The sequence below is a fragment of the Pseudopodoces humilis genome, chromosome 6, assembly GCF_049639895.1.
Source record: "Pseudopodoces humilis isolate 2021_Gansu_Grassland_sample_001 chromosome 6, ASM4963989v1, whole genome shotgun sequence".
Classification (NCBI taxonomy): Eukaryota; Metazoa; Chordata; class Aves; order Passeriformes; family Paridae; genus Pseudopodoces; species Pseudopodoces humilis.
The window spans coordinates 46,011,957-46,131,391 of NC_142205.1; the positions used below are offsets into that span (position 1 = coordinate 46,011,957).

General features: G+C 39.9%; 7 protein-coding genes across 8 annotated transcripts; 3 read left to right on the forward strand and 4 right to left on the reverse strand.

Moving 5' to 3' along the window:
• Positions 1 to 8,562: 8,562 nt before the first annotated feature.
• LRIT3 (leucine rich repeat, Ig-like and transmembrane domains 3) lies at positions 8,563 to 20,222 on the reverse strand. Its single transcript, XM_005517980.2, has 4 exons — positions 20,098 to 20,222; positions 18,362 to 18,840; positions 10,820 to 11,125; positions 8,563 to 9,813 (listed from the first exon to the last, which is right to left on the reverse strand). Exons 1-4 carry the CDS (start codon positions 20,211 to 20,213, stop codon positions 8,750 to 8,752), a joined length of 1,965 nt encoding a protein of 654 aa, XP_005518037.2. The 5' UTR covers positions 20,214 to 20,222; the 3' UTR covers positions 8,563 to 8,749.
• A 641-nt stretch (positions 20,223 to 20,863) lies between these two features.
• On the reverse strand, positions 20,864 to 31,590 carry RRH (retinal pigment epithelium-derived rhodopsin homolog). The gene is made up of 7 exons (XM_005517979.3): positions 31,444 to 31,590; positions 27,885 to 28,075; positions 26,223 to 26,322; positions 25,398 to 25,551; positions 24,869 to 25,037; positions 22,634 to 22,812; positions 20,864 to 21,727 (listed from the first exon to the last, which is right to left on the reverse strand). Exons 1-7 carry the CDS (start codon positions 31,547 to 31,549, stop codon positions 21,598 to 21,600), a joined length of 1,029 nt encoding a protein of 342 aa, XP_005518036.1. The 5' UTR covers positions 31,550 to 31,590; the 3' UTR covers positions 20,864 to 21,597.
• A 5,687-nt stretch (positions 31,591 to 37,277) lies between these two features.
• Positions 37,278 to 42,103, reverse strand: GAR1 (GAR1 ribonucleoprotein). Its single transcript, XM_005517518.3, has 7 exons — positions 42,041 to 42,103; positions 40,613 to 40,803; positions 40,378 to 40,532; positions 39,464 to 39,523; positions 38,930 to 39,065; positions 38,107 to 38,211; positions 37,278 to 37,800 (listed from the first exon to the last, which is right to left on the reverse strand). Exons 2-7 carry the CDS (start codon positions 40,788 to 40,790, stop codon positions 37,787 to 37,789), a joined length of 648 nt encoding a protein of 215 aa, XP_005517575.1. The 5' UTR covers positions 40,791 to 40,803; positions 42,041 to 42,103; the 3' UTR covers positions 37,278 to 37,786.
• A 478-nt stretch (positions 42,104 to 42,581) lies between these two features.
• On the forward strand, positions 42,582 to 56,063 carry CFI (complement factor I). 2 transcript variants are annotated; one of them, XM_014259735.2, is made up of 12 exons: positions 42,582 to 42,704; positions 44,342 to 44,621; positions 45,244 to 45,388; positions 46,721 to 46,899; positions 47,894 to 48,004; positions 49,532 to 49,648; positions 50,765 to 50,803; positions 51,284 to 51,387; positions 52,018 to 52,133; positions 52,831 to 53,108; positions 53,729 to 53,830; positions 55,618 to 56,063. In XM_014259735.2, the coding sequence occupies exons 1-12, from the start codon at positions 42,645 to 42,647 to the stop codon at positions 55,833 to 55,835; spliced, it is 1,749 nt and encodes a 582-aa protein (XP_014115210.2). In that variant the 5' UTR covers positions 42,582 to 42,644; the 3' UTR covers positions 55,836 to 56,063. The 2 variants fall into 2 exon arrangements, with proteins under 2 accessions (XP_014115210.2, XP_014115205.2); XM_014259730.2 differs by having other exon boundaries at positions 42,590 to 42,704; positions 44,306 to 44,621.
• Positions 56,064 to 59,141: 3,078 nt separating this feature from the next.
• PLA2G12A (phospholipase A2 group XIIA) lies at positions 59,142 to 64,076 on the forward strand. The gene is made up of 4 exons (XM_005517516.3): positions 59,142 to 59,388; positions 61,027 to 61,103; positions 61,954 to 62,119; positions 63,165 to 64,076. Exons 1-4 carry the CDS (start codon positions 59,160 to 59,162, stop codon positions 63,281 to 63,283), a joined length of 591 nt encoding a protein of 196 aa, XP_005517573.2. The 5' UTR covers positions 59,142 to 59,159; the 3' UTR covers positions 63,284 to 64,076.
• A 3,870-nt stretch (positions 64,077 to 67,946) lies between these two features.
• Positions 67,947 to 76,981, forward strand: CASP6 (caspase 6). The gene is made up of 8 exons (XM_005517515.3): positions 67,947 to 68,066; positions 69,129 to 69,170; positions 69,916 to 69,958; positions 71,410 to 71,559; positions 71,996 to 72,072; positions 72,518 to 72,693; positions 74,777 to 74,933; positions 75,537 to 76,981. Exons 1-8 carry the CDS (start codon positions 68,036 to 68,038, stop codon positions 75,773 to 75,775), a joined length of 915 nt encoding a protein of 304 aa, XP_005517572.2. The 5' UTR covers positions 67,947 to 68,035; the 3' UTR covers positions 75,776 to 76,981.
• A 380-nt stretch (positions 76,982 to 77,361) lies between these two features.
• MCUB (mitochondrial calcium uniporter dominant negative subunit beta) lies at positions 77,362 to 115,325 on the reverse strand. Its single transcript, XM_005517514.3, has 8 exons — positions 115,121 to 115,325; positions 84,502 to 84,577; positions 84,071 to 84,241; positions 81,260 to 81,364; positions 80,890 to 81,050; positions 79,986 to 80,189; positions 78,517 to 78,633; positions 77,362 to 77,564 (listed from the first exon to the last, which is right to left on the reverse strand). Exons 1-8 carry the CDS (start codon positions 115,217 to 115,219, stop codon positions 77,487 to 77,489), a joined length of 1,011 nt encoding a protein of 336 aa, XP_005517571.1. The 5' UTR covers positions 115,220 to 115,325; the 3' UTR covers positions 77,362 to 77,486.
• Positions 115,326 to 119,435: the final 4,110 nt, after the last annotated feature.

Consider the following 119,435-nt stretch of genomic DNA (forward strand, 5'->3'; position numbering starts at 1 on the left):
GCATTTCCACAGCTAGAAAGAGAATTCAGCCTACACTAAGGAAGGACTTGGTGTGCTACGCTGTGAACAGCAGTCACTTTTCCTTTCTGCAGCATCATTTCTTACACGGTGGGTGTGTTAAATTCTGTGAGTGGCAACTTAATGGCAGCTGGAAGCACTGCTTCTCATCAGCTGCTGAACTTTGAGGATGGTGGAACTGCTATGAAACACCTGCACGTAAACAAAAAAAAGCTCTCTTGCACAGACGTGCTGGGCAGAACAGAGGTTGCTGATGGCTTGTAAGGCAAATTCAAAAAATCATGGAAAATTTTCATTTGTCTGCAGTCATCAGTGATTCTTTATCAACACCAGGTTTGTGCAGTGACAAAAGGAGACTATTCAACTGCACCTCCACAGGCTCCTCTACCCTGCTCAAAATCTCAGTTATCTATGGTCTCCTCAATAAACAGTCAGTCAGCCTCAGAGACGTTTTTGGTATATGGGATTTTTTAGGATAGGTTCAAAATACATTAATAAGGGACATTTTATCTATTACTTTTTTATCAATACTGCAAGAGGCTTTCCCTCTTCCTGACACATTGCTGAAGTAATCAAGATGTGGGAGCATATTCTGAGCCTCTCTCATGTCCCAGCCTCTCACCAGACACTCCTGCTATTTATGCCTACTTATTCTTGGTGTCTGAACACTGCCTGAAACAACGTGTGACAGTATTCATCTCACTGTAACTGGAGCACCGCCCCCCTAAATCTTGCACTACTGGCATTTGCTGAAATGGCTGTGGGCTCAAAAACATTGTCAAATGTCAGTTCCCAGGATGTTGTCAATAAATCACTTAGAACATCTTTTCAAAACCTATTCCTATGTTTTCTCCCCAGCCCACACAAGGCTGGCATCATACAGTTCACAAAGAACACGGCCTTTTGTGGAATTTACGCCAAACATTCATCAGAGGAAGAAATCTCATCATTTCAGCTATATTTTTAGGTGGTGACATTTGATTTCAACTTCCTCCAGGCCTGTCCCCCTGCCCTTTTGATGAATCACAAGTTATTTGTACTGTAATGGGCTTCCTATATTTAAAGTTTTGTCAATTCATTCTGCCGAAAACTATTACTGGGAAGGATCAGAAAGACATGCAAGGTATGTTTTGAGTGTAACAGATCCAATAAAAGTACATCACCTACATGCATAGCTTATTTCTCTCTTCAGTTTCAGTACTCTACTCAGTAAGACTGAAAATCATTCAGGCAGCACTGTCCAACTATCAACTATGTTCACTTCAACTATCCTTCTAGCTGCCAGCTGTTATCAAATACTGGTCTAGATTTTCCCACCTAACATGTGGCACATCTAATTTTTACAGTTCACTTAGATTCCACTGATAACAAAGGTATCAGTCTTGCAGCTCCTTTCCTATGCAGACTCTTTTTCTGCCCTTCAGCCTAGGTTCTCCCCATCTACAAGTCTTGATGCAAAGCAGTAACTTCAGCTTCTGAATTGATATCTAATATAGTGAAAAAATCATGGACAATAATAGAGCCTTTTATCCCCCATGTCAGGTTTCTCTAAACTCTACTGAAGATCTTTCCTGGATGCATGATTGGAATAGTGAATTGTTACTACTCTTTCTCCTCTCAGTTCTTGCCCATATCTTTATAAGCCAAACCATTGGAGGATGAAGTCCTTCCACTCAGGGAACTGCATATTGTTCAGCAGAGTGCTTTTATTCTTTACTTAATCTTACTTGTGTGCTTTCTGTAGGAATCTCCCTTGCTTCTCATGCATACCACTCCACCACAGCCTTTTTGTTCATTTAGAATCTGTGTTTGATCAGGTGACAATTTAGTACTCAACTTTAAGGCAGACTTGCACATAGATAGTTAAAATAAAAATTCTTGTTTCCATCATTTATGCATTCTGCTTATACTAAGGACCTTTCTAAATGTCCATCCATCGATACTGGGCTTTTCCAGCCTTATATTTTAAAGAGAGCAATTGTTTAACATTATTCATTATTTTGGCACAATTTCTGCCTGATCACCCCTTAAAAGAATTTTCACAATCCTTCTTCTAGTTTCTTTATTAAGCTTTAAGAATCACCCTTTTTTCTCTCATATAATTTGATTCAGATTTCATTTCTAAATCTCTGAATCTTCAGTAATGAGAAACCAAAAACTTCATCACCTTGTGACCAGACAAACTCTTGTCTCTGCCAGTCCACACTCAGGAATTCTCTAGTGTTAAGTCATTATCAAAGGCACAAGAAAAAGTCACTTTTCTATCAATAAACAAGGAACTTTATTACTTACCTCTCTTCATGAATTCCTTTTACAGTTTGAAAGAAATAGTTCATATAGCTACTGGATATAATGTCTATTCAATCATTTTGCCTGACCAGAACAAAGACCATTATTTTTCTGGCTTGTGAAATATGTTTCTTTCCTTGTTTTTGTGCTGATTACTCTATCCAAAGGGAATGTCTGCTCCTCTGTCAAACAGTAAAAAATGCTCAAGCAAGAAACAAATAAACAGCACTTTTATGTATGAAAATATGCCTCTGCCATTCTAGAGAGTGCCTTTCCTAACGTTGAGAAGTAATTTAGCACAATCTTCTACTGAAAAATGCTATGCTCACATTTTAGGCTGAACCCAGAATGATTGACACAGAACTCTAGGACCTGAGTGCTTTGGAGATATTGATCCAGACACAAGAGCAAACAGCATGATTGCAAGGTGCTGTGCCTAAGTTCATGTGGAAGTTAAATCACAGAGGGAGAAAGAGGACAAGATGAGAGTACAGTAAGCAGGCAGCTGTAGAGAATGGCAAATTAAATTCAGAATAATATTACATTCTCTAATCCTCAGCTATTAAACATGATGCTCAGAACAAACAGGAGTGTTACAATTCCTGTTTTCACATTCATGCTTCAGCAGGGAGAAAATCACTCCACCATGTCACTTCTATGCCAGAGAACAAGAAACACCAAGTAGTGTTCTTTTTTGGAGAATCAGTGAGAAGCCAGAACAGGTTGCTCAAGATCTGAGATAATGCTCTGGAAAAAAAACCCAGATAATGTCATTCATGTGCAATCTGAAGCAAGCAATACACTGCAGGATTAGTTTGGCATTGATGAAGGCTCTATGCAAAGAGAAAAATAACATTAAAAGAGAGTAGTGTTATTCTGAATTTAATTTGCCATGCTAGGTAGCTGCCTGTTTACTGTATGCTTATATTGCCTTCTTTGTCTTTTTATGATTTAACTTCCACATGATCTTCAACACAAGAAACTGGGCTATAAACAAAAATACAGTTGGTACAAGTAATTTTTGGAGTCTCAAACATTTGGCCAAATATTAGCAGGAAAAAATTCAAGACACATGACTCAGTAGTCCATCCGATCAGTCCATGGCATTAGGTTCCATCATCATTAATTAAATCAGGTTACAAAAAACTTACTTACAAAAAACAGTACTTATGAATATTGGATTTGATTTCTTTTTTCATGAACAAAGGCACGACTGTTTTAGAGACTAGAAAATAATACAAAGTAGACTATACATATTGTTTTCCTCCCCTTTTCCAAAACTAGAAAGAATAAATGAGAGTCAAGAAAGAACCTGACCTAGAGATTTGTTCTTGAAATTACTTTTTGAAGTATTAGAGAAATTTGTTTGAGGATGCTAGAGGTTTCCTTCAACTGTGTGTCTAAAGGAATGAAAAGACAAAAAAAAATAAATTTAAAAATCAACAAAGTACTCATTTACTTGACCAAACAAGCATCCCATTGAATTTAAACTAGAGTTGCACAAAATCTACCAGTAATTGTCATTTTGGATTGTCCTTACTTTCGATCTAGTCCAGTAGCATTCTCAAGTGCCAGCAGCCCATACCAGAGGCCTCAGAAGAAACTGCTTGCACTTTTTGTCTGAGGCAACAAGTTTGAAATACTCTATTCCTGCCCTCAGTGCACACACACACACATATAAAGCTCCTTTCTCCTGCATTAAAAGTGAGTAAGAAAACACATTCCATTTTAGCCTTCTTTGGGCATAAGAATTTCACCAAGTCCCCTCTCAGTCGTCTTAGTTCCATAAAAGATCATAACCAAAAAGAAAAAACCCAGAAACAAGAAACCACACCGCTACCAAATTCCTTTGACTCCTCCTTAAAAAAAAGAAGATATTTCAGTCAAATAATAGCTCATCGTATTTTAGAATAAAGTATTTTCTTGTCAGAGCCTCTTCTGAAAAATGTAGACATGCACACACCATCAGTAAACTGGTATTCCATTATTATGAGAGGTTAGTTGTAGTTGTTTGCAGTCAGCTCCTTTTGCAATACTCTTAAGTCAATCAAGGGTCTGTCAGAAATACCAGACCTGAAGTTAGAACAAATATGCTTAAAATATATACCTGACAGGTGCTATTGATCTTGCTGCAGCAATTCTACATTCCTTTTTAAACACTAGGTTAGGATATTATTTCATAAAAAATGGAAAATGGAGAAAAGTGCACTAACTTCTATATAGGGAAATATTATATCCTTTTGTTCATGACTGCTTTCTGCCTTTTGATTGAAATTATTCCCATTTTGAACACTTATGAATAATACAGCTTTGTAAAAAAAAAAAACAACAAATCTTCTTCATACAGGCTGTTTCAGATCACTATTTCAGCTTGATTTTCCTCTGTTTAGCAAGGGAGTCTTTCACATATATCAAAATGACACATTATTTGTGCCTCCACTCTGAAGGGAGCTCTGATATCTTGAAATTCAGAGTAAAAAAAATTCAGTGATTTGTAAATAAAAAAAAAGCACCTGTTCTATGGAGGACTTCTCATTTTTAACAAAGGAACATGACAATGCTGACCTGGAGCTTCCGTGGCTTTCTATAACACCTAGAACAATGCAATGAATTCTGTGAGAGAAGGCATCCATGTCAGCAAATTTCCAATCTACACACAGTCAGATAGTTTATAAAAGGTTCATTTTGAAACCTAGTCTGTGGTCTTGAAGATTCAAGTTTGTGTTTACCTCCCAGCCATAAATCTAACAAACTGGTTGCTTTTAAAAGAAAAACGTAGGTCAAGATGGATGATTGTAGTATATTATATCTTGGTTTCAGAGCCTCTCCAGAGCAGTTGCTGATGCAAGGCCCTCTTTCTTGCAATAAACTCATAAGCTACTTGCTCATCCCTTTTCAGTTTAAAGGCAGTGGTCTCCTAAAACCTCTCACAACTTTCACTGGGGCACAGGCAGACTTCAAGACCAGCTTCAAGTGCATTCTTCAAATTCCCCCGGTGACATTGTTCCACACTCCAGTTTTATTGCTGCCCTCACCTTGTCAAAACTGAGCATGTGTAGAGATCCAATCATTGCAATAATCCAGCAGTTTTTTGCAATTTAATTGCAATCTTCATCCATGATTTTACAGCTACCTGTCTGCAGATGCCCCAGCACCCTTGCCACATACATGGCAGAATTGCAAGCAAAAGGACATTGTGGCACACAGTCAGAAAATTCTCTAGGATACCACCTTTCTGTTGTTTCTCAGCCTTCTTTCTGTATTTTCTCTCATTTCTTTTCAGACTTCCTTTTGTCCCCACTGCTACATTCATCAGGTATTGTCCAAAGCTATAAACAAAGATGAAAGGAATAGGCAAACACACTGTCTTGTATAAAAACAATTTTTTATTTTCACATGAAAACAACTTCTATTTTACTTAGTTGTTTGAAAAGGTATTCAGTTTGAAATGCCCTTTGTTTAGTCTCCTAGACATAGTCCAAGCATGAATGGTTTTGCTATTACAGACATTTTCATGTTACACATGAAAGAGTTTTCTCTCTTAATTCCCTCCCTGAGAAAAGTATGAGAATCTGATGATGGTGAAAGGAATATAAAGCCCACTGTGAGCAATGGCAAGGACTAAAATAGATGCACAGATGCCTTAAGTTTGGCTTAGTAAGTGCACACTGAAGCCAAGATTATGGCTTAATATGATAAGTACTAGCACCCACTAAAACTCTTAAGTAAAAATGAGGTTTACCTAGAATTCAGCTCACATTACTCAGTTATTTCATTAGTCATCCAGTTTTGACACAGCCATTGTAGGTAATGTATAAAAAGAGATCTAACCTTTTTGGTGAAAAGCAGGATGAATTCAGAAAACAAAGTGCAAAATATATGAAAGGCGATACATAAACACAGTTAAATCCTCCCCAGATTGTCCTACACAGATTATAATCAACACTGTTCATACTGATACTTGATCCAGTATTGCATTTCAGAAGACATTACACACATTATGGGTGACAAAATCTATCTCACAATGATTCCATTGTTAACAACTGACAATATAAAAAATTACATCTCCTAGCAAAGTATTTCTTCAGCCCTTTAGTTAAACCAATCCTGGGTGATACAGTGCAAATGTCTTTATTGTGTGATTTGCCCTTTGTGTCAAATTCCTGCCAGAATTCCCCAGCACATTCAGTGTTTTGACATGAGTTACAGAAGCATGTCTGGATTATGTAACTCTTTGGTCTCAAGAACTGTGGAAAAAATAATGTATAACATGTTTTCTTGAAAGAACATGCCCTTGATAGTAAATTTCACCTTTGATATACAGATAGCCCATGTGGCCAGAGATGAATTTCTGACTTTAGGACATGCTAATTCCACAAGCATTAGTCAAACCAAAAGGTTTAACATTCAGAAGTGAGCTCTCTCCAATGAACCGTGCACCACTTCCGTTCGATATACTGATGTATCACCTACAAGTCAGGTGATATCACTTTTGAACTCCAGAACTAGATTTAGAGCTTTGAAACCTGAAATCAAATACTCTACAGGAAAAAAGTTAAAAACAATTGTTGTCATTAACAAGAAACATGGTGTTTTTAATTGGAAACACCTTCAACAACTACCAACTATACTGTCTATCAGGAAAATAAAAGGCAAGTATTGTAACACTTCAGGTCCTGTTCAAACTTGGTTTGTCAGTAATGTGTCAGATGAACCTTAGTTTTGACACACAGAGAATCTCTTTTCCCTAAAAAATCCTAAATTTCAAAAAAAAAAAGCCCCTGCAAAGTAAAATAGCTTAGAAAGCTAAAACTATTTTCATTGCAATCAAAATTATTCATGGAAAAAGAAGAAAGATTGATATTTAACCACACATACTTGTAACACAGAAAGGAACACCAAGCCTAATTCTAAGCAGACAAGCTAATTTTGCACTTTTGAACATCTCACTTGATTCTTTACTACGGTTCCCATACTCTCAAATATCCATTCTACTGATCCTGGTCACTGCACACCAGAGACTTTTCACTGTGTTCATTTCCTGCCATGATTTTGTGTCAGAGGCTTTTTGACACCTCTCACCAAGCTATGCCAGTCAAGATAAGCTTGTCAGCATTCCAGCAGGCAAAATTTCATCCTACATTAGTGACAATGAGAAATGATACTGTTTTGAAGCTGACAAACTAAACTTTGGTTTGTAGCTTTGAGTAATATTTCTCCCTCTGGAAAATGTCAATTCTCAATTTCCTAGCAAAACAAACAGTTCCTCCAGGCATAAATGTCCAAGAAAACAACACAGCTGTAATTTTCAGGAAAAACCGTGGCTCACAATTCACACATACTTCTAAACATAATATCTGAACCTAGAACAACAAAAGTTCTCTTATTTACTTCAGGCATTTAAAAAAAAGCAGGCTCAGAATAGACTATTCATTATTATCATTAAGAGGCATTTCTGAATTCATTGTTACTATTAATTCCTGATTTTTAAACATTGGGAAGCATACTCGCAATTAACTTTCACTATGTTCATTAAACTTCACATCCCACATGCCCTGAGGACAAAACCTCCTCTTACTGAATATCAAAAGGTATTACATTACTGCAGTGCAGTACTCTGCAATACAATGTAATATTTGCTGTGTAATATATTGACATATAAGAATGTCTGTTGTATTACACAGAACCACAGAATTTTCTGTACAGAGATTTCTGAAATTGAGGTATATAGACAGACACATCCAAGTAAATTCTAAGGCTGAGATTTTGCAATAAGATCATCTGATGTAGGTTAACATAATTATCTAGTGTCTCTCAGAGTTACTCATCTTACCTGAGCTTCAGGACATTAAAGCTTCCTTTGCAATAACACCTGCAAAATGACAATACAATGTGTATTGTACCTCTCAAGAGTCCATAAACTGGGACTTCCATCTTGACATCTTGAGAATACTTCAACCCAAGATGTTGTACAAACAGCTGTATGACACCTCAAAGCACAAGCTGATGTCAGAAGAAAACTTGGATATTCAAATGAAGTTTAGATCCAATAGAAGTAGTTAAAACTGTTTTCCTATTATGCTGAAGTACATTGCTTTCAAGAAGATTGTGATTCATGTTTGATACATGCCACTAGCACATCATGTGGTAAAATGAGAGAGAACGTTTTAGTAAAACCATAAAATACCTTTAACCATGGAACCATTTCATGCTGTATTTTTCATTGGAAGAATACCATTCCTTCACATCCAAAATCACAAACATTAAAAAAAAAGGAAACAGGCAACATTTTTCTTCTATTCTCTCTCCTACCCACCACCATCCAGTAAGACTATTACATCAGATAACGTATTCTGACCACCATCTAGCATCAACCTGCTTCCAGATCACCATTTTAAATTAATTTTACCTATTATTTATTGCATCTCCACCCTCACCCATTTCAGCACAGATACTCAGACCTGGAGCCCTCACTTTTGAAGGTCATTTGAGAATCCATGCTTGACCTGGAGCAAAGGAGAAGTCTTTCTGACTCATCTGTGTACCTTCGTGCCCAGAGCTGGTCTCCTGCACCCAGTGTTCGAGGCTTCAGCGACAGTGTTTCAAATTGTACATAAGTCTCTTTTGCAAGTTCAGCTTCCTTTGCAGATTTTGGTTTCAGATGAAGTTTTAAAACTTTGTAGAGTAAGAAAAATATCAAAGGTAAAACAACCACACAGCCTGCACTGCTGGCCACTATCAGAATAGAGAACTCAGAGTTGCTTTCATCATTTAACCCATCAGTGGAGAAAACAACACACTGCTCTTTTGTAGGTGGCACGCCTTTGGGTGAGACGCAGGCCATATATTGAGTACTAGGCTGCAAACCATCGATTGTGACTTTGTTTTTGTTAGAATCAGTGCTGAGAGGCAACATATCTTTCTCACCGTACTTGGAGTATAACACAGTCACGGCGGAATTGCCGGTGGCATTGACAGTTTTCCAAGTTAAGGTCACTCTTTCATCAGTTTCGCTGATCACTCTTAGGTTCTTCACAGTAACATTTTGCTCAGCAGTACCAGCTGTGTTCAGTGAAGTATCCTCACCCTTCTTGCTTGAATCTCCGGCCTGCTTTTTGTTTCCATTTGTCACTGCCTTTGAAACTTTCTTTCCATCTAACATGAGCCTGGATTGCTTTTTGTCAGGCAATGCCGCACTGGTTGATCTTTCAGTGCTAACCAGAGCTGTAGCAGTCAGTGTGGTGGGAAGAGGTGTGGTTGTCCTCTCGGGTTCCTGCTTGGATTCCTCCTGAGTTGTATTCTGCCTCTCAGCCTCTGGCTTCCTCCCATATTTCTGTGGTGACACAGTTGTAGTAACTACACCAACCACTGTGACAGTCACAGCAGCTTCTGACATTCCTGCCAAGTTCTTGGCTTTACATCTGTATTCTCCTGCATCCTTGTACGAAATTCCTGTCAAGCTCATTATGGACCACCTGACACCCTCTCCAGGACTTTCTTGAATTACTGTGGGAAAATGCAAAGAGTAAAACATTATGAATAGGAAGTAAAGAGGAAATAAACATTATTAGACTACTTCTTCCCTTTTTGCCAGAAGGAATGACACATATAAAAATTTTTAAAATGAAACACAAGCAGTCAAAAAACCACAACAACAAACCACAAACAAACCAAATTTCCCAAACAAACTATGGAATTCCCAGCCATACTCTACTATTAAATACAAGTACTCAGCTTGGGTCAAAATGGAAATAAACGTCTGTAGTAACTAGTTTGCAGTTTCACTAAGAAACACAAAACCACATAAAGTGACATCAAATGTCTTAAAGCTGCTATTGACTCTTAAATACAAGACCCACTGACTTCCTGTGACATTTACCATGCTACCCACTGAAAATGCTATTGGAAATTACCTTTGTCCTAAGATATTTCAGTTCTCTTACCTTCATCAGACCTATGATAACTGCTAACTATTTGGCATTAGCAAGTACCATTTTTTACCTTTAAGTAACTACGTAAATATCTATCCAGCAGCTAGAATGATGTCAGACAATTATAGCCTTGCATCATTTGCACACAGAAAACATGAATTTGGAAAATTTTTTGTTTACAATGCTGAATTTTAAGTCATTCAGTTATGGCCTCACTGGCTTTTTTAGCACAAACATTTTCGAACACAGGTTCCAGCAAAAAATTCTCCTTTCTGTTTTCTAGCTTCTGAGTTAGGGGTCCAACTAACCCAAACTCCATTTCCCTTTATCCTTCCCCCACTTCATCCATTTCTCCCTTCCACACACATTGTTCTTGTAACACACCACATCCTGAATCAAAACAGTCTGCTGGACCTGTTAAGACCAAGAACTAGACATAGAATTTCATAACAGCTGCTGCACAGATATGATTGCCAGCTCGACACAATACATGGCCCATTGTTACTCATTGCAATGATCTCAAAGCACAAGCAACCCAACCATTTTTGGTTCTCCCATTTCCTATAAAAGAGCAGTTATACCTGTATAGTTCACTGGAATATTGTCTGACCTATTCCAAGTGAGCTGTGGTGTTGGGTACCCCGTGGCGTCACAGCGTAGCAGGACATTGCTGCCCAGCGGGGAGGTGATCTTCGTTGCTGAGGTCATCACAGACGGTTTAAGACACTGCTCTAACTCAGCTCTCTGGAACAAGATTCCTGCCAGGCTCTCAGGTCCACTGCATGAAATCAGTGGATCAAGAAGTACAACGGAGGTGTCCACAATTTTGGAGAATTCAATTAGCTTTGAAATGCGACAGTCACAAAACCATGGGTTGTCCTGAAAACCTGAGGCAAGGAGGGAAGCAGGAAAAAAGAAATGTTTTCAGTCAATTGTGATGACAGTATGACACATGACTACTCCCAAATACAATCAAGTATTGGACCTGTTCTGGGTTAATCTTTTCTCTTTCAACTTGTGTTTTTTCTTCAGCTGCTTGGTGGGGGAATATTTTCAGAGGTTAGGGAGAACAGTATGAATGTTTATTAAGCTAAACTTATTTTTCACAGAAGTTTACAGCAGCATAGTGATGTGCTGGCATTACTTGTGCTTAACTTTGCTATTTATCTACCACATTTAGAACCTCTTTGAAAATATGTCTTAAGACTGATGATACATTTTCACCTGCCTGTGTCTCCTGGAAAGACAGCTTCTTAGGGCTATTGCTTAGTGTCACTCTCCTCTGCTCTTAGTCCTTTGGGCTCTTACAGCTTGACCTTCCCTGACCCTTTTTTCAATGCTTGAGGAGAATACGGTGATTTAAGGGTTTAGAGCTTACACCAACATCTCTGCCCCTTGAGAAAAAGGGATAAAGGCTAAGGAGAAAGCGCTTTAGGCCAACAGAATTTAACACCAATACTGTTAGAAGTTGGCTTCAATACAGCCTCTGAAATATATTCAAGAAGAATAGCAAAAGAGTAGAAAATAGGAAGGACCACAAAACACTGTAATGACTACAATATTTTTAAGATGCCACACAAGAACCCTGTCTCTCCTCTGTCAGAGCCAGGAACATTTGCTTCTTGGTTCCAGTTTATGAATAAGAAGCTTTTCCCTCTTTGTGAGCTTATGATGTTGGAAGAGAATAGCCATTTCTGAGAAATATCAGTCTAAATCCTCAGCTGGTATTGCCTGCTCCGCTATGTTGACCTTCATAGAGCAACACAGCATATCACTCAGGAGTTCAAGTATTTTCTTGCTGGACTTATATTTTTTAATATGTCTTTCTAATTTTCTCTGAGTACTTCTAATAAACAAAACTTATGGTCTGAAATAAGGGATGGCATGCAAGGACCCTATGCTACTGAATTTACTGATCAGTACAACAAGCAAGTCATATAAGTCAAACCAGTACTGAAAGAAAAAAAGAGTCCTGAACACCTGCAAATATTTTTCAGAGTGTATCGTTAAGAATTATCAAAACAGCTATTGGAAAAATGATGGGTTGTTCTGGAATAAAAACCTGCAGATGAAAGAATATATGAGTAATTAACTACTTTTTCCTTTTATAACCAGACCAAGATTAGGTTATTTTAAGCACAATGGTAGCGATTGGTTAAAACTGTGGTAAACCCCAATTAATCCCTGCTCTTTAAAACAAGACTTGACCTGAAGAGATTCCATGACTTTGACATCACAATCCAATTTCACCCCTTCCAGACAGAAGAGATTTTACATCTATTGACTACTTATTGTTTGCAGGAACAGAGAAAGGGAAGTCAAAGGAAAGTGTATCAGCAACTGATTTTCCTCGAAAAAAAGCTCCAAAACTTAAAAAATTTCCTGTGAACTTCACACATATATTCATAAGGAGAAAAGATATTATCCAAGAGTTTTCTATATCTAGACACATCAACTGCTTGTGCTTATAAAAATTCTACTCAATCAAGCACATATATGTAACGATTTGTCCTCATCTTTTCAGTTAGTGAAGCTCTGTAGTCAGAGACAATACTCCTGTAATTTTCTTTTTCTTCTCACTTTCTTGCAATTTTCCTCACTATGCTAAGAAATCTACTGCAGGAAAGGAAGGGGTTTATTATTGCTTTTAAGCTACTTGAAGCACTCAGAAGCCTTTGGAATAGAACCAAAAAACAGTTACATTAGAAAATACCTTTAAGACCAAGTCCAACTGCTAACCCAGCACCACCAAGTGCAGCACTAAACCATGACCCTGAGTGCCACATTCACATGTCCTTTAAGTACCTCCAGGAATGGTGACTCCACCACTTCCCTGAGCCCCCTTTCACTGAAGGAACTTTTCCTAATATATACAGCTACACAGCTTTCATATTCTCCCAGTGCCCTGAAGAAAAGCCAAAGTTATTATAATAGGTATCAGAAACTGACAAAATAAAAGGAAAGATGAAGTAACAACGAACAATCCTTAGATTGGATGTTTTGTCCAGCCTGGGACACAGTTTTGACAGCCTGAATGCAGAGCAAAGGAAGAGTAATGTCAGTCAGACACCTCATATTTCCCATCCATCATGCTTCCTGATGAAACCCCTAAAGATGCAGAACTTATACAAATATATATAATAGACACAGCTCCTTGCCCCCACAGCACAGCCCCTCTGTTTATCTGTGTATTGCCAATATCTGACAGTATTCACGTTTATCTAGCCATTGTAAATCACCAAGTTATGTGAATTCCCGAAATGAAAAGATGAAAGCACTATTGAGTTGGAAACAAGATAAAACACTGCATTTCATTATAATTCAGTTAGTGTTGAAGAGAACAGAAATATGAATGTAAACCTAGTTTCCAAACTACAAGGGGCATTTTGAACTTTAGCAGCTTGTGCTGACAAGATGTTAGAAGTGAGAACAAACATGGGAAAGAATAAAGAAAAGGTTAAAAAGGGGGGGAAATAAAAAAATTGAAAAGATTAGGGATCTTTTATATAAGAAATAATTTCTTAAGAAGCAAAAATGAAAATAGTGATAAATCCCTGATGACACATGAATCTGAGGAAAGAGAATGTCTCTATAAACCCTGGGTTCTTTTGTAGAAATATCAAGGCAGCTTGTTGATCTGAGAAAGAAATACTAGCCAAGGCAAAACAAACATTGATAAATATTTATGCATTGCAATATACCAATGCAGTGTTATTTTAATATTAAATTTCTCCAAAACCCTTTATTCTAGATTTTCCATATTTTATAATTACTCTCACACATTTATATGTATGCTTACACATACAATGGCAAACTTATGTATCTGTGTGTCTGTGCATGCACATTTTTGCAGTCTTCCCAGTAAGCAGGGTTCCCCTGGGCTGTGTCAATATGGACTTTAGCTATGAGCAAAACTTCATTTGTAAATCAGTAACCAGACTCAGACCATAATTTGTGTAATACACTGATTTTCAGTCACTGCAAAATAGCAAGATGTAAAATATTCCAGTTTTGGGCCAATAGAAATATTCACCACACCTTGGGCCAGCCTACCCCAAGTTCTTTCCAACTGAACCTACACATTTTGATCCATGGTTCTAAACAGTAAATTCCATATCCAACACTGTGTCGCAGCATTTTCACCACATGGCAGATGCTAATGGAGTAATTTCAGGAAAAGCAATATCTACCCCGTGGCTTAGCATAACAGGTAGGAGCCTCATGGACCTGCAGTATTCCAAATTTTTGGCACCTCTGCATGTAACAGAGGCAAAATCTCACATAACTGCTACTCTGTCAAATATTGGACTCCTCTCTTCCTCTCAGTGACTCACTAGAGTCCACCATATGGAAAATGCTACTGCCATCATTCCTGCCAGAAATGTAAATCTCTGCACAGCAACCAGTGCTTTATCTGTGATTTAGCTGTGATTTGGATCAAAGTATCAGGCTATGGCTCCAGAGATAACCAAGGGGGCCAGATGAATTCACACGCTGATCCCCCAATGATTTGCACTGTTTAATTTTCAGCTCACTCCACAGCTTTGTTTTGAGCTGTTCCAAAGGGCACTTCCCAAGACAAAGCCAGACATGGGTCCAGGGACAGTCAGCACTCCAGGGGTTGCTTCCTGAAAGGTTTATAGATTAGACCACAACAAGGAAGGTTCTCTCTATCCTGTCGTTTCCCCTGAAGCAAGTGCAGCAGGTTTTGTACCTTCCAACTATTCTGCGTGTCTGTCAGCCCTTCAGGCATACAACATACCCCTGCTATTTCAGATTCCAAAAGCACAGATGAATGACTTCCAATGTCATTCTCACATAACTTCAGGCAGGTTAGACTGAAGAAAAACCACCCCCATTCCCAGAATTACATTTGAGAGTCACTGTAGCATCCTGTAGAGCCCACAGAGAACCAAGGGCTAAATCTTACGAAGTGTGGAACAGACACTCTCTTTAAAGAGAGCTGGCCCTAAACTGTGTGGATGAGAGCCAGAGTGAGCCACTTGGCCAGAGGGCCAGGATTCCTTCCCTAACCCTCTTTCATTTAGCATAGTGCACACACAGAGGAACTTCATACAGTGAGAGGTAGTTAAAAAACTCAAACCTCTTAGTACAGAGATGACAAACTGGAATTGCTCAGTCAAGACACCAATGATAAAACTGCCTCCTGGTTTTAAAAAATGCATTTGCACAAACATATGAGTTTAGGGCCTTGCTGGTTTTGATCTTGTTAATTACATACACGTGACAATCTTGTTTTGCCAGAACCAGGAGTGAAGACAGCTCAAGCCATAACTGATTACACTAATTAGAATCTGACTGCTGTTTTCCTGACTAGACAAAACCTGGGTTTTGTCTAGGTTCCAGCTTCCAGCAGAGTCCTGGCTGCAGTGAGGGTTCCATGTAGGTACACAGGTCAGGCTGGATGCTCTCACAGAGAGTGGCTGGAGCACATAGGACACTCCTGAGCATCAAAGTGTGCAATTGTGAGCATCACATTTTAAGAGAAATATTTTTTTAAACCTAAAGGTGTCCAAAGGGAACAGTAACTATGGCAGAAAATGAAAACAAAAATACCACACACAGTAAAAAAAAAAAAAAACCAGCCAAACCAAACCAAAACCAAGCAAATGAAAAAACCAAACCAAACAACCCCCAATTCAAATAAAAGCCAGCCAACCAAAAAAAAAAAAAAAAAAACACAACAAAACTACAAAAACCTTCACATTATATTAGAAGCTGGTGAACTGGTGAAAGAAATGGTGTGGTTAGTTAGGACAGCAAACAGGGAAGGAAAACCTAGACAAGAGGTAATCAGCTTAGCTTGCAGTAAGGGAGATTGAGGTTAGGTATTAGGAGAAACTTTCTCACTACCCTGATAGATAAGCACTGGAGGAAGTTATCATGGAAGGCTCTGGGGTGGTCTGGCCACAGGCTTTAAGAACAGCACTGACTTTACTGGAATGGCTCAGCTCCTCTGGACCTGTATCCCAGTAGGCTAGGTCCTTCCTGACCACATATCTCTGTGACACCTATCTGTAGCTCAGAAGAGGAGGAGGAGAATATCTATGGGATGCACTTCTTTCTCAGGCTCCAGCAAGCCCAGTACAGAAAGGAGGTCTGTCAGAAAGGAAGCACTAAACTCAGTGGAGTCTAAATAAACTTGTCAAGATACCTCATGACATAAAGAGCATTGCACTTTCTAATCTCCAGAGGAAGAGGATGTTTCCTTATCCACTATAGAGTTTCTTATGTAGCAAGCAATGTCTGTCCGCATTGGGATATACTTACAGAAAACTATGATGTCAATGGAAAATAAAATTCAGCTAATTCATTCACAGCTTACCCAAGGTAAATTTACTCAATGTAACACAAGGAAAGGTACTACCTGGCATTTTGTATTCTCAGTTGCAAATCTATAATGGCTGCACAGAGCCTCCCTTAGCACTTAACAATAATTAAAAAAAAGAGAAGCAAAATTCTGTTTAAACCCAGTGTGTTCCTCTCTGGAGTCCTGTGTTAAAACCCAGCTGTTGTTCACAACAGAGAATGGTCCAAAGGTCACAACACAAGCCTTCAAACAACTCAATGACTACACCAGAGGGTTTGGGGGCTACAGGAGGCTGGAAAAGTGCCTGCACCAAGGAAGCCTGCAGATAATTCCCAGAGTTAAAGGGAGAGAAGAGTGTGTGAGGGTTTAAGATTTTTTTGGTGTTTTTCGTGTTGGGGGTTATTTTGTTTTCCTTAGTTCTTTTTGTTTTGTCTGAAGTGGTGAGGGCTATATAAGACAAGGAAACCACTTAACTTCTGGGACTCCCACATGAGATCATGAGGATTAGAACTAGCACAATCAGCTCCCACTTTACAGCCTCCTGTAGTCTTCAGTGTGGGGACAGGGAAAGGAGTACTGAGATGGACTCACTTTTACAGCTTTTACTTCTTTTCTTCTTTTTTTTTTTTTTAAATCCTGAATAAATGAAAACCCTTTAATGATGCAAGCCTACAGTTACCATACTTACGAAGTCATGCAGCCTACTTGCATCTATTTAGTTACTTATTTAAAATATTATCCGAATGAGTGTTTCAAGCTGCAGCTTCTGCTGTGAAACAAAGCAGCTGAACAAATGGACACTGAATACTGGGGCTTTAGATGAAGAAATTGGAAATATTGGGCAGTACAATGCAGGACAGATCTTTACCAGTGCTTACAGAATTACTGCTGTAGAGACAGCCAGCTGGTTTTCCTTCCTTCCACCTGCTGCACTACAAACACGTCAAAATATGTACTTATATGTAAACATTGATAGAAAAGAACAGTATTGCTAGAACTGTTCCAGCTCAAGACTGAAGAGAAAGGGGTTACCCTGGCAAGACTAGGAAGTGGAGATAAAGTGTCAGATAAAGCACAATGCCACAAACAGAACTGATGCAATTGCACACTAGAGAAGGGGATCAAATCATGAAAAAAGACAGAGTCTGACCAAATTATTCTTAAATACTTACCTTAAACACCATAAAAACTACCCCGAATATATAGGGATCAGACTCCTATTCTCTTTCATATTCAATATGTAAATTGTGAAAAACTTCAGGATAACCAGTCAGCTTTAGAGTAATGCAAGGTCTACAGTGGTCCCAGGAGTTGCCCTATTTTGAGCCACCAACACTGTCTGCAGGATTGTGTCACAGGACAGGCTTTATATGAGCAGCAGCTCTAGCTGCTTGCTTGGCTTGGGAGCCTCTGGAAAAAGCAGCTGCAAATGGACATGCTTACAGTTGCAAACACATACAAAGATGAGGGAAATGTCACCAGAAATGCAATGTAAGTCCTGTATTTATATAGCTACTGAATGGTCTATATTCCTGAAAGCTGGATTCCCATAGCTTTTGCTTCAGTTTTATAGCTTTGAGGTAACAACACACATGGAAATCACTGTATTCATTTTATGGTTTTCTGCTACCAGTAGAAAATAAATAAATGACCACAGAGCAAACCACAAGAGTGACCTGGGTAAAACCCCCTCTCCTGAATCCTAGGCTGCTCCTGAATCCTAACTGCTCTCACTTGCAATTTAATGTTTAGGTATATTTTAGTAAGGAATGAGACGGGCTATTCAACATACCCAAGATTACTCTCTGTGTCACCAGAATGTCTGTATTCTTGGACACGATAGTTCCTGAGAAGGGAGGCCAAATGTCCATAAGATCTGATGGCAAGGTGGTCAGCTTGTTGCTGGACAGGTCCAGGTAGGTCAGGTTTCTCAGGTAGCGGCCAGCATCAGCAGGAATGCTGGTCACTTTGTTGTTGTGAAGATCAAGAGTCCGTAAGTTTGGCATCTCTGCCAGGGATTCCCAAGGGAAAGTTGAAAGCAGATTACCATCCAGCCTCAGCTCATGCAGTTGTTTCAAGTTATAGAAGCTGCTGATATCAATGTTGGCTACACAGTTGTAAGTGACCCACAGGTATTTGAGATCTACCAGGTAGTAAAAGGCTTCAGTTGGAATCCTTCGTATGACTGTTTTCTCTATACGAAGTTTTACAGTATCCACAGGAACATTCACAGGGATCTCATACATGTCAGGGTCATTACAGAGTACAGACCTAGCAACAGGGGAAAAAAAAAAAAAAAAAAAAAAAAAAAGGGAAAGATACATACTTGCATTTATTTTTCAGAAATTTGAATTTCAAATTTAAATGCAAATGTTGTAACTTTCTGCAACACTACTACCAGAACAAAGAACACAGAACTCAAAAACAGTCCTCTGCATTTGAAAGCTGAAGAAACTCCACGAACATGGTCTCTAAAGACAAAAAGAATACAAACCAGAACTGATCTTTTCACATGAAACCTAGATTTGCTTTATTCTAAAGTATGTAAGCACCACCCTCTGTCCACCCCTCACTCTACTGACAACTGAAAGACAGATGCCATTGCACAAGGAACAATACATGCATGTATCTCAAGGGGGAACTGCATGCCCCCCATTAAAATTATTAAAATTCAGAATTAAGATTAATAATCTCTAATTTGTCTGTATGATGAAGATTCAAAGTATTTTCTGTACTTACCTTTCAGAACAGACTGAAAATTGAAAACATACCAAAGAAAATTCAGTAAAGAAGAGCTTTCTAGCCCTCTTTTTGATGTCTATGCACAAATTACTTGCTTTATAGAGATGAAAAGAACCTTCTGCTCACAATGATTTCAGTGAAATGGGATTTCTCAGCATTTTCAGTTATTTGATTTCAGGAAACAATTTCTTTGGAGTATATTGTTTGTACATACTAGCTTGAAGATTTCCCTGCATTTTAAGTCTATCATTCTTTTTTCCCCCTTTTCTCTAGATTATTCCTCTATTTTACTTTTTCCTCATTCAGCTTTATGCCAGATAGGCTGTGACAATAAATAGCAATGACAAAGAGTATCTCCTAAAATTGACACGACAATACCAGGTCACCACATTTCAAATTAACCTCCTTATTATCAAAAATTACATTTACTGCAGATTAAAAAAATAAATAGGAAACTATTGTATTTATTTAAACCGGAATCACCTTCCACTAGTTAAGTAGTTTGTAGAAATAGAAAGGATATCGCAATAGTAGGAATGTCATGGAGCAGAAACAAATTGCCTCCTACAATAAATGAAGATTTAGAGTAGCTATTTGCTAAGTACAAAGCCATAATCACCATCTGCTCCTGCTCAGGAATGCTGCAAGTCATAGAACGCTAATGTAAAATATGCCTTCACTGCAACTATGCTAGAAATAATTTGCAGTGTCTGACAATGTTTTCTACAATTTCTTCAACCCTTCTCCTCATAGATTTCCCTATGTAACAAATAATAAAACATATACCTTGTTCCAGTGCCATCACTTCTGCCATGGTAAACGCATGTGCATTGTGAAGGACAAAAGCCATGAACTTCTTCAAAAAAACTCATTAGGAGGTAGAAGCAAATAAACAGATACATGGCTTCCTTCCAGAAGAACTGACATGAAGAAATGTGAAAGCTTTATTCCTAGGCACTCATGCAGTGTGCTACAAATGTGAATGTAGCCATCCATTTAGTAACAGCAGATTACAACAGATTAGCCGAGATCTGTAGTTGCTTAACCTTCAAATGTATCCTGAACAGCATCAGTTAAACCAGCTTGTTCTATACTCTGTCAGAACACACTGCTTCAAATCACATCCAACCATGTTCCAAGGTTGTTTTTGACATGTAAAGTTAGTGTGCAATAAAATCTCTTTTCTTCTCCTAAGAGGCAGTGAGTGTATTGTACTGCCTATAAAGCGTTCCAAGGTTCCTGAAGGAAATCTAGTACACCATGAGGATATTGCATTGCATTTTCTTTAATACTGAAAATGGCAAATTAATAGGAAGCCTAGATTCCAGAGCTTTTAAAAAATCCCGCAAAAACAGGGTTTTGCCAAAAATACATATAGACTTCAAATAAATTTTACACTGCAAAGCCAAACTGCATATGAGCACACATATAATAGTTGAAGCTAAACCTATACAGTCATCTTTTTCACCCTGAAAAAATCCATTGATCATACTGACAAAGGTATTTCTTTAAAATTAAACACCAGACCTATATAAACATAACATTGACTTAGAAATGATGAGAAATTACCATAAATATTTACTCAGTTTTATGTGCCTCACAAGTGTGAAGCTTTAGGGTACATTTTGTCACATTTTCAGGATTCGCTGTGCAGTCACAACCACTAGAAACATCTACTTACAAAACAAAAGTTGTCCTTACTACAAATTAATTTGGTTCTGCCAGTCAAATTTTTAAAATACTTTAAATATGCTGAAATGCCTTTAAAATCCTAAAACCTAATAAAAAATTATATGGGGTCAGTGTAAATATTTTGACACCCTAACATATTCACAGAAATAGAACTTTGCAAAGCATATCAACATGGACACTTGGTATGGACATATACAGCCATAGGGAATATCCAGAATATTTGAAGTCTGGAAAACTTCCAAGGGAAGCTGGTGGAAAGTACTTCATGAAAGGCATTAATACATTTGAAAAATCTGGGGTTACTGAACCTAAGAACTTCGTGCTTTGGTCTTTCCTAGCCCCTCTGTCACTTTGTCTAACTCTGTAAAAGTCACAGTGGCCACTCTGCTACCCCTTTTCATTTGTGACAGAAATACTGGACCATAAACCTCACTCTCAAAAACTAAAGTCTTGGAAGGTTTTGTCTTCTTAACTTCTCTAAAAAGATTACTGTGACTAACACAAAACAGCTAGCTGGGAAAGATTATTATTCAAAAATAAATTGTCCAAAAGATTCATTAATTTGAACCCAGATTTCACTCCTTTCCATGTAACTTATGCAGGCAAATGACTGGAGTTCTGCGATGTCAGTGCACTTTGAGATACACTCATGGGCAAAGCATTGTTTATGGTTATCTCTTGTCTTGTCTGACATCGCACCATTGCCAGGATTGCCCTCCGAAACCTGCAAAGGGCAAGATAGGGAAAACAGAAAGATCATTAGCTGGAGAACCAAATAGAAGGGAAAAAATTGGTTAAGATGATCTTAACTATTACAACGGTTTTCAATTTTAATAGAATGAGCTGAATAAAAAAACATGTACTTGGAACTGAAAAGGACCTGGGTGTTCTTTACTTCCAAGTAAAAGAGTGTAAACCTAATTTCATTTCTTAAATAGGGATCACAGCAGCTTTTGTTTATCCCAGGAGAGTATACAGCCACAACAAAGATGAACTTACAAAATGGGGAAAAAACACAGATGTTTTTCCATTGTCCCAGCAGGCTCAGGTATGTTTGCCTAGGCAGAGATCACAGGCTCTGCTTGAAGGTTGGTAGCAGAGGCAGGAAGAATGCCTCTTTGCAAAACACAGTCCTCGGTCAAAGGCACTGGCTTGATTAGAGCATTTGTTATGCTTGCTCAAATCAGAATAGGCTTAACCTATTTACTTTAATGAAAGAGGTCAATCCATCCTAATCCATCAGAATATGATACATCCAAAAGCAAATAAGAAAATCTACACAAGTTACCCATCACTAAGACAAACACACTTTGGCCACAGTCATTAAAACCAGGCTATTACTGATGCAATCTAAATTCCATACTGACTCCCCTTGAGAAAACACAAATGGGACTTTCAAAAGCTACATTAATATGTTCTCAAAAATATGTACCAATTCAGGATGTTCTGATGATAATCATAACAATTTATTTTAGGCCTTCCTGTCCAAAAGGTCATCTTCAGCAAATTAACAGTGGTGTACCCTTTGCTCTTCACTAATAAGCTTGCCATATTTTACAGGTGATCCTCCTATACTCAGATGATATGCTAAAATCATGAAATAGACTGCTACTAATTTCAGAGCACTTACTTTTTGTTTGCAATGACATAAATGCAGGGATTATAGAATGTGGAAGATTTTGCAAAGAGAGGAGCTATGATGGCCATCGCAGGAGAAATTTTCTTTGGGTCTCCAAAGGAAGACCACAAACACACAATAGAATATGGAGACCATGCCACCAAGAACATTATAATCATCACAACAGACATCTGTAAAACAAGAGGAACAGGTACACAACCAGTATTACTTCAAGATGAAGACCTCACAACAAAACCTCATAACAAAAGCACATGCACCAGGTGAAAACAGACCTATCCTGAATGAAATAATATATTAATAAGCACACCTGACACATTCTGACAGTTTACACTGAAATCTCACTTTGGGGATTTACTAGCACACCTCACTGCCATGTGTTTGGCATGGTGTCATTTCATTACATACAATATTCCTTCAAAATCAGCACTGATCATTATGTTAAATTTGCCCATCAGGAGTTTAAATTACCAGAGAGGACCTCACACATGAACTGTGACCCCCATAACAAGTCACTCTGTGATGCTCTTACAAACAACAAATATGAACAGAGACAAAAATGTAAGCCAAATATTTAATTAGGCTGTTAATAAACATGTTTCATAAGGCTTAATTATGGTGCCATTAAATAAAAGAAAGTACAGGTTCTAGGACATATAGTTAAGGAACCCAGAAGTGTCTGCCTGGTTTAATGAAGCATTAAAGACATGTTCAAGTACAGAGGAGGTATCTGAGCTGTCATGTCTTCTCTACCTGCCTGCAGAGAGAACAACCTGGGCAAGTTGGGGCTCACATCCCAGGACATGCCATGCCACAGCCAGACCTGGAGAGTGACAAACTGAGGGTAGTAGAAGGTAGGAGGAGTTATCAACTGAGACAGACTTTTCTGGATTTTGTCAGGGACATGAATCAGTAGTGGAAACTGGAATGGAAATCTCAAATTAATCAAGAGGTCAAAATAAACCACTAGAAAACCAACAAAAACTGCAGGGCTGTGTACACACAGGATTCCCTAGTGCTGCTCACCTATGCCCCTAATTAGTCTTTCAGAGACCAACAAAATCAAAAACAAGATGTAAACTGCTACTTTGAATGAGCTGCTCTAGAGCATAATCAATACACAAGGAGTGACTCTCACAGAAGATCCCTGTTTAAATACAAACACAATACCAAAAAGTAAGAAAGAACCCTTTCATTTAGAAGTTTGGTGCATAGAAAGCTTAGAGGATGCAAATTTGCAAAAATCAGATAGCAGTCCAGTTCTAAAGAAGGATATTGTTTAACTCCAAAGCATTAATTTTTTTCTCTTTGCTCAACTCCAAAGATTTTTTTCCTTTTTATTAAACTTAGTATCTTCAACTGAAAAATAGGAAAAATGCATTTTCTTCACAAACATGAGTCTAAATTTTTAACTGAATCCTCAGCTTCAAGTATTCTCAAAGTTCTTCACAAAAGTAAAACACTCAAATAACTCTTTCAAGGTAGAAATACTATTCTTCAGAACTTAGCAATGAGAAAGTTTTCCAAGGAATGCTGTTTGCCCTGATAAGTAATTCAAAAACATAGGTACATATTCTTCTGTCCAATTCTCTCACACTTTTTCATCATGCCCAACCATAAATCACATCTTTACACAAAATCAAAGGAGCTGGTGAACTTCAAGATTTCTCAAGGACTTTTATACATTAAAAGAATGTCAGCCTTCCAGGCAGTATATATCATTTCATGCCATAACTCACATTTCCTACTGCTTACATAAGAGATAAGCTCAATAGACTGAAAAGAACAAGGGATTGGAATTACACATCTTGGGAGCTGGAAATGCACTCTCATTCCTAGGCCACAAGTTCAGTTGAGGCTTACCAATCCATTTCAGACCAGACACATCTGTGAACCAAGCAGGAAGCCTAAGGACTCTGCAGACACAGAGTAAAAGTCCTCCTAGGGCACCTTGGAGGTGCATTTCTAGGTAATGACAGAGGAGAGAGGCCAGAAAAATTCATAATGCTCCCAGCTATTCATCTGGAAAGGATACTAGACCAAAGATAAATAATCTAGTGTGATAAGTCAAGCTAAGAGTTTTTACCAAGGCTCAGTACCAGCTAATATTTAGTATAAAAGGAAAGGGGGAATGTATGAAACCAAAATGCTTACAAGACTGCACCATTCCTTTGACAATAGGACTTTAAAACAAAGAACATGCTTAAAACAAAACATTTACTACTTTACCTTTGTCACATCTACTTGGTCAGACCAATCTATGTTAATGCTCTCCAGGCAGTTACTGCTGGCATACTGTTTCATTGTCCGGGAAACATTGTAATAACAGTAAAACATGACTGTTAAGGGCACAACAAAATTAACAGCAATTACACTCATTGTGTAGGAAATAAAGGACCTGATAAGACAGAAAAACAAAACAGAGTAACTTACAAATAGCCATCCAGGAAAAGTTACCAAAGAATTTGGTCTTTTGCTTTGATTATATTTTGTAAGAAGCTCTGAAATAATAAGGAAAATTTTCTTTAGCTACTTTTTTTTTTATTAGAAACTACAAGCATTGAAGTTTGAAGCATATCTCAACTCCTATGGGGATTTTTTTCTAGACTTGCTCTATGTTATTGTTATTGCTTTAAATTATTGTTTAAAATTTTGCTTCATACTTCAGAAAGAAGTTATGCTCCTACAGCAGTGAATTAAACAATCTTAGACCTGAGTGAGCCAGCAAGTTAAAATAAAGCATGAGGGGGAATCTTACGCATCGTTTTTCCTCCAGTTTACAGTGCACGTTGCTCCAGTGGGGTCTGGAGCGTAGCTGGCCCAGCCTGCAGTAGGCATGGAAGACCAGAAAACTGCATTTATCCAAGCAGCAAGGATGAGAGTGGCATAGCTACGGGTGGTCATTCTTCTTCCTGCAGCCAAGCACAGACAGTCACAAACAGCTCTCATCTGCTGCTTCTTTCCAGTGTCAAACTGGAGTGACAAGTGGCTTCCAGCAAGCACATATCGAGCTAATAAAGACCCTTCCTAAGGCTCCCAGTCCCAAACACTGTAGCATACCTGTTTCATTCTGCTGACTGACATCTCAAAGCCACTTGAACACCATCACCCTTTCCAACTCAGCATACAGGCAATACCTGACCCCATCCCCAGGCCAAAAGCTTATTATGCAACATTGCATTCAAGTACATCCTTGGAAAATTGCAGGGCAGGAATTAACTGTTACAGCTTTAACAGAGGAGAGAAAAACACCCAGGGTGGTGTTAACAATAGAGGCACACACCTGCTTGACAGAGGTCAAAACCTCACACAGACAGAGGCTTTTTGTGTGCTTCTCTGTATGGATGTGGCCCTCTAAAGACTGAAAATGGCCATAAAAACTTAATTTATAAGCAGAGTAACCGCCTAATGATGATTTTTTCACTTCAATGAGCAGTATGCCAACTAACTTACTTAACCAGGTACTGTAGGTTCAAGTTCCACCCAGCACTGTAACTATGAAGTCATTCACGAGAAAGCAATATAATCAAATCAGAATTTTATTCCTCCCAATGGTGACTGAGTTTTGACCCTAAGCCAGTACCTATGTCAGGCCTGCAGATGGTTAGGTAACGATCAACAGCAACAACAGTCAGCAAACCAATACTCGCCATCCCAAAAAAGATATTTAAGGCAGCATAGATCTGAAATTAAAACACACAAGCAAGAAAATAATGTCTGAGAAATCTTTCAAAGGTACAAGCATAAACCTGTGTACCAAGTCAACACAATTCAGCCAGAGTTCTCTTCCATAAGCAAGGTCTTGAAGGTCTTAATGCAGTACAGGAAATTTGAAGGTGGCTCATTAAAAAGTAAACATTTCAAAAGCACCCGCTTGTGTGCACATTAAAAATCCTAAAGACAGCAGTCTCAAAATCAAAGAAACACTGTCCTTCAACAAGAAAATTTTGAGATTCAGAAATTTGGAGGGGTTTATTTCATGTTTTCAATATATATTATGGAAACCTGAGGAGCATTTGGTCCAACAGAAGGAGTTACAGCTTTAGCACATGTGAGGTTCTGAATTATCACTCTTTCATCTGTTGTGATGATTTCACCTATATGTCCCACTGACTTACCCCCTCAGGCTCCATTTTTGTGTGTCAGATCTTTTGCCCAGAGCAATCCCAGCATGCTCCAAATGCATCTGCCCCATCATCCCATGGGAAGCCTGACCTGGAAGGATGACTGGGAGGGCTGTGTTACCACTGGCACCCCAGTAATACAGAGCCCTGAGCCAGAGCACACGGCACCAGCAGTTATAACAGAAACACATGGCATTCAGACATCTCAGACCACAGGATTCATTTGCTTTAGGTTGACATGAGTTCTGCTTCAAGTGGTCTTAACTCTCTAATCAGTGAGATCTCTCATCAACCTGAACACTCCACAAGTCAATCCAAACCCAAAGATATTAAAAGTGAGCCTTCCTGCCAAAGGACTGAATTTTGAGCTTGAAGGTACTGTGTACTGAGGAAAGTGAAGTCAGACTGTGATAATCATCATTATATAAATATCCAAAATATTTGCCTTATGACAGATTTTCAGTATATGCCTTCACATCACTACTTGTATTCCTGGGCACTTAAGCCCAACAGTCTATCAATAATATAAACTAAAATCACAATACAGAGTGAGCAAAGGCCACTATCTCTGCTATGGAAGTATACATTTTTCAGTCAGCCTATTCTTAATAGAAAGCTCTTAAAGGTAGGCTAAATCTTTAATGGAGACCAAAAGCCTTAGAGGCGTTCATTTTGGATATCCTATTAGGTCCCATCCAAAAGGGACATGCATTTGCCAAGCACAACTCACCAAGATCTGTCAAGCTCACCATCAACACAGTAGCCACAATCAAAGATTTTTAGCTATCAGCAAAATCATCAAATGTGCCTCTGCTACTATAACCATCTCTATTTCAGGATTTGATTTTATAAGCCTTCTTAATGCTATTTTAAAATGTCTAGTTGACAAATATAAGATTACACTTTAAGTTTGTATTTACAGTCTGAAAACATTAAAGTGAAATTCACACAAAATACTGTCTCCAGAAATTGCTGACATCACAGATCAGCTTCAGGTCCAGAGTTCTGGATCATTCTGCATCTCCACCTTACCTCTTAAAATAACAGGAGGTAGAGCCATTACTTATTTCTCAGTTTGCTTTTAAGTGCTGAAAACTTTCTCTCTAACAGAATTGCAATACCTGGCATCCGGTATATCCAAATTTCCAGCTTCCATGCAGGTCTGAGGCAGCAGACATGGGGTAACCAATGCCACTAACACCAATATCAGTAAAAGCCAAGTTGATAATAATTGCGTTGGTTGCTGTCCGAAGCTCCTTGTACTTAACAAAGATGCCTAACACAACAATGTTACTGAAAATGCTTATCACACCTGTAAAAACAGAAAAATGAAAACTTTACAAAAGGTACATACCAGTCAGTAATACATATGCAGAAGAAAATTAAGTCTATTGTAATATGTAAGTCCCAAAAATTACTTCTTTTCAGTCAAGTACAATTTTCCAAAGAGGATAGACACCATAGAAAAGGAGAAAAAAGCTTTTCCAATTAGGCAACCTTCAGACGGATTCAGTAAGCGCCAACAGTGGAGAATTTGCCAAACCCAAGACTTTTGATGCAATGAGAACAAGCATAGCAGAAATTCAAATGCATCTAGGATTACACTCGAAACACTCTGGCCACAAAGTACAGTGCTGACCTCCATGGTAAAGAAGAATGCAGGTTGGTGACCGACAAAAAAAAAAGTGTTGGAAAAAAAGCTTATGCACCTGATCTAGCAGAAGGCCCCTGCCAAACCATGAGATTAGGTAATTTTAAAATCAAATGAGGCAAAATGATAATTAACCCTCGGCTATCTCTCTTTTAACACCACCAAATATGTCTGTTCTCAGGTGCAGGTCTCCTGTTGGAGACATTTTTTGGCCACACAGATAGCACCATCTACTGTATTCATCTACTCACACATTTCAGGAATGGCACTGTTCCTATGCACCCCTAAAATTTAAATAAACAAGGAGCTGAGGATCTGATCTGAAATGAAAACCATAGTAAAAAAAACACTTGCAGTGACAGTTCTGTCAGCTCTCCTGTTGACAGATAGCATGTCTTCTCTTGGAGAGAGGGAGCAAAGGAGATTTACAAGTTTAATAATAAAGGCTTCTTAGGAGGCATGTTTTAACAGATATTACAGCTACCAATAATGAAATCTGACATACAACAGACTGCAAACTTACACCCTCAGAGTGAAGAAAAGATCCTTCTAGACACTTAAATTTCATAATTCAGTGTCCAGTCTTAAAAGTAAGCAGGGGGAGAGAGGGGAAACAAAAAACAGATGAAAAAGTGGAATCTATATTCATTAAAAATGTCACTATCACTAAAATAAACTAATAGTAGAGCAAAAAAAAGAATGTTTTGAAGAACAAAATAGAAGATGGAAGATGGATTCCATCTTGAATAAAGTGAGAAAAAAACATGTGGATACAAGAAATTCTCTCTTCTCTGTTTCTGAGGAACAGGTCAAGCAGATGAATGACGTTTCTCAGGCAGCAGTTAAGCAGCATCTATTAAAAGAGCATTGAAGCTGGTCAAAGTGCTGGAGCGCAAATCTTTTGAGGAGCAGCTGAGGGAGCCAGGTTTGTTCAGCCTGGAGAAAAGGAGGGTTAAGTTGACCTTAACGTTCTCTACAACCACCTGAAAGGAGGGTGAAGCCAGGTGGGAGATGGTCTCTTTTCCCAAGGAACAAGCAATAAGGTGAGAGAAAATGGCCTCAAGTTGCACCAGGGAAGAGTACTTTTGGATATCAGGAAAACTTTCTTCACAGTAAGGCTTATCAAGCACTGGAACAGGCTGCCCAACAAACTGGTTGAGTTGCCACCCCTTGGAAGGTGTAGATGCTTAGAGACATAGTCTAGGGTGGGACATGGCAATGTTGGGTAGTAGCATCAAAGTAAAAAAAAAAAAAAATCAGCTATACATGTATAACTTGTAATTTACCTTTCCAGCTGGCATTTTAAAATACCAGAGTATTTCACCACTATTAGAAGAAAGACACCCATGAGGCAGCATAGCTTGCTACAGCCTGAGTATCCCTGTTGTCATTACAGATATGAATACTCTGACATGGGAAATGCTTAACAATTATTTCCTTCTCAGAAAACAAGAAAGAAACACTTAAATCTTTTGAAGAGCAGCATAATGACAAACACTGTACCCAGACATCATTCTTATTCTTATACTTCTACTTATTAACAAGGCTTAAGTCTTCCAGATGTGAAATTTGCTGTGGTAAGGCTTTTGCAAAGCAATCAATCATGCTTTCAAATATTTTATGGACTTCATTGTCAAAAACATTTCTCATTAAGAAAGTAAAGATTTATTAGACCCCCGAACTATAATTAGAAATAAAAAATGAAAAAAACCTAAAACCACAAAGTAATCCAACTTTTTTTTTTCCTCACAAGTCATTTAATTTCCTTGCAAGATTAAGACAGAAGAGCTGGGTTGATTCTGGCTAATTCCATTGATAACCTATGATCACCAATGATAGCTTTGATCCTGAACATCAGCTGGTCAAAACTATCAGAAAATATCACCTTGTCACATACTACATAATCAATTTTAATGAAAGTATAAGAGGTATATCTACTTCCAATACTTGACCATTATTTATCTATTTACAGCTTCTTAAGAAGCCTACTGCTCTGTGTAGCTGTTCTATTAATTTCTCCAAAGATCTTAAATAAATTATTGGATCCAAACACAGCCACTTTTCCAGAGCAGCAATTTGATACTCACCACTTCAGACATGTATGCTAAATAAACTGCAACCATCGGTGATACGTAAATGTAAAATACATTAATAATTTAAAGTATTTTAAAATCTAACTACAACATGGGAAAATTTATGGTATAGTCAGTGAATAATGACTAAACTGATTTGATTTTCCATAATAAAAGTCTAGAAGGCCGGTTTTTAAACACAGTAGGCTTCAGTTTTGGTTAGGTGGATATTTCATTATTATGGTACTCACTGCTTCAGAAAAGTACCACTGAAGAAATTGTGGTTATACAATAAGAAAGTTTTTAAGGAGAGAATAAAAACAATTGTATAATCATTCAAGTTTAGCCAAAGACCACTGCAGTCACAGGGAACAAACATGATGTGACTTAGATTCTAACACATGTCAGTGGTGAAAAATACAGCTGCAACTGGAATCTGCTCTTCTCTGATTAATGACCAGCTCCCTCCCTCTAAGTCACATTCCAACCCTTCCCCTTACATCCCCCTAACAGACACCCGCTCACATGCTCAGACTACACATATATTACTACAAACATGTGGCCCAGGAGAAATCTCAAGACAGCTTTGAGCACATCACAGAAAAATGCAAGATGTGCATCACAGAAAAATGCAAGGCATAGCTATGCCCTATTTTTATCTCTTTTGCAAGCTGGCAGAAACTAATTCTCACTCTCTTCTATAATTACATATCAACAAAGTGTATTTTTTGAGACACAATGCTGCCTTCAAATATAGAGCAGAAAACTTCACTTCAGATGTTTCTGCATATTTCAGTCAGGCAGCTGATTGCTAACTTGTCAGTAAACATGGAAAAAAGCCATCAGACAGCTGTCCAATACAAAATGAAATACCATCACGGTTACTGTATGAAATGAGCATTCAGATCTACAAGTTCTATTTTAAAAAGTTACGCAACAATTCGCCAATGCCCATACCTGCTGTTATTAAGTAAGCTGCAACTATGTTGTGCTCAGTCTGTGTGAAGGCTGAATGAGCTTCATTGTCACTTTCTGAGGAATTGGATGAGTCATTCCAATGCATTTTCAACAAAAGACTGTCGTCTATCCTCTGCAATAATTCATCAAGAAGAGGAAACACTACAAAACCCTGTCAGGCAAATTCTTTCATTATTCAACAGACTTGCTGAAAAATTAAAAGGGGGGTAGGGAGGAGTTCCCCCCACCATTGACAGCTTCCAAGCATGATTTAATTGGACTAAAGGGGAAAGAAGTTTACGCTCCCAATCTATGCAGGAGATTGTTAATTAAAACAAAGAGCAGCACAGAACAGAGTGAATTTTGAACAGTATGCTTAAACTTCATTCTTACTGCTAATGAGATTAATGGTCACATGCCCCCAAACTTTCTCCCCTCAAACCTCTTGTGCAATGCTTTGGAAACCTCAACAAAAGTTGACTCAGTTCAATCAATCATCAGCCTGGCTTGGAACTAATTCCCATCATCACGCAAAGCACAAAAACCTGCAGTACAACATGAAGAGACAAATGTCAGTTTCCTTAAAAACAGGATACATTTACTCTAAAGCCCATCCCTTCAAATCTTTAGACTTACTTCTTTGAGGTTCTTTGTTTGATTTAAACTCTCTGACAAACACACAAGAAAAATATATTCCAGTATTCTCCTAAACAAAACATGACTTTCAGAAAACTCAGTCGCTACGTTTCTAAAATAGCCTGGTCTAGACAAAATGGTTGTTGAATGTGCTTTACTCTCCTAAACACAATAGCTTACTTTGGGAAAATTTTCCAAAGCATCTTACTGGGCATTTTTCAAAGACTTGAGCAGCAAAAGCTCATGTTTTCTTCCCTTCAATATTAGGTACCAGCACACCAAAGCAAAGACTTTAAGAAACCATGCATAATGATAGCTGCAATAATACCCAGTGAATTTCTGATAGCCAGTACCAGAAAGCAGCTGCCCTCCCTCAGTCCTGCCTCACACAGTTTTGCCTTCAGTCAGTATTCATACTGGGTGTAAAAGTGACAAAGATGAGCACCAGTGGTTCTTCAGTTGTGTGTGGTTCACAGGTAGGTCAGGCAGGTCCCAGGCTAGGGCTGGACCTTCTGAGCAGCGGTAAGGGTCCAGAGACACAGGAATGCAGTCATCCCATAGAAAGTATACCTGAAAAGCTGTCTCTTCTCTAACCTCTGAAATATTCATAGAGTGTTCCCTTCCACTCCTCAGTTCTCCAAAACAAACATCCTGCATCTTTCTTTTGAACCTAAAGGTATGAAAATTTTTATAGAAACTTGGGCAGTCACAGCATTTAGTCATCATTATGATCATACACGATTTCACATCACAGTCCTACAAACAAATGTTCTCTTTAATGCTCCACATCTACACTCATAGCTCTCAGGGTATTTATATTATTACAGTATTTTTCCTGTCAGAAGAGAATTAGGCAGGAACAGGGTTCTGAAAGGAAAGATGATCTGTTTGGCAATGAAGCCACTTCCCTCGTGCAACATTGTTCTGCCCTGAAAGATAAAGACATAGCAATAGTTTTATGTTTCCTTTCCTCCTCTGACACTTTGGCAAGATTTTCAAAAGCACCTCAGATCTTGCAGATTCCACAGAAGTCAGAGCTTACAATATTGAATGTCTCAGAAATTTTTACTCAGAGAGGATTCCAGATGTATAGTAGCAATTAACAAAAGAAATTTTATACTTGCTGATTTAAATATAACTTTCTAATACATTCAGTCTATCCTAGGTACCAATTGTATCTGTCTTTTCTCAAATTTGATTAATTTTACAGCAACTAGAATTGACAGAGAAAAGTCAAAACTAAAGGCAAACATCATCAAAAGTATTTTTTTTCTGGAACGTTGTAGTTCATAAAATAAAGCCAAAAAGATCAAACAGGAAATTAAATATTGAAGTATAAAAAAAAATTCCACAGCTTCTAAGCCAGGTAAAATATGTCCTACCACATTGCTTATAAATACAGGTATAGGAATATAAAATCCATAACCTCAGGCTATTTTTATCCTCCAATAACATAGCTTTACAGGTGTCAGACAGGCACTTTATAAAATCAAGTGATGCTTTTCCTTCCCACTTGTCCCAGATCAGTAGCAAAATGTAACATCAATTTAAATCCATTCTTCAATTTGCTTGTATCTCTATAGATATGTGGGGCAATGCAATGTGAGGTTTAGCATGCTGCTTTCTGTTATATGTAAAATATATAAAAAACGCATGAATGATGTGAGTAGAGAAATGTATGTACCTTTTGCATTAAAAATAAATTGGAAAGCAAAACCAACCCCAACCCTCTTCCTGTTTCCAGCAGTCAGCCCACTACAAACCCACCCCAAACCCAACCCCTCCCACGTTTCCTATGCCCTTCACTGTTGGAGCGCTCTCTAAGGCAAAATGTCCCTTTAATCTTTTCCCAAACGGATGCAAGCGGTTCAAACCCCAAGGAAAACAAATTAATAACTTACTTCTTTCCCCTCGTTTGTCACAGAGAAAAGTCGCAGAGATTTTTACTAGACTTAAACTGCTGGTTAGAAAAGTTTCACTCTATAGAGATTTTCAGCTGACAGCCCTAAAAATGCATGAACTCCACTAAGATTTTTACTTGCCACACATCACACAATAGCTATGCTTTTTTTTTAATAAACAATATTGTTTCTTTCCAAGACAATGCTTTACACAACTGAAAATTACTTCACACCAGTACATGTGATAGTCCAGCACTTCTTCAGGCAAACATCCACATACACAAGTCAGTGCCAGAGAAAATCCTTCCTGTTCTACAACTGCCCATGTTGCAGACTTACATATAAATATCCCAATTATTTTCTGCACTTCATCAAATTTTTCTAAGTAACATAGCAAATCTGTGAACTACATTGAGCCACCCTATCCCAGCATCTGCAGAAAACACAAGGAAAATTAACAACTCTCCAAGGAATGCAGGGGCAGTAAAGCCGTTTTCAATTGGTAATGATTTAAGCTTTATAATACACCTCCATGTAGTACCCTCTGTTTAAGGATTTAGATCCCAAATACAAAACAAAAATACCCCCACAATTTTGCTGTGGCATGGACAAAAGGTGCCAGGTCTTCTACTTGTTATCAATCTGATTCTGGTGATACACCAGGTGTCAGTTTCACAATCAGCTGGATGTCTGACCCTACACTGGGTCAAACACTGCCATGGCAGCGGAGGAGGACACGGGTAGGTGACAGCACTATTGCTGCATACTGAGCTGCTCTGAAATCCACATGAGCTTCAAAGGAATTTCCAGGACAGCAACTCCCCTTGTGCTGCTGGAGCAGGTGGCAGGTGAGAAGCTATTTAGACGGTCCAGCTATGTGCTCCAAAGGCTACCAGAAAGGGGAATGAATACAGGGAACACCAAACTGTCATCCAGAGCTTACACTAACACCTTACCCCCAACTCCCCTCACTTCAGACTGCACTGTGACTTTTCTTCCCCAGACACTACAACTCCTCGAAATTTGCCATTTCTGCCACAGTACCTGTGAGCCCCTCACCTGTTCTCTGAAGCAGCAGCACAGAGCATCTGTAATTACAGATATAAATAAAACCTGAACATTTCACTTACTAGGACCAGGAGCACTGTAACAGACTCACAGCTAGAATTTGAATTAGAAGCTCAAAAAAAAAAAAACAGAAAAGTGTCATATAAAATTAGGGGACCTCTGTCTTAATTTGTTATAGCATTACACTGCAAACAAGATGTCTTAATTTCTTTGAGACTGAATTTTGATCTATTATTGTTAGCATCTTACTTATATTAGGAGGGCAGGGTCACACCATGACACAGAGAAGACAATGCAGAACAGCGACTGAATGTGCCTTGCAAATAACCCACTTCCCCAGAATGGAGAAGGAAAAAAAGGCACCAGCATATGGAAAACACATCCAGTTTCCTCATATGATTTTTCCGTCCTAAGAACATCCTAGAACCTTTGTGGAGATCTAAGATTATAAATTTTCTCTGGATATTTGCATAAAATCCATCCAGCATTATTAGTATATGTAGGCCATGCCATAATGCTCCTCATGCATTTCTCTATTGGGACCGCAATCCCTTCCCTGTAATCAAGAGGCCAATCTTTCCTTCAGAGCTGCAACGGATATTGCTGTTTAGCCCCTCTGCATACAGAGGTCAAAGCCTTTGCTTTGCCCTTGCAACGCCTCAGGCTGACTCACTGCTCCATCTGCTGAGAGACTCAGCACACATCTGCTCCTGGGCTGCCAGGCAACACTGCCTGCAGCCAAACACTGCCTGTCACACCCTGCACTTCACAGGTCAAGGCAGGAGCTTTGAGACCCTGGGAAAAAGCATGTCCCTGAAGAGCAGCATGAATTTGGGTATAAGAGTGAGGACTGTCTAATGTTAGTCGTCTAAAGTCAGAACAATAAGGAAAGAAGATCTGAGCCAGCTGCCTGCTATTGAAGCATCAGTGAAGAAACCCTGAACAGTACAGCTGCAAACATGACAGAAGTCCTGACAGTGCAGCTGCACTTGGTTTCTCTTGTTCAGCTGCAATGTGGAATGCCTAAAATGCAATTACTTGCAAAGAATTTAGATAAAAGACAATTTTACAAAGCCTCGAGTCAAAGTTTTGACACACTTAGGCCTAGCACTGCATAGCAACAAAAGCCTAATTATTCTCACAGTTCTGGATTTAACTGACCTGGCTAAAGCTAGACTTCTAGCAATACCAGGAAAAAAAACCACCTGGAATCCCTCATTTCCTGGGGTTAAGAGTAGACTCAGCTTCTTCTCACAAAAGCAGACCTAGCAGAAAACCATTGTTCTGCATTTTGGTTTTTTTAAGCTGAAAAACATTTTTATCTATTATCCTTTGCAGAATCTATTCATGTTTAAATGAATTCTATACCATTTGTTTTTCCATTCTTTCAAGTTTTGTTCAACATTAAAAGTAATGGTCACGTGTTAAAACATGCAGTGTCCTATCCTGGTACTGAGAAACTACCTGTTGCCTTTAAGCAACTACCTGTTGCTTTAAGCAGAAGGCTAACATAATTAAACTGCCTGTTACTGCATTCATCAATTAAGTGTAACAGTGCAATCAATTCTGAAAGGAACCTTTGTCACACTGAACAAGATGTTCAAAATACTTGCACAATGGATTACTCTACAGGCCCCTTTCAAAAGTGCTTGGTAGGAGAGTCTGTGAACAGACTCCTGGCTCAAGCTGAAAGAAATCCAGGGAAGTTCTATTTTCACCTATTTTAATTCCAAAGTTCCAGGGCAGAGAGGCACTCTGGTCTCATCCATCCTTAGGAAGACACACTCACTACCATTCCAACAACCCTCATTATGCATCCATTTAGAGACCAAAGACTCGTGCAGACTTTGTCATGCCTTTCTAAGCAATACATACCCGAAAGTATTGTGCGCAGAGCAGTCCTGTGATGGGCCGTTTAACCTCAGCTCTACACAAACCCAGAGCACCAGAGGTGCAGTACCAGAACACCAAAACCTCAAGAGAAACAGGCTAAGGGGGGATGCAGGGCCCATTAAAAACCCTTAGCATTTTAATATCAGTGTAATTAGGTACCATCAGATGACTGAAGTGTAGTATTAACCCTGTCCTGTTCATTAGACAGCAGTTTCTAAGAAGATTATGCTCTTAATGCATTTGGCTTTCATTAATATTTATACAGAGAATTCACAAAATATACTTTGCTGTCTTCTCTCTTATGCATTATTATGCATTTAAAAAATAACCAACACAAATGTTTGAAATTTAATTTATAAAAAAAGGTTCACAAAGGTTGTTTAAATGGCATATCCATTTCAGAGCACCCCAGAAGATTTGATATAAACCGAGGATGAGAACCAGGGATCAGTCATGCACAGGTTCACACTGAAGTATGTGCATGCAGTGAACCTGCAGGGTCTTTTGAAAACCCATTTCAACTGATTGTTTATTCCAAACTCCAACATGGAGTTAAGCACTGACTGCACTGCTTGTCAGAAACAAGCAGTTTAAGAATAATAGCAAATGGTGGCTTAGTTAGAAAAGTTTAAACATATCCTGAGCAGTCTTCAGCTCTTCACCTGCGGCTACACTCTCCTCATGTGTCCATCAATAGTCATTAAGTGTAAAAGTAACTGTCATTTGTAGCTTCAAGTTCTTTACAAAAAGATTTCCAGGGTCCTTTACAAAAATTTTTCATGGTTCTTCGCTTCTGCAGATGACATGATAAGACAACGAGGAAGGAGATACTCATGGCTCCACTTTTAATGTCCTCTTCCTATTTTAAGAGAAAAGGAAAAATACATCAAACAATTCTTATCTTAGTTGTGCTTAAAGCAAATTCTACACATAACACTGAAGGAGTTGATAGAATAAAATATGAAAAACTAACAGAGTTTTACACACGCATCAACAAATGCACAGCTGTGCTTCAGTTTAAACCACCAGGATGCACAGATATCTCTTGCACAGAACTATAAACATATATAAGACATTAAAAATCAAAACATTCTGTTCAATATTTACAAGCTTTAGAAATCAGGAGCTTTTCTTATTACTGAAAGGCAAGAAAACATATACTCACCCCGAAAGCCTCCTCCACCACCTCTTCCTCCTCTGAATCCTCCTCCTCCTCTACCTCCTCTGAATCCTCCTCCTCTTCCTCCACCTCTGCCTCCTCCAAATCCTCCTAAAACAAAAGAAATTACCCTTTGAGGAGCATATAAATTCTTGGTTATGTACAACAACTTATTTCATTGACAGCTTCTGAAATGAAATGAAACAAACAACAACAAAAACCAGAAACTGTCAATTGCCAGACAGTTACCAGGTCAATTACTAGTACCTTGTTTCTTCTAGGGACCATCTGGAGCATTTTAGGTATTGCTTAATATCTGATATACCATGTCCAAAATACTAAAGAGACTTAACTTCATTTACAAGAGCAAAAAATGAATTACATATATTAACCAGTAATTCATTACAACTACTAGTAATTGTTATCTATTAATTACAACTCAACAGAACATTAAAACAAAGAAACCAAACCCTGTTGAAAGACATGGAAAAGAGGCAAGAAACTGTGATGTAAGAAAAAACAAACTTCAGCTTTAATTGAAGAGTACATCATAGGTAATGTTCAAAAAGCTTTCTGGCTTTGTTATAAATCAGCATTCTCTCCTCCTTATGCTTTGGAGCTGTAATTTAGCCAGTCTCACCACTTGAAAGGTATCACTGCCTTTTCTATAGTCAAACAGCAACATTTTTATTTGCAATACAGCTGTTGATATTAAAGCACTCACCAGCAGCTTTAAAAAACAAAACACAAATACTCCACAGAACAAGTGACCAAAGCAACCCACAGCATCTCAAATAACATTCTGTAGCTTTCATTCTTGTGACCTTACCTCTACCACCGCCTCTTCCTCCCCCACGTCCACCACCACGTCCTCCTCTACCACCTCCTCTGGGAGCACCTTTTTCTCCTGGGGGCCTTGGCAAAAATCTCTGAAGAGGTAGCAGCTTTGCTGGATCGATGTAAAACTGCAGAAGAGAGTTCCATTAGGCTTTCAAAATACCAAGACTAACAGCACATTGATATCTCCCTCTGCAAATATCCACAATTTGGTCTTATCCCATCATGTCAAACTGTCCTCTGCAAAAAGCCAAACAGAGAAAGCACAAAAGAAGTAAATCACAGAATTAAAAAGCTGTTAAAGTATAGGTGATATTTGTGTGATTTTTACATCATGGGGCAGGGAGAAGGAATAATGTGGCAAACACAAAACTGAAAAGGACAATAAACTAAATTCCTATGTATGCAAAGAACAATCAGCTTTTAAAATTATTAAAAACTTAATAAAGCTTTTATTATCTGCCGACAAATGAGACCTAGCTAACTGATGACTTTCAGTAAAATTCTGTTACTGACACCGACTTACCTTTTGCATTTTTTTAAATGAAGAGGCTTTCATGTTATCGGACAGTTTCACTGAAAAATACTATTGGTTTCTCTAAGGAGCATTGCAGCAATAAAACATTAAAAAACTGTGATTTTGATCCATATATGGAAGAAACATTCAGACATTTTCTAAGTTAATATTTTATAAATTCAGCCAGATTTCACCACAATTGCAATTAAAAGTGATTTAAACGTGCACATTATAGTTCACATTTAATGTGGGAGAGGAAAATGCATGTAGCTAGTAACTGATGCTCAACCAACAGGCTGAGTCTTGACTGACGTGTTACAGGGTTACTCCCCCACCTATCCTGCTTTTGTCATGGATTCTATCCATCTGGCAGTGACAACAGAATGCATCCAGTGTCTCTGTGTCAGGCTGGCTTTGCCAAAGATGTCCTGGCACCTCCCACTGTTATGGGCAGGTTAACTAATAAACTGGACAACAGATGTGCTGTTGCTCAGCACTTCTAGTATAAACTCATTTCATAATAAAATAATGAGCTGGAGCATGACCAAGGTCCCCTAATGCACAAAAAAACTCAAGGCCCTTGATCCAACTCTGTTTTGGCTTAGTAACCTAAAGCAGAAAACTTGGTCATGTAGCCAGAAAAAGTAACAACTTGAACAACCATGGATCCAAGAGACATCATCAGTATTGGGACAGAGTGAAAATCTCTGACTGACTTCAAGTACTTTGTCATATCAAAAAAGCTCTAAGAGAGGCACTTAATGTGAATGAAGCACCTACTGAGACCAACAGTTGCAGCAAGTCTCACATATAACTGGTAGCCAAATCCTTTACTACATTAAAATCCTAGAGAAATCCCATTTAATATCCAATCAATTTAAAAAAACCAAATATTCTAAGTCACACATTTTTTTGAAGGATACAAAGTCTCTCAGCTGTCCAAATATTTCATCCACTTTGCCAATCTGCTCCTTATTTTCCAGGTACACCGGGGCATTGAAATAAGGCACCTTGTTTTCTTCTGTTTTACATTTACAAACTATATCATCTTCACAGGGATGCATGAACTCTCCCAAAACTGAAATAAAGAACAAACAAGCTGAAGAGCTGGAGCAGACAACCAAAAATAAATAAATTAAATTTCTCCATGTAACTTACAAACTACCCTTTCTGGAGGGCCCTGGTCATATCCTCCTCTGTTGAAGCCTCCTCTTCCACCTCCCCGTCCAAAGCCACCTCGTCCGCCACGGTTAAAGCCACCTCTGTCACCACCACCTCCTCCACGGTTGAAGCCACCTCCTCTTCCTCCTCCACCTCCTCTTCCACGAAAAGACATTCTCTACTGTTTCCTACATTGTAAACAAAAAAATCAGTTGTTTAAGATATAAAAGATATATCACATTTGATTTGCCTTACAAATTACAGTCTCCTGTCAGCCTGGTTTGTTAATTTATTGGTTCATCCTTTTCAATCATCACTACAAACATGCTGGCCTATGAAAAATCAAGTTTACACCCAAGATGTCATCCACTGCAACATCCAATTGCAAAATGTGACTAGCAGCAATCAGCACTTTTTTCACCCATCTGTGTAAAGGCTGATGACAGTCCCCAGCCTCACAAGTGGCACAAAGTGAGAACATCATGAAACGGTTTGGGTTGGGAGGGAACCTAAAGATCACCTACTTCCAAACCCCCTGCTATGTACAGGGACACCTTCCACAGGTTGCTCAGGGCCCCATCCAACCTGGCCTTGAATACTCCCTGGGATGGGGCATCCACAACTTCTCTGGGCAACCTGTTCCAGTGCCTCAGCACAGCCACTGTAAACTTCTTCCTAGTATCTATTTCAACCTACTCTCAGCCTAAAACTATCTTCTCTTATTCTAACCCTATGTGCCCTTGTGAAAGGTCCCTCTCGAGCTCTGCTGCAGCCTCCTTCAGGCACTGGAAAGCTGCTGTAAAATCTTCCCAGAGCCTTCTCTTCTCCAGGCTGAAGAATTCCCACTCAGCCTGACTGCAGAGGAGAGGTGCTCCTGAGCCCTGTGACCACCTTCGTGGCCTTCTCTGGATCTGCTCCAAACACTCCACGCCTTTAATGTGCCGGGAACCCCAGGGCTGGTGTAGCCCTGCAGGTGGGGTCTCACCAGAGCAGAGCAGAGGGGCAGAATCCCCTCCCTGGCCCTGCTGCCCACGCTGCTCTGGATGCAGCTCAGGACAGGTTTGGCTCTCTGGGCTGGGAGTGCCCATGGCTGGATCGTGTCCATCCTGCACCCACCAGCACCCCCAGGTCCTTCTCAGCAGGGCTGCTCTCTGTCTGTCCATCCCCAGCCTGTGCTGGTACCGGGGGTCGCCCCGACCCTTCCGCTCGGCCCCGTTACACCTCAGGAGGTTCCCTCCGGAGGCCGCACGGGGCGCGCACCCGCGGCGCCTCACAGAGCCCTCGGGGTGCGGCCTGCAACCAGGGCCTGGGGACCCCGGCTCGCGGGGCCATTCCCTGAGGGATGACAGACAGACAGGGATGACTGGCGGACAGACAGACAGACAGTTATGACAGGGGCTCCATCCCCTCCCGCGCGGGCCGTACCTGCACGTGCGCACCGACCCCGCCCGGAAACACCCGCGCTGCCGCAAATGGGGCTGCCTGCCGTAAATGAAAGAGCACCCGCCGGCCGACACTGTCGCAAACGGCTTTAAATTCCCCATGACTCCCGCTCTGCTGAGGGCTGGGCGTGGCAATGGCAGGAGCGCTCCCCACAGAGCTGCCCCGTGCATAACAACATTGTGTTTAACAACATTGTGTGTAGCACCGTGTGTAACAACATTGCTTTTTCACAATAACCTGACAACCATGGACAGCCGCAATCAGGAGAGCCGGTGTGGTGGATCGGTCAGAGTCTTGTGTGCAAAGAAAAGAAAAGTGTAACCCAAACAACCGCTTCCTTTTAATCATTTGTTTCAAGGGCTTTACTTCTGTTATCTCGTCATACACTTATGACAAAAACAGTTAAGGCAGTATCTTTTGAAGAGATCAGATTTATCAGTTAATAGTCGAAGGTACTGTACTTTATTTCTAAACGCTCTTCAAAATATTTTTCTAATGGTTAAAAATTAAACACAAATCTAACAGCTGACAGTCAAAAGAATCCCAGCCAGAGGAATTTGTCTAGGAAGAGAGATAAAATTTCATCATGCGAATGCTCCCAATTTGCTTGGCTTTCTTGTGCCTCTTTTGTCTTTGTGGATCAGAGGTAAGATACGTTTTATTGTGTTAGCAGTATTTTTTTAAAAACGTTTAATAAACAGTTTATTGTTACAAAAGCAAAGCAAATTGATTTTTTTTGTAAAAAGATTCCTTTCATACATTTATTTTAGTCCAGGCTGAATGTCTGAAGTTTGTTATTTCTCTTTCACGTTTTGATTCTACCTAGGGCTTATGCTAACAGGTTTCTGAAAAAGATTTTAATCACGATCATATCCCAAACCAAATTTGCAAGCATGGCTGACCACAGAAAGGTTCTGTGATTTTTCCCCACCTCCCTTTTTTGATAAATGGGATTGCAGTCTTGTAGTATGGCAGCATGGTATTATCCTACTGCCAGAAGGTTTCCTGCAGATTGTCTCTGGGCAGACGTGTCCAGGAAAGCCAATTTGGGCTGGGCACTCAGCACAACCCAAGTCTTTCAGAGAAATTCTGAGATAAACATCAGCACCTGTTGTTCCCGTTGAGGAGGAACCCCTAGCACAATATGGGAGTTGTACCAAGCCGGATCTGGCTTGTAGTTTGGATTCTACTGACCTGAGAACAGCAGGAAAAATTTAATAAGATTATACAACTGTGAAAAGGAGAGGTATTGGATTAAATTCTGCCCCAACTACATCCTCACTTTACTGTGGGCAGGATTTCTTCATGAGAACTTTAAACTTCAGTCCTGTTGACACAGTCAAAGCTGATAAATCGCATTTGAGGACTAATGTTTTTCTCCCATTTTTGCACAGAGTGCATCCATATATATTTTTCATGTTCCAAGAGCCATCCTACCCTACAGATCTTTGTAAGCAAAAGCCCTCAGCCAGCACTGGAGTCACCAGAGAACTGCACAAGCACAGGTGCAGAGCCACTCACCCAGAGACCATCAGAGGCAGGGTCAGAATCTGTCTCTGCAGTAGAGTGATGGCCAGCAACCACACTGCGGATCCACGGCTGTGCAAAATACAGGAAAAAAAAATGATAAGGATGAGCACTTAATTTTCAAATTGCTTTCAGACAGTTGTTAAGATATTTGAGGTACTTGTTACTTGAGCGGTCATATGGACTCTGCAAAACAAATCATTAATTATAGATTAATTTGCTAGTAAGTAGTTCATAAATATTTACAGGTGATATATAAATCCAAAATCAACCAGTCCAATAAAACAAAACTTAGGAAAAAAAAAAAAACACAACCAAAATTGCTATTTTTTTATTTATCTGGTGCTTAAATTCCTTTATGTTTTAATCTACTTACAGTCTCATTGCTGGGATGTGTTATAAACCAATGTTTTTAAAAATGTTTATAATCTGCTGTGCACTTCAGCTGATGTTTGAAAAGTAAAGAGTATAAAGTTTGTGGGAGATCAGTAAGAGTGAAGATTACACTGGGTAAATGATCCAAAAAGGAAAAAAGAATTCAGAAAAACTGAGTAAGACAAGGGGATAAACACTACAAATGGTATTTAGGAATTTTTGATTAGATAGGAAAAGGCTTATAAATAGACACTTTGCTGAGGTCAGTGAAGGAATCTGCAAAACTCTTGGTGCAATCCCTAATCTTGCTTTTACTTTCATTATTTTTTGTGTGCCTTGGAGAAGGCAGCATCTAATGCTGAGGAAAACCACTTTCAACAGGTTAAGCCTGCCCAGCCAGCTGAGCAAGACAACTACCTCATAGAAGAATGCTTAAGCAACCAGTACACCCACAAGTCCTGTAAAAAAGTTTTTTGTCACCCATGGGAACGATGTGTGGAGGGAAAATGCCTTTGCAAGCTTCCCTACCAGTGCCCAAAGAATGGCTCTGCAGTTTGTTCTACCAGTGGAAAGAACTTCCGTACTTACTGTCAGCTAAAGAGCTATGAGTGTCAACAACCCAAAGCAAAGTTTCTGCACAAGGGAACATGCCTGCCTGAAGGTATTAACACCTCCCTTCTGAACTTTATCCATCGGGGTGGCTGAGGAGATGCTTACACTGTTTACAGTTCAGAAAGGCCGTTCATTTTCTTGCACTAGTAACAACATGAAACAGAAGATTAAAAATACTGAAAATGGGCAGTATCTGTTGATTTTCATTACAAAATGAAGTGATTGACAGGCCCAGGTCACCCTGCTGCACATGGTTTTGCTACACAGACTGCTGCAGGCATTTTGCTGCACAGGTAGTAGAAGTAGCATCTGGCCCTCTCACTACAAGTATTACTGGTTGGTTATCAAAAATCCTCTAAAGAAGGTCATTATACTAAAATGCAACCTGTTCTTGGTAGATCTTCAATTACTCTTATGGACCCGTTACCCTCATTTGTCTTTAAATTGGCTTGTTCTGAGAAATTAGCAGGCTCTAAACACAAATTCAGGAAAATTCAGGAATAATACCTGAAGCTTCTGATTCTAAATCTACTGTTCTTTCCATATGAACTTTGTAAATACAAAATTAGTCCTGATTTGGTTTTGTGCTGTCTTTTGACTACATACATCTATATAATATGATTTTGTTTGGGGATTTTTTTTTTTCATTTATCTCTTTTCTATTTTTTAAGAAACATTTTCAGTCTCTCTGGGTCGTGGAGATTCACGTTTGCTTCGAGTAAAACCCCTGAATCCTAAGGATAACAGTTTTGTGTGCAGTAGTGAGTGGACTATGAATGAAGCAAACGTGGCTTGCAGGCACCTTGGCTTTGAATTGTAAGTTTGGTGAATTTTTCTCTGTATAACTGCAGGGGATCTCAAAAAGTAGTGAAGCTTACAGGAGTGTCTTAATAACAGTTAAGACAGAAAACTCATGAACAATACATTGGCTACAATATTCTGATAAAACTTCTTAAACTGACACCTGAGAGTGAAAGCCTAAACAAGATTTCTGTGTTTTCTTACAGGCTACAACTATACAAACTATAACTGTTTGACTTTAAAGTAAAGATGAAGGTCAATGTGGAGGTGTTCTCTCAGGCCTGTGATAGGGAAAGTGCATGCAGAGACCATCCCCAAGTAGCTCTGAGCAATGATCTGTGTGCAGAGAAAGGTTTCTCAAAACAGCTGACCACAGGGTACAGCTGTGCTTTGCCACTTGCATTAGCCAGGCTTACAGGGAGCAGAGCACGGGGTTTTTTCCTTCACTCCTTGCCCCTGCTGCCACTGCTTGCTCTGACTCCAGGGATGGCTGAAGCCACATGGAGCTTGTTCTTTTTCCTGTGACCACACTGATGGCTCGAGCTGTGTGTTCAGCCCCTCATAAAGTTACCTCTGTATCCTGTACATAATAATTTTACACCTGTACAACTAATTTAACTTAGGTAGCGTTGCCCCCCAACCTTACCAAAAAAAAAAAAACCCTAAAAAAAAAGTACCTAAAAAACTAAAACTGATATTGCAGTGCCTCTCTAGGTGAGAAGCAAGTGTTTCCTAGTCCTGATCAGTGTATTTTCAGAGAGCAGAGAAGGGTTTGCCCTGAGACAGAGCACTCAGCCCTGGAGTCTCATTGAAAGCCCCTCTAGTTAATTATTTAATTGATCCCTATTTCTTTTAGGTAGGGGATACATGCACTGTCAGGAGAATACTGCTCAGGTAAAACCAAGAAGGATAAAGTTTATCAATCCCAGCCTTGTAGTGGCCTGAGCTTCCTCAGTATTCGCTGGTTTTGATGGCACCTAGGATAGCTGACACCATACAGGATGGCTCCCAAGTTATGGCTCACCCGGGTCCACAGAGATAGAGGTCTGAGCTTACAAGTTTTGCTACATATGGAGACTTCTATCCATCGTGATACACAGTGACTTTCACAGTCCTACATATTGATTTTGGGGATAGTTCTATGTAGCAGCTTGCAAAAATTAGCACTTTTTGTTCCAAAGCAAACATCTCCTGTTTACCCCAAGATAACTCCATGGGAAGTCTGCTCTTTTTCTTAGCCATGACCAAAATTATTTGACTCTGAGGAAAATCATATAAATTCTATTCAATAAAAGCAGTGGACAATCCATTGTGAAATTATATAATTTGTTGTTATTATCTTCACAGAGGTGCTGAGTATTACCAAGCCACTTTCGACATCACAGAATCTGCCTTAAATTCATTGAACTGTCTGCAAATAAGTTGCAGGGGCCTAGAGACAAGTCTTGCTGAATGTCACATAGAGATGAAACCAAGAGCTAGTAATGAGGGACTGGTTAGCCTGCAGTGCCATGAAAATCTCAGAGGTTAGTAGTTCCTTTTAGTTTAATATCTACTTGGTGGTTTTGTATTTTAAATTTATTTTAAATAATGAGGACCCAATTTGCTGACCTCTCAGCAACAGAAAACCTGCACTGAAGCCTTTTGATTATTTGAAATAATCCTTTTGCAGACTTTAAGACAATTGAGGCAATCTGGAGTCAAGATAGTCTTGAGTTTTGAAAAAGCACTGTTGATCCTGAAGTATTTTTATAGATATTTCCCCAAAGAAAACTTATTTCTCCCATGGTTCTGTTTGTTCCACCATCCCTTCCAAGGGTACCAAGGTATATTGTATCCCACAGATCTTACCTCTCCTGGCTTAACTGGAGAGGAGACAGGTGTCAATGTGGTGCTCACTGTTTGAGGGACATCAATTAGCCCACCATTAGCACCGGAGCCAGACAAGCATGACTACAGAGTGAAACTGCTGTCTCTTGTCTCCTCAGTTTCTCACTGTAAAAGGGGAATCAAAGCCTTGTTTAGAATTCTAACAGCTTTTCATTCTCTGTAGGAAGCTTTCTTTGGTACTGGTGAGCATCAGCCTGAGGTGCTGCTGGCTAGAAGTGCTATGAATCATCTCATTTTTTCTTACAAGAGTAGTTATGCACAGACTCTTGATGAGTTCTTTCTAGAGGGGGAACCTCCATCATCCCAATCCTTGAATCATTTAACAGTGGGTTTGAACTGATCATTTCTGGTTTAGTCCTCACCAGTCCTTTCATTAGAAGAAATTCAGTTCGCTTTTGCCAGGCTACTAGAATTCAGAGGAAGAAAACGAGTGGTCACACTGAAACCCTGATAAAAAGGTAACCAAAACAATAAAAAAAAGATTCCTATTTACCTGACTGGGCCCCAGCATACCTACTGCTGATAGGCCAAACTGCTGACAGAATCAAATATGCAGGCAGAGTATTTCCCTGGGCAATTATGAACCTGCAGTCAATTCCACACTAACTTCATTTTCATCTTGCTGCACAGTTTGTTCAGATGGGGAGTTTCACTGTGTCAACAAGAAGTGCATTTCTCTGAATAAAACCTGTGATGGGATCAATGACTGTGGAGACCTGAGTGATGAACTGTGCTGCAGAGGTAACAATTTCCTTTGTCAGGTGTTTCAAAATAGTTTCAGCAGAAATCAACCCACAAAAAAATTTTACAGTGATATAACAGCTGAATTCTCTTTTCCATTAAGTCACTACGTTATTTACCATAATTTATACATTGGCAAGTACAAAAAAAGCAGGAAGGAAATGCCATTTTGAAGCAGACAAGTGATCTCTTGAGAATCTGGATTTCTTCAGAGAATGAGAAAATACAATGAGGTCATTTAGGAGGCTGATACAAAAAATTAGTCCTGACAGAATGAAAACTTTTACTTGGAAAAAAATTGATAGTAATTAAACAAAGACACTGGTTTTCCAATGAACTATCTTTAAACCAAAGTAAGATCTCTCTTGAATTTATTACTAATGCAAAATCATCCATGGAACATCTGTGAAGAGTTCCTGGCACACTGCTTATTCATGAGCATTCTTTTAGCATGTGCAATTCCAGCTGTAAAAATTCTGATTAGAAATGAGGAATGGATCTAGCATGACCGGAATGCAGGAGAATACTTTCAAACTTTGGTTTCAGATGCCAAATGCTAATGTGGGTTACAAATCCCATTGTTATCCCTCCATAACCTTAATTTTGTAGTATTACAATTGTAAGTCAGTTTAATCAGATAATTGTGGAAATGTGGTCACAGTAATTCTAGAAAAAAGGTAATAAATACCTGTGATTGCATATATTTAGTGGACATGTATTTGGATTCCAAGTGACAAAAATAGTGCTGAATGGACTGAAAACAATGCTTTCTGAAATCAAAGTAAGTCTTTCAAATGAGTTCAGTGTTCTTTGGATCATCTTGGGATATCTGGATACTTTTAGAGAACTACCTTATTTTCTATTAAAGGTGAATATCTTAAATAGTAGATTGACGTAAGATTTTAAATTAGTTAAAAAGACTCTGCCATGAATTCAAGCATTGCTTTGCTTTTGACAACATTCAAAGGGATCACAAAATTTAAAAGGAAGGAGGTCTCAGGTTCATAATACCTTTTCATATAACCAAGAATTTTAGAAGATGTAGGTTATTACATCCAGTGTTTTCCTATCAGGACTCTTGATTCCTAACCCTGCCTTTAGGCATTTAGCTCATTCAGCCAAAAACCAGCTTGGTCTCTGGTTTGGTGGGGGTGGGATTTGGCACAAGCATCATCAGTTCCTCATTTGAGGTGATCAGTAATGCTGGCAAAATTGGAGATCTTTTGGCTAAGGTTGAGTGTGGACATGTTATGTATGAAAGTGGTATGGAGTGACACCAAGTCTAGCAGTACACTACTGCAGTGGTAACAGAGATCCACATTTTTCAAGTATTATAACTTCAAGATTTTGAAGTGAGGAAGGCCAAGTATTCATTTTGTTTACATGCGCAGAGCCTGCTTTTGTAATGCCAAGTCCCCTGTAATATGGGCATACATTTGGTTTACATTTTAAAAAGCTCTCTGACCAAGTGAGGTTGCTGAACCAAATGATCCTGTGATTTACGTTTGAAATTCTCCTGTGTTACAGAGTGCAGAGACAACAGTTTCCACTGTAGGTCAAATATCTGTATTCCAAATAAGAATGTCTGCAACAAAGAAATCGACTGCCTCACAGGAGAGGATGAAGCTGGACATCTCTGTGCAGGTTTTCTTCTGAAAGATGTTTTTGTTTCTTTCATTCAGCTCATTTTTAACTAGAAGCTACACAATGCATATTATTATTTTATTCATTATGCAAGAATCAGTCTTCCAATGTTATGCATAGTAGGAGGAAAAGATCATAGAATTTTCTTTCCTTTCTTTCTGGAAAGGCATGACAAGGAAACTAAAGGGAGGAAGAAACAGATGGTGTTTTGGGAAGCTTAAGGCAGATTATGTCTTCTGTTTATGTAGCCAGCTATCAAACTGGTATCCCCTAAGAAAGTGTAGAGAGGGCAAGCAAGAATACTCACAAATGAGGAACTAGTTTGTCAGTATAGTGAATTCTGCTGTGCTGTTCCCCTCTGTTGAAGATTATGTTTTGTTTGAAAATTAGAATGTTTTCCTTGCTCTCAAAAGAGACAAAGGCTAAGGCCAAAGAAGTAAAAACTATTGGTAAATGGTAATTAGTACAGGTAAACTGAACTCTAAATGTAAACATTACTGTCAGTGACATGAGAACAGACAAAATGCTCAGCCCCTGTTTAGGGACCAAATTCAATGGGCACTTAGTTTGCATAAAAGCTGACAAACCAGATTCAGCAAGCATTTAATTTACCTCTCATGTTGAATATCCTCCCTTACCCTATTAAAGAAGGCACACAGTGCCCAACAGCATAATCTATATTGGGGGGAAAAAACAAATAAACCTATTACTTAATGCTCCTTTGGGTTTTAGAAAGTTTCAAATTGTTGATGGGGCAGGAGGTGAAATTTCAGTTGTTTCTGGTGGAGGAGAATGGGACATCTCCCCAGAGATCAGAAACAAAACAAGGGTCATTTCTCAGGGTTTCCTGGCAGAAGGACTCCCTAGGCTTGGAAAGCGAGCAGATGTTGTGTAGTTACAAATCAGTATCTGCTGGCTGTTGGTCATTCGTAGGCTGACGCAGCCAAACAGTGCCTAGCAGAAAAGGAAACAGCAGGCACCAGGCTGGAAAGTATTGCTCTCCATGTAAACAATATGCCCTTAGGGATTTAAAATGTGTTCCATGATCTCAGCACACAAACATATATTCAAGTAAATGTTTACAGGTAATTTTAATATTTTGTTATTCTACTACAGGCAAAGAACAAGGTGCTGAAAAGGACAGCATGGATGAAGGTAAATTTAATTAACCCTCCAAAATCAATAGCATACTCTCTTATTAGTGCCTGTCTAGCTACCAGCCAGCTGCTCAGATCTAGAACACTCAGGTATTCTGACTCTGTGATTTACTGATACACACTCTGGGACTTACTGTTTGTCTCACTTTTCCCTGATTTCAAGAATGCCATAATAATTCATCCTAGCTGAGGACCTACATCTGCATGTTTTGGCAACTGGTAAACTCTCAGCTGAGGTAAACTCTCAGCAAATCTAGGGGAACATCCTTAAAATTATTTGCCTGAATGCAAGCAGTATTGGAAAATGGAGAGAAGTACTACGATGCTAAGACACTAGCAATTTTTAAAGCAAAAACAGGCACCAAAATTTTTGGTCCTTGTTTTCTTGCTATTTCAGCTACTGGCATATTCACAGCACTCAAATTTTAGTAAGAATGTATACCTGAACTCTGAAATACATTTTTCCTTTTTGTTAAAGAAAGAAAAATGATAAAGACGCTCCTTCCCCAAGTGCACTGCGGTGTTAGGAATCACACGCTAACTCGACAGAAAAGAATCGTAGGTGGAGAGATTGCAGGAAAGGTAAAAAAATAACCTTACCAGATATGAGTTCATTCAGCATTGATTTAAATGGGCATTATTTGCCTTTTGTTAAAGTTATGGAAATAACAAAATCAGCTACAATGCTTATGTCATGTTTTGCAGTAGTGGTGGCATTGCACTGAATGAAAGTAAAGAGAAGCACAATTTATAAAGTAAAATATGGAGTTACAAAATTAAACACTGAAGTACAAGTAGACACTGAAACTTACTCAGAAAAATAATTAATAATACAGCAAAAAATAACAATTCGTAAAAATTGAATTAAAATTTGTGTCTTTGAAACAGAATACAGCAAAAATGTACTCAAACCAGGTCAGATCCTCCATCTGTTTTTCTGACTACAAGGGGTTTCATGACTGAAAGCTGTAGGGAAGGACGCATTGCACAAAGTCAGAAGACTGAATAAAATTAACTGAATTTTCATATATATATATATATATCCATTATATCTGATGGAGCCAAATTTACAACTTCTGGATGGCAGATCTTTTATTAAAATCAGACATAGTCAAGGAGATTAGGTGATACCAAGAGATGTTTTTCTGTTTATGCACTAAAAGTTGTACAGCTGTAATGATTTCTCATTATTTCTGTTTGTTGATTGAACAGGGTGAATTTCCTTGGCAAGTGGCAATTAAAGACGTCAGCAATGAAGGTCCAGCAGTGCACTGTGGAGGGGTTTATATTGGTGGTTGTTGGGTTCTCACTGCTGCTCACTGTGTCAGGTAAAAACAACTAATTCTGAAATAATTTTCTTTCTGCAAGGCAGAAAGATTGATTTGCTGCCCTTCTTAGCTACCTGTTTGTTCATTTCTATTTGTTGAATAGAACAGTTTTAAACACTGACTCACCCACATTAATGATGAGGAAGATTCAGAGAAAATAGAGTGTTTTGGCAGTGAATAGAAAGATAAAAAGTAACAATGAGTTTGAAGAGATATGGCATACTTCACTCAGATAGCAGCGGGCAGGAGAGGTTCATTGTAACCACTCTGCTTGAAATTAAATACAAGGGACCTCTTCATCTCTACCTTGTGGAAGTCCAGGATCTGTTCCCAGAGAATGAATGTCCTTGCAGTCATATATTACCCAGAACATGCCAAGAGCAGACACGTAAGATTTGCCAGTCCCATCCACATCTGCTCACTCTTTTATCAGAGCAGCATAAACATCTATTTCCTCTTTGTCACAACACTAAACAGAGCCTGGCTTTAAAATCATTTTCTGTATTAGTTGCAGTTCTCAGCATGTGTCATCTGCCTTGAATTTACTACACTTCAAAAAAACCTGGGCAATTAAGTCCGGAAAGAAAATATATGTATCTAATGTGGATCTTTATTCTGTGGAAACTTTCATAAAATGCAATAGTTTTAAACCAGTTGAAATGTAAGGCTTGTGTTTATTTCACTGTTTTTTTTCCAGGGCAAATCGAGCCCATCTCTACCGTGTCTGGGTTGGAATGTTGAGCACAGTAATGTACGACAAAGAGACAAATACTTTCAAAGTAAACCAAGTGATAATTCATGAAAATTACAATGCATCGACTTACGAAAATGACATTGCTCTGCTGGAGCTGAAAGGTTCTGGGCACAGCGAATGCTCCCTGGAAGACACCAGCATACCTGCCTGTGTCCCCTGGTCAGAGTATATGTTTAAGACTGGTGACAGATGCAAGATTTCTGGATGGGGACTAGAGAAAGGTATTTGCCTTAGTGCTTGCTTCAGGAATGCATTATTTGTATAACTCATTTTCTAATTGTGGTGAGCTTTTATTTTGAAAAGGGTGAAGAACAGTTGTGCACAAAGCACTCAGTGCTGAGTACAGAAAATTGCTAGCAAACAGAGAACAAAACAGAGCATCTCTTTAGACTTGTGAATACATAGCTCACCTGTATCTTCAGTACCTGCTCCATAAAGACAGAGCAGAGATGGAAAAAAAGGTAATAAGGAGGAATCACAACCACATCTCCAGTTCACAAAAAGCCATGTACACATTTCCAAGTGCCTGGAAACCTTGATATGGAAAACACATGAAAAAAACCCTGAGGAATGCAAGGAAATGGAAAGGGTGAAAATGTCACTAAATGAAAGTACTGAAAGTTTAACCTGCAATTAAACTACTCTGCTTTTATTTTGAAATACATGGCCAATACACTGTAATTCACATGGGGTAAATATTAGTGGCAGTGTAAGATTTCTGGTTTATAATACTGAAGAAGATATTCTGTAAATAAGTAAATAACTAATTTTCAAATTATTATATTAAATGTGCCTAATGTGTACTTGCCATTTTAAATTTTGAAAATATTTTTTATTCTAGATTACAAAAGAACATATATCCTCAAGTGGGGAAGAGTTGATTTATTTCACAATTGCTCTGAATTGTATCCAGGACGATTCTTAAAAAAAATGGCATGTGCAGGTAAGCATCAGTTTTCTTACTATAATTTCTCTACCACCAAGCTCTTAGTTTAGACCAGACATACTGGCTGGGAATCTTCTAGACTTAAGAAGAACAACAAACCAACTGTCACAGTATTGCTGTTGGCTAAATGCCAGCCACTGGAGCCTGTGGCATCCACCACTATGCACCTATTTGTAAACAGAGTTCAGATGACAGCATGATGAGATTCTACGATTATTTGGGCAAATTTTTGCATGTAATTTGAGTTACCTTTTCTAATCAGACAAGCACATTACAGCCTACTGAACCTCCTACCTTTACTATATTTGATTCTGATTTGGCAATATATTTAAGCAAATGCCTGTCCTAGAACACACAGCCCTGTTGCCTAGAATATAACTCTTCATCTGTTTAAGACCTTCATTTGCCTCTACCACACTGCATGCCAGGAAAATACAATTAACTTTTCAAACTTAGATTAGTCTGTCCAGGAAACTGGTTATCCCTCCTAGTATTAAAATGAGGATTTTGAATACACATTTTTTGCTTCTCACAAATACATGACTGAAGGAGCACTGAGTATTCAATTTAGAGGGCAGATGATTTCAACTGTTTGTTACATCAAAAAGTAGAGGCAATCTTTAAACAAACTACTCAACAAGAAAATTAAAACCAGATATAAAAGTGAAATAATTTGTGATAAATTCAGGATGTCATCTGTAAGATACTGGCTTTATTTAGTCCACCAGTTTTGTAACTCATCTCCCTTTTCTTCAATATATTTTAAGTGATTATACTTTACCACATGACACATTCAGGAAGGTGATATCTGGGGTTAACATCCTCTCCCTGATGCAAATAAAATCTTTACAATTAAGGGCTGGTGTTCAAAGGAGTTAGTAATACAAGCAAGTATTAATTAAACCAATTAAAGGCAATAATATCTTGTTTCATAGGATTAGTAATCCTAACTCTGAAAAATTCACATAATTCATTCTCAGTATGGTACACACTCAAGAAAGAGGTCACATTTTAAAAGCTTGGGAACTCATGCTTTGCATGGTCTCCTTCACACTAGGACAGTCAGCCAATCAGAAAAGTGTAGTTAGGGGGTTAGAAATAAATAAACTTTTACTGAGTATATAGGAAATAAACATAAACCATATTCTAGCTCTGTAGCAGCATTTCTGTTTATATCACATCCACCTTGATTCATTTTTTTCACAAACACTGTGTTTGAGCAACTGGTGTTGCTAAAGGTTCTCATTGAGACCAACAGTGCAGTGGGGACACTTAGAGACAGTTGTTCTCCCTCCCATCCCAGGAATCATGTGGTCTCTTTCTTGCACTTGCCCATCTGTTTCCATAAAGCTGGTACAGAAAAAAATAGTACAGATGAAACTGGACAATGGATTATGGGGTAGAGAGGACACCAGAGGCAGACATGGAGGTGTACACACATTGTGGCATCTTCACTTCCAAAGGAAGCAGTCTACAAATCTTTATACCTTGTTCCATTTTTATGGGCTACTTTTTATAGTAGGGAATGTGGCTGAATTCTTTTCTATTGCACTGCAAGAACAAGACTGATGAAAAAGCAAATGAGAATTTGGGCCAGCCACAAATATAAAGAGAGGCCCTGCACTTGAAATGAGAAGTAACAGAACTTGAAGAGGTTCAAAATCTTCTTTACTGGTGACCATTACACAAACACCTGTCAGGAAACGACAGAGACCTGAAAAATTTCTCTGCCTTGTGTGCCAGCTTGTACCTTAACTTACTTTTGCTTTTTATTTCCACTTCAGGTACTTATGATGGCTCCACAGACAGCTGTAAAGGTGATTCAGGAGGCCCCCTGGTCTGCTTTGATGCAGAAAATGTGGCCTATGTCTGGGGCATTGTGAGCTGGGGTGAGAGCTGTGGGGAGTCTCGTCACCCTGGCGTGTACACACAAGTTGCCAGCTATTATGACTGGATTAGCCACTATGTGACAAGAGGTCTCATTTCACGGTACAATATCTGAAGCTTGGGAAATTAAATGATTCCTTCATATCACCTATGCAAAAATAGTCCTTTTTCACAATCAGATGTCATGTAACTTAGCAACAATCAGTACAAATCTTCATAGAATGTATTTTGAAAATTCTTAACACTCTATGAATACCACATTTTTGCAAATCCTGTGGGAAAGGGATTTTACAGGCACAAGTCCACCACAAGAGGTCTCTAATAAAAGCAGATGTTAAAATATTTTTTTCTTGTGATCTTGTTTTTTTTTCCACTTTTCTCATTGCATTTCAGTTGCCATTGTTTGTTTAGCTAAAAGGGATAATGATACTGGAAGCAGTTGTTGGAAAATTACTGCACTGGCAATATGTGAACTTCACAGAAAGGACAACAGACAGCCTGCTTTAAAGAACTTACATCATCTCGGGGTCTAAGTCACCAGAAACCCTCAGCAGGCTGCCTGACTTGGCACTTGATTCCTCAGGCTTATTGCAGGAGTATACTTCAGATCATCTATTAATCAACAGACTGGCCATGAACATGAGGTTTGTTGTAATGCAACAATTACTCAAATAATAAATCTGTTTGGCAGTTTTTGAGCTACAAACTCAGACAATTCATATCTAGTTAATATACACCATCTGATCATCTAGCCTGAGGCAATTTTTGTAGCTCTTAAGTTTAATTTAACAGCAGCTGGTCACAAACAACAAGGGAATTTTAGATCTTCAACTTAAATCAAAAGCATCTTTCCATCTTAAGATCGCTGTGTATGTCTATATATTTCAGGTATCCAGCAAACTCTCAACACCAAGTAGAATTTTACTCTACACGTGGTCGCACTGTATGTGCATATGTATTCTTATACACATACATTTTATATAGCAATATAAATATATAAAAAAACAATACCTTATGCACATAGATTTAATTCTACAAAACCAAGTAGCAGATACAAAGTTAGACTTCTTGCTGAAGAAAACATCAGTGTATGCATAATACCTTCACATTCAGCAAGAGCTGATCACAAAAAGCGTGCACAAATCCTTTTTGAAGCAGTATAATTTGATTTGTGGATTGGTACTCTCAACACAAAACTCACACAGCTGCAGCCAGTTGTATGAAAAGGATCAGTAGCTGTAGAACATTTTTCACTGTATTCTGATGACAAATACTTTTAATATCTATTTTATTTTATTCCTCTAAATTAATTTTCCCCCTGAATAAATGGCATACGTTCACACAACACAGTTTTTGTGGTGCTTTCTCTTCTATAATTCACCACAGACAGACAACAATAATTTTTACATTTTCACTGACTTTTCTTCATCTTCCAGACTTGTAAAAACCCCACATCAGCATGACTTTGTCATGTAAAGACATCATCAGTCACCAAAATAAGTAAGTGTATTAATTCTCTTGGCAAACACACACAGACCCTCAACAAGGTTTGCTATTTAGGAAAGCATTTAAGTATATTCCTACACAGAAATTATTTTGCTGGATTAGAATCTTGGTAAAGAAGTCGTAAATAGGAAAAAGCTGGACAGGTGTACAAAGAGCTCCCTCTTTTGTTTGGCTTAATTTTTCTGTGAAGAACTTTTCCCACCAATTTCATTAGTTAACTACACATAATTCTTAAATGCTAAGGTTGCAAATAAAAAAAACCCAACAAAACAGTAGAATATGGGTTTTTATGCTCTGTCTGTTCTGAAAGTTTCTTGGTTCTCTTTCCATTTCCTGTTCCTCTTCACATTTAACTTTTGCCCTGGAGCCAAATATGACTGTTTTCTGAGGGATTCCACACAACATCAATCAGAGCTTTCATTACAAAAATTAAAACAATTTTCAGCATAAACACCCGTTTTCTCTTTGTGGTTCCAATTCAGTTCACCTGTGAAGCACATTTAGCATTTAGATATAATTTATTTTTTTTTTAATTCTGAAAACCAAACACGGTGCTTAGTAAGCAAGTTCATTTTGGTCTGATTTTTCTTTTGAACAAATCAAGACTTTCATCATTTAACAGACTGTAATAAATGGAATTGATTTGTGCTAACTGAATTGTAACTGTTATTAAAGTTATTTTTAGAAGCAACCAAAAGAATCAGTGCTATAAGGCACATGCAATCCTTTACCAATGTTACATGTTAAAACTGAGGTACAGAATGTAGTTTAGAAGGTAAGTGGTGTCTCAAGACCAAAACAGCCTTGAGATGGACAAAATTAGAAAGATTTTAGGCATTGGGCCTAAAAATCAGTAAATATAAGACTTAATTAGTACACTAATATAACACTACACTTAATACGCACATGCAAACCTGTAAGGTAATGCAAAGGACAACGAGGAAGAGGAGAAGCCTTTGCCAAAAGACCACCAAAAGAAGACTGAAGACCCCCTAACAACAAGTGAGTCATGCGCCGTGAAGAAAAGTGCCGTAAAGTCAGAAAAATCGGAAATAGGAGGAAACTTATGGGAAACATTAATGAATATGTATAAGCATACAGTATATGAGTTTAGCTTGAAGTGCTTTGTTTTGTACATGAGGAGGGGTGGGGAATCCCCTCTGCACCCCGGTCGGTTTTGTACGAGGTGGGGTGATAAGCCCTCCCCGTACCCCGGTCTGTTTTGCTTATGCTTTAATCATACTTAATTATTGGCAGATTACATATATATATATATATATATATATATATATATATATAAATTGTAATTTTTTATTATATTCTTTTACTAAACTGTATTTTTTATATCAAATTACTATTCAATTTACTAAATTGTATTCATTTTTAATTAAACTGCCATTAACCCAAGGGACCTAGCTGTCAAAATTTTAATTTCATTTATAACAGACGCACTTTCATTTTGCTCCGCTTTACAACCTCGCCTCGCACTTCTGACGATGTCATGAGAACCACTGAAAACATGTGCGAACACGACCGGCTCGGTTTCCTTCCCACCCAACACCATCACAGAATTCGGTACCTCCGGGGGGCCCTGCTCAGCCGGCACCGAGGTACCGGGGCAGGCCCCGCTTGGGGCTGCCCAGCTCGGGAAGGCCGCGCACGACAAAGGGGACACGGCGGAGGGAACAGGGCACAGGTGACACGGCAGAAGGGACAGGTGACACGGCACAGGTGACACGGCGGAGGACGCAGGGCAGAAGGGACACCGAGCGGCCCGCGGCGCTGCCATGAGGCGGGCGGGCCGGGCCGGGCCGGGCCGTCCCTCCCGGCGGGCGGGCGCACGGGCGGGGCCGCGGGGACCATGGCGGCGGCGGCGGCTGCGGGCCGGGCTGGGCGGGCGGCGGAGGAGAAGGCGGTGGCTTAGCGGGTCGGCATGGCCCCGGCCCGGCGGCGGCTGCTGCCCCCGCTGCTGCTGCCGCTGCTGCTGGTGGCGGGCTGCGCCTGGCGGCCGGCGCGGGGCCAGGAGGCGCCGCAGACCCCGGACTGGCGGATGACGCTGAAGACGATCCGCAATGGCGTGCACAAGATCGACATGTACCTGAACGCGGCCCTCGACCTGCTGGGCGGCGAGGACGGGCTCTGCCAGTACAAGTGCAGCGATGGTGAGCGGGGCTGGCGGCGCGACCCTTGTCCCGGGCAGGGCGGCCGGGGCTGCGCTCCCGCCCAGCGCCGCTCCCGGGTCGGACCTCGCCGACGAGTTCTTACCGGCCTACCTACCTATAAATACCTGTGTGAGCCTCGGCAAGCAGGCTCTTGCACGTGTATGTGTGTTTAAACACGTGTGTTACGTGTAGGGAGCATGTATACACGCGAGCAGTTCTCTTATTGCGACTTTTAAACAGCTCCTTTCATTTTTTTTAAATAGCTCCTTGTCTTGGAGAAGGGCTTATTGCTGTCAAATATGTAGCTGATATGTACATGAAAACACCCTGGAGTGGGAAGAATTGCTCCCTCCCGGCTGGTTATTTACCAGCAGTCCTGAGCATTTCGGTTTGGGACAGAAAAGCTTAAACTTGAGCTGTGGAATATGTTGTTTGAAGTCACGCTTGAATAACAAATTTAATGGCAGCCGCGTTTGCCAGTGGAAGGAATGCATCCTGCTATTTGTAGATCCTGCTGCTACCAGCAGAGGACATCTGTGCTTCTTTCTTCCCTGCATTTCAGCTGCCTCATTTACCTGAACGATAATTGAGGCAGCTCAAGTTGGCATGACCTGGTCGATGATGATGGTTATTATGAGTATCATCATCATCATAATCATTATTATTATATTAGACTATTATTATTAGGATGAGCCTGCTTGAGCAGAGCGTTTGGACCAGGTGAGTGACTGCGGTGCCTTCCAGGCTGACCCGTTCTGTGATCCCCTACCGTGCCGTGCCCATCCCGGGGGCCAGGCAGGCAGCGCTCCACAAACGGGATTTCTTTCCAGGCTTTTCACTGGCGCTTCCAGAGCACCCCAAAGTGGCAGGCTCACGTAGCCTGCCTTGATGGAATCACATCACCCCAGTTTACCGTGTCGGATTATTTGTTAAGTCAGTAAATCAGAATGGTGGTAACGCCCAGGCTGGCTCCACAAGAGTGGCCAGGATACCGTCATATTTACACTCTATACTAAAATATGCGTCTTTCAAATGTGTTTTTTTTCCTCTTCATTACTTTTAATTGTGGCCTCAGATTGTTTCCAATACTGAAATGGACTGGAGGGTCATTTTTCATATTAACTCCACAGTCTTTCTTAACTTGGGATGGAAAATTCCATGGTTTGTTGCGAGTGTTCGGTGAGATGGGAGTTTTGCAGTCTCTAGTAATTCGAACTCTGTTAATGTTACAGCTGTAGAAATAAAAATTATGTTTCATCCCAGTTAAGATAAAAAAATCAGAACTACTGTTGACTGCATGTAAAGCGTAGAAGTATTAATGAACTTACACTAAAGTTCTCAGTATAGTTCTACATATTACATACTTAACCAACACATCGATTTTAGTATTTTTTTTTAACTTAGAAAGCAAACACTGACACTTGCTCAGGTGCCTTGTCCTCAAAAAAATATTGCTCGATACCCCTAAGTTGTAATTTGGAAAGAATTGTTGATATGCAGGTGCCTGAATATATGTTTTTAAGTTAAAAATATAACTGATACCGTCTTGAGCCAAACAAATGTCAGTGATGAGTTTTAAAACTACTAAAATCCTGTGCAAAAAAATCTATTTGAGACATGACAAATTACCTTTTTTAGGATCAAGGCCCGTTCCTCGCTATGAATATAAACCATCACCACCAAATGGCTGTGGATCCCCTCTATTTGGAGTTCAGGTAAGTATTTCCATTTTGGGGCTTCTTTGCGTGTCTTTCACACATCAGCTTTCCTCAATGTAGATGATTTTTTCCATCCCTTCTGAGACAGCATCCATATACAAGGTCCTTGTTTTTATCAGCTCTTATCACTTATGTGCTCTGGTAAGAACAATATGGGAAGTGTTAGTATATTAAAAGAACACAGCATAAACATTTTCAAAAATTACAAGCATAAAATGTAATGATTATAAATTTCTTTGATTTTGAGTGATTGGTTTAGCATTTTGCTTGCACAGAATTGAAAGCATTGAATAACTGCAGCTATAGCCATATGAGAGTGGAGAGTTTGGCAATGACTCCTGCTGTCCTTACTGACACTAACCCTTTTTCCTTAATGCTGGAAAGAAAATAGGAGTTAGCTTGTTGTCCTCCAGCTCTGGGACTTTCTCTTTTTTCCCTACTCTGCCTGTCCACCACCTCAGAGTTGGCTGGGGCTGAGCAAGAGGGTGGGTGGAGACACAGCTGGGGCAGCAGACCCACACTGAGCAGAGGGATATTCCATCCTATATAGTGGTGCTCAGCAATAAAAACAGCAGGAGGAGGTGGGGAGGGGGTGATGGTAGAGCTGTGTATGACTTCCAGGTGGCTGTTGCTCAGAGACCGGCTTGGCATTCCCTCTGCTCTGAAGTGTGGTGAGTGCTTTTTGCACTGCTTATTTTGGGACATTTTTGTTTTCTTTTATTCATCTATTAAACTGTCTTTATCTCAACCCATCACATTAGTTTTTAATTTCTAATGGTCTGTCCATGGGCTCTTTTTTTCCTTATACTGCAATACCAATGGAGGTGTGTGCGTGTTTCCTTCACAGTTTGACATCGGCATCCCTTCAATGACAAGGTGCTGTAATCACCATGACAGATGCTATGATACTTGTGGCAATAAAAAAAATGACTGTGATGAGCAGTTTCAGACCTGCCTCTCAAAAATTTGCAGAGATGTGCAGAAAACGCTTGGAATCTCAGAGAGTGTCCAGGGTAAGGGTGAAAAAAGCTATTTTTTTTCAAGTTTAACTCGAGCTTAACTTGGCAAAGGATCTTTGTGCAGTGCAGCAAGGCCACATTTTCGTAAGATGATGAAAGATGCTTTGTTCTGTCCCTCTGCTGTGCAGCCCAGATGCTTGTACAGCAGAGCAGTGACACAGCATAGGAAAATATCTGGGTTAAAACTAACTTTGCGTTAAGGTTAGTTTTAACTCTAGGGGAAGAAATAATGCTGCCCATTTGGGAGTATGAATATGGGAATACAACTTGAACAAAATGCATGTATAATTCTTGCATTTACTGTAACATAGCTGTAACATGTCTGTTCTGCTGGGTGATTTCTTAACCTCTATGTGTGATTGCTGGTAAACTGTAGGAAAATACAGAATATTTCCCTGTTATGAAATAAGGTATTAAAATAATATACTGTCATAGTGGAAGTAGTTAATGCTGTACCCTAGTGAATAAATGTTAGGTTTCTTAGTAACAGCTCATATGGTATTTCTTCTGGTTGTTGGCCTGCATCTGATGGGTACATGACATAATCACTTAACTTGGACAATATCACTTGCACAATAAATACTCCCACTGAGAGCAGTAGGTTTTTCGAACTACCTTGTGTTTGAACTTCTCAAATTTATTTAACTGTAAATAAATTGTCATGTTAGTCTTTAGTGACAGAACTGGTGATTATTTGTTCAATTCTGTTGAGCTGACGTTAAAGATAACAACCTCTGCATAAACTGGGATGCGAAGAGTGAGGAGTTAAACCAGCTCTTTCATCTTCCAAGACTCCATATGTTTCCAACACAGATAACATTCCATATGCAATGAATTTTCATTTTGTTTGACATATAAATCTTTACTCAAAACTTAAATGACTCTGTGTTGGTTCAGTCTTACATTTGACAATCTATTTGCTATGCCCAGAGAACATTGCTTCTTTCTTAGAGTCATTCTCAGTTTGCCGGTGTTTTCTCCTGTTAGTTTCATATTGCACTCAAAGAATACTTTTAACTGAACTCTTCTTTGCTTGCAGCTTGTGAATCAACTGTTCAGCTGCTGTTTGATGCAGTTATACATTTAGGATGCAAGCCATACCTGGATAGCCAGAGAGCTGCTTGTATGTGTCATTACGAGGGCAAGACAGATCTCTGAAAGAAGACACCGAGATCTCATGGTGTAGAATAAAGCTGAAGATTCAGCCAAAATGAAGCAAGGCTTTGGTTACAAACCTTTACGCTTTTCAGACAGTGATATATTAAACACTGACATGAATTGACTGATTTGAAGATCACTACGATATTCTTATTCATGTAAAAAAGAAACAAGTCATTCTTCTCTTCATTTTATGCCAGAGGCTTGGGAACTGAAATTGCTTTCCTTTGGTGTATGTCCACCTAGGGTGTGCTGTTGTAAAATGCTGGTGCCATTTTTTAATGTTCCCAAGAAAACTCCATAGTGGGGACATCAGAGGCACCAAAGAGTTACAGTGAATTCTCAGGTGATTTTTAATACAGGTCAAACTCTAGCTTTACTAGTAGTTGAAACATCTGATGGGTTCAACAGGAAAGAGTGTATTATGTGTACCAGTATGAGACACCTTACATAGCCCGTACTTGCCTGTTTCTGATGCAATTGCCTTCAGTTCTCTCTCACATAGGTGGTCCTGCAGGTTTGTTGTTAAAAAACAAGGAAAATTGCCCAAGCCAATGTACATGCACTACGTATTTCTACCTGATTCAATATCAAGGCCTTACTTCTGCAGCACTTTTCAGATCAAATATCCTTTTAAGGTCTGTCCAGTAAAATGAACAGTTTGCAGCCTAAGGATATACTTTTGATTTGAGAGAATGGTGAAATGTAGTTTCTATGTTATTTTTAAAAAACTTGTCAAATGTCTGTTTTTGAATAAAACATTTTGTGTTGCGTATTGTATGCACAGAAAGGATATATGTACAAATATGTTGATTTATATTTCTGTTGTGGCACAACTTGGCTACTGTATTCATCTTTGCTTTCATTTAGTCTGTTCTGATGAAAACTAAAAGCAAGTTCCACAGTTAAGATCAGTGTGCCCAAAAAACTTATTTAAGATGCCCTCTATGAGGCTGATGGATATGTGAGCCTGTATTTCTGTCACCTGTTCCCTCTCTGAATTGTCTAGCTAAACTCACCTGATGTCTGAATTATATGGGGTTTGATCTCTGCACTCTCTGCATTTGTTGCTTATCTGCAGGTGTCAGTCCTTAGTTAACTTCTGCATTAGGTCCTCTGTTAGATAATGATTTGCTTTCATTAAAAAGCATTTCTGCTTTAGAATTCACAGGAGAGGAATGAAAATGAAAATATTGCATTTATGAACAGGTAATAGAAACTAAATGCATGAAATTCACTGGACTCATGGACTATAATGTGATAGAATTCTTTGTGTTTTTTCTTTACCAGTTGTGTATTTGGTTTGTTTGTCACTAGAGGTTAGTGTACATGACTGTGAATGTAAGGGCCTCATAAACAAAAAGTTTCTGCTAAACTTCTTTGGTCGTACCTCAAGGTTTCTTTCCTTATTTGTGGATATGAAATAGCACCAAAAGAGAAGTATTACTGTAGAGTTTTACAAAACTTTGCTAGATGAACTTGTAGTTCCCCTAACTTTGGTGACATTTATTTTCTACCATAGAATTGAAACAATTCTGAATTACCCTGGAATTCCATGGTTGTAACCCTAAATATATTTTTAACATTAAAGCAGGGAATAATAATGACATTGTTCATTGAAAATGATAAAATACCATAATGAGTCCAAACCACTGTAATTCAGCTAGATGGCTTGTTGAGTTCTGTACAAGTGGGCTCAAACTGGGTGCTTAAATGAATGCATATCCTGGGTTTGGTTGGTAGAGAGTTAATTTTCTTCCTAGTAGCTGATGCAGTGCCGTGTTCTGGATGTAGTGTGAGAATAATGGTGGTAACACACTGATGATTTGGTTGTTACTGAGCAGTGCTTACCTTAAATCCAGGATTTCTCAGTTTACTGCACTCTGCCAGTCAGGAGGTGCACAAGAAGCTGGAAGGAAGCACGGCCAGGACAGCTGACCCAAACTGCCCAAAGGAATATTTCACACCATAGAGCATCATGCCCAGTGTAAATATATGATACGGGGAGAGTTTATATCCTGATCAGCTGGAAGGCACCAAGCTCTGCTTGGGAACTGGACAGGGGGTGGTGAGCAACTGTATTGTGTGTCACTTGTTTGTCTTGGGGTTTATTTATCTCTCTATCCTTCTCATTATTATTTTTATGTGTTTATTTAAGTTACTGAAGTGTTCTTACCTAAACCCATTTACTTTTTCTGATTCTCCTTCTCCCCATCCCATATGTGTGTGTCTCTGTGTGTGTACACACATACGCTCAGTCACTGGCTGGGGTTAAAGCACGACAACACAGAAAATTTTCACTGTTGGAAAGAGCTGGGTTTTGTTCCCTCCTGTGCTGACCTGTAGTTATACCATGAAAGCCTCCTGGAGTTTCTTTCAAACCACGTAAAACACTAAAAAGAGCTTTAATATTGCTGGATAGCACTTTGACAGTTCTGCTTGCAAACCACAGGAAGCATTTCACTTCTTCCAGTAGTCTTTATTTTGCACAAGCTTTTCCTGTAGCAGAAATTCTTGATTAGAGTTACTTGCAAGTTATACAAAATGCATTTTGCAGACCATAGCCCTAAGATGAAGCCTAGCTATCACCCCCAGGATTAATCATACCATTGAAGAATTTACATATTGGTGTATATATATATATATATATATATATGCAAAATGTGATGCTTGTCCTGGTTGTGGCAGTTATGTTTAATGTTTTCCTTAGCAGCTGATAGAACGTTGTGTTTTGGTTTGAGAATGGGAACAATATTGATAAAACACAGCTTCTCCTGCTGCCCTGCCATTGAGGGGGCCAATGTGCATGAGGACTGGGGAGCAGACACAGCCAGGTCAGGAGATCCCAGGGATAATCCCACACCGCATGGAATCATGCTGAACAATAAAACTGGGGGGAGTTGCCATGGGGAGGGCACTGATCACTCCTTGGAGACTGGCTGAGCATCAATCAGTGGGTGGTGGGCAACTGTACTCTCTGTCACTGATCTTGTATATCCTTTTATTATTATTTCCCCCCCCTATTCTGTCCTGTTAAGCTGTCTTTGGCTTTTTTCTGATTCTTTCCCTCATCCCACTAAGGGGAGCGAGTGAACAGCCCTGTGGTTAGGTTAACGCTGGATAAAAGCATAACAATACTATCGATAGCGGCTCATTGAACTCAATATTGCATGTTTTTCTATAGTCGGTAATACTGTACAGCAGTGTGTCCACAACCAAACTGCCTTCTTCAGACTGCAGTTCTGATCCATCCATAAAAAATACCCACCTACCGGGGAGCCGCTGCAACAATCGGAAAGTGTTTCTAAGCACACAGGCACGTCTCACAATAAAACTTTCATCTATTACAGTGAGCTGGAAACGCGCTCCAGCCCAGCGCTGCCTCCGGCTGCCCACACTGCGATCAAGTTAGCACACCTGAGCACAGTGGCTGACTCTGCTCGTAGCTTCCAGCCAAACCAAGCAGATAAAACCTCCGTCTTACAAGGGTCTAAGCGAGCTGTTGGACTGAGGAACACGGCTGGTTCGAGTTCAAAGTGTTCTTACAGAGTCCTAGAGTTTGGATCTGCAGCTGCTGCTTCCCACGGGAGTCCTGCTCCCAGTGGGTTCAGGGGCAGCTCTGGCGTGAGCTGAGAGCTGGGATTTGCAGTTGCCAAAGAAATGAATCTAAATGATTCTAAATGAGTCTAAAGGAGTCTAAATGTTACCCAGTGTAAGACTCAAACCTTGTGATAGTGTCGGGTTTCTAACTAAACTATGCACAAAGACAATCGAAACAAAGTTCTATCTTGATCCAGCTGCCTGCTGGCAGTCTGAGGGCAACAAGTCCGAACAAGAGCAAAACAAACAAGGGTAATTAAAAATACCCGTGGCTCCTTCAATCAAAGGGAGCCATTTTGTCTAAAATCTCTATCCATGCAAGAAAACCAGACTGAGTAAAAATGCCATTAATTCCACTCTAAATCTGCTTCTTTTTTGTGCTTGTAGCAGCATTCTCTTAAGTGCACATTCATAACTGAGTTTGTCTCCCTAAAAGTAGGCTGGATATAAAATTCAGATCCCTCTAGGGTACAGTCTGTAAAGCTCTTATACAGAAGAATGGGTTTTTGTCATTGGCTTTGGTTTAGAAACTTGTTTGTTATGCAATTGATCGTGACTGGTAAGAGCCGCACAATTCCCGGCTGGGGAATTCTCGTTGAGATGCGTGGGCACACTCAGCACCTTGTCACCGTCCTCACAGTCCCGAAATCATCCAAGAGAACTGAAGCGAGAACAGAGCAAAGTAGTGCATGTGCAGAGTGATTGATGCACACATCCAAACCTCGCAAGGGTGGTGTGTGGGTGCCCGAATGAAAACGCACTCTTACAGGTAAGAAAACACTGTGCGCCTGAAATGGGAATTTGAGTAGAGTTTTGAAAAATTGAAACCAAGTGAACGCGGGAGGAGGCTCTGACCATATTTCAGGAGGATGTTTTTGTAGGAGCCGCTGCAGTTAGTCGCCCACGGTGGCCGAAGCAGCAGCACGGGAGCACAGGTAACACCGGGCCCGCTTTAACACCGCACCCCAGCGCTCCCCCGTGCCTCGCCCCGCTCCTGGCGGAGGCGCCGCCGCGGGAGCGAAGGGCGAGGAGCGCCCGCCCCCGGGCTGAGGAGGCGGGCCGACCCCCGGAAGGCAGGGGAGAGGAAGAGAAGGGAAGGCTCGGCCGGTTTGTGTCGGTGTGTTTGTGTGTAGCCGGTGCTGGTCCCTGGCCATGTCGGGCGAGGAGCGGCGGCCACCGGCGGGTGCGTGTGCGGAGGGGACGGGCGGGAAGGGCCGGGATGCGGCCGGGACGTGGGGCTCCTGGCGGGGCAGGAGCGGGATGGGGAATGTCTGCCAGGGGCCGGGGACACCGAGGCCGGCTGCCCCCAGAGTGGGAGCGCTGCCCGGAGGGCGCTGCCGGCGCTCATGGGCAGCGGGACCTTTACTTCTGTACTTCATTCCTTCCTTCATTCCTGCCGGAGGAAGGGAGCGGGGAAGGTGGCGAAGGACGGCGGCGGCCAAGGAGGAAATGGATTTGCACGTAAATCCAGCGCACCCCGCCCGGGGGAAAACCCCTCCGGCTCCCCGGCACGGCCCCGGGACAGGGGAGCGGGGAAGGTCCCGGGCGTGCAACAGGAGGGAAGGAGAAGTCAGGGCAGCAGAACTTGAGTCGTGTTCCTGGGGATGCAGCTAGGCTTAAAGGGACTTTTTTTGTGTGCCATTCGAAGTGCCTTGGTCCAAAGTGCCCTTTGGTCTCGGTGCTGAGTCGGAAAGGCATCCAAGGAAAGATTCTGTGAGATTCCAGTGTATCCTGGTGCATACCTGACTTTTGATTCCTTTGAAGCAATCCACCTTCACGAAATTAAAGACAATTGGTCCCGTTGGTCTCAGTCAGATTTTGGAACAAGCTGGTTCCTGTGTAAGACAAACAGAAAATTTTCCATAAGTCATGATAATTCAAATAGTGTTTATGTGACTGAAGCTGCCATAAGAGAGGGACAATGAAAGTTGTCCCTCTCATATAGGAAGTTACTAAACAGGATTAAATTAACAGGAAAACTATCATTTCCTAGTTTCCTGTAGCTCAGGAATTCTATTCCTCCTTTGTCTACATTTTCTGTCTTAAAGTTTGATGACTATAAAATTTTATGATCTGTTTTGGGGGGAAGTGGATCACAAGAACTTTTGTCCTCTATCAATACATAGCTATGTTAGTTTTGCAAAAGGCATTAATAACATTTGAAAAATAGATGTGAAGAGCTAGTATTGTATGTGCAAAGTAGTTTGTAAAATACATGTAACTGTGATTCTTCTTAAAATTGCAGGCCACGTCCAGCTGGACAGCAGACCTGCATTACCCACCACAGGTACAGTGTTTATGTATACAGTTCTCATAATGTGGTAATTAGTCTCTACCAGTAGTAGTAGTGATTTAATAGCCCACTGAGATGCTTAAGTGAGAGGAACAAGTATTTTGGCCTGTCTGCAAATCTGTAGTTCTGCACACTCCAAAGATGTGCATGTTCCTTGTTATTGCCACACTGTTACTTTTATGTCTGTTCTGTACTGGAGGTATTTAAAGTCTGTATAGTTCAGCAGAAGAAAAGGTTTAAATCTTGTCCCTTCTCAGTAGTATATAGCTGTTAACACCGTAAACTGTGACTCATGTGCTGCATCCAACCTCAAAGAGAATGCTCAGTTTTGTATTAGCAGCATTACTAAAAGAAAAGAAACACCAGCATATTTTTAAGTTATGTAAAATAGTAACTGTCGAGTTAGAGTTCATTTAAAAAATACAGCCAGCCAGTTAGATATATAAAATCATAACCTCTGAATATGTTTATATAGGGACAGATACACAGACAGATAGAAAATATGCATGTCTTGACCACCTGAAATTCAGACTGTTGGAGTCAGAACTTCCAGAACAGCCTCCAAAAGCTGTGGGTGCAGACAAACACTAATGAGCATGCCTACTTACCTGATGTCTGAATGAGCTTTTGGTTCATATTAACAGCTAAACTTTAAGGCTGGATGCATAAGTTCAAATTGGTTTTGTTTGTTTTTAATGAATGATTTTATGGCTAAATAACTTACTGATTTCTCTAACAGATGGAAGTGAGAACATCACAGAAGTAGATGCATTCAATATAAGGTAAAGTTCTGGTGGCAGTGACAGAGATGTCCCAAGGGACTCAAGTCAGTGCAGGCTTTTCTGATTTTAGTTAAGAATTCAACAGAATTATTCGATTCAACTCCACCAACTTAAAAAATCATGTTTCTGGTTTTAGCTACACCAGATGCAGAAGCACCCGTATTGTGAAGGCATGTGGAAGGGACTATGTGGAGTGTTCTCTTTTTATTTTAGGCAATGTGCAAAGACTATCACAATGTAGGGAGCCACTGGACAAACTAAGTGGTAGATTGCAGCACAGGAATGTATTCCTCTGGAAGGAGGGGAAGTGGACCATGGAGCAGTGATTCCATGAAAGCCCTGAAAACAGTAAACTACCTGCCTGATAACTTTGCCTCATACATACAGCTGAGTAGAGAAAGAGCTATTTAGGGAATCATCCTTCAATGGTCATTCACAGGATCCAGCAACCAAACTGTCCAAAATCCTTACTAGCCATGCACCTAGCCAAATCCTAAGGAATAGAAATTGCAAAAATCTAAAAAAATTCTGGTACTGGTACGGGTGAAATTGTTCATAATTACAAGGTTAAAATTTATAATCTTCGCATTTTTCATGTATGGTACTCAGAACGGGAAGAATGTGATAAAGCACCCAACTTCTCTTACTGGTTATCCAGCCAACATTGTAGAACATTGTAGAGCCACCCTGATTTTGAACAGTCATCCCAAATTCCTGTTTTCTGTCTGAATTCTTATGTAGACATTATAAAAAGATGTTTCATTAAGAGGATTCTCATAAGAAAGTGGAGAAGCAGATATAGTCTGTGGGTAACGATGGTAATTCTGTTGTGAAATAAAAGCATTTGCCAATGAAACTTTGATCTTGAACATCTGCAGGTAAATATTCTAAACAACTTTCTCCTGTAATTGCACCAGACCTGAATATTCCATAGCATGAAAGAAAGTATTAACATGGACAAAATGACATCTGTGACTAGAGCCAGTCCTAGGGCAGCATGACCTTGACTGTCATTCCGTGTACCTCAAACTCTGGACCTGTCCATTGCCAGAAGTGTTTCAGTTTCTGTTTTCTGCACCAATAACTACAAAAGCAGAAAGATTGTCTGCTTTGTCTTTCTAATTACAGCCATGTCAACACTTACAAACTTTTGCATCCACAGCCAAGTCCAGAGTGTGCTGTCACACATCCTATGCTGTGTTTTGCTCATAAACCAATAAAATTGCAGAATGCTAACACAAATTACAATGATTACAATGCAGCACTTGATTTACTTAGAAAAACTTGAAGCAAATCACAGACAATTCCAAATACATACCTGTGCACTATCCAATTATGTTAATATTTAGCTAAACACGTAACAGGGAGAATTGGAGCCATGTCTGAAATGCACCATTATGTGCCTTAACCAAGCAGCCTCATTTACCATGAATGTTTTCCATCTGTGGCAGCAAACAATCACTTGATCCTGCAGTGGAATACAAAATGAACCATCAGAGAAGAGGAGTTGCATTAATCTTCAATCACGAGCACTTTTTTTGGCGTTTAACGCTGCAAGACAGACGTGGGACTATGGCAGACAGTAACAATCTGAAACGCAGGTAAGAAACTTGGTTGCTCCACTAACCCTTAAAAAAATCGTAGCTTTAGAAATTGTGGTCAAATTAAGGAGTTACCTAAACCTTGTGTTTATTTAGAGAGAGACCAAGGGATTTGGCAGACATAGCACCTATGCAACTTGGGTGAAGAAAGCCATAATTAAAAAGCTTCAAGACACATTATTTTAGGTCACAGAAACTGCTAGCACAAGTCTGAGTTTGCTGAGTCCAGAGCTTTCTTTGGACAAACTCTTTGAAGTAACTTTAGGTGTTAGACCTGTCCTTGACACCAGTTTGAATTCAAAACCAACTTCAGTAGTTTTGTTCATAAATAATGCATAAAAATGTTAATCCCCCCACAGGGAAAGAAACTGAGTTGGTAGCAATTGATATATAATTTGAGCAAGATTTTACTAATAACGATCTGTTCGAACAATAGTTTGACAGACCTTGGGTTTGAAGTCAGACTTTTTGAAGATCTGAAAGCAGAAGATGTGCTGCAGAAAATTGACGAAGGTAAGAGACTAGGTATTGTTATGTCTAAATTATTACAGCAGAATTCCCAGATACCTTTTCTACCAATCTCTCTGTTCATCTAACTTAGAATAATTCTTTGTGCACAAGGAGTTTAGCAATAGAAGGACTTAAAGATTAGGCTGAAGATTATTTTATTGCAATGTAAGTGAAGCTTCTGTTGAGAGAACTAATTAAGTCACTAAAGACTGAAAGATGATACATGCAGCTGGGAGAAGATAATTACATTCTTCTTTTTGTGGTTAGTGGTCCTTCAGCCAGCTTGAATCAATACACCTTGAAATCCCTACAGTATGGCTCTACCTGAAAAAAACATCCATTTGAAAAAGGACTGATTGGAGATTAGATTATATGATATAAATGTACAGTGTTTTTTTAGACCTGAATATGACTGTTTTGTCATTAAAACACCACTTTACTGTTTCAGCCTCTAGGGATGACCACAGCAATGCTGACTGCTTTGTGTGTGTGTTCCTGAGTCATGGTGAGGATGATCACATTTATGCATATGATGACAAAATCAAAATTCAGAAAATCACAGACATGTTCAGAGGAGACAAGTGCCAGAGTTTAGTAGGAAAACCAAAGATATTTATAATTCAGGTAAGATGTCCATTCCTGAATTCAGTGTAGTTAATGCTGACTTGTGTCTTCCTGCAACACAGATGTCAGTTTTCCTTATGCAGTCTTTCTACAAGGCATTTAAGACAGGGATTCTTCTATTTTTATTAGAAACCCTAATGTGTACTACTATTAATGTTATTATTAAAGCTGTATTTAATAAGTAATTTTACAAAAATAAATGCAAATTAAGCCCATGTCAGACATGTCAGATCAACTGTCAGTGTGTATTTAATAGCAGAGAATGCAGTACCAGGGTTTTTTGATAAAGTTCTGTGCAGCCTCAGCTCAGTTCCCATTTGGCATACTTCACAGCCCTAGGCTAAGCTGATAAACCATCAAACCTTGGCATCTTCATTGCTTCTTTCCAGGCAAGTCCCTTTACTTGATCCTCAGTGAAGCTGGGTTTTGTGTTTGGGATTTTTGATTTTTTTCCTGTTTCTTTTCTTTTTTTCTTTTTTTTTTTTTTTTGTGGGACATTTTGGTTGTTGGTTTTTGTGGTGGTAGTGAGTTTCATTTGTTGTTGTTGTTGTCGTTTTTTGTCTATGACCTATACCTGGCATCTCTGTAGAATCTAAAAAATCAAATAATCCTTTATTGTCTCAGGAATACTATTTGTGCTAAGTAGTCAGACAAAGACCATGTGTAACCTCCTGTTTCTTTCCTTGGTTCACAGGAGAATGAAAGTTGGGAGGTACCTCAGGAGGTCTCTGGTCCAGCCTCCTGTTCAAAGCAGAGTCATGAGGTCAAACCAGGTCATGCAGGGATTGATTTATCCCATTTTTATCCAGATTACAATTAGCAAACTCATATATGAACCTGGCCTTCAGCAGATTGTAACTGTAGTAGTTTACAGATTAATTCTAAGTATTATCCTTTTTTTTCCCCAGATGAAAGCTTCCTTAGGGCACAGGGTTGCTGCACGAAGCAGCATATTGTTAATTCACCTTTCATTAGGACTCATTCAGATTTCCTTATTTCTTTTTTAACCTGGTGCCAAAGATGGAAAAAATATTTTCAAGTTTCAATTATAAGTAATACTTGGAAACATTTATAATATATACTCATCAAAAAGCTAATTAATTAGTTCATCAGCTGAGTTCTTTCCCAGCACAACTGTCATAGCACCTCTGGAAATCAGAAGAAACATCAAGATGGAACTTCATCACTGTAAAGAAGAGTCTTTGTGGGGTTTTTTTTAGCGGTAGTTCTGAAGTAATGCTCCTTTGTATCTTTTGAGTGTGCTCTCACCTTGTTAACTTCCATTTGTAGCCTTTCTGCATCACTGACAATAGTGGGATCAGTACTGACTTCTCACAAAAAACCCTCCCTCAACAAATACATTTGATACTGCACTAAGAGCAGAAGTGTAACAGAGCAGTAATTCAACACTGCCAGCAAGGGAGGCAATTCTTCCTCTCTACTAAGCATTAGTGAGGCTGCATCTGAAGTATTGTATCCAGTCCTGAGTTCCCCAGTTCAAGAAAAATACAGACTTACTGGAGTGAGTCCTGCAAAGGGCTACAAAGATGATTACAGGACTCTGGAGCATGTTTGATATGAGGAGAGGCTGAGAGAGCTGGACTGCTCAGTTTGGAGGAGATGACTCAGGGGAACCTTACCCATGTTCATGGTGGGAGGGAATAAGAGGGAGACAGGCTCTTTTCAGTGGTACCCAAGTGACAGGTTAAGAGGTAGCTGAAACAAATTAAAACACAAGAAAACATTTTTTTTTACTGTAAGGTTGTCTAAGACTGGAAGAGGTCATCCATACAAATTGTGGAGTCTCCACCTAGGAAGATTCTCAGAAGCTGACTGGACACAGTCCTGGACAACAGCTAACACTGCTTGAGTCAGGGGGTTGGGATCTCAAGAGATCCCTTCCTGTTGTAGTGATTCTAGATCATCTTTGGGCTTTCAGTGAACTTTGTCCCCAACATTTTAAGAGTAGTAAATGGGCCTTTCTGAAGGCAGAGTCATGCTAATGTGGCACACCTAGCTGAATAGAAGTGCCTCTGGTTAATGTCAGAACGGGTGCAAGCATAACAACACTTCTCACCAACAGGCCTGTCGAGGTGATAAACATGATGATCCGGTCATTGCTCATGACTCAACAGACAGCAGCAATGAATCCCTTGTCAACGAGACTGAAGTGGATGCAGCTGGTGTGTATACTCTGCCTGCTGGTGCAGACTTTATCATGTGCTACTCTGTGGCACAAGGTAAGTTCTAGTATTTTACATCCAGTGTCTGATAGTTCATTGTAGCAACCCTGAACACTTCTTCATTTTGCAGTCCAAAAAATGAGAACAGTTCCAAGTCATCTTATTTACATGTCTGACAAGTAGCAACTTGTCTGGGGAAGAATGTTATGTGCTAAAGAAAAAGTGCAAGTAAATTATGAAGGTGCATTAAACTTGCCAAACAAAAGCATTGTCATCAGTCTTGCGGCTGAGCTGCCTCCTGACAGCAAGCATCCATCTCTTTTCCAGGATTCTGGTGGCTTATAAATTTTCCTGCACTACATGTGCCATGTCCCCCATGTATGTTGTCCTCCATCCCATCTGCTCTTACAGAGATGTAGTCCTGTAAGCTACCAATCCCCGAATCATGTTCCTCTTAGCTGAGCTGAGCACTACAAGTGGTACCAAAACCATTTTCCATCTACAGTTTACAGTGAAATTGCATAATTGGCAAAGTAAGATTTGCACCCATTAGTAATTCCTGATTGATGGTAGCTAGCAAACAGTGACTCTCATAAATACTTTTCCAAGAAGTTATCACTACTTATATGAATGTAATTTTATGTTCTTTTTCTACTCTAGGCTACTATTCTCATCGTGAAACTGTAAATGGCTCCTGGTACATCCAAGATTTGTGTGAGACCCTTAGGAAGCATGGGTCTTCCTTGGAGTTCACAGAACTTCTTACTGTTGTTAACAGGAAAGTGTCATATCGCAGGGTGGATATGTGCAGAGACATTAATGCTATAGGGAAAAAACAGATTCCTTGTTTTGCCTCAATGTTAACTAAAAAGTTGTATTTTCATCCAAAATCTAAGTAGGTTATTTAGAAGTGATGACCATTACTATTACTTGCTGCAGAAGTAAAGAATACTATCTTAGTTGAGGAGACTTAATATTCTGCATGATTGTCTGCAAAATCACTGGGATCAAACATTACAGTTTGTATACCTAGTAGTTTCTAAAATCTTAAAGCAATTTTAAAGCTAGAATTACACCAGGGAATTAATCTCAGGGAATTTGGGAAAAGTTGACTGGTGCCGAACTATTAGAAGGTGCTCAGATTTTATTGAAATTGATGCTCCAGACTACTTTTTTCTTAAAAGCTTCTTGGTTGATTGCCATCTAACTATGGCACATTTTACTATTTCCAAAACATTTCTAATATTACATTAGATTAACTTGTCTTCCTCCAAGAGCACAGTTTACAGGGAATATCTTTGTACGGCATCTTTTTAAATTTGTGGACAGCAGAATGCACAACTATTGTTGTTTTATCAGGCTTTTTGACATTTTTTTTTCTTGCAACACTAAAAAGGAACTTAATTCCTTGAGAACAATTGTAGCATTAATACAGGCTTAATCAAGTAGGGTTGATTAATAAAGGGTTTCCTTTTGCTTGAATATAATTTATGCTTGGGGCACGATTACAGCTTGCTGGTGCTTTGCATCCTCAGGAGAAAAACAGCAGTAATGAGACGAGACCATGTGCAGCTTGCTCAGGGTGAGCTTGCCTCCTCCGTATCTCTAAAGCTAAAGCTGCTGGACATCTCTAGGCAGCTCTACAAAACATAACAGATGCAAACCTTTATACTTCAGGCCTTTGAGGTGGATCAGGCTTCCTCTTGGCCCTGGAGAAGATCAGCCATACCTCTGTTGCTGTGCATAAAAGTGATGGTGCATAGTCACCACGGGATTGTTACTGCTGCAGCATCAGTAATTGCAGTGGTGCTGACTTGAAGCAAATATTTCTTTTCTTTGTTTTTTTGTTTGTGTGTTTTGGCTTTTTTACATTATAAACTGTTCCTCTGAGGGACAACAGAGAATTGAAACTCAGCAAAGTGTCTTAATCCACTTTTCTGGGGAAAAAATAATTGGTTTACTGGCTCCGCTTTAGTTAAGTCTTTCCATATACTATGTTCTGAGTCATAGATGTTGAATCTTACTACACTTACTTTTAAATTCTGTATAAAGCACGATGTTTTGATAAATACTTTCAATAAAATGCAACAGTGAAATATAAATGATTTTATAACAAGTTTGAGATACCTTACTTTTCCAGCACTATTTACTAAGAAAGCTTAATTGTCATGCTAATCTAAACTTCACCTGTGGTGTTACAAAGAGTCAATGCACAGACCAGGAAAAGGAAACACTAATTGCAGGAAAAGAATCCTTACTACTCCATGCAGAAGTTAATTATCCTATGAGCTACTGTTGTGTTATGTAAATGGTACTAAAAAGGCTATCCTTGTCTGTTCTGTCCTCTTACCAGCAGTAAGAATGCCTCCATTGTACTAATGGGATTTGACAAATATTTTAAGAACTTTGCTTCAGCAGTTTCTTCATAGGGTTTTAAAGAAAACGAAAAACAAGCAAAACAAAACCAAACCACCAAGTGACCAAATCACTTTTAAAGCTATTTATTGCAATTTTTAAAACTTTAGTGGTCAAAAATACCCAGGTGCTATGGAGTAACTAAATGTTGGTATCAGCTTTGAAAGGGTATCTCCAATCTACACCAAACCAAGGTCAGTCCTTGTCACTGATTTCCTGGATGGGAAGCCTCAGGTGCAGTGGTTGGCGCAGACGCCTTAGGGATTCTTCTGCCTGCCAATGAAAGAGAGAGGGAGAGTTCATCCTTCTGCAGCCTCTGTTTTGTCCTCTTTCACACATGCACTCTTCTCAGAAGACATTGGTCTTCAGCAAGGAACCAAACCAGTCAAAAGGAGGATGGGGAACACTGACAGACCTGCTCAGGTCATGCAGAGAGAAGCATGAACCCTGCCCATCACCCCACTCACCCACACCCCAGAGTATTATTTTCATTAATTTCAAATGACAATTAAAAAATTCATACCCCCAAGCCACTGAAAAAGCATCAAACTGCAACATTATGTCAATTATGGCACATGAAATTACACCCTGAACTATGGTTTTGAGTTAAAATTAGAAGTAGTTACCATTTTCTTTTTTGAGATATTATTGAACATAGGGCTGTCAAGATGGGATGGAGGAGTAATAATTGAAGAGTAAGAGATCTGCTACAACTATTTCATGAAGGCCATCAAATTTCTCCTAGGTGCACATACCACCTTTTCTGTCCAATCACCAATATTCTGTAAATCAAAGTCTTTTAGCTAAGGAATAAGGTTATGATGTCAAATGCTGAACTCTACAAGGCAATCTCCTTCCAAAGAAGGGAGGAGATAGGTTTACCACAGCAGTGCAGCAAACATACTGTGCCTAAAATAAATAAAGTTATTGTATTAAATGGTAAAAAACGCAACATTACTTAGAGTATGCAAAAAATAGATGTTGTGCTGATAAACTGACTAGTTTTAAATTAAATTCATTAAGGTCTCCCTTTCTGATGACCTACAGAAGTAGTTTATACATCAAAAGCAAACACTGTATGATTATCTGAACAGCTGAAACTGGCTGATAAGCAATACAGTGTTTTGATAACAAGCCTTGAGGTTAATTTTCTGTTATCTGAGAGTTTGCTGAAAAAGTCTTAAGCCAGAAGTGGTGTCATTATTGAAGGACTGTACTTAAATACCTCTGCTAGGTCGTCTTTGAGCTTGTTATATTGTTCCACATTAAAACGCTGCTTTTTGGATTTGCGGTAGAAGTAGTGGAGGAACTGCCTGTCTTTAGCATGAGGATAAATGTAGTCCTGGGGAAGGAAGGAGAACATGGATTTGCGGTTAGCAAGGAAACTGACTAGAGGTCAGCACATGAGAAACTCAGCCTGTTTCAGGAGGACTTGTCCAGCACCCATGTATGTTTTGTAAAGAGGCTACAGATGAAGTTATGCTCTTAAGGGCCATAAGGGCTTTTAAAACACATAGTAAGAGTCATTTCTATCATGTCTGAAGGAATTTTCAGTTACAATAAAGACATAGCATCATCTTCATGACTGGAGCCACCTCAGTCAATGGAATCTACTTCCAAGGAGTCAGACAAAGTTCAGGAACTACTTTTTGAGGACTTACTTGAAAGTCCTAAGCAATGGCATCAGCAGCTGTTCAAAAAAACCAAGTAGTAATCTCTTTATCTACTCACAAAAAGTAGGAATGGCTTAGCCCTTCTTAAAAACCAGTCAGAAGGAGTAAAACTCGTATTCTGAGCCAGCTCTTCATAAAAACAGATGCATCTCCCCTTTTCACTGAAGGAACCTAATGTCTCACAAGGTCTATAGATCCACTGGTACAATGGAAGAAAGTGCTGGTTACTCTTCCACGTAATTCCACAACAAAAAGAGTTTGGCATCACAGAAAGTTCAACATCAGGATGTCCACTTTGAGAGTAAAGTACAGAGCTAAAACAGGACATAGAAACATTTCTCAAAGTCTTAACAGGATTTCAGAACAAGTCTGTATTGTGAAGCTAAGATCTGAGCAAACTTTTTGCTTTTACACAATGCCTGTTTCCTGCTCCATTTCAGCTGTCCTACATTTACCTCCATTCATTCTAAGTCATGGAAAAGCAGATTAAGAAGAGCAGAGCAGTAACATTTTTTCAGGCACTAAATATATTTCAGTATATTTCAGTAATTCAACTGCCAGAGTTCCAAACAGTTTGGTACCCTGCACTGTATATACGTAAACTCCAGCAAATAAAAACTACTGTTGGATGACTTGCTGCTGTAAGGCAGCATTCACAAACTGGCACAGGACTACCTGTTGCTGTCCCAATACTGCAGTGACCAAGGTGCCATTTACTATGCAAAGTGATCTACAAACATTTTAAAAGGAAGACTTCTTTCCTCACTTTTTATTCCCTAGGTTATGAAATCTTACTGACAGTAGTTATGCTCAGTAGCTGGCCTGCAGTTCATGTGCAGCAGTACCTGCTTGATTCTGCATGATGTAATGTTTGTATCCAGACACATTAGGGATCAAACAAGTCCCTGTCTGATGGCAAGGCCTTACTGAATTCTGCTTCATCAGAGCTCAAACATGGTGATTCACAGAATCAGTTTTCCTCCTTTTCAATGTTCCAGACATTTAGAAGACAAGGACTCACCTGCTTGGTGAGAACGAAGTAGGCGTAGAAAGCCATGGCACTCCCGTAGGTGATGAAGTACGTGACTGGCTCCATGATGTCCCAAGAGTAGACCCACCATGTGAGCCATGCCAACGCTCCCCCCTGAGTTGACATCAGAGCTAGGCCAACCCATAAAAGCCTGGAGGTTTTTGCATCTGCACTGTCCACGATTCTGGCTTTCATCTGAAGAAAAGAAATGCAGAAACCTGCTCAACTAAACATAAGTGCTCCTCTGGTGAACAGTTCCTCAACTATGTTTTCTCCCCCTGCACTAGATCCTTTCTCAGGATCTCTTACCAGCACCTCTTACTGACTTACCCTGCTGTGAAAACAAAAGCACTGAAGTCCAAGGGCAACCAGATCTTCTTGCCATTGTGCACCAAGAATTCCTGCTTTTAATTTCCCCTTTGGATTACTAGGGATCTGTATCTGTTGGATTTCCATTTGCCATTCAAGGCAGTTCTGGGTAACACTGAGGCTGGCTCTCATAAAGCAGGAGTCCTGTTGTCCACTATCCTAAGCCATGGATGATGTCAACCCCACTACTATGTTTTTTTTGCTGTCATGGGTATTCAGAACTCATAAAGCAACAGGTGACTTTCAAGGACATTTCAACAAAAGGCCTTTCAATCTCAATACTAGCCACGTTCATGACAGCTTTCTCCAGGTGTTGTGTTTCTACCCCATTAATGTCCACAAAAGGAAGGAAAACAACTGAATTGAAAATAATTTGCATTCTACTTGAGTTGACCTCGTTAACATAACAAACAGAACAGACACACCCTAGCCATTCATGCTGATTTTCTTCTGTCACAGGACTTAATTCTGATGAAAGAAAATGCTTACAAGTTAAAAAAAAGAAAAAGTACCCCCACTTTCCAACCTGTTCAAGAGGCAGCAGCTCTCCTTTCAGATGGTCCAGTTTCTGTAGCAATTCTCTCTCTTTCCTGATCTGGTGGTCTTCTAAATGTAGAGCTACAAACAGTCTGTGAACCAAGGATTTGATATCTTCCATTTCAGTAGCATGCTCACTACTCAGCTTATCTGAAAAGAAAATATTTGTCATATAAACCATTTCAAGAACACACCCTTCTTCATTCTCTCCCCACCTCCAACCCCAAAAGTAGGGCCATCCAATGGTAAAAAGACAAAGCCAAAGGGAAACATCATTCTCCCAGGTCCCAGTTTTCTGAGGCTTCCCATGCCTTTCACTAAATGAAGTGAAATGATCAGTTATTAAGAATTGTTCTTACCTTTTACAGGAGGTGACACACTGTATGCTGTGTTGTTGATAACAAGCTTAAAGTCATTCATCAATAAGACCTCCATCAAGGTTGCATCAGAGACCTTGCTACCATCTGCAGAATAAAGATTTCAGTTCTAGATCACTTATCATGAGGAGTTTTAAACATTAGCAGATAACCCTGCAGAAAAGTTCTGGGGTTCTTCACTAATAATGTGAAGATGGAAGATGGGAATGGAAGCAACTCTACTTTTAGAACTGGTAGCTAATACTAAACAGTTGGGAAGAATACATGGTGTGATTCTTGGGGCTGTCCTGTGGAGGGAATGGAGCTGAACTTAGATGCTCTGAAGAACTCTTTTCTACATTTTTTTTAATGCAGAAATTTATATTAATGGTACCCCACAAAATTTCATGCAATTTTACAGCTCCTACCAAAAAGGAGCTCTGGATTCATTAGCAGGAGCATGTAACAGTATCTGCCAGGAGCACACTGGGGTTCAGAGGGCCCAAAAGCACCCAGAGCCACACACCACAGCTGCTGGACACATCACTGTGGCATGAGAGTTTGAAAAGCTATGGAGCAGCTGCCCCACAGTAGTGTTCGGGATGATTCTCATTTTCTACACACAAAAAGGGCACCTTCTCCTGCCCTTGCCAAGGGCTGGGCAGCTTTACTCCCAAGATGTATAACCAAACAGACCACAAAATACCAAGATTTTTTTAGATATTTATCACAGTGCTACTGCCCCAGCTCCTCCACTTGTCCTCACACATTCCCTACAGAAAGGCTTCACAGACAACCCCACATCTGCAATTATTTGTTCACCAGAACCCTGTCCTCAGGCCCCATCTGATGAAGTTTAGACTACTGAACTCTGCAAGCAAACACCCCAGCTGGCTCGCCTCCCCACTCTGTGTGGGTAGCAAAGCAAACCCAGAAGCTGATCACTTTCAGTCCAAAATTTTTATGTCCCCATCCACTCATTTCTCTTTTCTTTTCCAGTGTAATAAAACATCAAGGCTCATTTGCATGTACATTATTAAGGTGACATTTATAACTCTTTCTCTAACATTTAAGGGAAAAATGCTTTTCAAAAGAAGTGCCAGACAGGCTTTTTGTTCTGGATGTTCAAAATACACCACTGATTTATTAACCTGTGCAACCTTTTATTAACTGAAAAGAAGAAAAGTTTTGAGGAAAGAGAGGTATTTTATTTTAGAAAATCCCCCACAGGGTTTAAGCAAAGGCTACTTTCAATCCTGTACCTAAAAGCAAGTGTTCCAATGTGGACAAAGGGTCATTTTTTGTCTACAAAAGGTTTGCAGGATGAAAACCAAATCCACAGATAATGAAAACAAGTCATCATACACAGCACTGATGAATTCAGCAAAGGCTAGGTTTCATTTAATGGTTAGACACAGAAGTGTGCCTACACTAAATCAAAACTTAGTAATTTTTCTTTAATAATTAATGTTTAAGTTCAACTCTCAGTACTTGACCAATGGTTTCTCCTTACAGTATCAGTTTCCTAATAAATTAAACATGTCAGCTGTTCTATAACATTACAATTGCCCTGACAAATACAGAGCAGAGAACTATTCTGTTTTAATCTAAGTATTCCCAAATCAGAGGGGATAGGAGTGTGTTTAAACAGATCAGATGAGGTGAAAACAACTCAAATTCGTCTCCACTTTGGAATCTGCTGCCTGTCCATGCCAAAAATGCCAGATTTGTAAGTTTCTTGCAGGAATTACCTCATGCTTCACAAGGGACCCATGTTTGCACTAAAGCAGGAACAGTTAGCTTTTGCTGATATAGCAGAGAGGAAAGCGATCCAGCAGTGAATCCCAAACACTCCTGTCCTGGATGTCTGCACAACAGCAGTACCCAAAGGTTTACTGCTGTCAGCACAAATTCTGCCTCACCCCACTAAGAAATCCTTTTTAGGGAAAAACTTCTCTGCTAAGGGGAAGGGCAGCTGCTCACAATGACCATTTCCTATAGTGGCTTCTGAAGATAAAGAGTCTTTTAGGAAATTATCTTCAAGAGAATTTTCTACTTTTGCTCCCTAGCAGACACTGTCAAAACAAAGCAAAACATGACCAAAAAAACCTGACACCAAAGCACCCATGTACATGAAGCTCCTGAAGCTTCACACTGGGATCCACGCAGATCACACCTCCACTGCTCCACAGGATATCAATAAACTGCTCTGTGGGGTATTTTCCTGTTTTACTACATATGCCCACAAAGGAAAGTAAAGCAGCTTCTCTTAGGTCTGTGGCTTTCTGACTTCTTGGGAACATCAGTCTATTTTCAGTTTCTTTAAAAGCCCCTGCAGTCCTCTGTAGTATCTATCAGAAAGAAAAGAACATTATGAATCCACCCAGCTATGAAAACCGGACCAGCCTTCACTGACAGCATCCTTACTGATGCTTATGTGTTATCTGCTGCTAAATAAATATTTCCATACATATGTAGGTAACCTTATTTTTCTTTCTTTTTACCATGGAGGATGAGGAAAGAAAGAGACGTCAAGGAAATCAGGAGCATTACAAAGAGAAGCTAATTGAAAAAGATAACAGAGGACACTACTGGCATAAAAGGAGAGTTACAGAAATAGATCCAATTCTGTAATTTTAATCAGCCTTTTCAAGAGGACTCAGTTACTAACCCTGAAACAACAGTAAAGCCTAGAAGCATTCAAGAGCTACAGTGCTAAACCTGATGGAGGACTGAACTTATGCTCCAAACAGAAGTACAATCCATTTGAAAAGGAATGCATTTATTTTGGGGAATAACAGAAATACAGGATACCTGTTGCAAAGACTTCAGCTCTCTCAATTCCTTTGTCTTCTCTTTGCACATCCTGCAGGAATGCTCCTACAGTGGTCACTACTGGCTTGACAGTGAACTGACAGCGTTCACTTCTTGTGGGCAGCATAAGAGTTATCACAGGAAGACCATGTCTGTAATTAATAGTTACTTCTGGGGGGGTAAAAAAAGAAAACTAAGTGAAAAAGTTGCATTGTAGGTTGTAGTTTCATGTAAAGCTGGTTCTAAAACACAGGATAAATAAGGAAAATTAGACGAAACATTTCTAGATTTTTAAAATTAATATAGTACTTCTATTTCTGGAAGACATATCTAAAACCATGCAGCTAATGTCATGCCACAGACTCTCATAAAATAAATAAAAAGCTTGTTGACACTGATGGGAAAGGGGAGAAGTTGCTGTGAAAGCTTACCATCAGATGGCACCAGCGTGCTGTAAGGTGCTCCTTCCAGGCCCCTCCAAGCCCCGGTATGCCTCCAGAGTCCCACCTGCAGCATGGACACAAGGGAACTTGCCTTAGAATAGTTGGGACGCAAGGTGTACCTGGTTAAAGGCAGCACCCAGCCTGTCACAGTGATCTGCTTCCGTGTGATCTGACATCAGAGATGTCTGCCTGAATGTAAAAGGTGAAACCATCCTTACAGAAATCACGACTGTGTTAAAGGTATTATGGTATTGCCCATAGAAAACTTCTTGTCTTTTGTGGTTTAATTAACTCAAGGGAAAAAGGGAAGGGGAAGGAAAGAAAGAGAAAAAAAAAATTGCAGTGTTTCTGAAGTGCTTCATGCAACTCTTGCAATAAACCTCTCCTCTCTTCTCCGCACAAAACAGCCGCTTGAAAAACCTCTACCTTGTGGCACCTAAAGGCAGAATTCCACAGTGTAACTTCCAACTTCCCTTCAGTGAAGACTCACTGCTGAATCGTGAACAACAATCACAAATAAAATAATAAGGGACTTAGGTCACTACCTGTGGCTTCATAATTACATACTGTATAGCAAAAGCTGGCTGTTGAGATTTGTGCTGCTAAAGGACAGTGACAACAATACAGACTGAAGATCTTTTATGTTTTAAATATGAATGGCTGTTTCAACTGCATGCTGAGAGATGCTGCTGCAACCACCAGCACCACTGTGCTCTGGTACCACACTGAAGGAGGCACAGCCAGATGCAGTGAGTACTCTCTCTGCCCTGGGACAGCAATGACAGCAGGTTTTTGAGCCTGAGGGTCACACACCAAAGCTTGTCCCTTCCAGAGACACTGGGGAGAACCATCAGTACACTTCAACACAGTCACATCAAAACACAGGAGACAAACTGCTCTGATTAGAGCCATCACTTAAAGCTGTCCACCCAGGATGTGGAAGGGGCAATGCTGATTTGCTTCTACAGCTAATCTCCCTGCACAAAGAGAGGGACAATTTTATTGCAGTGATTTCACACAACAGATGTTATTGCTATAAACTAAGTGTAAACTAAGGTAAAAGGAGGGAAACCACATTCCTGACTAAGCCAGTTAAAAAAACTGTGCATGGGCTGGACCAAGGCCTGGGGTTTGAAATATGATAGCTGGAGAAGGTGGAAAACAATGTGGAGAGATGATAAGGATCGATTTTCCCCTGGTGAGCTTTATAGCTCATCTTTCTGAAGGCCAAAACATTTCAGAGTCTGCAAGATAATATTCTTTGACAAGGCAGGAAAACAAAACTGTAAATGCACAAGGCCCTGGCTATTCAATATGCCAAACACTGCTCAGCACATTCACATGATTTATTTGTTTTTAAAGAAATACAACCTTGGATGTCTGGATAGGAATATGCTATTAGGTTAAATAAAAAGATCATCTATAAATGAATCTGTGTGTTTCAAAGACGCTGACACTGCCCTAACTTTTTACCTGGAACAAGCACTTTCCAGGATTTAAAGAAAGTAAGTAACTCTGGGAGTTTTCAACACTGAGAAATTTGTGTGTTGTAATTTTCAGGTATCAAAGACAGTCAGAATCCTAGACCAAACAGCAGAATATGTTAAACACAAAAGTATTGCTCAAAGAAAGGTAGACAGTAGGAGTGCAGGAATGCTGACAGCCACCCAGAGCTAGCATGCACCCAGTAACTTGTCTGTTTTCTTGAGCAGAGCAAGAGACTTTCACTGGAGCAGGGCAGGACACAGCTCATCAGTTCTCACCCCATTTACAGGGGGCACCTGCCCCCACAAAACATTTAGGAACACACAGCCTGGAGCAGGGAGACAGCCCTTAACAAAGGATCTGCTCTGGAACAGTGCACAGGAAAACTCAGTAGCTTTGAACATAACAGGAACTGCTGTTTCTTCAGGGGGATATACAAGGGATAATAAAGAACTAATTTTAATACAGACAGTTAATGTGTAACTTCGCAATCAGTATCTAGATACTGATCATCCAACACGCCCCAGGCAACGAACTGCATGCTGCCTGTATTTGAAGGTTACCCATTATTCCCAACAAAAGAAACAAATTATCTACTTTACGTATAGAAGAAACAATGCTTTCAACAATTAATGAAAATTCAAGATATTAAAATATTAATTTAAAATACTTATTAAATCACATTTATTGAAATAAGATCTTTACAGTAGTTCATTTCATTATTCTTTAGATTTTGACATTACCATTCATGATCCACTGAAAGAATCTCTATATACTAGAGCTGTTCTATTGGGTTTTTTTTTAGATTGTCTCTAAATGCAGACTACCCATTAAAATCACCCACAAAGAATAAGACAGGCAAAAGTCATAGAGCTGAACTAATTTCCAAATAATTAGCTCTTTCCGTATTAGCTCCAGGTTGATGAACTGGGAAGCATGAAGGGCTGGGTTATCTTTCCCCCTCTGTTTCTAGACTTAAATCCCCACTTTCAGTGAAGTTATTAAAACATTAGCTTATACCCTACAGCCAATCATTCTGTTCCTTTTGAGATGCTTGGAATGACCCCTATCCTACCCCTGTTAAAGAAATGTTAGTCAGCAAGCACGGCAGCTCAAGGAAGACTTAAACTATAGGACTGAAAGAATGAGACTGCCCTCCAACAACATCAGTGAGAGCTGGAGCAGGAATGTATACCCTGAATTAACTGCATCACAACCTCTGAGAAACTCTAAGAAGCACAGCACACTAGTAAAAACTCTTATAGGCCAGTGCATGAACCTCTTGGCTAATTCCTCTAACCATGCAAAGGCTAAGCAAGCTATTGGACATCTTTCTGCAATTTGAACACACATGTGACAGAACATCTGGCTAAAACACCTCGAACACAACCACAATTTTGTTCAGGAGTCAAAGGCTCAGGAACAGCATTTAGCTGTGAAACACCCTTTCTTGCTCAGGTATATCTGCTTCCTAATGCAAAATACCTAGGAGCAGCAATTGGCCACATCTCTTGACTCAGTTCAAGGCATGGACTCTCCTGGGAGTGAATTCTCATGAGAATTTAAGGCACAGAGTGTTAATTGTGATAAAAATAAACCAACATATTCTGTTAAAAACACCAGTTGGTATAAAACAGAAAACATGTAAGCAGTTTAAAGAAGTACTTCCTCTGCTAAGGGTGCCTCCGGTCTCTAACAGCAGAGAAGCTGCCACTGTCAAGTCAAGAGCAAAAATTTCAACAATCTGGTGGTTTACAGCAAAGCTTTATGGACTAATGCAGTAGCTTAACTGAGCTGGAAAACCAGGCAGCCAGACATGATGAGTGGGAGAGACTGGAATAGAAATACTGTATTTTTCACTTTTGGGAGTGGCAAATGACTGAACCTACCTACACAGCAGTTTCTGGAGCTAGCTGTTCCAAATCACCTACCTCTTATGATGTTGAGTGATTGTTCCTGCAAACTTAAGCTCAAGTTCACTTGTGACCAGTTATGTCTAAGAAGCTGGTATCATTACCAGCTTTATCATATAAGGCAAAATGAAAGCCTATGATCTTCCCCAGCACTGCATATGCAGACAGTAACCTCATCTGTAGAAAATTGTAATGTGGGTGGGAAGAGAGAGAGCATAGAAGTAAAAACATTTTTCACACCAAGAAAGTTATCTTGAAAACAGAATTCTACAAAAAGATGTTATTGGGACACTTCTTGAGAACACTGAATTATTGTTTACTTAATTTTAAGTTACCACACCAAAATATTTTAACAAATCTGAATCAAAATGCAGCTAGCCAGCACACATATTCTTGAAATTTTTGTCTTTGCTAATATGCATCTTGGAAGATATGATAGTTTCGGATTGTTATTTCAACAGCAAAAGTACTGCAATGTTTCTTCAACATTTGAGTCCTCAATAATTTGCATTGATTAGAGAAAGCAACCAAAAACAGTCAGCTCAACTCTGTGCCCTCTTCCTGAAGGGACATGCAATACTACAAAGTGAAGTACTATATTCCTTCAGTGTGAGATCCTTTAGAGACTGCCCCAAGTTAAACTCATGAGTAGCCTTCACCAAAAATAATGCAGACTGTTACATAAATGGTCTCCCACATTCTCATTTCCTTCTCTCTGAGGCAATGATAAGAATCCAATATGGCAAAGCACAATAAAAAAATGCCCTACTGCAAAAAGCACAAGCAATTTACCCTTAATTACACTGCAGTAAAACACATTCTAATTAAAACGTATCTTGCAGTGTGCTTTTCTGTAGCAGTGTAGTGTTACAGGCAGAAGAGGAGAGCTCAGTTATCTCCTGGAGTCCTTGTCCAACACCTGGTACACCTCCCTCCACACAGCTACTGAAGAAGACTGCAGGAAAGGAGCAGGAGGAGACAATTCATGGAGGAAACTAGTAGTTGCAATGCCTAAGAATGAATTTTGGGGCCTTTGAAGCCAACATCCCCAGTATCCACTGTTCTCCTCACATCCTGATCTCACCCAGTTTGTGCAGCAGAGTGCAGGACAAGTCACCTCCCTGGATGTTGCCTGCTTGTTCGGGCAGGAGAAAAATGAGGGCAGGTATGTGCTAGCCACCGTTCAGTGAAGGCATGTGCTATAAATAGCTATGTATATTTTCCATATTGACTTACCTATTTTTCTGATAAACACATTTAGAAGTTCTCTGCAGATTCATGATGTTGGCTCCTGTCTGATTCTCCGAGGGAAACCAACCGAGATTAATTAATTACAGACTAACAATCTGCAGTTTCAGAATAATCTACAGACATTTCAGAATGGTTTAAAACCAAGGAGGAAAAAAAGCAAGTGCTGCCACAGTCTTACAAAGTTTGCATATCATGCACAACCAAGCTAACCAAGAATGAATCATTGTTCTAACCAAGTTTACAAAAAGTACACGTAAGGTATTTCCCTTTTTAAAATGAGTCACTAAGACAAATTTGGAGATATCTGCTGTTAAATTTCTGTGCTGGTTTTGTAAGCAATCCTACATGATCAGGAAAATAAGACATATGGAGCCCTAACAACCACCTACAATCATCTTACAAGTACCCATTTGAGATACAGATGATTTCTCTCTTAATAACTTTTCATTTGTCTTTCTTTACACTTTAAGGATTGCCATTGTTTCTTCACTGGTTCCAGAACTGATTTAGATGATCAGGCAACAACAGCCTCAATGCAAACAGCAGCTTCAGAGCACATTGCTCAGATTTCTGGAAGCCCAACTTAAATTAAGCCCAACTCAAACCAAATCCCTTCAACAGACACATCACTCATTCTGTCTAGATAATACCCCTATACCAACACACCCCGGTGCAGCCAAGGAAGATACTTTTGACACCTGGGAATATTTAAGATATATTTCTCTTTCCTAGGACAAAAAATGAAAAGAGGACAGATTTTTTTTTTCTTTTCCTGAGAGTTTTCCTGTCTCAAATGGGCCATGCAGCAAATACCTTCTCCCAGCTGTTCCAAAAGGCACCATTGGAACTACACTGCAGCATTTATATTTCAATACATTTACATTTCAATCCTTTTAATTCATCTAACTTGAAATCTGCAATATTTTTAACCCCTTCCTCAGTACAAATCAGCTGTAAAAGAAATAACCAGTAGGTCTCTTCCAGCAAAGCAGTAGTATGTATGTTCCAGTGATCTTGAAGAAGCAAGAGCAATACAGGATTCATATTGCTTTTCCTCAAAACTCACTTGCCTTACAGCACTGTTAAAACCCAATAAAACAGCCCAAGCAATCAAAATTTTTGTTTCATGTGGCTGTTATTTTTTGTGCCTTTATCATCCCTGCTGATCTTTCATTTCCTGCCTCTGCTCAGATTCGAAGAACAGCTACCACCAGATTTAATCAGCCAAACACTACCGATGACCAAAATGACAGCTATGATAAGTACATTGAGGCAACTGGCCACCAAAAACCTCTTTTATGAAGGTCCAGCAGGTCACCCATCACTGCAGCGGGGTTTTGCCAGGGAGACCTTCCACCTAATCTCCCGCTGGGCAGATGTGCATCCTCCAACTGCATTCTGCTCCCTCACTACTCCTCTGTGCTCTCTCATCCACTCCCTGCCTATATGCACACCCTGCTGCACTGGGTGCATTCAGGGGAGAGAATCCATTGTGCAACAGGTGCAAAAGTCCCTCTTCTTGAGGAAGTATATCTCACTAAGGTCATCTGTGGATGCAGAGCTCTAGGGATGATTTAGGATGATCTAGGACCAAGATTTGCATCCACATCGTTTTACAAGCCATAAAAACAGATGCTGAAAACACTGACATTTCAAGCAGGCTGAAATTAAGCCTCGCCCTCCTCTAACCAAAAGTATTATTTCAGTAACTCCTCACTGCAGTGAATCCTCACTGCAAAGAAGCAACACCAGAAGTGCTGAGGAGATGAGAAGGATGAACATTAGCTGACAGCATCTGCCTATGGTATCTTCTGGAGACTACTCTGAAGAGTATCCCCCCTTTTCAAAATAAGCTGCTCTCCAAACCAGTGTAAAAACAAGCCTAAAAACAAGACAGTTGCATTTTTAGGAGCAGCACCACTGTGTCTTATTAATTTATCAATTTTATCAATATATTTTTTTATTATCTTCCTACAAAGAAAAGCAGATTTTAAATCTCTTCTGAGTCTAAAGTTTTACATTATTGGAAATATTGCGTCTTCATCCAGTTTCAATGAAGTCTGCTTGTCTGAAAGCTGATGTTCTTCCCAATCCACTTTATTTTCAGAGGGAAAGGTAGGATGCAACACCTCAAATGTAGTTTGCAAATCACACAGAGCTAAGAATTTGAGAGGGAGGGATTATAGCATGAAAATGTATTAGTGCTTTATCAAAAGCAAAAGCAAGCCTACATACAAGAGCTGTACCATCTGTTCCCCAAAATAGTCTAGCTCAAAAGACTAATCTGCCAGCACAGACAGGATTTTTAGTTTGTCCCACGGAAGAGCATCACTTCTTTTCTTCCACTCCCTGAAAACTTAACTGCACTATTCTATGAAATAGCAGAGAAACTTTGTTCTCTTGAAGAGCACTTCCCACAGCTAGCAATTTCTCCTGCCCAAACACCATCACCCCTAAGGCAGAAGTTTTCTTGGCAATGCAGACTGTTAATTATTATTGGAGGGGCAGGAAAATGTTAGGGATCAAATCTAAGACAACAGAGGACAGTAACAGTCTACATCTGGCTTAGTCACATTTAGATTTGCTTGAAATTACACTGGGACTATCTGTTGTTGCACTATTAGAGAAGTTTCTCTTTTTTCTCCTGCCACAACAATTCCAGAAATGTATTGTCTAAATCATTATTCAAAAATTGCACATCCTATATTGATGGTTTTAGAAACACCATATTTCCCTTTTTTTTTTTGTCTTTAAAGGTCTGCAATTAGACTAGCCCAAACACCTAAGAACCCATGTTTTTTGCAGGCAGCTGTAAAAAGGTACCTTTCCAAAGGGAAAACACATATTTCTTCTGATTGCTTGTCTACAGAAAAAAAAAAAAAGTAAAAAAGAAAAAAAGTAGGAGCAGAACAAAAAACTGACAGACTAGATCAAATCAAATGCCTTTCTCTACTAGCAGCTGGCATTAGGATGTAGACATACTGTATCCTTCATAACAGATAGTTAGTTATAAAGCAATTCCAAAACGGAACTTAGTTTATATTCCAGCTTTATATGCTGCTACACTCCTGTGGATGCCCACATTACTTGCAGGGAGTACAGAAGATACTTTTTACCCTTGTTAGAAAGTAACCCAAGAAAACAAAGGCACAAGAACTGAAGTAAACAGAGAATCCTAATACTTTTCCTTTTGATAGTTTCTAATGAATAATGTTTTTTAAAAATGTCTAGGGTAGACACTATGAGAACATCCACAGTGAGCAACCAACTGGAAACTTAAAATCACAACTTCATAGAAACTTAACAGGTGGTGTCACAAACCACAGAGCTGCCATGTAAGAGAGCCTGACAGCAGAAACATAACGAATTCAGACAAACATAACAAAATCAGACAAAACCAAAGGAAGTAAACACTTTTAAGGAATAAGATGAAAGGGGTAACTACAAATGCACCTGTTTCAAGAGCTTCCAGCCTTCACGCACACTTTGCAGAGCAGTTACAACAAATTTGGTTTAGCAAGACCAACTTACAGAAGAAGATAACTTCATTCAAAGTCCTTATCAGAAATCTACATTAATAGTTTTAAAACCAGGAAATTCATCTAGCAGGCAAGCTTAAAACCATTTACTTGTTTTTTTGAAAGAGAGCTCTGCTGGGAGTAGTAGCTTCAAGAGCATTCCTGACCAAAAAGTAGCCACTGCAGAGGTACTTAGGAAATCCAACCACTCTGGCATGAAACACTGCCAAGAGTGCAGAGGCCTCGCTAGCCCAACACTTCAGCAAAGGTCCAATGAGGATTTATGGTCCTGGCACTTCCTGACTTGTGTCTAAGGACCCATCACTCCCAAATACTTGTGGACAGAGGTCTCAACATTGCCATTCCCAGAGATGCACCAAAATGTTGTCAGATGTCAAAAATGAAACATTTTTGCTTTATTTTTTGTTTTCTTTTGAAAATCTATGTTTCCCACTGCTATTCAAGAAGCTATTTTAATCTAAAACTGTCAAATGGCTGTGGCTTTGGTGATACTATCCACTTCTGTGTTTCAGCTGTTGGCATCAATGTTTTGAAAACATAATTTAGCTGAACCAGTGACTGAGTTGAACTCATTTGCAACACCAAATCCATCACAGATTTTTACCTTCTTCCTGCAGGAGTAAAAGCACAAAGCATACAGACAGAAATGAAATTCTGAAATCAACAACCAATACTGGTTGTGATACACTGAGCTATTGTTCTGACCTTCAGTTTTACTCTGTATAACATGCTTGCACTTTTATCTCTTTCTACAGAGCAGGCAAAGCAAACAAAAAATGAAGTTTTCCTGTAGAGGTTTCTAGTGTTTTTTTCAAAAGCTTACTATCACAAGAGAAACAATCACAAACAGTATAAGAAGATGAAGTTCAAATACAGCCATCACTATCCTTATGCCTCTTTCACAACAGTCACTTTGCAGGACATACCTATCATTTACAGTCTATGTTTCCAGATGGTGGACCTTATTTTTTACATCTTATAATTTTATTTTATTTTTTTTTTAACTGTATTGAAACAACACTGGGTTTGGTAGCTTACTGGGAAACCTTGAACATGTTACTGCACCTCTAAGATGGAAATAATGACACTTATTTTGCTCTAGACACTGAGAATACTAAACCACAAACAGCAGCAGGTAGGAGCTCTTACACAGCCACACCAAATGTGCCATCACTGCATTCACAGTTTATTTTGTGCCATCCTGTTTACAATTTAAAGACGTTCTTTTTAGGAGGTGTTAGTAATTGGTATGCTGGGAGTCCAGTTAGGCCTTACTTGTTCCCACCTCCAGTTTGTCAAACTTTAGAATTTGAAATGGGTTACTGCACCTTTCTCAGTGTCAGAGAATACTCCTTTACAAAAAGGAGGAAGACAGATTTCAAGTCAATTTTACAAGGACAGTTAGCTTCAAGGATATAAATTGAAGATGAAATGCAACAGCCACAACAGCAAAAGGTTTCACATCATGCAAACATACTGACTACTCAAGAATCCCTTGCAATCAGAAAGAAAAAAAACACTTCTTTCTTATTGTCAAGCTAATCTGCCACCTCATAGCTCTGTTACATTATGTGTGATTACCCATTTCCTTACAAAATTGCACAGCAGTCAGAGCCCAGCTTTTGTCAGTGAATAGCTGAATTTCTTTCTGTTTTGAACTACCAAGCTGCAAGCCACAGGCGACTTCCAAGCTAATCAGTAATATGTCTCTAGTGCCATAATTAAAAAAAAATAAAATAATAATCTCACTTTTGTTTCATAATTAATGTCCTACAAGTAAAAGCAGTGCAATCACCTGTACATGAAAAGAATCAGAAGTAAACCATTTACTCTCTTCAAAGAACTTAACGACTCAATTATTTTTCTAAGGAAAGGCGGGCAAAGTCTAAAGCTCAGTGTTATCTCTAGAAGATTAAAGCAAAGAATCAAAGAATACTTATTCTTTATTATTCTTTATAATTATTATCCAGAGCTTCATGTTAACTGTTAAAGGCAAATGACAGGCCACATGTCAGAGACTCATACTCCTGTTCTGCCTAGAGCCAAGACAAGCCAACCCAGACCCTGAACTATGGGAAAATGATATCAGAGACACTTCAACAGCTATTTCATACCTATATATATATATAAATACTTATATCTATAAATAAATATATAATTATAGCCTTCCTGTTCTTAGCTTAAATTAGAAAAGACTGAAAACCAGGTGGATTCTGGTCAGTGAACTACCCAGTTCACTTCAGAATTCCCTTCTAGTAAGGAACAAAAGTATTATTTTGGTTTGATTCAACTTCATCTTTTTCTGTTTTGCTGCTAAACTGTGCTAGTTATTTTCAAAACATTAACATTTGCATTGCATCCTCACTATCTGGAATCTATAACTCCTGAAAATGTGGCATCAAATTTTCCAAAAGTGGTACAGCATTTATTCTTACCAACCAGAAATACAAACACATTCTTTCATAATCATGCAAGTTGTTTTGACAGTTTCACTTCTATGTTGACTATAAATCTGTGAATATTGCATGGATGACTGAACTAGAACAACTACCAACAATATCCATCAACTTGGAGCATGAAGATTTAGCCATGGTCCAATAGCTAACTGCAAACCTGTATGAATCAAAGTGCTGAAAACCTGTATTTACTTTACACCATGTAATTAATTTGGATTTTATAAAGTAACTGTAAACTACCTGACTAAATTAACTTCACGAGCTGCATTTAAACAAAAAAGAAACAGCTCAAATGTAGAAAAGAGGAAGGAAGAGCTTTCTGAAAATTAAACTGAAACAAGAGCAAAAATTCTTACAGGGCTGCAGATTTCCTGTCTCCATGGAGTGCTGTTTCTTTACACCAAACCATTAGCTTTAGTTCATGTTGCTGTTTAGTCCCTGTCATGGAAAAAGTCATGCTCCTGTCTCAGTACAGGCAATGCCTGAGGAGCAGCTGCTTTGGTAGGTCCTGCACTTTCAGCCTGTGACAGACAGCAGCTGATTGTCACCTGCCAAGGAAGGATAAAGGAGTGCCCAAAGACAGCCCCCTGCAGCTCCTCACCCCATGTTCTCTGAAAGATGCCTCTGCTTCAACAGCCTGGCCCTGTGGTAATCACAGCTGGCATCTGCAATATGAGACAGAATGAGCACCTGGCATCTCGGTCCTTTCCAGTGCTTTATTTGCAACTGCTGGGTGCTCAGGCACAGACAGCAAAGAGCACCTCTGCACAGAACATAACAGCTGCCAGTATCTGCAGCTCAACAGCAGAGCAGTGAGCCTGCCAAAAGATGTTTTAGAAAAAATTGCTTTGCAGAACAGGGAAAGGTTGGAGGCAGGAAATATATTCTTATCTTTTAGAGCCCTTACAGCTAATTTGATTATAAGTCTCATCTTCACAGTATAATTGACTGTCTCTGAATCTCAGTCAGCTGTGGCAGGCAGAGAACAACAGTTAACTTCTTTATCAATTTTGGAAAACCAACACAGTCTAAGTAATTTAAGTTACTCAAAGGTAACATAGAAAACTGATAGTAAAGGCAAGAACAAACCTGGTCTGTCTGAGTATCATCTCTGCATCATGTGTGAAAGAGTGCTGTGTGCTTCCCTGTCCTAAGACTCAGCAGAAAAACACCCCTACCAAGATAAACATTACATTTTAAACTATCCACAGACAACTTTTGAATTTTAAATTTTTTATGTCTAAATCTATTTCTTTTATTAGTGCATATTTTTGTTGACTTAATATTTTTTATCAAGGGCGTTTGGTTTTTTTTTGAGTGTTGTCAAAATATCTGCTGCCTGTATTTTGAGCACATAGCAGGTGAGCTGTGAGGAAACAAGAACCACATGAAAACCAAGAACTACTCTTAAACCCTTGGAATGGCCCTCATGGTCCAACAACAGTCCAGCTAGCTCAACAACCCCTAAAAATCCCCATGGGATACCCAAGGAGGAATGAGAACAAGGAAAGAATGTTTCCACTCTCTCTACAGCCCATTTTACAGGTTTCCACTCTGAAAGAGCAAAATACAAGTACCTTTAAAGTGGCTTTCAAAAAATGCAGCAGCTTGACATCCCTGCCATACTCTGATTCTGCTTTGTCTCACAACTATCACACATATTAAAGACGTTCAGCAATTTGCATTTAGGAGATCTAATTTCATAGGCTTCAGCTATTTTGCCAAACATAGAAAACAGCTGCAACAAACAGAAACAACAAATGCAGCACACAGGGGCTGCACACGCTGCAGCCAGCTCTGCTCCACACTCTGGCCTGCTTCACACAGACTCCTGTCATTCCTGCATGCTTCAGGGACCATAATCAGCAGAAAAGGCAACTGGCTCATCCTCAAAGAACACCAAAGTCTAAGAAAGAGTCCCTGGCAAAGGAAGAGAAGCTGTTATCACCTGCAGCTTGCTGTCTCCTGCAGCCACCACCTTTGTATTATGATTGCCTGGCAGTTTTTTCAGAATCCTAGGGAAATGCTATAGACCCAACTTCCTCAGCTGATTCAAAAAACTTTTGAAGCAGACCCAGCAGCAGCTGGACTGCTGAGGCTTTTGTTCATCTCAGTGAGACACCAGGATGCCCACATTGTGTTGGAGAAGGAAGGATCAACACTACCAGAGAGGTCACTGCTTTGCTCACTGGTGCACAAGTTACAAATCAGAAAACTTGGGAATGTTACCTATGTTACTTTTAACTAACTCAGATTATTTAATCGTGTTGATTTTTCAGAGCATATAAAGAAGCAATTGTTCTTCCCTGCCTGCAGCAGTTGTCTGAGGATCACAGAGATGCTTAATTATACACTGAGGAAGAGACTTATAACCAAATTAGCTGGAAGGGCTTTAAAAGATAATCACTTATGAATGAAGTGATGAATTAGTGAAATCATGTTAGACTAGTCTGTACAAAGGGGATTGAGCTCATTTGACATACTTGTTTGCTTTTGTTCACAATAAGCTCATTAAATAAAGTTTAGTTTGCAGAGTACATTGTCCTGTAAATTTGAGAGACTGAAAAGGATCTTGACACTCCTTCCCTGAGCCTGGTGTTCAAGGATGAGAAGAGAGCAAGGAGTTTGTCAGGTTCATGTATGAGCATTTGTCTGTAGGACCTCAGACAGCACAGCTAACTCTAGATGAATATTAGACTAAAATAAGGCTGACAGTTCACGTGACTAATGTCATGGGATGAAGCCAGGCTCAATAGATACGTCTAATCACCCTAAGAAGACAAGATATTCATTGATACATATTTACTGTATATCCATTTGGAAAGTCATGCATAGGATCCCAAAGTTTCAATTTCAGACATAGCCCCAACTATATAGAGAGTTCTTTTTTTTTGTGTGTGTGTACTTATACCTTTCATGCTTGTTAGATTTATAAACCCGAGCAGACACTTCTTAGGCAAGTTATATATATTTAATTCTTACATTTTCTCTCATAAATTAATCTATACAGCTATACCCATTTACTGCTTCAGAGTTCTCTTCAATGACCAATGTCTTTATAACATGAACATTAATATAATATTTCAACTACTGTACTACCAGTACTCCTCTTCTCTTGTCCCCTGAAACAACTTCTCTTGCACATGCAAAACAACTACACTGACATTTCCTACCACCCTAGCATATTCACAGGGATTCCGCACTTAAAACCTTTATTCAGGAGTGCAAAAATTCAGTGGGTATCATCACAGGGAGATGGGGAAGAGCATGACAAAGATATTAAATTCCTCTTTTTCTTCTGACCAGCAATTAGCACTGAGATAATGCCAAGTGAAATGGAATATCAAGTGACTTCAGGTTTAATTTATTACAACAAAAATTACAAAATAAACCCTATGTTAATCTCAGTAAAGCCTCTCACATTTCTCTTCAGGTGCTTTTTAGATTCTCTCTCAACATCTATGCCATTTGATTTCACTGGGACACAAAAGGAATTTACAGTTACTAATCACTTTAATCAAACGGCTCTGTTTCTAGCTGTGTGAGACAGCATAGCCTGGAAAATAAATTAAAACCATCAGCCACTTCAGAAATTCATCTTGTGCTCTGCCTATGCAAAACATAAGGCACACATAAGCACAGCCTCTCTATCCAGCAGCAGCAGCTGTAGGGTGATGTTGGCAGCTGTGTTAAGACACAGCAGGTGTTGCTCTACTGCTGTTGCTCTTTCCCTTCAGGTAACACAGATTCTGGACCTCTGCAGGCACATTAAGGATTGCAGTCCAGAGGGAGAAGCCAGAGTGACCATAAGGGGGACTGGGAAGGAGGACAACATCAAATCAGGCTGGCAAACTCATGACCATACCTGCAAAAGTCACATATAATACAGAGAGAGGTCCTGAGTGATCAGCACAAAACCAAAACTTAGCCCTGTACCAGAAAGGTGTATGTGAAGAAAATTAACTCTACCCCACATGAAACCAGCTGTGCTACACCAACACTACATCTCAAGCAGAAACTTGTTTGCTGGTTATTCTCAATAAATACTCAATATATTCTAGCTTCTTTCTTAAAGGAACTGTATATTAACTGTCGTTGCTCAAGAAGCAGGACCCTTTGCAGCCACTTCCCTGGAAACCTATGATCTATGCATGGTTTATTACCTCATTATACTGATGGCTGAAGAAAAATGAGACTCTAAGAGCTGTCTGCTTCTGGTAAATATTTAACTACCAGAACCACGCCAACAGATGTCTCAGCTTAATTCTCCTTAATTTTACTTCAGAATCTTGCTTTCCTTATCCCTTATGGCCTGAAGCTGAGAGTCTATCATATTTAGCAACATATGAACATATCTCCTCTGGGATGTGAATGGATCCTAATATATATAACTAATATTTTATGATAGCATTTACTCTGAAATGAAATTCGGTCACTCTTATCTCTTCAGATAAAGAATTACCTGAATGTCTGCACTACGCTTGTTGCTTTATGAGCTTCAGTTTCACGGATTAGAAAAACTTTTCCCAACTATTATCAGAGGGAGAGAACAATGCTTAGGCACTGAAATTCTTTGAAGGAGACAGAGGGGTGGCATTTCACAGTTACTGATCAACTGTTACCCAGCTGGGCACAGACCAGGCTGATGAAGGGCAGATGTGGAAAAAGTCATCAGGCAATTCCAGGCCCCAACAGGTAGAGGAAAGGCAAGTATCAAGTATAGAGCAGCCCCAACTTTTGCACCATTTTGAGAATGCAAGACAAGTCCTGGCCACTCTCCGTTCCAGCTGTCTGTTCCAGTGCCCACAGCTCCTCACAGCAAGAACTGTAGGAACAAGGCACCTCCTTCTCTAAGGAGCTGAAATGAGAGAGTGGCTGTCATTCCAACTATCACTTCTCCCTCTTTTCTTCATCTTTTTTATCTCTTCAGCCTGCTAAAATAACACTTAGCTTGTCCAGCATATTCAGATGCCCTTAAGAAAAAGAGTCAGTTGAATCCTCTAAAGCTCTGGTCCTCAGGTCCTTTCAAAACCGAAAGGGGATCACTGGAACTTGCAGCTCACAGCAAAGAACTGAAGGCACTAAAAAACCCTAAAGCTGGAGTCACAGGGTCCTAATATGTAAATCTATTTGCTAAGAAAATGGAATACATCCATAAGGATTAGAATGCTACAAAGGCATCAAAATGGCCAATATGAAGTACACTTCTGGACATATCTGTGGGTCTAAGCAACATTGCAATTTATTTTTATGCCTTTTATGTGCCACTGCAAAGACAGGACAAAGCAGCTTTCTTTCACAGCTCTGATTTTCAGCAAAAAACTCTAGTTAGACTGTTATCAGCAGAGGAAAGTTGATAATTTTAGGTTTTTTAGTGAGGATTTCAAACATTTATTTCTGTAATTCCAACTCAACTGTCACCAGCACCATTATAACAGTAATGTCAGGACTGTATTCCCATGCACTCCTGCACCTTCAGATCCATGACAAGCAGCAGGTCTCATTATTACACCAGCTGTTTTACTTCTGTATTCCATTAAAAACACAGGACTCACACAGCAGGCATTTTATGAGCATGAGTTAAATTTGCTTTATAGCATTAGTAACAACAAAACAAATGATTATGTTGCATTTGGCAGTAGACAAGGAAAAACAGCTTCCAGTTTGACCTCTGCCCTTTCCACAAAGTAGACATCAGCATCCCATGGTGCTGGTGCAAAAGGAAGTGCTGTGGCCAGTGGTGAAGGCCACACTGACAGGCTGGCACTGGGCCAGCATCCCAGTGCATCCAGAGTCCTCATCGGCTCCCACCTCCTGACTCGCATAGAGCTCTGCACGGAGCAGAAACTGAGAGCCATTACTGCATGTAGAGGCCAATTAACTGGCTGGCAGCAGCTTTCTTTGAGAGACAGCACCTCTGGCTTCCACTAAGTACCCATCAGAATTCTTAAACTCTGCCTTAGAAAAGAAACAGACAATTTGAGCTGCCAAAAGAAAACCTGAAGTGCTCTTCTTGACAAGCCGCCTTGATTCATAGCATCGCTGAATAGATGTGGTTAGTGTCCAGCTGGCTCAACATCTCATTTAGCTCCTGCCTCTGTAATTAAGAACTTAAAGATGCAGTTATATATTTTTAAAATGTTTTCACATTAGCTTTGCTAAGGCACTGTAAGCATTAAAAAGCACTTACTGATACAGATATCATCAGGAAACATCTCTACAAAGACAAAGGGTGTATTTCTGAGTGCCTTAGCTATTACTGGTGGCTCAGAAGTACCTAATTTAAAAAAAATCCACTCAACTTTTCTTCCCCATTAATTAAAGTCATCAGGTGCAAATACAGAAAATGATCAATGAACAGGACTGGAATAGGTTGCCCAGAGAAGCTGTGGATGCCCACCCCTTAAGTGTTCAAAGCCAGGTAGGGGCTCTTAGCAACCTGGTCTAATGGAAGGTGTCCCTGCCTATGGCAAGGGGGTTGGAACTAGATGATTTTTCAGATCCCTTCCAACCCAAACCATTCTATGATTCTATGATGATAATATGCTATTCTAAGTATTTTAAGCTTAGAAATTTCAAAGTAAACTAATAAATATCTCCTGCTTGTTGAAGTGGCCACAAAGAAAGATTTATAGTATAGTTATAGCAGCAAAGACTCTCAGTATAGCAATACCTCATATGTGCAAAACAGGTAAACACACTGATTATTTCTCCTTCAAACTAAGATTAACACAAATTCTTTGGCTTTTACCAAATCTAGGACTGTGGCTGCTTGTTATATGCTTCAAAAGGTAGAAATTCCACATTTTTTTATTTATATTAAATCACACTAGTACAATTTATTGACTTCTGTTATGTAGGAAAGCCTGAACACTAAAATTGAAAGTATTTTTAATTTTTGAATGAGACCAAAAATACTTTGACAGAAAATACCTGAAAAAATACTAAAGCAATAATCAAACTTCCTTTGTTGCAAAATCTATTTGATGCTGAAACCCATTCCCTTCTGAAACAACGCCATTCCCATTCAGTCAAGTCAATCTTTAACTTAGGCCACTAATGCTGACCAAGTTAAAAAAATCAAAAAAGTCCAATCCCAGTGAGTAAAATATATCCATCAGCAATTCACTGACACACACGCGCTCCAAATCCTTGTGCTATTTATGTCAGACCTTCTGTCATTGCTTGTCTACAGGATAAGAATCCCAGTTTTTATAAAAGAATGTGTTATCCTCTTGATAGTGAAAGAGCTTGGAAAAAACCCACTACTCACATCCATCTCAAAGGCTCAAATCTCAGTGGAAGATAAGTACAAAGAACCATAGCATTTTTTTTAGCAGATAAGCGCCTACTGTTCCTGAGAAGTTATGACATTAAAAAAAGCCACACACATGCAAAATATTCAAGGACTTGCTTGCTATCAAGTGACTGAAGAAGACATGGACGACATTCTTTGGTAGAAATACAGAGAGGAAAAAGGTTTCTGTACCCTATAACCTGCCTTGGTTAAGAATTATTCTTTTTTTTCTGTTACCTTGCAAATTTGACACTTGGACAAGCCTGGTGGCTCACTGCTCTCTTCTGCAGCCAGTGAGAAGGTGCACACCACACGCCCCTCACACAATACGGAAGGGTTTCTGCTCCAGGTGCACCATCACACTGAGTGGCTGCACTCTGCTTCCAGGCTCCCAGCTAGCCTCTCCATATGGACAGCTTTTTCTGGATATAGCAGCCCACTCAGAACGAGACACAGTGAAAAGCATAATCATGCCCACAGAGCCCAATCTGCATATCCGAGACCATCTGCAATATGAAAGCAGATACCCAGGACTATTCCATCTCACATCCTTCTTAACGAAATGGAGAAAACGGGATCAGCCAGGCTCTCAGACTGTCTTGTTACTTTGTTGTCAGGAAGGAAGACAGTGGGAGCTGATCTGAGTTCCCCACAGTCACACAGTAAAAGGATTCTTGTAAATTTTTATCACCTTATAAAACTGCTTGAGAAGAATGCAGTCTCCAGAAGCTACAGCAACATATGGAGTCCTAAAAGCCTTCATTATGAGCGTTTTCCCAGAGCGCAAAACAGTGTCTGGATGGCTTATTAAAAGTCTACAAAATTAGAAAAAATACCTGATCAACAAAAAGTAAGGAATAGAGACTCATAATCATCTTTGCAACATGTCATCCTGGAAGAAAGTACAAGGGAAAATACAGTCACAGTCTCTTTGATACCACAGGATTTCATTGGGATATGGTTTCTCAGTGTTCTAGTTCCAAGAGTGAGGATTTGATATGGATAAATAAACATCATAAAAAAACTCTTTCCTCACTTGAGACTTATAAGTCTCTGTAGGTTGTTTCCCCCTTATGTTTATTTTCTTTCACTCTCTGAATGATTGAAACTCAGTTTAAATCCTACTGCCATATTTACCTGTTGCAGCTGCAGGCTCTGAGGCAATATACAAACACTACTGAAATTTAAACAAAGGCATTAAGTAACATTATCAAACAATAACTTAAACAAGAAGGGACAGTCTGAATAGTTAGTTCTGCACTGATCAGGGGTTATAAATACCAAACAGTGCATGTTACAGTAGACAGAGCATGCTCCAAACAACCAGCAAAAATGCAGGTGAAATGCTCAGTAAATACTGATAGTCTGGACTAAACACAAGAGTCCATTAATTCTGTGCTTTCACCACTGCCCTGGATTAAGTGTTGCTCCATATTTCTCCCTCTCTGAATATGTGCTGCTGGGCTTCAAATGTGTTTCCCTGAAGTCAAACACACCGGAATTTTCTGCTTCCATCAGTGGAGGGCAGACAGGGTGTCCTGAGGTGTCCCTAAACCAGGACACAGGGAAAGAGCATGAAAGCCAGGAACAAAACAAAAGTTCCTCCAACTGCAGCTTCACCCTGAAGTGGATCCCTTGAAAACACCAAAAACCAGATCATGACCCCAGCACAGGCTGAGAAAGCATCACTGCAGGGGTGTGACTTCCACCCCACAGCAAGGCTTTGAGCTGCTCTGCAATGAAAGAGCAGTGAGGTGCCTGGAGCAGGAGCTAGAGGCACACTGAGGGCCAACTGCATTGGGCTGGGCTACTTCTGTGCTCAGCAACACTGAGATAAACTGGCTTACGGATTTTTTTTTAATTTTAAATGACACTCTCTCTAACTTCTACAGTAGCAAGAGAGGCCCTATGACACCAGCAGCCAATTGATTTAAATAGAATGGGTGACCTGCCATCCCAGTTCTGAGTCTGGCTGCAGATAAAATAAAAAAGCAGCAGATGAAGTGGATCCCCTACCTAGCTCCAGGCCTAGGAATAGCTGCTGGCTGACTGTTTTTCATGATGGCCACTCCCAGAACTTTGCATTGCTTGTGCATATGGAGTATTTCAAATTTGTGCCACAGAAATACATTATTAATGTCTTGCACACTTGCAGGTAAGGTTAACTTGTGCCACAGCAGCATGCACTGACCCATGAACCAGCACATTGCTCCTGGTTTCTTCTAGTGGGTCTTGCTGGTCTGACTGCTGCCACAAGGTGCTGTACAATTTTCTTAAGAGTTCAAGTCCGTGAGCTGTGGAATTATCCAAAATCTAGAATCAGAAGCACCACAAAGGTCAAAAGCAGTATCTAGGGGTTTGAATTCTAAATGTTATATGACATTCAAAGTTTTTAACAGCATATGAATAGCTACCTTGGCATTTTTTTTAAACCTGATAATGGCTTCTGATAGCTTCTACCTGATTATGTACTTTTATGCAGTTACATCTTTTATTAGTTAAGAGTATTCCTAAGTTCCACAAAATCTTTTTTATCATATGTCAAGAAAAGTATTAACTACTGATACTTAATGAGAAGTGAGACAAGATGTTAGCAGTTTGATTGTTAGCAGTAGAGCGCCCAGTTACAAGGTCTTACTTCCCAACAACCCAAAGCTGATTTGTATTAGAATGCCAGTAAGATCACAGTTTTCATCTGCTGGCTCAGTGGAATCCCCAAAAACATCTGTATCCCTGCTCATGATAAAAGTTAACATGGCTGTTCCAGAAGGAGCAGTAATCAGGCACTCACAAGGAAACAAGCTACAGATTGTGAAGCATTATGAAATGCTGAAGAATGGCACCACTGTGAGGGTTTGCACAGATTAAAATCATATCAGAATCTGATCTGATCTGAGAAAAATATATTCACTTTACAATTCCACTGCCATGAAGAACAGCTTGGGGTCAGTACTCCAAGGAGCATGCATGGTTTAACAGGTATAACTCAGTTTTAGTGCCCGGGTTATTCGACATCCCTTTAAATTACTCCAGCTCAGTCATTATTTCCAGTGTGCTTAAAGCCACAGGGCACTGCAAGAGCAAGCCTGAAATGTCAGCCCTCAAACTGCAATCTTCTGAGTATGCCTGGTTTTATTTTACCAGAAAGGCTACAAACACTGAGCACTCACCTTTGGCTTCTGATTGAAGCACACAGATGTAAATATGAATTATTTTTTCATATCCTTTAGCCTATCAAACTCTATGGCATCAGATAAATAATGTTATTGAAAATCACCATAATAAAGAATACTGAAGAATGATTTCACACCCAACAGGTTAAAATGGAAAAAAATGGCAGACAATTCAGTACAGAAAGTCTCAGTCCCTGCACATTAAATTTGTACTAGCCTCAGCTCTGCAAATAATAATAGTATTACCTGCCTCACAAAAAAAACTCTTTTGACTGAAATCCACTGCAGCTACCTGAGGAAGCGTACCAGTCAGAACTGACTGCAAAAGATATGCTGTGGTACCAATGCCTGGGAACATATTCTGTCAGGAATCTTGTCTCAAGATTTTTATTATCACTTTCTTCATGTACACAAGTTTCAACTCATCCCATAGCAGGTCATTTCCCAACTCAACCAAGGGCAAAACCCCCACAAACCTCCCCTTTTTCAACCCTCACTGCCTCTTTGTGGGGCACCTTTAGCGATGTTTAGGCTTTGCAATATTACAGTAAACACATTATGGCTTTAAAAATCTTTCCAAAACCAGCAGGCAAACTGCCAAAAGGCAAGGTGTGCCACAAACATACGTAACCTGATGCTTTAATAGTTCAGGAGCCATTTGAAAGCAGTTTTTGGGAAAGCACTAGTAGGAATCCAGGATATATTGCCAGCAGCATGTAAGATTAAAAGAGAACGTGTAAAGTAAAAGCAAAGTCCCATCTAACAGAGATGCCATGACTCAACCCTACACTGTATTTGGTTACTGAGCACAAAAGCTCCTCACAAAAGAGCTCCAAGGACTTGATTCAGTTTTCCTGTTTCAACACAGCTGTGGCCATCCAGCAGACAAATGAAAACGGGAAGTCAGGAAAGACATACTCATCCTCTGGCTGCAGAATAACATTTTTCAAGATCACTATTTGCTGTGTCTGCATTCACTCCCTTCCCAAATTTAAGAGACTGCCTGCCTTTAGTTAAAAATACTACTATGTGTATAGTTCTGGAAAAGTATTTACAGAGCTGGGGGAACTCCTGAAGTCAGCGTGAACTTTAAAAACTTACTCTGTCTTTTAAGAAACTGGGAACTTCCTGGTAGTTTTACCTGGAATTTTAAAAATCTGAGAAGTGAGAGGAAGAGAGGGACCAGTAAATTGAAATTTATCCACTGAGAAGCACAGATAAACTCTCCACCTTGCCATTTCATAAATATCCCTTCTACCTAAAACACATACTATGCAGATCAGATACATAGCTCTTAAAATACAGCTGCCTTTAAGTTCCAGCTGAATTTACCTGAGCCACTGATGAAGCTCCTTGAGTTCCAGCCTTCAGCTGACTCAGTATTACCAGCCTTGGGCCCAGCATCCAGGTTAGCAAGACCACCAACTTCAACTTCTCACACAGCACTTCTTTTATTACAGATATACAGCTTCTTTTTGGCTTATAGCTTTGTATTGCAAATAATTCTTTAAGTTTATTTCCTTGTCTAGAGAAGGGCAGAGACAGTATCTGCAGAAAATGAAGCTGTTACTGTGTGGTTATGCACTGAGTTTGCCACCTTCTGAAAACACTTTTAGACAGTTTAGCCCATCATTATTACAATTAACCTGTTAAAACCACACACCTCAAGCTAGCCAAAACCTGTGCCCAGCTCCCAGATGAATCATCACCTCAGTTCCCAGCCTCTACCTAGCTCAGCCTGGAGATTATCCCACTGCTACACCCACTGTCCCTCCGTCCCTGTCAGTGTATCCTTCACAGGGGCCACAGCTACGAACCCACACTTGTGTTAAGTTTGCCCCTGGATCACAAACCTTGTCGTGACCATGTCTCTGTTGAGGGACTCCAGCCTAGGCGGGCTGGCCTGGCTGAGGAACAGCTGAGGCCACAAAGGCCCCTGGAAGTGTGAATGCTGCTGTGCCTTAGGGGCCTGGCACCTTTATGCTTCCATTTGTAGCAAACACATAAAGGTGTTTTTCAAAAGTCTTCCTACCACAGACAGCACAATGGAAAATGCTCACAGCTGTGCTATCACAGGCAGGGAGCAGCTGGTTCAAACAGCAAGTACAGAGTATAAATAACAAACAGTTTGCATGAGAAGGTGCAGAGAGGGTCAGGTCAGGCCCTTGAAAAAAGGAATACTGAACAAACCCATAGTGAATGTTGTTCTGTGAACAGTATAGCATAAGCACTTCAAGTACAACCAATGACTACCCCGTACAAATACCCCTCATCTTGGAATAGAAGACTGGAACAGGCTGCCCACAGAGGCTGTGAAGTCTCCCTCACTGAAGATATTCAAGAACCATCTGGACACAATTCTGTGCCATGTGCTCAAGGATGTCCCTTTTTGTGCAAGGAGGTTGGACCAGATGACCCCCTGTGGTACCTTGCAGCCTTTAACATTCTGTGATTCTGTGATCTTTTCCTCACCACCGCACTCTGGCCAAAGTGATACCCTCATGATATACTGAGTTTGACTTGCCAGGAAGAAAAGCAATGTAATTTTGCCTCCACTTTGGCAAACATACAATACATTTAAGGATGCTTTTGTGATCGCTAAATCAATTTGTAGTCTCTCTACTTTAGTTTTAGGTAACAACGGGGAGATGCTGGGAAGCTGAAGTCGCTGCCTACTTTGCAGATAAACCAAGTATTTAATAAAAGAAGTCAGTTTATTTCTCTCCATCTGACAGGAATGTGAGGACTGAAGTAATTTTGAGTAAAAATGACCAGATAGTAAATGTGAAAAAAACTGCTTCAAAACTGTTTTCAAAGTTGTTCAAAATCTGAAGGAAAGAAGTAAATTATATCTTGCCTGTGTATAATGTACTCAATTTTTCTGTCCCTTTGAAGATGCACTGCCTGTGCTCATGATGATAAATTCAACTTTTTTAAATGTCACATTTATAGAGTAAACATCTTTCTCCCATTTCCATTTGAAGGAGTACTGAGTATTTCCTGATCACTAAGGGGAGGTTGTACTTGCCAGTCCATCACACAAGCACAAAGCCTTTTGTTTATCCATACCTTGACTGCTGACAGCTGACAGTGCTGCCTGCTTACGCCCAGCCTCACTTGAACTAAGGAGAATTAGTTCATGGATGAAAGCTACCATTCTTAGTAGGCAGGCAGCCAATGTTCATTTTAACTTACCTTCTTCAGCTGCTGTGCTATGGAGTCATTCTAACATGAGGGATTTATTTTCCTAGCAATGGACCTGATCTCCAGAGTATAGATACATGCTTTCCAAACACCTGGATGGCAGGTACTTCTAGTGACCCAGGACTCATGCATGAGCTGAGAATGGAAAATGTCACAACAAATAACTTGCAGGCCTGAAAATTGTCCTCCTCCCAGCCTCGCTATGCAAGTTCACAGAACAAACACTTAATTTTTTCTGGGCTCCTCAGATCTCCTCTGGGATACAGAAACAACAAAGAGAGTAGTTATATGAATGGCAGAAGTGACCTTATAAAAATCCATCTATTTTCTATGCAAACCTAATGACCAGGTTATTACTCAGTATCTTGACAGTAAGACAAAGAACAAGACAGAAACACAAGAGAACCTGCCTCTCCCTTTCATCTTTCTGGAAAAGAGCAAAAGAGATAAGAAACCAACCCAGAGCAAGAGCTGCTGATACATGCCCTTAACAGACACTTAGTTAACATATTATAAAAAGTCACAGAAGTGACCATGAAACACCTCTAAGCTCAGAAGAGTTTACTGCCTTCTCTTAAGGATATAGGAACTTCCCCACCATGAACCACCCAATGAGAAACTAATCTTTGAAGCTGTTTTCTCAGAATGTCTTCAGGGTGAAGATGATTCTAAAGAAAGCAAGCCCAGCTCAAGCACATCTACTCCATTTTCCTTCAGATCATTCTGCCTCAGTGGGAAGGGGGAAATGAAGACTTTGCAGTTTAACTAGATGTTGAGAACAGGTGTGCTGTTTGCTTCCTCTCTGATGCCAAAAATCTCACTGTGTAAGAAGGACTTTGGCAGAGGGGAACAGGAGAGGGGAAACCCTCAGTACAAAAAAAAAAAAAAAACAACCAAAAACCAAAACCCAAACAAACACTTCTATTTTCCTTTCCCTCTTCTCCTATCCCTTCAGAAATTAAGATAATATAAACTCTAGGATAAGGTCTACATTTTTGCACTATAAGCTTTCAAACATCAAAATGTAAAGAGAAAAGTCAGAGGAGACTCATATTCTTAAAATAAGTTTTGTCAACAGCCTTAAGTGCTCAGCACTTCAGTGATTTGTGGTAAATCTTCAGAGCATCTAAGACACTTGCAATTTTCTCAGACATCCTCTAGAGGTTTAGTACTATTTTTTTTGCAGGTATAAAGACTGTGAGTGAAGTCTTTTAGCACACTTGCTAAGAGTGCTAAAAGGAACAGTGTCAGACTTACCTTCATCTCATGAGCAACAAAAAACTTACAGCATTGTTTGTATGATCACAGAATGCACTGCAAATGAAATCACAGCATCATTTTCTGTCATCTACTTTATTCATCATGGAGCACCCATTACAGGTATCACCTTATGATTATTTCTATCCCCATTCTAAATTACATATTAAAAAAAAGTTACTATTAACAGGAAGTTATATACATTTTTATTTTCCTTTACAGTAAACCTGTTGAATATATTTGGAGTAATGTACTTCCCAAACTTTGGGAAGCACAGTCCTGTATCACACATGAGAAAGCTATTCAAGAAATCTGTTTAAGAATTAAACACAGATGTAAACATAGATTTTGCTATGGACAACCATTTTAGACCAGCATTTCAGTTTCCTTTACATTTCCTGCAGTACCACACAGCCCTGACTTAGCACACAAAAGCTCTAACTTCCTTAGGCTTATGATGCTGAAGAGAATGACTGCACCCTTTCCAGCCTTGCAGGAGCTGGTTTTCCTTTCCTTACCTTTGGAATTGCCATATTCACACAACCACGAAAGACATACATCTGCTGATACTCAGAGTAGGCAAAAAGCAACACACTATGCAAGAAAATCAGATTTGATCTACACATCTCAATTAGCTGAATTTTTGTCAATTGCCCCACTGGAAAACAACACCAAGAGTTTGAAGTCTCACTGTTGACATGTGTTTCAAACCCTGAGTGAGGCTGGTTATTAGAAGCTTCCCAAACCTCTAAGGGAATGAGCGTCTTGCAGGTAATCTTATATGCATGTACAACAGTATCTCACAGCCCACTAAGTTACTACAGCATCTGTACTGGAGAGAGAAGACACAGAAAAACAGTTAATGGGAGTATCTGCAGAAGTACGAGGAGAGATGAATTTCTGTGCTATATATCACATCTCTCCCCAAAAGTGTATTTACCAGGGAAATTAGAGTCATCTCCCAGCTGCCAGATGAGAAGAGACAACAGCAAATGACTAGCAGCCATCTCAGTGCCACCCTGTTATTCTGGCACAGACGCAGTAGCGAAGTCAAAAACATGAACTTGCTGAGACAGGAAAATTTTTTGCAGCAGAAGCACCAGATATCTTCTAAATAGGCTTTTCTAAGGCATTTAGAAATTAGTATTGAAAGAGTGAACAGTACTTCCATAAACAAACAGTTCAGCAGTTAGCATGTTTTTGTTGATATATGCCAGTATAAGCGGGAGGCTTCTGTTTGGAAAAGAAGATTTGGACCAACAAGCTAACTTTTGTTGCGCAAGGCTTTCAAAGTAGAGGAAAGACAAGGGAAAACACGCCCAGCAGCCATAAATTACACCCAGTTCTTGGCTCCAATTAGACTTCAATTTCCAAATGACTTGAGTGGGCTGAAAATAAAAAGCAGGGACTTAAACCACATTTATGTGAAATATTTGGCTGCATAAGACACTCAATGCCAATCTGCATCTCTGTAGTTGATCTGGGGTTGCTGTTTCGATGTCCTGGGGGTGCTGTTTGTCAGAATATCTTAGAAATCCCAGCAGCAGATCATATGCAAAAGAGAAAGAAGCAAAATTAAAAACCTCCATAGAATTATCAAGTGGCTATTAGGACACATTTAGATCCTTGCTATAAGAGTATAAAACTGAAGGACAAACTGGATAGGTGTAATGCTAGGAGAATTATGGTAATTTAGGAGTAAGAATTACTATAAAAACCAACAGGAAGGACTGGAAAAAAGTTCAAGCCTGTCTGAGGAACCGGGTAGTCAAAAACTTATCAGCTGAAAGCACTGCAAAAAATATTTTTGACAGATATGGATGACATTAGGAACTGACCAAAAAAAAAAGCCCCAAAAGTAAAACGCTCACTACTCTGCTTTCTGCAGATAAACCCAATGACTCTCCTACTGACTGCAGTTTGCAGCTAGGAAGAAAATTCCCCTCAGCAACAAGCATACGCAATATCCCAATCAAGGAAGAAAATAAATCCATAATGTTTTTCACAGAAGCCTTTGCAATTTGCTCTTGCAAGCTTACACACGATCTTTCCCTGTGCCAATATACTCCAGAGGCACAGTTTTAAGATAATTTTGCACATAGAAATGGAATGCATTCTAAATTAATGATGCTAAATAAATTTAAATTTTGGAAACTATTCAAGCTTTCCCATTTTACTTCTCTCACTAACACCTGTTTAAAGCAAGCCCTGCCTTTTGCAGAGGAAATGTCACTATTCCAGCACCTTCACACAGGAAAAAAACCAGTTTTAGCAAGACACAGGGCTGTGTGACTGCAAAGAAACCTGGTTTTAAGCTAAGAAAAAACATGGAACACAGATTTCTTCATTTTCCATGGCTGCCACCCATCCTAAGCAATGTAGGCATGCTGGTAGAGATCTCCACAGTACAGACTAAACCGGAAACCTCACCTACATGAATGGCCATAAAAAGAAACACAATTTTAGACCAGTAGGTTTCAGCACTATAGAAAACTAACTAGGACCATCTGAAAAAAAAAAATTAAATCCAGTCCCTTCAATATTTCCTGGCTTAGAAGGTTTATGAATTAAACAAACAAACAAACAAACAAAAAACCCCAAACAAAACCCCCACAAAACCAAACCAAACAAAACCGAACAAAAAACCCCACAAACACCTCCAGCAATTTAAAGCCTTGATTCTATGTTAACAAATGCATTCTCCACTGAGATATGGTGAGGGGAGACATTCCTCACGGAGAGCAGTGCAAGCAGGGCATTTCTTTCAGCGTGAGCTGCAGTAGTTAAAACATGCAAGTCAAGAGGAAGCCAAAGAGCTGGCAACCTTTAGGTTCTACCACATACAAAATAACTGCAGAATTACAAATCTGGGACTCTAGCAAAATGAGCTGCAGCCTTTGGGGAATGAAATTATGTGTAATAAGAATGCCTGTCCAAAGAATACAATGCAATGTGATTCAGTTAGTTTGAAAAACTGCCCACGTGGCTAAGCCCTTTTCTCTTTTGCACATAGCCTGCTGTCCAGATTTCTAACACACTCTTGCCAAAGCAACAGTCACAGGACATCCCAGGCAGCCAGTCTGACTAAGAACTAACCACTTAAAATACAGAAAGCCCCACCTAACAAAAACCGCAATTTTACAAAATGCAGAATTTGTACAAGCATCAATCCGAAAGGCAAAGCAGCTAATGACAGAGCTGAAGGTCTCATTTAAAAGTAGAGCTGAAAAGCTAATGATTAAAAATACAGCTCCTTTGGACAGCAATCCCTGCTGTAATCCTGTAATCCTGAAAAAAATTACAGCAAATTAGCAATAATGGCTCATTTATCCCTACAGCTGTGTATTTATGAGTCAAAAACACAGCACACAAACACACTGTGCATTCACACACCTACCCATCAACACCTGAGTTACTTGCAGTATGTGATGACCAAGTGCACATCCTACAATCTTGTGTGGCCACTGATGTACCACCTCCAGCTTTCTGAGTGGAAACTCCAGTCAAGGCCCCAAAAGGCACATGGGTAGACTGATTCCCATCACCAAACATAGTATGAACCAAGCTGCAGAGATCACCAAAAGTATTGTATATTAACTTATTCCAAAAATTTCGTCTTATTAAATAAACCAAATCTTGTATTAAACACTTTTCCCAATTAGATTTTTCCTCAACATTACAACATCTCTCTGCTTCACCTATTTGGTGCAATAATTTAATTCCCAATGCATGCCACTGTCATTCTATCCCACAAAGTATCAGACACGATCATTTTTTTGCTCTTTCTTATTATGACAGTGCTGCCAAAGTAAGAGCTTTTCCTCCTCCACCTCCTCCTTGTCCTCTCATTTTTGGTTAATCTTGTTAAAGCTTTATCAGCTTTCAGTCTCGATTTAGAGCCTTAGAAAAGCACGAAGCTTTCCTGCAAAGCTAGTACCCTGGAGAAGTCAGAGGTGTCAAACTGAATAGGTAGTGTCAGTGTGTGCTGAATGACAGTGTAAACCCTCTCAGCGAGGTGCAAGGTGTTTTCAGCACGCCCCGCTGAAACCTCAGAAGATTAAGGAGGCTAAGTCAATATTTATCTTAAATTCCCTATTTAAAAGTCCTCATATACAGGCATGAGAAAGCAAAGGAGGACTATTCGCATTAAGGGATGTGGGGCAAATTAATGCAATGGAATTTTGTAATAGGCTTTTTGAATAGTTTGAGAAAAAAATACTGAGAAAAAGTAGAAAGTTCATTTCGTACAACTCAACTCCACCCATTGCCGCAGGTTTCGAGACACGGGTTGTGGAAGCTGCTCAATAACAAGCGCCAGATCGCCCTGGACTTCCTTCTGGGATGTCACCACACACCCCAGCAACTTCCTTGCTATGGGAGGGCCCCGGACGCAGGGACGGGGTTTTGTTGTGTTCCATCACAGCACTGTTTCCAAGCATACGCAGGGCATATCTCTATTATTAAGAACATTAAAAAAAGGATCAAACTGCCTCCTCTCCCAGAAATTAATATCACAATTCACAATATCTCTCAATATCACAGTCCTACGCGCCAGCAGATCTTTAAATCGACTGTGCGTTCACGCTTGCCTTTATTGTTCCTAATCACAGAGATCTCTGGGACGTCTGAAAGCCTGGAGAAGCTCAGAGACAGGTGGACTTCAGCACTTCACGTACAGCAGCAGCAACAGCAGCACGACAGCCCGCAAGCGAAACTTTTTCTCCGTTTTACTCCTGGTTGCTGACAGAGCAGCCCGTGAGTCACTCGGGGCAGAGCCCCCGGCCCGGCCGGCGCCGCCCGTCAGTCCCCGCGCCCCGCCGGGCACGGCCCCGCCCGGGGCAGCCGAGGGGAGCGGCGGGACCGACCCCGCAGCCCGCGCGGCCCCGGCCCGGCCGCCGTGACGCTTGTCCCCAGCTTTGTCCCCCTGCGGCCCCGCCGCACCCCGGGGCAGAGACGGGCAGCAGCAGCGAGGGGCAATTCCGCCTCTTCCCGCCGCTGTCCCGCGGGGATCCTCGCCCGCTCCTCGCCTTACCTGAGGCGCTGAGGGCGGCGGGCAGCCATCCCGCCTGCCCAGCAGCAGCGGGAGCCGCCGCCTGTCGCCGCGCAGCGCCCGGCCCAGCCCCGCCAGCATGGTCCTGCACCTCCTCCTCCTCCTCCTGCCCCGCCGGGGTCCGGCCCCTGCGGCCTGAGCCTCGGGCCGGGCGGGGGCGCGCCCGAGCGCGGTGAGGGCGGCCCCGCCGGCGGCCGGGGCGGTGTGCGCTCCTTCCCTCGGCCCCTTCCCGCCCGCCGCCGGAGGGGCCGGGCCGGGCCCAGCCGCTCCCTCCGTCCCGCGCCTCGGGCGGGCCCCGGCGGCGGCGATCGGGAGCTGCTGTCGCCCCGCCGTGCCCAGCCCACCGCCCTTTGGGTACAGGCGCTGGCACCCCTCCTCCGAGTCGTTCTTCTTCTCGTAATGGAAACAGGTTTTCTATCAAAAAATGTTAAAATAGCCGTTAATGCCTGTCTTACCCGAACACCTGGGCTCCTCTGTCGCTGAGTGTTGCCTTTGTTTTGAGCAACGGGACTATCGCTGCTCCTGGGTTTCAGTGAAATAAACACATTCAGGTACCGCAGAAATGAACAGCAAAGCAATGGAAGACGCTCTTGTAGTTAGTCAGTTTACGTGAGAGTTTTGTTTACAGCAATAGAGCAATTAGCAAGGCTTAACATTTTTCTATTCTATTCATTTTTTGGGAATCACCTCCATGCCCACAAAGACAGGTTTTCATGTTCAGTACAAACCACTGAAGCACATCAGACCCTCGGCACTCCATCAGGGAAACATATCGGGAAGCTTTGTTGTATTCCTCTGCTTTCTCCACCCTTGATTTTCCTCCAAAGCAATGCTTTGCATTGCACAAAACAAAACAAAACCTTCCCTGATGATGAGAAAAGGATCTTAGAAAAAAGGGCTGTTGTAGAGCTGCAAGTGTCAGCGTCATGGAAAAACTCTGCAACTGCACACTTGATGGCTCAAGGGGACTAAATAAGACCCCACTTGAGTTCATCTTCCGAGCTCCGGAATGGAAACCTCCAGCAGCTTAGACCTTAGGTCACGTAGACATTCACTCACATTTCAGGGTCACTGTGATCTATTAAAATGAATGTGATCCCAGGAAACAGTAGAAGAACAGTTTCACTGTTAGCAGGCAGTGACTCCCAAAGGCAACAATTTGTTAAAATTGTTGAAATGGTTGAAAACGTTGAAAGGCAACATTCAGTATTAGTATTTACTATGGCAAAAATTCTCAGAATTTTTTTATTAATTTCTCTTTATGAAACTAAGAGTTAATTTCTTAATCTTATGTACTTTATTACATAGTTATATTAAGATCCACAAAATTCCCAAAGATGAAATAAGGATTAAATGGTTAACTATATTAATTCAAGTTGTAATATTTATGGTTTTATCAAGCAGAGGTAATTAGGCCATGGCAACTGGCTTCCTTTTCTGTTTTGTTTTGGTTTTTTTTTTTAACACTTCTACCACATAGTGACAGCTTTATCAAAATTACCTTCTTTGGAGAAGAAAAAACAATGTCAGTGCTAGAAAACAGATAATTTAATTTTGGTCATTATTCAATGCTGTATTTATTTTTTGTACTATGTTTTAAAATGTTGATAAGGAGTAAAGAAGCACTGATGGTCACAGCAACTTGTGGATGTCAACTTACGGAGGGGATTAGGAGTCAAGATTTATGTTTTCATATACAGGCACGAGAATTAAGAGAACATTAGTCACTGCCAAATTTCAAAAGGTGACTTTGGCTCTTTGAAAAACCCAACCTAAATTTACCTTTCACACCTGTACAAGTGTCTCATGAGGCAAATCCTGCATTGCTGGCTAAGCAACATGTTTCATGTCTTAGTTTCCACTCTAAGTACTCCCTGTTCACTGTAACTTAGTTGGGTTTTTTCCAAATGATACCTCAAAATGCATTTTCTTGTAGTTCAGGTCTAAATTAGTCATATAATCAACACTTGACAAAGAAAATTCTACACAAAACTGTCACTGTATTTATCCATTCATAGATGCTGAATACTGTACAAATAAAAATTGCTGTGAAACATCACTGTGGTCACAGGTACATTAAAATGCCTACACAATGGAGTGGAAGGCAAAGTTTCTTGAGTTTAATTGCTAAAAGAGGGTCTCAACTTGCAGTGTATTCAAGTGAAACAACTTTTAGAATGAGTTGCTAGTTCCCAAATTTTTGCTTGTTCCCCTCCCCACCATGCTACAGTGTAGTTGGTAACAAGTTAAATTATGTTAATCTGCAACTATCTTTGAAGGAATTTTCTTGTTCTGTGTGGTGCAGATTCATCTCTTCCCTTCTGATATCTATGTGCTCTGCCAATAGGAAGTGGCACTTCCAGGGAAGTGACTTAGGTGTGCACAGCATCAGGGTTTTCTTCACATCACACAGATGTGACTGACCCCAGATCCAGTAAGAAAATTACTAGGAAAGCAAGCAGATTATTACTGACTTAAGATTTATGTTTCAAGTTATATTCTATGGGGTATTTTTTAAAGACAAAACTATTTACTGAAATAAAGCAAGAGGGAGTTCTAGGGAAGCCTGAAACTAAGAGGAAATAAGAGCGACCCTGTCGCTTCCAAACAGAGAGGGGTCTGTCTCCTAAGTTTCATTAATTTCAACATAAACTTTAAGATAGGACAGAAGGACACAAATAACCTTCTGAATTAAAAAAAAGTTTTCCCTGGGCCAAATAGTAAGCCAAGAACAGAGTCCTAACATGCCTCACAAACTGTATTGTCAGAAGCACACATCTGCAAGGGCAGAGATTGCTACCCTCACCACAGGAAGGAACGTGACCGAAGGTGATGTGCATTACATTTCAAATACGTACAGAAAGGAAAGGCACACAGACTAATTACAGGGTGATCACCTTCATTAGCCAGCTATAGAAGTCCAATGACAAATTTGATCAGGACCCCAATTATAGGATGATGTTCCCACCACTCAAGGAAACAAATATGATTAGATGTAACTTCAGCCATGATTATAGGGAAGCAAGATCCCTTTTCCTCATCCTCTGACTTGTTTCATTCATCACAGTTCTTTAAATGCTTCCTTTTTTGTTCACAGGCACTTTTCCAGATCTGGTGGGTAAGGGAGAGAGAGCAGAAAAAAACCTAATGACAAAACTTGAAGACCCCCAACACTACCAAACCCACAGCAGAAAGCTTGACATTCTCTCTAAGGCTGTTCTATTCTATCCTCCTTCAGTGAGCAGGATTCAGCATACTCCTGGGACAAATTTTTCCAATGCATCTTACTTGAAAACCAACAGCTACAGCTCCTGCACACTACTGTTCAAAACAGAAAATGTAATGACATAGAATAAAATTCTGAGATATCTTCCAAAAAACATATATATACTCACATCTTGCATCTGGTGATAAAAAGCTGCTGCAAAATCTTTTCTCTTCAGCAGCAAATATGAGGTAAGTTCTCAAACCTTGCTTGCAGAACTCTAGGTAAGGTCTTTACAAGTCATTAGTGAACAGCCTGAATTTTCCCAAAAGTCACAAGACTGAAAACCCAAACTTCTACGTTTTCATGAAGAGGGGAGCACTTCTGGACATGGTATCAGCAATGTGCTATTCAGTGTAAAGACAAAACTTTTTCACCAAGGAAAAAATATGTTCTGTCCCATGGCACAGAGCAAAATATCTCTCTTCAAGGTATAAAAGAAGAGCTCATTGCAAAATATTAGCTCTGCCAGTACTAACACACTAATCGTCCTGCTCTAGTAAAGAAAGAGTGAGATGAGACCTATCACCGCCCAGCACAGAACACAAACAAAAGGTCTGTAATTTTTGTAGAGCAGGGGATCATGCCAGTAAGTTTTCCTAAATAAACTGCTGGAAGGCATGATACCACATAGGAAAATACCTGGACTCCAATTGCAGAGAGAAATTCTTACTTAAGGCAGGAGAAGTGCTTAGAGGTGGAGTCTCATAAATTACACCCTAATTATAGAGTTGCCAGACTGTCAAAATTGTAATGGAATATTAAGTCAGTACAGCAGAGACCCAAGTCACAATTAAAGGGAGATTACATCATTTATAGTCATTGCTTTTTCCTCCCTTTTCTGAGTCTTTTTACAGTGTGTCCCCTTTTGCTTAGACTTCCTTATATGTTTCCTCTAGCTTGTAAATATATCATTGCACAACTGTGGATGGAGGGAGCTGGTGGGATAGTGTGGAGACAGGGCCGAACTTCCCCTCTGGCTGCCACTACACAGGGAAATCAGCCTGATCTGCCTCAGGAACCACAGCTCCA

Bases quoted from the DNA above. Each gene is read 5' to 3' on its own strand.
- GAR1 (XM_005517518.3), bottom strand. From the start codon at position 40,790: ATGTCTTTTCGTGGAAGAGGAGGTGGAGGAGGAAGAGGAGGTGGCTTC. The intron at 40,533-40,612 runs GTAAGTTACATG...TCTTTATTTCAG, and splicing joins CCCTCCAGAAAGGGTAGTTT to TTTTGGGAGAGTTCATGCAT. The intron at 39,066-39,463 runs GTAAGTCGGTGT...TCTCTTCTGCAG, and splicing joins CATTTAAAAAAATGCAAAAG to TTTTACATCGATCCAGCAAA.
- MCUB (XM_005517514.3), bottom strand. From the start codon at position 115,219: ATGCTGGCGGGGCTGGGCCGGGCGCTGCGCGGCGACAGGCGGCGGCTC. The intron at 84,578-115,120 runs GTAAGGCGAGGA...TCCATGCTGCAG, and splicing joins CGCCGCCCTCAGCGCCTCAG to GTGGGACTCTGGAGGCATAC. The intron at 78,634-79,985 runs GTGAGTCCTTGT...TTCCTTCCCCAG, and splicing joins ACTTCGTTCTCACCAAGCAG to GACTACATTTATCCTCATGC.
- RRH (XM_005517979.3), bottom strand. From the start codon at position 31,549: ATGCATTGGAATGACTCATCCAATTCCTCAGAAAGTGACAATGAAGCT. The intron at 28,076-31,443 runs GTATGGGCATTG...CTGTTTTTACAG, and splicing joins AGCTTACTTAATAACAGCAG to GTGTGATAAGCATTTTCAGT. The intron at 21,728-22,633 runs GTAAGTGCTCTG...TGCCCTTTGCAG, and splicing joins TATGTCATTGCAAACAAAAA to GTTTCGGAGGGCAATCCTGG.
- PLA2G12A (XM_005517516.3), top strand. From the start codon at position 59,160: ATGGCCCCGGCCCGGCGGCGGCTGCTGCCCCCGCTGCTGCTGCCGCTG. The intron at 61,104-61,953 runs GTAAGTATTTCC...TTTCCTTCACAG, and splicing joins CCCCTCTATTTGGAGTTCAG to TTTGACATCGGCATCCCTTC. The intron at 62,120-63,164 runs GTAAGGGTGAAA...CTTTGCTTGCAG, and splicing joins AATCTCAGAGAGTGTCCAGG to CTTGTGAATCAACTGTTCAG.
- CASP6 (XM_005517515.3), top strand. From the start codon at position 68,036: ATGTCGGGCGAGGAGCGGCGGCCACCGGCGG. The intron at 72,073-72,517 runs GTAAGAGACTAG...TTACTGTTTCAG, and splicing joins GCTGCAGAAAATTGACGAAG to CCTCTAGGGATGACCACAGC. The intron at 74,934-75,536 runs GTAAGTTCTAGT...TTTCTACTCTAG, and splicing joins GTGCTACTCTGTGGCACAAG to GCTACTATTCTCATCGTGAA.
- CFI (XM_014259730.2), top strand. From the start codon at position 42,645: ATGCGAATGCTCCCAATTTGCTTGGCTTTCTTGTGCCTCTTTTGTCTT. The intron at 44,622-45,243 runs GTATTAACACCT...CTATTTTTTAAG, and splicing joins GGGAACATGCCTGCCTGAAG to AAACATTTTCAGTCTCTCTG. The intron at 48,005-49,531 runs GTAACAATTTCC...CCTGTGTTACAG, and splicing joins TGATGAACTGTGCTGCAGAG to AGTGCAGAGACAACAGTTTC.
- LRIT3 (XM_005517980.2), bottom strand. From the start codon at position 20,213: ATGTATCTGTTTATTTGCTTCTACCTCCTAATGAGTTTTTTTGAAGAA. The intron at 18,841-20,097 runs GTATATGTTTTA...CCCTGTTGCTAG, and splicing joins AGTGATGGCACTGGAACAAG to GTCTGTACTCTGTAATGACC. The intron at 11,126-18,361 runs GTATGTTGAATA...TCCTTGCCTCAG, and splicing joins GACACAGAGAGTAATCTTGG to GTTTTCAGGACAACCCATGG.